At 38.5% G+C, this 144179-nt stretch overlaps 2 protein-coding genes across 3 annotated transcripts; one reads left to right on the top strand and one right to left on the bottom strand.

The window, feature by feature from the left end:
- Nucleotides 1-65404: 65404 nt before the first annotated feature.
- Nucleotides 65405-73076, top strand: LOC101740773 (WD repeat-containing protein 48 homolog). Of its 2 annotated transcripts, none has more exons than XM_012688830.4 (5): nucleotides 65405-67919; nucleotides 68857-69038; nucleotides 69762-69926; nucleotides 71923-72105; nucleotides 72403-73076. In XM_012688830.4, the coding sequence occupies exons 1-5, from the start codon at nucleotides 66587-66589 to the stop codon at nucleotides 72496-72498; spliced, it is 1959 nt and encodes a 652-aa protein (XP_012544284.1). In that variant the 5' UTR covers nucleotides 65405-66586; the 3' UTR covers nucleotides 72499-73076. The 2 variants fall into 2 exon arrangements, with proteins under 2 accessions (XP_012544284.1, XP_012544283.1); XM_012688829.4 differs by having other exon boundaries at nucleotides 71920-72105.
- A 770-nt stretch (nucleotides 73077-73846) lies between these two features.
- On the bottom strand, nucleotides 73847-138732 carry LOC101745996 (photoreceptor-specific nuclear receptor). The gene is made up of 11 exons (XM_038021229.2): nucleotides 138563-138732; nucleotides 119440-119565; nucleotides 118423-118537; nucleotides 105110-105213; nucleotides 88047-88161; nucleotides 85174-85310; nucleotides 82913-83000; nucleotides 81938-82046; nucleotides 80933-81047; nucleotides 80354-80473; nucleotides 73847-76002 (listed from the first exon to the last, which is right to left on the bottom strand). Exons 1-11 carry the CDS (start codon nucleotides 138621-138623, stop codon nucleotides 75764-75766), a joined length of 1329 nt encoding a protein of 442 aa, XP_037877157.1. The 5' UTR covers nucleotides 138624-138732; the 3' UTR covers nucleotides 73847-75763.
- Nucleotides 138733-144179: the final 5447 nt, after the last annotated feature.

Raw genomic sequence — 144179 nt, 5'->3', positions numbered from 1 at the left:
GAATTACAGGTGGAAGGGCATCTTGTGAGCCTGCGCAGGTAGAGACAACCGCCCTGTATATTTCTGCCGTGAAGCAGTAACGCGTTTCGATTTGAAGGATTTGGCAGCCGTTATACTGTAAGAGCCGGGACTTAAAACTCATGTCTCAAAAGAGGTGCCGAAATTAATCTTTCATGGCAATAGGCTCCTCTGACAATCTAACTCCAGGAGGCCCGTGAATTTATCCATCCATCCAATAATCCATCCAATCCAAACCATCCTATAATGTTTAAATACCGTTAGTACTATAAGTCCGCTCACGTAGTCATCACAGTCGTTACTCATTTCTGTGGCCAAATATTAATCCGGTCTGGTTCGATAGACGGGACGATCGTTTAGCAATTAAATTTTTGATAATTTGAATATTTACGGGCGCTTTATTTTGATTCAATTTCTCGAACCAGACGTAAAGCACTAAGCTATAAAAACACTCTCTACTGGTGGTAAGGCCACTTCTACTGGTGGTAGGACCATCTGTGAGTCCGCACGGGTAGGTACCACCACCCCGCCTATTTCTGCCGTGAAGCAGTAATGCGTTTCGGTTTGAGGGGCAGCCGTTGTAACTATACTGAGACCTTAGAACTCATATCTCAAGGTAGGTGGCGCATTTACGTTGTAGAAGTCTATGGGCTACAGTAACCACTTAGCATCAGGTGGGCTGTGAGCTCGTCCACCCATTTAAGCAATAAAAAATAAAAATAAAACACAATTAAGAATGTTGCATTTTCAGCACGGGGACCTTTGTTATCGAAAACCGATTTCCCTTGCGAGAAAAGATAGTAGAGATTAATTCAGAGCGAAACACATAAGTTCGAAATTGAAACATAATCCCCGTACCTTAATGGCCAATTTCGTGAACCGGCCAAGGTATTCTCCAAAACACGATTAGCCAAGTTGGAAACAAGCGTAACTGCTCAAACTTATACTTGACTTATTCCCAAAACAGCAGCATCATACCCAAAAGTAAGTAATCCTTACACAACGAAAGAGACGATAATTCAAAGCTAAATATATTTGTCACTGTCGCACTGGCTGTCTCGACTGAATAATGAAGTCAGCGGACAGATGACAAAAAGCGATATTGTAGGGTGCGAAAAAAAAGAGTGAAAATACACGAATTTTGATTATGTCAAGTGTTTCGTTGTATTTTATCGCCGACACTTAATATTAGGACCATATCTTTTTTATTTATTTTTTATTGCTTGGATGAGTGGACGAGCTCATAGTTCACCTGATGTTAAATGGTTGCTGGAGCCCATAGACATCTACAATGTAAATACCGCCACCCACCTTGAGAAATGAGTTGTAAGTTTGTAAGGTTGTATTTTAACAGTACAACGGCTGCCCCACCCTTCAAACCGAAACGCATTACTGCTTCACGGCAGAAATAGGCAGGGTACATACCCGTGCGGACCCACAAGAGGTCCCACCACCACCAGTATGAGGTCAAAATTATACTGCTGCCTTAATTTAAACCGGGACATGGTTGGCAACGACACGGCACGGTTATCTATATATTAATACGTGAAGCAAAAACTTTGTATCCCTTTTTACGAAAATTGCGTGGACGGAGGAGTATGAAATTTTACACACTTATAGAGAATATAGAGAAGAAGTGCACAATGCTAATATTTTTTTAAAATAATGCATAAAAGATACATAAAATCAATAAAGAAAACATTACACACACTACATATTTAATATCATGTATTTGACGCACACACGCATGTATGTGCGTTACAATACAATGTGCGTGCAATACATTATTGCATACACGCATTATTGTCAAACCTTTGTTCTTGACGCCTGTGGTCAAATTGAGTATAGATTAAATATTGTTTGTCTTTATAAATATTTTTTTATAGTGTAGCCTTGGCAAAATTTGTGATTATAGAAGTATAAAATACAATCATAATGGTGTACAAACTTACAATTCCAATTAATTATAGTCGAATTTCGACTACTGCGCGGGGCCTCTAGTGAAATTAAATTCACCTTTAATAATGTTTTTATGATGTGGCTTAAGATGATTCCTAGAAACGCATCAGCATCATTAATTCTCTATTCAGTTTCAAAGCCAGATTGGATCACCTCGTTGGTGTAGTAGTCCTTACTACAATGCCACGAGGTCAAGGTTTGGATTTTTGGTTGAAAGACGTATTGCTCGAGTGCTATTTTATGCCACAACCAAAATTTGTTTGCGTAGTGAATTGAGTTTGTAATTGATAAATTTGTTTTTTTCTGATCGCTTTGGTTAGGTTAGGCTAGTACTACTGTTGTGAGGAGGCAGTCTCCTTCCAATGATGAAGGGGGTGATCTAATGGGACTGAGGCTGTGCCGCACGATACCAGCACTGGCGTGTTGACACCAGGAGAATGAGACGATCGGCAGTTCTCAAAGTGGGTGGTTCTCAGATCTTTTTTTTTTTTTATTGCTTAGATGATAGAACGAGCTCACAGCCCACCTGGTGTTAAATGGTTACTGGAACCCATAGACAACTACAACGTAAATGCGCCACCCACCTTGAGATATAAGTTCTAAGGTCTCAGTATAGTTACAACGGCTACCCCACCCTTCAAACCGAAACGCATTACTGCTTCACGGCAGAAATAGGCAGGGCGGTGGTACCTACTCGTGCGGACTCACAATAGGTCCTACCACCAGTGATTACGCAAATTATAATTTTGCGGGTTTGATTTTTATTACACGATGTTATTCCTTCACCGTGGAAGTCAATCGTGAACATTTGTTGAGTACGTATTTCATTCGAAAAATTGGTACCCGCCTGCGGGATTCGAACACCGGTGCATCGCAACAACGAATGCACCGGACGTCTTATCCTTTAGGCCACGACGACTTCAAGATGGGTAGCGGCATTTACGTTGTAGATGTCTACGGGCTCCGGTAACTATTTAAAACTAGGTGGGATGTGAGCTCATCCAACGATCTAAGCAAAAAAAAAAACTTCATCGCGGGTGAACTTGTCGTATTGTGTCGTCTTGTGAACAATCTCCGCTGGGCCGTGAGCTAATCTCCTCGTGAATCAAAGTAAAACATAACAAGTCGGATTCTGAGAATCCTGATTACTCTTATAGCGAAAATGGAGCGATGCGTGATTGGTCCACGGCTCCCCAAGGAACCGGAGGTCGGTCTCACAATTAATATCAAAAGGAAAAACACAACAAGGAAATACAATTTTCAAGCTCCACTGTTTCACATTTTTTTGTAACGCCGCACCATCCCAACGGACCGCTAAGATATGAAAGAGCAGCTGTCTTCTTGGCCAGAGGTGGCTTAGAGAAAATAGCGGAATACAAAAACTAAATTAAGACCACTCCGTTACATTTTTTTTTTAATTTGTCATCAACAACATAGTTTGCATTTATTATTATGGTTATCACTACTATATTTCTTTAAAGTCTTATACACAATCTTTTTTTATTTCTTTATTAAAATAGAAATTTTAGAAAACACTATAAAAATAGATTGCTGCTGAGGGAGGTGTCTATTCTATTATTATTTTTATTATTATTATTTAACATATTTACCTTCAGATACTAAAAATAACTTTATATCAATTCATTTTTTTAATAGTTCATGTTTAATTTCTAGACAGAGCTTTCTTTGATTTTTGTCCAAGAAAGAACCTTCCAAAACTCAAGTGCAAAGATTAATAAGTAAAGAAGTCTAATCTTGTCTCGAAAATGCTTCAAACCGTCCCTTAAAAATGCTCCCGCTGTCAACGTGTTGGGTAATTTCAAAGATTTCTTTTTTGTAGTGAAAATTCGAAGAAGGTGGGTGGTACCCTTAATACAAACATTATTTCCCCGCGAATGAATCTAGATTGTATCACGATTCGGGATTGAACGGAAATGAATGGCTTTTGCCTCGTTTCGGGTCATTTCGTTGCTGCTAGCATTAAAGATAAAAGATATTATGTTGATAAGACGAATCATAAAATCGAAAAAGTGTTAAAGTCAAATAAACGTCTAATTCAATATCCTGTATCGCTTAGATCTTATAGTAATATTATGAGTTTAGTGTGTTTCTTCACGTAAAATTTTGTCTAGTGAAATTAATGAAAAAAAAACGTGACAATTACATTTTAATTCGCTTTTATTAGCTTCAGACGTATATATATATGTATGTAACGGAATCTTTGAACATGATTTTGACACCCTTCAAAACGTCGGATTAACTCGGAATTCGGTATACTTATTAAAGACCGATGCCAATTCAATATTTAAAAAAATATGAAAAAATCGAAATTCAACTAAAAAATGAAAAGTAAATAATAGTTTAAAAAAACTAACAAAATACGCTTTTATAGAAAATCCAACTAAAAAAGAAATTAATTTAATTAAGTACATTATTAAAGATAACTTAACTGGTCAGATCTTGATAAAAATTTAAATGGGACCACAGCCCACACCTGCTTTCAAATAAAAAGATAATCATCAAAGTCTGTACACCTACACAATAATTCTGAGGTAACACACAAAAGAAAAACACAGTCGAATTAAGCACCTCCTCTTTTTTTGAGCTCAGTTAAAAACCTTACATCGGAATCGAACAGTCGCTCAGCTCAAAAGTTTGGTATAGGTATGCTAATTACTTTGCTTGGCTTTTTTTTGCTTTTTATTGGTGGTAGGTAGGACCCCTTGCGATTCCGCACGGGTGGGTACCACCGCCCCGCCTATTTCTGCCGTGAAGCAGTAATGCGTTTCGGTTTGAAGGGTGGGGCAGCCGTTGTGACTATACTGAGACCTTAGAACTATATCTCAAGGTGTGTGGCGCATTTACGTTGTAGATATCTATGGGCTCCAGTAACCACTTAACACCAGGTGGGCTGTGAGCTCGTCCACACATCTAAGCAATAAAAAAAAAATTCGCTAATGAGTTATTATCAACTTTACAGCTTTTATTGGATAGCACTTCGAAGAATTTACGCCCCGCAGCTAACTAACTAAACGCCTATTAATAATTATGCTCCAACAAAAACCCGAGCCGAATCCAGGACGAAATTCAGCAAAGGACCTCGCATAATTTTCTACATAATTTCCAATTCCACAGCCCCTCCGAATCCTTTTTTTCTCTCGCGTATCGGTCGGTCAACATCGCGGCTATTGACATGCCTACCTACATTTACCCTTGTCAAATGAATCTTTTACATATTTTTTTTTTTTTGTATGTCCCTTTTTGTTGGCAACGTTTTAACTTAAATTATAGGCCTTTTTTGTTCGAACGAGCCGAATTATGCTAAATTCTTTTAATTTAAATGAATTAAGCATAATTCGGCTTTTTACTGGTGGTAGGACCTCTTGTGAGTCCGCGCGGGTAGGTACCACCGCCCTGCCTATTTCTGCCGTGAAGCAGTAATGCGTTTCGGTTTGAAGGGTGGGGCAGCCGCTGTAACTATACTGAGATCTTAGAGCTTATATCTCAAGGTGGGGGGCGCATTTACGTTGTAGATGTCCATGGGCTCCAGTAACCACTTAACACCAGGTGGGCTGTGAGCTAGTCCACCCATCAAAGCAAAAAAAAAAAATTAAGTTTCCCGGTGGTGAATTTCAGTTTTATTATTGAAAATGTACATTGAAATCTGATCCCAATAAAAGCTGAGCGCTGTATTCAGGTAAAATGTATATTTGTGACTATAAATTTTTATAATGGAGTTCATAGTCGGCACATACATATATATTGATAACATAAACTATATTCAAAATCATTATATTCAAAATTCGTCGTGACTTAAAGACTAAGACATCAGTGTGCTTAGCTCATATTTGTATGGAATGGGATCGTTTGCCTACGTTCGCCGCTGGGGGCGCTGTTCTAACTGCATACAAAATTGTGTTAACTTTTTCGCTGTCGAGAACGTTAAAAAACTCGCACTAAGCACACAGATGTACTTGTCGTACCAAGCGATTCGAATCCCACAGATTCCAATTTTCCTAATGAAATCCGTACTTAACACATTTTCCCGAACGCCTTCCGCGATGAAGGAATAATATCTTGTAATGTAATATAAAAGGGTGCGTGTACTTATGTACGCGCGTAAGAAGTTATACTTTAATAATTTTTTTATTTTTATTTAAATTTTAATCAATTTGAAAAAAAATCGATTAAACAACATCCTCAAACACGCATATTGGACATCCCTTTTCTTGACATCGTATAAGTTCGGTAATTCTCGGTACGGTTCGGAAAGTTCACCTGCGGCTATATTCAGACTCGCCAAGTTACGTCAATCGTATTGTAATGAGCGACTTAGTGGGCAACTTCATTCTGTTAATTTTGTGTCACGGTGCGCGCGCATCTTAAAATTTCACTGTCATCAATTTTTCATAAGGCGTCTAAAGAAGTATAACTTCAATAATCAACCCGTAAAATTTACGAATTCACGTCCAATTCGGTAATAAGTCGTATTGTAATCCGGCAGAGATAAGTTTGATGTTCCTGCCTGTTCCTCCCGCGAAGCAGTCACGCATCACGATGTAAAATATGTGACAGTCACAGACAGTCACATTTCAAAGCGGGTGGAAGCGTTGACATAACTATAACTACTCGTGGTCCCCTGGTAGTCGAAATTCCACTTTAACTAATTGAAATTATAAGTTTGTACACTATTATGATTCTACTGTCAAATATTTACTATAATTATACTTCTTTAATCACAGATTTCGTCAAGACTACACTTTAGACAAATATTAATAAAGACAAAACAATATTTAATCTATTCTCAATTTGACAGACTATAACTGACAGACTGCAATAAGAAAAGTTTGACAATAAATGAATAAACAAATAGTATGCATGCGTGTGTGTGTCAAATACATGGCAGTGTGTGTAATGTTTTTTTTTAAATTGATTATAGTATTATTTATGCATAATTTAAAAAAATATTCGCATTCTGCACTCCTTCTCTATATTCTCTATAAGTGTGGGAAATTTCATACTTCTCCGTCCGCGCAATTTTCGTAAAAAGGGGTACAAAGTTTTTGCTTCACGTATTAATATATAGACAATATCGGAAAACCGCTACATAACAAACAATATTAAAAAAGAAGAAAAAAACTTGTCAAGACTAGAAACTTTAAGCTTTTATATCCCACTCTTTGTAATCCTCCTTCTCCTCCTTACGTCGTGGTACCTAATGCTGAAGGTCGTGACCTTCACGGAGCACTTTTGTTTGGACTATGTTCCTCCTTTCCTTTCTGTCCTCTGCGCAGTGGATAGCGACATTGATGCTGGAGTCCAATGTCGTCTTAATTTGATCCTTCTACTTTGCCGGTGATTATTAGTTTTACGAGATTGTCACCTTTTTTCCTCGCAATGTGACCGAAAAACTCGAAAATCCTACTTAGGCCAGAGGTGGAAAGTCTTGTGAAGACGCCTAGTTGTTCAGAATTGATGCGTTGTGTATAAGTGATTTTTTTTTTGCTTAGGTGAGTGGAGGAGCTCACAGCCCACCTGGTGCTAAGTGGTTACTGGAGCCCATAGACATCTAGAACGTAAATGCGCCACCCACCTTGAGAAATAAGTTCTAAGGTCTCAAGCATAGTTACAACGGCTGCCCCACCCTTCAAACCGAAACGCGTTACTGCTTCACGGCAGAAATAGGCAGGGTGGTGGTACTCACCCGCGCGGACTCACAAGAGGTCCTACCACCAGTAACGTAGACATAGTGATGGACTCTTTGTGATGATACCTTGTGATAGCTTAGTTAGAACGAATGTAATAGATTACATATTTTTAAAAATAAATCGCATCACGACACTTATCCAATCAGAGATTGAAATATATTGTAATGGCTTGGTCATCTAATAAATGCCCTTATAACGGTCCAAGTGTCAAGACCAGAAGAAGAATCATTTTACGTATGTAGTGGCTACTTATACATTATTTATCTGTTTCCAGTAAATTTGGCACAGATCGGTCTAATTTAGAAAAACGAGGGAAAGATTCAGGACGTGAACTATGTATTATAGTATTTGTTGTCGCACATATTCTTTATGGCGATATATTTTTATTTGCTTAAGCTTGCTTGCGCGAAACCACGGCCACGTTATTTCGTTTTCAATGGACCGTATACGGTTTTTATACGTTTTGATATTTGGACGATTAGGGATAGGAAGAGACACCGGTGTCTTTGTTTATGCCTATTGGGTTTTTTGGAACGAAGTTCCTTATCGCGCGTTGTGAAAGGCGGCTAGACGGAAAAAATTCTTACGAAAAGTTGTCACGACACTTTTTAGATCCGTCATTCTAACCAATCAACGTGTAGGCGCTTATCGCGTGACATTGCTCGTATCCGATTGGTCCGCGTCATGAGTACAGTTCCTCGAGATAGCGTTTCAACAATAGTAATTTAGTTCATAGTATTGTTTTTTTCTTCTTCATAATGCCGTAATTTATTATTATAACTTAAAAAAAAAAAATACAATTCCTTCACTAATTAATCGAAAGGAACTTCGTTCCATCCGGGTGTCCCTTGACACCTCTGAAGTTTTTTTTGTACAATATAAAGCTATTATATAGCTTTTATCGCGCGGTGACCGAATCAAGAAATTCCGTAACGAAAATAAAACCTAACACCTCCACTCCACCTTCCATGTAGCTCGTGTTTAACACATTCACAAGTTGCACTTGTGTAGTGTTTGTGAATAAGCGCGCGGCGTGACGTCGCACTGCATGCGCATCATGAAATGTCTGCCCATCTCTCTCTCGCACGGTTTAGCTTATGAGTGTGAAGGAGACAGTTAATGTTTATAAATATAGGGTGGTATTATTTTATTATTGTTTTAATATTAAATTAAAATTTGATAAAAAATGCTATGCAATAGCTTTACCGCGGCAGTCCCCGAGTGACACACGTGCTTTTTTAGCATGGATCTAGGTAATCTGGATTACATCACACTAATTTTGGTTTGCTGGAAGAGTAGTTTGTGTCTACTATAAAAAAATTGAGTCAGTCAAAGATGCTCACTCCGAATGACAAACGAATGTAGATAGTATTGCACCTTCAACGTCATTAAACAACCCAAACAACAAACATGCAATGTGCTGTATCCATTGGTATGTTTGGAATTAAATGCGACCCTCAAAGCCCTTGTTTCCCCAGGAAGGGGTTAGCTGCAGCCGTTTAATCAGTGTTCCGTGACACTCTGACAATAACATATGAACTCGTGTCGAATATCATCGTTAAGGTATACGCGGTCATCAATTTCGAAATACTGATGTATTTAAATGTCAGGCTACGTTTTTTTGTTATGGAGATTGAATCGCCTGATAATCTGTGTATAGGGGTGGGTTTGTGGGATTTGCCGGGTCATCGTTCTCGTCGAACCCGTCGCTTGCGACGAAGGGCTCGACGAGTAAATTAACCCACAGACACAGCCCACTGAGTTTCTCGCCGGATGTTCTTAGTAGGTCGCGTTTCCGATCCGGTGGTAGATTCTGCGATGCACGGCTCTTGCTAGGGTTCATGTTAGCAACGTCGTCATGTTTGAGCCCCGTGAGCTCACCTACTAGTTAAGGTTACGCTGAAATATCCGCAAGGTTCAGTCAAAATCAGTTTAGGTAGGAAAAAAAAGGGACTTGAAGTAATAAAACAACACCTCTTTCACCCAATCAAGTAGCACTAACTATAGCATATTAACATCACTGCTCCAGAGAATGCCAGACCAGGATTCGTCAACCCAAAGACTATGTAAATGGTCGTCGGAGTCTATCTAGACGATATACTCAAAGCCGCAATGCCGCGTTGCGTTATTACCGACTAGCACATACAAAATCGATTCTTCCGTCATTCAGTTTAATAAGATCCCTCCGTAAGCTTGAAATCTGTTGAGTTGGCTTATGATTGGCTATATTGGAAGCGATATTTCCATTGCCCCTTTAATATTAACTTTACTTCTATCAAGCTGTTAAGCAACGAATCTTTTTAATTTCACTTTGATCAACTTAAACTTAAAATTTGGGCTAAAAAAGAGTGTTATTTTTTTTGTGGAGCATACTGTTTAAAATATTATTATTTAAACGTTTTTTCTAGTTTATCATCTACCTATTAACTATTATCATCTATGCTTAAAGCAATAGGCAGGCTTGTCATCACCGAAGTTCTTCGGCCTTCAGACTTGAAAGCGGCTCTCCACTTAACGTATCTTCGCCGAGATATGTTTTTTTTGGATACTTATAAATATTGGTAGGTCATTGTAGACCTAATGGTGTAGGCTACCTACAGGCTACAAATACTCTGTTTATTTAGTAATGTTAGCGGTATGTAGCGACTATCATCAATGCCGGTCGTGATGTAGTCAAATATGATTTAACTACGCGATATGCTAGGAATAATAATATTGATGAAGGTAAAAGGGTTTTTAAAATATCATATTCTGTATCGGCTAGCTACGAGTCAGCCAAAGATATTTTAGACCTAGTAGATATTATTATGTTTATTGTTTATGAGATACAGGAACTCGGATAGGAATAGCATCGATCATAACGAAGTAACAAGACAATTATATTGAAGAACAAAATACTGAAAAATACAAATAATATTTCTGATTCCCGATTAGACTTCGGATATTTTAGTCTGTAACCCAGGCGCGAGGGTCAGCTGTAATCAATATACGAAACTCTTCATCAATCATACAATAAAAAAATTACATGTGTGCAATTCACACGTGGTAGAAGTGAAACCTTCCAAAATTAAAATACAATTATCCCAAACGTCTTAAGTATATGTAAAATTTTGTCATTAGTAAATAATTGTAAGGTAGCACCCTCTGTGAATTGATATTTTAATTTCACGTATAATCCTAAATTAAAATTCACTACAAGAGCTTTCATACACACGTTAGTATTAAAAAATCTCACAGATGGCGCTGTATTAAATAATATGTATATTTCTGTCTCATTCTTTGCTGGCTTCATCCTACACATTTTTGTATTTGTGTCTCTTACCTGTCGTTTTTTCCGTTGCATCCGGTTTGAAATCACAACGATTCTAAAGAAGTTTTCACTTCAAAAAAATCAGTCGATCGAAATCAATTCATGAACATGCTGAAACATAGGCGCACCGTAAACTTGGAGTTCCGTAACTTGGAAAACATGAACATACCATACGAATTCGACTTAATGTGCGCGATTGGATCAACTCCACACATGTGTTACTAATTAACGAATGCTCAATCACACTCAGTGAATACGACACGACATTATTTCAGCGTCTGGCCCGACGCCAAACTTTGAACGTTGTAAACTTCTTACAAGCACTCATCGGCTGGGACTCAATAAAGCAGGGCTGGTGAAGAATGGACGAGAATAATTGGGGAAGTGAAGATTGTCACTTGGAAAGAACATAATATAGATACATAGGAGATTTTGTATTCACTGAAGTCAGGGGATCAGTCGTTTAGTGGGTGGGCCCTAAAATCCTTGGGCCCGCGGTCTGCTCACAGCACCATGCAGATCGTTGAGTCTCACACACCCCGCGCGCCCCTTTCGAAGACCTCATAGGAGGTTCGGCCCCGGCCCGAAAAAAAATAAAAATAAAAAAAAGGTACAATAGTAGCACGATATATGCTTTCATTTTTTCCAACACCTCTAGTGGATATTTAAACCGCATATAAAACAAAATAGTTTGTTCTAACATTTGAATTACTAAATACTGTTAATTACGTCTGCCTGATTGATTGCTTGAAATCTTAAAACACGAGCGGATCCGATGATTGCCGAGCATACATCGTCTGGCAGATTACATACAGGACCTAGCGATGGCTTTACATTCTACAAGCGTTATTGATTGTAGAAATAACCGCCTTTTCTTTGGGTTGATTGTCAAAGCTCTAACGATTTTTCCGCGCCTACAGTACGAGGGACATATACAAAATCTCAATATTTGCAGGGTCGAAAAAAAAATACCATTACAATATTCAAAAGCCACTTCCTTATTATAATATAAAAACAAAATCTAATGTAAAAATGTAAGGACTCGCCACCCCTGAAGCAACGCTTCGATTTTATCCGGAGGCTTCACCGCAATACATGGTACTGCTGAAAACGAACATTTCATTGGAGAAGTTCGAAAACGGTTCGGTTTCGACCGCAAATTCAATAAAGTTATAAGTTTTTGTTAATGCTCTCGGCAATAAGGTTGAATATTGCGTGTGCAAAATTAATTATAATGAGACTACGTGTGAATCGTGTGACTGTGTATTTTCAACTAGCTACCGGGTTATATGGACTAACACAAACACATAACTATCGTTATAACGCACGATTAAACTTTAACAAAAATCATTAAAGTTATATCCAATTATCGGGCTATGGGAATTTCGTTGGTTCATTAAAACAAGAGGATCTTCCAATTAGACCATTAAGGCAACCCTGAACAGAAATCGAAATTATATTAATAATGTAACGAACATGACGAATGGAAAATGCGTAATGGATTTTTAAATAATCAATAATAATAAAATAATAATCGTTGGAGGCGTCCGTGTATACGTATCGATGTTTAATTGAGCAATTATGAAAGTTGTACTTAACGTGAACAGCTGTCAAGTCTTTAATAAGCAAGTATTTCTAATTGATAATATTTGTCTATATATGTTTTTATATGTATATATTTATGATATGTATATGTATATATTTATGTTTATCTATTTATTTAAGTACGAGTATTTGTATCTATAAATATTATGTATGTTATATATACACATATGTTTAAGTAATATCACCTTCACACTACACCTACCAAGCTTCATCTCTGCACTCCCCTAAGGTAGACTGTTAGAGAATGCCTATGGCATTAAGTCCGCCTTTATACTTTCTAGTATAAGAAGTTATAAATAAATAAATAAATAAATATTTCACATGACCACGACTGCTCTGCCAACAGTAACCGGCTATGATGATCTAACGCGAATTAACAATCTAATATAAAACATTTTACTATTTTAATATTGAAAGCGCTCTTTTAAATATCTCAATTTAATTGAGCTTTCTGTCTTGATATCACCCTATTAAACTGTAATTAATGCTACCAGTGGCTGTACAATCCACTATAACTTCATTATTCAAATTGTAATTAGGAACATTCTAAAACAGTATTGTAACGCTACTAATTTGATATCTTATTTCGTTTAGCCCAAACTACAATTTCGTTGCATTTTAAAAACACAATAACACTTCAACTCACCTTGAAATACGCAGTGGTAGTTTCACCCAAACTAAAATGCAAAGATCTCACTCTCTACTCTCTTCATTCTACCTTCGCTCCTTCTTAGCTTCTACTAGCCTTAGTTGTTTTCGGTCAAATAGGAACCGACTGAAATCGCTGCGGTCTGTCAAGCGACAACAAACAACGCATTAAGGCACTGCGGTTGTCACGGAGACATTTATTCCGGGACAAACGACCGCACTCACTGGCCCACACTCGGTCTAACTTGGAGACGCTTGCGGGATGGGAACAAGATGCGAAAAGTAAATTCAATAACTTCAATCCACTTGTATTTTCCAAGTTTGAACTCATACGACTAGGGTTAGAGGGATTGCCTAATAGATTCAGCTCTCGCATTCTATCTAATACCTCGAGCGTGTGTGATTTGATTTCATTTCCGAGGAAATAAGTTCTCCTTATGATAACCGAATCGCAGATTAGCCAATAAGGATGGTAGTAGTGGTAGCATGCCATGCTTAGATATAATTTATTATCTTATTATATTCTTCTAAGGATTCGTTATTAGAATAGTTTTTTCAACATTCACACTTTCAATTTAATATAATCTAATTTTCGTACAAATATAATTTTTTTTTTCTAATTTTCTTGGAGTTTCGAAATTTACTGAAACTTTACGAAATTTGCTCTCGTTTTTTTTGTGTTATTTTTATAATTAGACAAACTACGTCCGAGTAATAATTTTTAATAGCACCTGAGTATATCAAAGCATCGTCAAGATAAAGTTACTGCTGAATGATAGTTCGTGATCTACGAACCGTACTCCATCTATAACAAGTGCCTCTGATTGCAAACTACGTAGCTAGGTTGATTATAAACCTGGAACTCCGAAACTATGTCTCGAAACGCAATAAAGACGTTCTCTTCAACTCTTCGATTTGATTTCAAAGTTTCTCGCCCATTATGTTAATTTAAATGTTGAATTTCGTACGTTAATGGAAAAGTTTCTTCTAAATTTTGCTATTCGCTGATGTTGTACACTCATTTTTGTAAGTCGAATTATGGACGCAACTAATCAGGACGAGGATTCTGGATACAGTTTCAAACACAAAAATATGATGGCAACATTGAGTTTTTGTGAACACATTTTCACATTAAGTATCGATAGGTTGTTACACCGAACCTCAAACCCCAATAACTCTAAGTAAAGTTCCAATTAAAGATTCATTTACGACACAGCTCCTGAGATATAAGCATAATATTGCGAAATCAAAAGTCGAATCCACAAAATTGGTAAATTAAATTATTGGTGGTAGGCCGCATCGAGATACCGCACGGTGGCGGTCTGAAGGCCGACACAGCGAAGTAGCTATCCATATTACCTATGAATCAAAGTCAGTCAAATGAATCAAAGTCAAACCGACAAACAACGAATAAGTCGAAACTAACTAACTAACCCGAAAAGTAATTAACTAATCTTCTAACATTCTTACTAATTTCTATCATTCTAACTAATTTCGTCTAACTAATCTTCTAACATTCTTTAACTTTTACACAGAATAAAGTACTGGATGAACGTATGGTATGATGGTAAGTAATGTAATGGATATTGGTGAAACCAGACAGACCAGCTGACGGCTCATCTTGATAAGACAAAGCGGATAGCGCTAACAAAAATTGAAAATAGACGTAAAATTCGGAGTTTCGAATTTTGAAATAAAGGTAAGCTTTGGCTCTGCACCTGGCATTGCTGAAGTCCATGGGCGACAGTAACCACTCACCATCAGGTGGGCCGTGCCATCAGGTGGGCCGTCTGTCGACTAGGGCAATAAAAAAAACCCACGGAAATAGCTTACTGTCCTACACTTCGTATAAGTATATTACTTCGCGGTAGAAATTAGGTAGATAATGGTAATTACCCAGACGGTGCGGTAATAAACCCTTTTAGTGCTGAGCTTATTTCCATATATTTTGCATAAAGTGCTAAAGGATTTTATAAAAAAGTACCTTTAAAAAAATGTTCACTCAAAAACAAAAAAAATCAATGCTCAATTTATATTTTCTAGTTATTTATTTATAAATGGTATTAACTTGAGCGCGCTAAGACATGTCCGTACCTAATACCTATAACCAAACTGCACATATAGTCGGTATTCCGACACACCGTACTTTATACGCATTAATAGAGAGTCGATCTATCGACGGTTCGCGTTCAAAGGGTTAAAAAGTTCATTGCTACATTCAGATCTGAATATTAGCTTCATTACAATACTCGTTGTTGATAGACTTCTCGCCTATTAGGCCACACATGGCTTCGAAGCCGAATATAAATGCAAAATACCACACACTTGTATAATTATAGGTAATTAGAATTGTTCTTACCGTTTACATAGATAACAAAATGAAACATTAAAATTCAAGAAATATGTTTTATAAAAAAAACAGACCGTTGCTTGCACTACGAAGATTTTTTTTCCTCTTAAGCTGATAGCCTTGAGAGGCTATTTCAGCGTAACCTTAACTAGTAGGTGAGCTCACGGGGCTCAAACCTGACGACGTTGCTAACACGAGCCCTAGCAAGAGCCGTGCTTCGCAGAATCTACCACCGGATCGGAAACGCGACTCACTTTTTTTTTTATTGCCCTTTTAGGCAGACGAGAACACGGCCCACCTGATGGTGAGTGGTTACCGTCTCCCATGGACTTCAGCAATGCCAGGGGCAGAACCAAGCCGCTGCCTACCGCTTAATGCTCTCCACAAGCCTCGTTTGAAGAAGGACATGTTATAGCGCTCGGGAAACACCGTGGAGGGGAGCTCATTCCATAGCCAGATGGTACATGCCAAAAAATACCTCTGGAAACGCACTGTGGATGACCGCAGTGGCTCCAGGTAGTATGGATGAACTCTACTCTGGTGGCGGGCGGTGCGATGGTAAAAACGAGACGCCGGTATCATCTCGAACAATTCCTCAGAGCACTCACTGAGAAGATGCGGCGAGAAACTCAGTGGGCTGTGTCTGTCGGTTAACTTACTCGAGAAACGAAGACTGTAATGTTACCAAAGCGCCAAAAACAATGTAATGACAATAAAAAATCGAGACCAAACCGTAAAATTGGTTTTAATTATATTCACGACTCGTGGGAGCCGAATAGCAATACTACTTTGTAACTATTCATTTTCACTATCACGTAAAGTTTGATGGTCTAGTCAGGCGTGCGAGGAAAACACTCAAGAGCCTACTATACGTATGCTCTATCATGCTATTAACTTTGACGATACAAAGGCGCTCGCTTGTTCGCAATATGTTCTATGCTCTACTTTAATTTGGACGGTGACAACTTTGTTCGTGTAGAATGTAGAGATGCAGTAGTTAATTTGCAAGATGACAATTTGTTTGTTCAGAACGTAAATATATGGATGTAGCTTCTGAATGTGGCAGTTTTAACTTTAAAAATCTATATCTATACTAATATATAGATCTACAGTGGTTTTTACGGATATTCCGTCAACTACTGAACCATGCATCCGATTGACTTGGAACTTGGTCTCCATATAGGAAATACATTTACTTAATGGCTAGGCTAGTATTTATATGAGTGTTGGACTCCCTAATAATAATGACAATAAATAATAATGTTAATTTTAAATACCCAGCGAAGCGGGCGAGTACGGCTAGTATTTTATAAATGAATAAGATTTTTAGTCGTCGTGGCTTAAAGGTCTGGTGCATTCGTACGTAGCCATACAACGGTGTTCGAATCCCGCAGGCGGGTACCATTTTTCCTGATGAAATACGTACTTAACAAATGTTCACGATTGACATCGTGTAATGTCGTGTAACATCGTGTAACAAAAGTTTTTACTTCACCGTGATAGTCTCGTCTATAGTCTCTTGTGATGGTGATAGTTTGAACACCCAAAATTATAATTTGCGTAATTACTGTTGGTAGGACGTCCTGTAGGTAGGTACCATCGCCCTGCCTATTTCTGCTGTGAAGCAGTAATGCGTTTCGGTTTGAAGGGTGGAGCAGCCGTTTTACTGTTAAAACGGAGACTTTACAACTCATGTCTCGAGGTGGGTGGCGGCACTTACGTTGTAGATGTTTATGGCCTCCGGTTACCATTTAACATCAGGTGGGCCGTCCCACTCGTCCAACCATCTAAGCTATAAAAAGGGAAAAAAAGATTTAATTCCGATAAACTTATGATTAAAACACGATTTCTCAATGACCTCTGCACGTTTGCATCTCACAAGACCCACATTCGATTTTCTATTAAAGATGCATTCCATTTGTCATAAAGTTAGAACTAAAAACTAGCTTTAGGCTTTCATGGCAACGAAAACCTTAAATTATTCGAAACTTTGGGAATAAAACCGTAAAATTAATTTTAATTGTAGAAATAAAATTTAAAAATTTTACCACTACAATAAATATTATCTGGCCTTATCGAGGCCTAACCAAGGTCAGTAATACTAAAATTTTAATAAGCTAATAAGTCGCCTGTTAATGGGGAATATTTATTAATCTAAATGGGCAAATAGAGACACAGCTCATCATGGTAAGTGGAATATACAAGGAAAATGGTAATAACCTAAAAAACATATGACGGAAAACATTAGGGGTGTACAGAATTATCTATTTCATACATTAAATTATACCTTTAAGAATGTTTTTTGAATTGCGTATCTATGTCATAGCGTTATACTGAGAATCATTTTCCAATCTACATTTATGTAATAACTGATGGTTTGATACGAAAATTATGTTTCCAAAACAAATTATAGTAATTGGTTATTTTACCAATTCACCTTGAAGTCCCAGAAACCTTAATAAAAGTATCGTTATAATTCTCTAACTCAAAACATACAAATAGGACAAATTACATAATCGTTACTCTCGATTCAAAGCATTCATGGACATTGACAATACCAAGGTCACTTTTTTTGGCCACCAAAATTGGTGAACTACTCCACGGCCTGTCTTGTGTGAAATAGTGGCTGGAACTCATAGACGTCATAATGTGAATGCCACTAGTTAACTTTAGTCCAAATCATGAATCATTGAATTAGAATAGGCCTGGGATTCGTGGTTTTTTCAACAACATAACCAATAACAATAAAGGTCCTATTAGTCCTAAAGGTGTTATTTGTCGAGAAACTAAATGGAGCTGATGAAGCAGTAGACAAAGCAAGATACCAAAATAAGACGAAAATAGTTCTAACACGAACCAGTGCTAGGGAATTCGTTGCTTGTGTAGCCCGAGATGACAAACTTTCATCTTTATTAAATATAAATAGGCAAAATAGTTAAGCGCGTTTGAGTTGTCAGCCATTTTTTGGAAATAGACCATTTGTTTTTAGAAGTGTCAATAACAAAGACAAAAAGGCTAAAAATATGTTGAATCTTTTTTATTGTTTATTGCATGGGTGGGTGGACGAGCTCACGGCCCACCTGATGTTAAGCAGTATCCGGAGCCCATAGACATCTACAACGTAAATGCCACCACCTACCTTGAGTCCGTGCGGACTCGCAAGAGGTCCTACTACCAGTAATTACGCAAATTATAATCTTCGTATTAAGGTTGAGTTCCGACTGCTGGGCAGAACCTGATATGATTTATGTATTATATTTATTTCGAACTAGTGTAGTGTTTGTTTGGAGTCTGCTGTATGTTAATCGTACCAGGGATGGTACGATTAAAGGGTAGGGATACCCACCAAACGACTCTCCTTGCAAACCCCCACTCGACATCCTATCTAAGAACTAGGTGAGAGTGGGGGGGCTCTTGCGGTCAGCAGACTTGCGCAAAACCAGACTTACGGCGCCACGCCAAGGATGTTCGACCTCGCCTCAGATGTAAAAATCAATCGGAAAGTACGAGGCACGGATGCTCAAAACACAAACAAAAAGGCTCACAATCTGTGAAATCTAAAAACCTCAATCTATTAATACATTGTTTGAACCGGGTTTTTTGGTGTGCAGCCAACAATGCAGGTACATATCACAGCCAAGCGAAAGTATAACAGGAAAAGTTTTCGTACAACGCGAAACTCCAGCCTCAGCTCAGCAGAAATATGGCACTAGCGCTCTGTGAATTACAAACATTCTAATTGAGGTGGTTTTTTTTTCTTTGTCAAATGTTTAACCAAAAACTTTATTTGTCGTTCGGCACGTGATGAGCTCGTACGACTTGGTACTTGGCTGTTTGTTTAATAAGTTACACCAACAAAATTAGGAACCTTAATGAATTTGTCGTCCCAAATACCCCAAAATTTGCGGTTCGCTCAGACCCGTTCTCAAGTGCTGACCAGTTATAGTGGGATGGTAAATTATATACTATATATATTATTATTTTTATTGCTTATATGGGTGGACGAGCTCACAGCCCACTTGATATTAAGTGGTTACTGGAGCCCATAGACATCTACAACGTAAATGCGCCACCCACCTTGAAATATAAGTTCTAAGGTCTCAGTATAGTTACAACTATATACTATATTTAATTACTGTATACTATGTAACTAACTGTATACTATATTTACAGTTAGAGATTTAACAAGAAAAGGAGCTATAAATTGGATATAGATAGGTTACGATGTCAATATCACAAATGTAGCGACCATAGATTTTACTATGCTTTGCCTAAGATTCCGAACTACAGAGTTCAATCCGACAAAAAACCGGTACTACCATGAACCTGCTCATTACTGCCTTTCTGTCATTCGTTCCAGTTCCAAGGGGAGGGGGTGGAGTGGTAGCCGTTAAATTATGTGATACAATTGGACTTTGACCTTATGTTTCAAGTTTATAATGTCATAGACTCCGGCAACCATTTAACACCAAAGTACGAGGTCTTTTTTTTAATACTTATATTGGTGGACGAGCTCATGGTCCACCTCAGTTTTTAGAGTATGTGAGCAGAGTAATCAGCAGCGAACTAGTAAGGCAATACAAGTACAATTAGATTTCAAAAACAAATCATTTCTGAGGCTGCATCATAATTCTTACGTAATACTCGAAAGACGCGCCTTTCAAATGTGCAAATATTTTCAGAGGGAACCACTCAATTTCTGTAGCCAAAGGGAACGTTCGAATTACATTATTCGAACGCCAAAGTCTATGAAACGTTTTGGCTGGTAAAGCCCTTTTTGGGGTCTCCGTGGAATTCCCGCAAATTTCAATTGGCGCCGATCGCCACGTCATTCGGAACGTCAATGCCATTTGTAAGACGAGATTAAAACGAAGAGAACGATAAGTAAGTCACCTTAATTTCCGGGATCTGAAGAACGTGTTGAAATACGAGCACCGCCCTTTGTTTTGCGTCAGATTAAAGTTAATGATTAAAACCATTTAAGAATTCCCGTTTACGTTAACAGATTTATTTTGAAAAGGAGACTCTGAGTAAAGGAGATGTTTTTGTTCTGATTAACAAGATTTAAGATCGAAAATTGAAATATTCCGGCTGCGATTCAGTATTATGGAAACCTCCAAAGACCTCAAATAAAAATATTTTATTTGCTCTGAAATTAGATACGTTAGCTTTAGTGAACGACTATATATTTGTTTTTTATTGCTTAGATGAGTGGAGGAGCCCATAGACATCTACAACGTAAATACGCTACCCACCTTGAGATATAAGTCCTAAGGTCTCAGTATAGTTAAAACGGCTGCCCCACCCTTCAAACCGCAAACGCATTCGCTTCGAAACGCATTACTGCTTCACGGCAGAAATGGGCAGGGTGGTGGTACCTACCCGCGCAGACTCACAATAGGCCCTACCACTAGGCTAGAAAGGTTTTCCAAACCACAATATTTACCAATATCTTCGGAAAAATAGTTCAGATTTGCGCTAACTCAACTTCAAAATCAGCTAACTAAAAGCTCTATAGAGCTTCCTAGTGATAAAGACTAGTGATCTCGGGGAAGTTTTTCATTCTTTCTGAATTCTTAAGCTTCGGGTCGACTTAAACGAATACTAGATGATACCACGCCTGTTTGATAAAGGGTTCATCGGCCTTTACGGGGGTAACCAAAAATCCTTGAGGGACTCCTTAACTTAACTTCCACTCGCAGATTGATTTATTGTTCTTCGTCCCTTCACTACCAGAGCCCCGCAAACTACTCCATCCATCAAGTTACGCGAATTTCCCTCGGCTGCACTATATCATAGTATATAGACTAATCCTCTTTTATATTGTTTTGTACCCGGAGCAAAATTCTTTGCAACTGTATTATCGTCTCTGACTCTTCCGAATTCAAATATCAGTTAGAAATTACTGAGATTATTCCAGTCCACATTTTTTTTTAAATTGCTAAGACATATTGCCACTTGGCGTTAAGCGGAGCCCATAGTCATCAATGTTGCCACCCATATGGAAATATGAGTTCTAATGAGTCTCCGTTTTTATAATATAACGGCTACCTCACCCTTCAAATCAAAACGCATTACTGCTTCACGGCAGCAATAAGCAGGGTGATGGTGATGGACTCACAAGACGCCCTACCACCAGTGAATATCAGAAATTGATAATGAAACAACGGATATTGGTTTCGAAAAACATGTGCGCAATTCACATGAGTTCGAAGTGAAACCTTCAGGAGTATTCTATCTCACTCTCTCGCATGTTAAATCCTGCAGACGTATAATTTTGTCTCTTTTTAGCACCCATTTCTCTTTTCATCGAGCTTCAAAACAGAACGGTGCCAAAGAAGTTTTCACTTCAATTAATTAATCTGAAATTTTGAGCAGCTCAAATCTACGCCCAATCAGGAAATGACCAAAATAGTATATTTTTTATTTATTTTCTATGGCTTCGTTAATCATTTAATATTTTGGTTTCTACAGGAGATTGACATATAATAATAATAATAATAATAATGTTTTTATTGCAAGTAACCATGACTCATATAAATTGTTAATAAGACTTAGACCTATGTTAGTAGTTATATTTACATCACAATGAATTACTGTCGTAACATCCCATGGGAGATGGCACCACAGCGACCCATGTATACACAGTCCAGCCTGCTTGCGATCATGCTCAGGATACTGTTGGAGCTGGCCCTCACTCTGCTTACCAGAGATGCATACCTCTTACGCATGGTAGCGTAAAAACAATCTATGTGCGCGTCTGCAAACATCCCTGATGCGCTACAAAAGCGGGGCAGCACCACCAGCACCCTAAACGCGTTATTATATTGAACAACAATATTAAATATATACCCGCCTCTAGGATATTAACAATGTTAAAGACTCAGCCGAGTCACGACCTACCGCCTTCTCGAGCTAGAATCAAATCTCGTATAAAGAACGCCATTTTGTAGCACACCGTTCGGAACAATATAATAGATGGTTTGTTCCGGGGTTGAATGACACGTGGCTGAAATGACTTTTGGATTTTATGTGCAGATTCTCAGTGGAAAAGCGGGTAGTAGAATTTTATAAAGAAGGGAGTCAACCCAATCAATGCCTCGGAGTATACACCGTACAAATAACAGAACGCAAAACCCCTCCGTATCTAGAATAAACATTGCAAAGTTCAAGCAGAAACTTTAGTAATAATTTAAAATCAACAATTTTACCATTTTTATGAATTCAATTGACTTTTAAACCTTCTTTATATTTTCTGTTTATAACTTGAGTTATGTTCAGTCAGCGGGTACTAAACTGATTTCAAATAGCAATTGGTGCAACCATTTTACTGAGATTATATTTCATCCCATATCGTCTAATTTCATTTAATTTCATCCCAGTTGATTAATGTCTCAAATTAATCATCTTCATTTCATTTCATTTATCTCCATATTATCATTTTTCATAAAAATAAGAATATAAATTAAAATAAGACATGACTTAAAGGTCTTAGTTACCAGGTCATAAAATCCCTTAAAAAAAAGCAATTGGTGCAACGCTGAAATAATTGTAAACATTTTTGTTAAGGAGACCATTATATGTATGTAGATGTAAGTAACGCGATGGACAGAGAAAGATAAAACCCAAATAGTCATTTGTGGCGCTTCGTAAAGAGGAAAGTTTGTAACTATTCTCGTCCGTATTTGAAATTCTGATTAAATTATTCGAGTTAAACAATTTCGCTGATGGATTAGTTTATCGCATGCCCCATAGTTTGTTACGACGCAGTGTACTTGGAAATTAATTTATTCAATAATAGCTGACCCGGCAGACTTCGTAGTGCCTCAATCGATAAGATAATAATCGAAATAAAAGACAAAAGGAATCCGTCCGACGGGGGCGGGCCACATCAAAGGACAAACAAAATTGTTATTTTTATTTAATTCCCATCATTTCCATATTTATATACATTTTAAACCTTCTCTGGACTTCCACAAATAATTCAAGACCAAAATTAGCCAAATCGGTCCAACCGTTCTCGAGTTTTAGCGAGACTAACGAACAGCAATTCATTTTTATATATAGAGATTGTTATTGTGTCGTAATAAGGCAATTTAATTACAGTTATTGTTTGTAACTATGTAAGAAGTTTTGTTTTCTACGTTGAAAATATGTCCGTGATCCAATGTCTGACATATTGGGTGAGTACGTCACGGCTTAAATAATAAAATATACGAATCACCGCGATCAAGAAACTCCTTTTATTGAAATCTTAAAAGTAATTCTATCTTTTAATGACAATATTAAAATAATGGTGGTAGGAGGTCTTGTGAATCCACACGGGTAGGTATCACCATCCTGCCTATTTCTGCCGTGAAGCAATGATGCGTTTCGGTTTGAAGGGTGGGGCAGCCGTTGTAACTATACTTGAGACCTTTGAACTTATATCTCAAGGTTGGTGGCGCCTTTACGTTGTAGATGTCTATGGTCTCGAGCAACCACTTAACACCAGGTGGGCTGTGAGCTTGTCCACCCATCTAAGCAATAAAAAAAAAACTTAATCCAATTATACCTCGTTATGTCATTAGCACGCGCTCATACCAAGCTGATCTATATGGTTACACAACGTTTACAATGGGAATCCTAAAAGCAAATAAGAAAGCGTACCTAGTACGGTACCACGAACCAACTTATTTTGGTCACGAGTAATAAAGGCAGATGAAGAACGCTGACCGAAGTCGGATCGACGCGTTTGAGATGTGATGCTGGAGGAAAATGCTGTAGAGTTCCTGGACGGTGCCTTGAGACAAACGCATCAATTCTGGAAGAACTAGGCGTCTCCTAAAGACTCTCCACCATTTGCTTGCGTAGGATTTTAGAGTTTTTCTGTCACGTTGCGAGGAAAAAGGGTGACAATCTCGAAAGACTTCTCATCACCGGCAAAGTGAAAGGAAAGAGGCCTAGGGGGCGTGGTCACATGCGCTGATCCGATCAGATAAATACGACTTTGGAATCCAACATCAATGTCACTATCCACTGCACGGATGACAGGAGTGAATGGAGGAATATAGTCCTAACAAAAGTGCTCCGTAAAGGTCACGACCATCAGCACTGAGGAATACGACGCACGGAGGAGGAGGAATAAAGGCATAAGCGATGACGTTACATCTCAAGATGAATTGGTTTCCACTGTCTATGTGAAGTCGTATTCCGACGATCGTAAAAGTGAGGCCACGTGGTCAGTCTCCGCTTACAGTCCCAGAGGCACAATGAACCCCTAGTCCACGAAAGGGCTTACTATATTCAATTGGAAACGGATTTCGAATAAATAATACCTTAAACAAAACTAACAAAATACGCTTTTACAGAAAATCCAAATAAAAAATAAATTTGATTTAAAAATAGTGTAAGAAAAAATTATTTTAATGTAAAAAAAAAAGCGTGGGTTGCTTTTCAGGATATTATCAAAATAACCCTTCTACTCATATCTGTTCATAAAATATTTATAACTACTGATACAATGCACGCCACGCTTTTTTTACAATAAAATTAATTTTTCTTACACTATTTTTAATTCAAATTTATTAAAATTTATTTTCTATTTTTTAGTTGGTTTTTCTATAAAAGCGAATTTTGCTAGTTTTTTGAAACTATTATTTATTTTGTCATTTTTTAGTCGAACTTAATTTTTTTCAACTTTTTTTTAATATTGTTTTGTCATCGGTCCTTAATAAGTATACCAAATTTCGAGTCAATCCGACATTTTGAAGGGGGTGAAATCATGTTCAAAGATTCCGTTACATTTTTTTTTCCGTTACATACTAACATACATTCGTCTGAACCTAATAAAAGCGTATTAAAAATGGTTTAAACGGCCGTCTGGTGTAGTGGTAAGTGATATGGTCACTACACAAGGGGGTCGCGGGTTCGAATCCCGCCAAGGGAAGATATTTGTATGATAAATATAAATGTCTTGCCAGGGTTATGAGTGTTTATTAAATATATGTATGTGTATAATAAAAATATTATATTTATTTCCGTTATCTGGTACTTGTAACACAAGTTCTTTACGAACTTAGCACGGGACCAGTTAACGTGGCGTGATTGTTAGTAAATATTTATATTTATTATTATTATTAAATCGTTTCTACGAATCGCGAAAACTGAAGGGAATATTGACTAGGCTAGTTAAAAGGACCACTCACGGAATACGTTAATCGCATTCAAGAACAGCTCACGAGAGAGAGAGAATGTATCGTGCGCGGAAGTCGACGAATGTGCTGTGAATTCTAAATATTTGTTGCCAGTGGCATCCGCTTTGAACCGGCTCGAACCGCCCGCGGCTGTCAGATCCACTCCGGTCTATTTTCTGCGTAACCGGTTTTTTTAAGCCCCATAGGCTAGATGAGTAGTTTGTATCTATACTAATATTATAAAGCTGAAGATTATCTTTTATTTTTATTGCCCTTGTAGGCAGACGAGCATACGGCGTGGCCTAAAGGATAAGACGTCCGGTGCATTCGTATCGAGCGATGCATCGGTGTTCGAATTCCGCAGGCGGGTACCAATTTTTCTAATGAAATACGTACTTAACAAGTGTTCACGATTGACTTCCACGGTGAAGGAATAACATCGTGTAATAAAAATCAAACCCGCAAAATTATAATTTGCATAATTACTGGTGATAGGACCTCTTGTGAGTCCGCACGGGTAGGTACCACCACCCCGCCTATTTCTGCCGTGAAGCAGTAATGCGTTTCGGTTTGAAGGGTGGGGCAGCCGTTGTATTTTTTTTTTTTATTGCCTTTGTAGACAGACGGGCATACTATCAGTTTTTTTTTTTTTTTTTTTATTGCTTAGATGGATGGACGAGCTCACAGCCCACCTAGTGTTAAGTGGTTACTGGAGCCCATAGACATCTACAACGCAAATGCGCCACCCACCGCGAGATACAAGTTCTAAGGTCTCAAGTATAGTTACAACGGCTAACCCACCCTTCGAACCGAAACGCATTGCTGCTTCACGGCGGGAATAGGCGGGGTGGTGGTACCTACCCGTGCGGACTCCCAAGAGGTCCTACCACCAGTGATTACGCAAATAAAAATTCGCCGGTAAAATTTAGCGTTATACCAAAGTAACTATTCCACGCGGACGAAGTCGTGGGCAAAACTCTATAATTGTTGTTGTCGAAGACAGAGAATAACTTCGCAAATATTTTATTGGTAATCTATCAGTAGACAAAAAGCCGCGGTGATTTGGTTATAATAAAGATTTCTATGATTGATGGTTTATTTTTAGCGATACGTATATAATTTTTCTTTGAGCGCTGTATGGAACCGGTTGTTAATTTGATCTGTTGATAAATTTAGTCAATCACTAGACGTGTTTTTCCGTTTCATCTTAGTTAAATTTGTAATTCCAAAAATGTTAGATTCGACTTGTAGGTCTGCGACAGATTTTGTTATTTATCCTACTAATATTATAAATGTGAATGTTTTTTGTAAGAATGTATGGATGTACCTAAGGAGGAAAAACCGTCTCTCGCCAAAAATTAGATGGCGTATGCTAGAGACAGATGAGTATGCTGGTCGATTTAGGGAAATAATGATAGAAAACATCTTGGAAATGAAGGATATGAAAGAGAAATCTGCGAATGATTGTTGGGATGAAATGGCAAATAGTGTCAGGAAGACAGCTAAGGCTGTGCTCGGCGAATCAAAAGGGAAAGGTATAATTGACAAGGATACATGGTGGTGGAATGAGAATGTACAGAGAGAATTGAAAGAAAAGAAGAATGCATTCAAAAAGTGGCAACTAGAGAGAGGTAATGAAAGTGAGAGGCAAGCTAGGAAGAATGAGTATAGAGAATGTAAGAAAAAGGCCACTAAAGCAGTTGCTATAGCCAGGTCTGACGCTCAGAAACGGTTGTATGCCGCTTTAGATGGACCTCGTGGACAAAAGGAACTTTACCGTATTACAAGAGCTAGAGAAGAAAGAGCGAAAGATATTAAGCATGTCAGATGTATGAAAAATGAGACAGGTAAAGTTTTAATGAGAGATGACGAAATAAAAGAGCGCTGGAAGATATATTTTGAAAAATTAATGAATGAGGAGAACGACTGGAATAGAGTGATTAATAGGAAGCCAGAGAACGTCGGACTTGTGAATGAGATTAGTATGTATGAAGTTAGAGAAGCAGTGAGAAGTATGAAAAGCGGAAAATCGGAAGGACCAGACGGTATACCAGTGGAAGTATGGAAGATACTGGGAGAAGACGGATATAAGTGGCTGACTTTATTCTTCAATAAGCTGCTGCAAGAAGAAGTGATCCCTACGGAATGGAGCATCAGTACGCTGGTGCCCATATACAAAAATAAAGGGGATGTGCAAGACTGTGGCAGCTATCGGGGAATAAAGCTTATGTCTCATAGTATGAAAGTTTGGGAGAAAGTGATAGAAAAGCGATTGCGAGATGAAAGTGAGATCACCCAAAACCAGTTCGGGTTCATGCCTGGTCGCGGGACAACGGACGCCATATTTGCACTCCGCCAAGTGTGCGAAAAACATCGCGACGTGCACAGGAATCTGCATATGGTGTTCGTTGATCTAGAGAAAGCGTACGACCGAGTACCTAGAGCAGTTTTGTGGTGGGCATTGAATGAGAAAGGTATACCTGGTAAGTATGTGAGGTTAATCTGTGCCATGTACAGTCGAGCCAGGACGTATGTACGAACCGCCGCGGGGAATTCCGACGAGTTCAATGTGGCAGTGGGCTTACACCAAAGGTCTGCACTAAGTCCCTATCTCTTCCTGCTTGTGATGGATGCCTTGACATCGGAGATACAGGAAGAGCCCCCTTGGTGTATGCTGTTTGCCGATGACATAGTGCTCGTCGGAGAAAACGGGCTCGAGGTCCAAAACATACTGGAGAAATGGCGATGCAAGTTGGAGAGTGTTGGCCTAAAAATCAGCAGATCGAAAACCGAACATCTGTTCTGTGATTTTGGCGGTCTCTCCAATTTTGCACCCATTTCCCTCGACGGAACACCTTTGCCAGTATGTCAAGACTTCCGCTACCTAGGGTCTGTTATCCAAAGCGACGGTGAACTGGATCGTACTGTCAGGCACAGAATTGACGCAGGATGGATGAAATGGCGGCAGGTCACGGGCACCATATGTGACTCGCACATCCCTCTTCCCCTAAAAGGGAAGATATATAAGACCTTAATAAGGCCTGCCGTCTTGTATGGATCAGCGTGTTGGACAACGAAAGTGGCGGATGAAAGGCGATTGCATGCAGCAGAGATGCGAATGTTGCGATGGATGTGTGGAGTAACGAGAATGGATAGAATACGGAATGAATATGTTAGAGGAAGTCTGAAAGTGGCACCTGTGACTGAGAAGCTGAGGAGTGCACGTTTGGGATGGTATGGACATGTGATGAGACGGAATGAAAATGAGGTTGTTAAGAGAGTGTTAACTATGAATGTGGAAGGATTTAGAGGAAGAGGTAGACCTAAGAAGAAATGGATGGATTGTGTGAAAGACGATATGGGTAGGAGGGGAGTGAGCGAAGAAATGGTATATGATAGAAGAGTATGGAAGGAGAAAACATGTTGCGCCGACCCCAGGTAACTGGGAGAAGGGCAGGATAATGATGATGATGTATGGATGTACGTTTGTCACTCTTTCACGCAAAAACTACTGAAATGGATATTGAGGAAACTTTACAATAATATAGCTTACAATAATATTGCTTGGTAGGCAGCGGCTTGGCTCTGCCCCTGGCATTGCTGAAGTCCATGGGCGACAATAACCACTCACCATCAGGTGGGCCGTATGCTCGTCTGCCTACAAGGGCAATAAAAATAAAATAAAAAATAAAAAAAACATCAGAATAAGACATAAACTATAATTTATAAAGAAATAGTTTGAATTACCCAAAATATGACGATAAGTATCAAATGGGTAGGAAAAAAATCTACCATCTTCGAGCTATTCTAGCGTACGATGCAAAAACCGTTGGAGTTAGACGTATATAATGCATAAAATGGAAAATGGAAATCTTAAATAGTCCTACAAAAAAGCCCGCGACAGCATATATCTCTCTTTTTTTTTAAATTGCTTAGATGGTTGGACGAGCTCACAGCCCACCTGGCGTTAGCTGATTACTGGAGCCCATAGACATCTACTAGGTAAAATGCGCCACCCACCTTGAGATATAAGTTCTAAGGTCTCAAGTATAGTTACAACGGCTGCCCCGCCCTTCAAACCGAAACGCATTACTGCTTCACGGCATAAATAGGCAGGGCGGTGGTACCTACCCGCGCGGACTCTCAAGAGGTCCTACCACCAGTAATTACGCAAATTATCATTTTGCGGGTTTGATTTTTATTACACGATGTTATTCCTTCACCGTGAAAGTCAATCTCTCTTTTACGTGTAAGCCATTATCGCCAAAACAGTGAAGCAAAAATGCAATAAAAATTGATAACTTATAAACGCACGTTTGGTATTCACAAATTGATCGACATATGAACATAAATACTTTTATCGCATCTAGTAATTAAAGTATACAAACTTTATCTTTTACGCTACATCATATAGACAAATATTTGAATAGTTATGTCTATAAATAACCGAGTGAGCGATATCATGAAAGATGAAGATAGAAAATTCAATAAGATCAATAATAAATTACAATTCCCGAAGCAAAACGCGGGCGGGTCGCTAGTAATATATAAATATTATATTTATATACTGTGCTACCTAAGATAAATATTACACCCGTACCTTATTGATGACAAAATGCATTGTGACTTCGCATCAATATTTTTTACAATCCTAATAACATTTCAATCACGTGTTTCAAGGTTGACAGCGGTAGGAAACGGCTTGGCTCTGCCACTGGCATTGCTGAAGTCCATGGGCGACGGTAACCACTCACCATCAGGTGGGCCGTATGCTCGACTGCCTACAAGGGAAATAAAAAAAAAAAAAACATTTAGTTGCCTATGGGATTTTTACTCCCATTCCGCAGCCTCCTTCTGCGAGATACCAGCCTATGGGATCTAAATAACACCAGTGAACTTATCTCCCAAACTATATGCAGAAATCGACTCGAAAAAAACAACTTCACAGCCTAGTAAGTCTTTCAAACAACTTCATATAGTTTACGATCGGAAACTGTTACTGGTAACGAATATAAATATTTTACTGGTGTTCTTTAATATTTGTTCCCTAAGATATCCGCTTTGAACCGGTCCGAACCGCCCGAGGCCTGTCCTATCCACTCCGCACCGGTTATAGCCGGTTTTATTTACTGCCCAGACAAAATTTTATGGACGAATCGGTTTTATTGCCATAAAATAAAGATAGTAGTATTACGTAACTAGATTGTTTATGATATTCGTCTTAGAACTGTTTTATGTTTTTCGAAAGATAAAATGGACAAAACTATATTTTGGACCTTAATGTATATATTTATTTATTTAACATATTTTGTACACACAGCTGTTAGAAAAGACACGTCAATAAGGATACAGAGTACAAGGGCATATATATATTTATATAAGTATATACATTTAGATAGGTACCAGCGCCCTGCCTATTTCTGCCGTGAAGCAGTAATGCGTTTCGGTTTGAAGGGTGGGGCCAGCCGTTGTAACTATACTGAGACCTTAGAACTTATATCTCAAGGTGGGTGGCGCATTTACGTTGTAGATGTCTATGGGCTCCAGTAACCACTTAACATCAGGTGGGCTGTGAGCTCGTCCACCCATCTATATATATAAAAATGAATTACGGTTCGTTAGTCTCGCCAAAACTCGAGAACGGCTGGACCGATTTGGCTAATTTTGGTCTTTAATTATTTGTGGAAGTCCAGAGAAGGTTTAAAAGGTGGATAAATATGAAAATGCTCGAAATTAAATAAAAATAACAACTTCGTTTTTCTTTTAATGTGTCCCCCGTCGGACGACAAAAGTTTAGGTCTTTTAATTATCGATTGAGGCACTACGAAGTCTACCGGGTCAGCTAGTCTAAAATAAAATAAAATATTTGGAATATGTAACACATTTAGGTTGTTTTTTTTTTGATTGATTTGATTGCTTTTGGTTGGTTGGCTATTGTTTGTTAGTTCTTAAGCCACATTTGTGGCTTCGAATTCGTGGCGAGAACAAAGCGACGTTGAGTGAATTGTTTTATTTTGTTCATTTAGTGTTTCATTAGGGTTAAACGTATACTAGTGTAAGACTCGGGTTCCAAAGCCAAGAAATAAATACACAGATTGCAATACTTCACTTAATTCTGTATTGCTTTATTTGTAACTCCACTTGTACAATCATTAGATATATGCTCACTACTGAATACACTGCTTTCTGTCTCGTTTTTTCAGACTACCGCCTTTTTTATTATGTCACGTCCCCACTACTGCCATTGCTCCCACCAACAGTGTTGCTATTTGGCAATCCGAAAATTGCCTTAACATTCATCATCATCATTCTTTCCTATTACCCTCTGATGGGGTGTAGGGCTCGAATCAATTTTTTCCATTTATATCGGTCTCGGGCAGTCTGTTCTAGCTCCTCCCACGTCATGCCCAAGACCCCTAGCTCCTGCTCCACCGAGCGACGCTAAGTTGTTCTGGGGCGGCCTCTCTTCTTTAATGCCTTAACATTAACAAATTTAATTATTTAAACCTTACAATAGCGATGATTGATTAACTGTTTAGCATCTGTGTAAGTAAACAAAATTCTCGGGTTCTTCCAAAAAGTCTTAGAAAATAAACATCATTTTACTGAGAAAATATTACATCCCGATTCATCTCGTTTCATTTAATTTCATCCCAATTGATTGAAGTTTCAAATTAATCAACTTCATCGCTTACCCTTTATATCATTTATCATATTGTAGCATAATATAAAAAGAAAATATAACGCTTGGCTTAAAGGTACCGTTACTGGGCCAGAAAATCTTAAAAAAAAAAAGATACTTTTCGCTCCAGCATTTTGAGATAACATCTTCTGACAGATGGCGTGTGATTAATTTTAACAAATCAGTAAATCCCACACACAGCAACTGTCAGAGCGAAGGGGGGTAATTTTTCACTAGAACCAATCCAAGCCATGAGTTAGAGCTTAAAGGTTTATTTTTTTTATTACTCAGATGGGTGGACGAGCCCACCTGGTGTTAGGTGGTTAGCGGAGCCCATAGACATCTACAACGTAAATGGCACCACCAACCTTGAGATATGAGTTCTTAGGTCTCAGTATAGTTACAACGGCTACCCCACCCTTCATACCGAAACGCATTACTGCTTCATGGCAAAAATAGGCAGGGTGGTGGTACTTACCCGTGCGGACTCACAAGAGGTCCTACCACCAGTGTAAGCTTTAACAATAATTCACGTATTGGATGTATAATTTTTTTTTTTTAGGAATAGGTTGTCGCTGCCTGAAAAGGCATTGCCGAAAAGGTTAGTGCGCCCTTACGTTCTGTGTTAGGGTACGGATCGGGCCTTGGGGTAGTCGCCTATGCCCCGACATGAACTTCCTACCTGATGGGGCAGAGGTGATTTGCTTGAATTGTTTAATTGGTAAGGTCCTAGATTCCATGCCCTTGGGCCCGTGGTCCGCTCTCAACATCTGCGGACCGACCAGTCCTACATACCCCGCGCGACTCCTAAGCGCAGAGACCTCGTAGGAGGTTCGGCCCCCAACCAAAAAAAGGTGATGTTATTGCTCTGGGTTGAATTCTCTCGGTTTGAATTGTTCTAATTTGTAAGTAAGTTCTATTTTACCGTTAAATTTGTTACTCCTTTGTTTAATTGTCAGAAAATTTTACTAAGAAGACAGTATCTGAGTTTCAATAAATCTAATTGATAAAGATTGCTTACTGAAGATTCTCATTGAAGAATACGTATTTCATGTCTAACTCAAGAATACATATAGTTGAACAAACAATAGTTATGGAAGAGAAATTAAGGTACTTACAAGCTAATACTATTGTATTAAGAAACATCCGTCTTATAAACAAGTTTCCCTAAGTAATTGTAACGATATAACTAGTTACATTATTATTCAGTCTTAATATAATCTCAGATAATCTCTTCGTATGAGATATTTGTATTCCTATGTAATATAAAAGTTTTCAATTAAGTACCTTTAGATCATCCCGATCCACTAACGGTGCTTTTAGGTACCTCAAGCACCGGTCATCGTTCTCGTCGAGCCCGTCGTGTATAAATAAAACACAGGCTCGTATATTGAATATTTATTTATTTATTTATTTATAACTTCTTATACTAGAAAGTATAAAGGCGGACTTAATGCCATAGGCATTCTCAAACAGTCTACCTTAGGGGAGTGCAGAGATGAAGCTTGGTAGGTGTAGTGTGAAGGTGGTATTACTTAAACATATGTGTATATATAACATACATAATATATATAGATACAAATACTCGTACTTCAATAAATACATATACATAAATATATAGATATCATAAATATATACATATAAAAACATATATAAACAAATATTATCAATTAGATGACTCTGCTAACTCTCTGAGAAACAGTTCTCGAACCTTCGTCTTAAACGCTTCACGTGTAGTGGCCGACCTTATTTGCATTTATTCTTATTTTATTGATTTAAATTACAACTTGCCATGCACGGGGCTATAAGGCTGGAACGGAAGAGAGGGTTGCCAAGCGCCAAACATAAAATTAGCAACTTAGAACTTAGGTGTTACCATTACAATATTACAATATAATTCTAATGTTCATATTTTGATTGAACATGTCGCTTGCGACGAAGGGCTCGACGAGTAAATTAACCCATAGACACAACCCACTGAGTTTCGCGCCGGATCTTCTCAGTGGGTCGCGTTTCCGATCCGCTGGTAGATTCTGCAGCTAGCAACATCGTCAGGTTTGAGCCCCGTGAGCTCACCTACTCGCCCGCTGACACTGAAGTGATCTCTCAAGATCATCAGCTTAGGTAAGGAAAAAAACTGCAATAGTCTTAATAGCTTGCGAAGATTATGGATGCTGGTTACAATTGTGCTTTATTAGTTGTTTAGAAGCGGCAGGGAATGGCTCATCATCATTATATGAATGTAAGAGAGAGAAAAAAAAAAAAAAAAAAAAAGTCATAGAGGAGCGGCGGCGTGTTGTAAAGCTTGCCAGTATAGCGGGATGACCACGACCACCCTGTCAAGCGATACCTACTAGGAAAAAGAAGAAGAAGTAGCGAAATGTGAGTCCGCGCGGGTGGCTACCACCACCCTGCCTATTTCTACCGTGAAGCAGTAATGCGTTTCGGTTTGAAGGGTGGGGCAGCCGTTGTAACTATACGTGAGACCTTAGAGCTTGTATCTCAAGGTGGGTGGCGCATTTACGTTGTGGATGTCTATGGGCACCAGTAACCACTTAACACCAGGTGGGCTGTGAGCTCGTCCAACCATCTAAGCAATAAAAAAAAAGATAAAAATATACACATGTCTACGCCTATTTTGTGTGGATAAATCATACGAGGATCATTGCAGCTTCTCTAGCGAACTGTAAACGGAAGCGAGAATCCCAGTAGCGTCTCCCGCGTATACAAGTCCATGCGAACAGCTATCTCGTCTGCCCGCCTGCGTCTGGCCTGGTCTGACAAACGTCTATAATATCCATTGTGTCTATAATATCCAATACAAGCGACCCGCCCTCGTTTCGCTTCGGGAATTGTAATTTATTATTGATATTATTGAATTTTTGTATCTTTATCTTTCATGATATCGCTCACTCTGTTATTTATAGTCATAACTATTCAAACTAGAGGTCCCGTAGTAGTCGAAATTCGACTATAATTAATTGGAATTGTAAGTTTGTACACTATTATGATTGTATTTTATACTTCTATAATCACAAATTTCGCCAAGGCTACACTATAAAAAACTATCAATAAAGACAAACAATATTTAATCTATTCTCAATTTGACCACAGACGTCAAGAACAAAAGTTTGATAATAAATATTATGCATGCGTGTGTGCGTCAAATACATGGTATGTAGTGTGTGTAATGTTTTCTTTATTGATTTAATGTATCTTTTATGCATTATTTTAAAAAAATATTAGCATTGTGCACTTCTTCTCTATATTCTCTATAAGTGTGCAAAATTTAATACTCCTTCGTCCGCGCAATTTTCGTAAAAAGGGATACAAACTTTTTGCTTCACGTATTAATATATAGATATTTGTCCAAATGATGTATTGTAAAAGACAAAGTTTGTATACTTTAATTACTAGATGCGATAAAAGTATTTATGTTCATATGACGATCAATTTGTGAATACCAAATGTGCGTTTATAAATTATCCATTTTTATTGCATTTTTGGTTCAGTATTTTGGCAATAATGGCTTACACATAAAAGAGAGATATATGGGTGTCGCGGACTTTTTTGTAGGACTATTTAAGATAAACATTTCCATTTTCCATTTTGTATGTTATATACGTCTAACTCCAACGGTTTTTGCAGCGTAATCTAGAATAGCTCGCGGATGATAGATTTATTTCTTACTCACTTGACACTTATCGTTATATTTTGGATAATTTACACTATTTCTTTATAAATTACTAGCGGCCCGCCCCGGCTTCGCTTGGGAAGTAGCGCACGTGATGTAAGAATTTTAGGTATTTTTTTACACTTTGGGCTACATTATTGGAGTTTCAGTAAGGATCCCTAATTTTTTTGAATATATAATAAATATAGCCTATGTCACCCGGGGATAGCGTAGCTTTCCAACAGTGAAAGAATTTTTTAAATCGGTTCAGTAATTTCGGAGCCTATTCAATACAAACAAACAAACAAATCTTTCCTCTTTATAATATTAGTATAGATATAGATATATAGCCTATGTGTTATTCTGATGTGTAAGCTATATTATTGTATAGTTTCAGCAAAATCCATCTAGTAGTTTTTACGTGTAAGAGTAACAAATATACAGCCATATTATATTCTTACAAACTTTCACATTTTTAATATTAGTAGGAATATTATTATACATTGTTTCCAAATTTTTTTATTTATCTAGCTTACGCTCATAATTTCTTTAATCAACTTTATTATTTATTTTCTTTTTATTGTTTCATTAGTTATAATTTACACTTTTTATTTCTGTTTCATTAGAACCTTTTTCTTTATTTATTTTCGATGCCTCCAATGAACACTACTCTAACTACAAATTCGTAGGTTTACAAGGAGGAGAGCTTAAACGAAAAAAGTTGATAAATATATCTGCAATAATAAACATTTTACGGTTTTTTCTTGTGTAACTAGCTGATTTACTCTTGCTTCGAACCCCATTAATAATGAATTTGTAATACTTTTAAAATAGTGAAGCGATTTGCGTGAAAAACGATTATTTCAAAATTTTGAGTTAGAGTAGAGTTCATTGACCGAGAGGGCTGGTGGTCGTGGCGCCGACGACCGCCAGTCCGGCGTCCCGAGGGGGAGGGTGATGGGAGAGATGCGCTCCGCACTAAACGCTTCACTTTCCCCCCTTTGCCTTTTCATGAGTTCTGTCTCATGTGAGGTTTGGACGTTGGTTGTTGAGCGACAGGAGGTTTTAGTCGGTTCGACTCCGACATGCTCCGCCCGCCGTCCCCAGTGGAGGACGGAAGTCCGGCGATTTCCTCATGACCAAAAAAAAAAAAAAAAGTAGTGTTCATTGGAGGCATCGTTTTGTTAATATTGTTTTATTATTTAACGGAAAAGTCGGACTGTGGTTAGGTTTTAACACAACCGACCTTATGTAAATTGTGTTTATACCCGCAGGAGGGTGATTTCAATATTCCACTCGTTCATTCTACTTGTTGAATGTTAATGTGTATAGATTTTATACAGTTTTGTGAAGCTAATAAATAAAAATTCTATCGGTTCGTATACCGCGGTCGAATTATTTCCTTAGACGATGCTTCCTCACCTGACGGTTGCCTAAAAGTGATCGCTCTTATAGATAAGGAAGTCAATACTCCTGTTTCTCTTTAATGTTTTGCATTAATGAATTGATGTTTTTTTTTTATTTATTTTTTATTGCCCTTGTAGGCAGACGAGCATACGGCCCACCTGATGGTGAGTGGTTACCGTCGCCCATTGACTTCAGCAATGCCAGGGGCAGAGCCAAGCCGCTGCCTACCGCAAACCTGTTCGTTAGTCTCACTAAAACTCGAGAACGGCTGCACCGATTTGGCTAATTTTGGTCTTGAATTATTTGTGGAAGTCCAGAGAAGGTTTAAAAGGTAGATAAATATGAAAATGCTCGGAATTAAATAAAAATAACAATTTCGTTTTTCCTTTGATGTGTCCCCCGTCGGTCGGATTCCTTTTGTTTGTTTTAAGTTTATTTTATACAAAAGCTTAGGTCTTTTATTTATCGATTGAGGCACTACGAAGTCTGCCGGGACCGCTAGTTTTAAATAAATATTTACTAACAATCACGCCACGTTAACTGGTCCCGTGCTAAGCTCGTAAAGAACTTGTGTTACAGGTACCAGATAACGGAAATAAATGTAAGATTTTTATTATACACATACATACATATAATATACATCCATAACCCTGGAAAAGACATTTTATATTTATCATACAAATATCTTCCCTTGGCGGGATTCGAACCCGGACCCCCTTGTGTAGTGACCATGTCACTTACCACAACACCTTTTTTTTCTACCTATGCTGATAGCCTTGAGAGGCTATTTCAGCTTCACCCTAGCGTGTAGGTGAGCTCTTGGGGCTCAAACCGGAAATGTTGCTAACACTGGCCCTAGCAAGAGCAGTGCTCCGCAGAATCTACCGCCAGATTGGAAATGCGACTCACTGAGAAGATCCGGCGAGAAACTCAGTGGGCTGTGTCTATGGGTTATCGAGCCCTTCGTCACAAGCGACGGGTTCGACAAGTTCATGTGACTTTCGTTACGACGCTATGTTTCACATTGAGCCGTGAAACAACGAGATTGTCGAAATTACAAATAAATTGGGGTCGACTCTGGAATATCTATATATTAATACGTGAAGCAAAAACTTTGTATCCCTTTTTACGAAAATTGCGCGGACGGAGGAGTATGAAATTTTCCACACTTGTAGAAAATATAGAGAAGAAGTGCACAATGCTAATTTTTTTTTTAAATAATGCGTAAAAGATGCTTTATATCAATAAAGAAAACATTACGCACACTACATACCATGTATTTAACGCACACACGCATGCATACTGTTTATTGTCAAACTTTTGTTCTTGACGTCTGTTGTCAAATTGAGAATAGATTAAATATTGTTTGTCTTTGTTAATATTTTTTACAGTGTAGTCTTGGCGAAATTTTTGATTAAAGAAATATAAAATACAATCATAATAGTGTACAAACTTACAATTCCAATTAATTATAGTCGAATTTCGACTACTGCGGGACCTCTAGTATTTTGATAAAAACCCCTTTCGACCACCCTTAAACATAATAATCATCACTCATTTTGACCCACGCTTAAAGGGAGGGCCTGGAAAGTATTATAGCTTAAGAGCCAACATACAAAATGTTAATTTTCTTTTACGGCTCTCCAAGGTGGGGGGCTTAATAAGGATTATGTAAAGCATAGTATTGTGGTTCCCGGTGTCCTTTTTATTCGCTTTAGGTACGCATTTTAAGAGTTCTCCCCTTGGCCTTTTTACGTTCGTAATAAAAACATCTTTCTTTGTGTATCCGGAACACATGGGAACTAGATCGAGTTGCTTATTCTTTTTTTTTTTTGAAGTTATACTTCTTTAGGCGCGTTATGAAAAATTGATGAGAGTGAAATTTTACGATGCGCGCGCACCGTGACACAAAATTAACAGAAATGAAGTTGCCCACTAAATCGCTCATTACAATACGACCGACGTAACTTGGCGAGTCTGAATATAGCCGCAGGTGAACTTTCCGAACCGTACCGAGAATTACCGAATTTATACGATGTCAAGAAAAGGGATGCCCAATATGCGTGTTTGAGGATGTTGTTTAATCGATTTTTTTTCAAATTGATTAAAGTTTAAATAAAAAAAAAAGAAATCAATTTAATGAAAATAAAGTATAACTTCTTAAGCGCGTACATAATAAGTACTCGCACCCTTTTTTATAGTATTTTTCTTGATGAGCCTCATACAACACACGATATTTGACAGATACCTGAATCTCGCTTACGACATTTTCAAGGTAAAACGCATATATACAAGTTCCGAACAACAACATTCGGACCGTCGGTCTATCGAGCAATATCAACCGCTCGGTTGAAGATCTCCCCTTTGTCGTATATACCTACAACCAGGTTCTCTAGATGCTAAGCGGATAACGGAACATGAATGGTGAGCGTCGTATGTCAAAGTTTTATTTATTAAAAACAAATTCTACGGAGCTATTTTCGATATTAGCTTAACAGTATTAATTTTTATTTTTTTCATTGTTTTGATAGTTGAATATTATTTAATTGAAGCCCCAAGCGCTGGATTGTTGAAGTGAAAATCTTTTTTTTATTTATTTTTTTGCTTAGATGGGTGGACGAGCTCCACCCACCTTGAGATATTTTTTACTGGTGGTAGGACCACTTGTGAGTCCGCGCGGGTGGGTGCCATCACCCTGCCTATTTCTGCCGTGAAGCAGTAATGCGTTTCGGTTTGAAGGGTAGGGCAGCCGTTGTAACTATACTTGAGACCCTAGAACTTATATCTCGAGGTGGGTGGCGCATTTACGTTGTAGATGTCTATGGGTTCCAGTAACCACTTAACATCAGGTGGGCTGTGAGCTCGTCCATCCATCTAAGCAACAAAAAAACAAAAAAAAAACTTACAAAACACCTGACCTCGTGGTATTCTGGTACCTAAAAACCGGCTTATGGTATAATCAGCGGCTATGTTAATGACAAAATCGCGTGTGTTTGAAATTCTACTCCACATCACACGAGTACTGAATAAATCTTTGGCCAATGTTCGATAGTTTTTATTTTTATTGATTAGGTGTGTGGACGAGCTCACGGCCCACCTGGTTTTAAGTGTTTACCGGAGCTCATAGGTATCTACAACGTAAAAGTTGCCACCCAGCTTGAGACATGAGTTCTTAGGTCTCAGTATAGATACAATAGCTGTCCCACCCTTCAAACCGAAATGCATTACTGCTTCACGGCAAAAATAGGCAGAATGGTGGTACCTACCAGGGTGGACTCACAAGAGGTCACCACCACCAGTAATTACACAAATTATAATTTTGCGGGTTTGATTCTTATTACACAATGTTATTTCTTCACCGTGGAAGTCAATCGTGAACATTTGTTAAGTACGTATTTCATTAGATAAATTGGTACCCGCCTGTGGAACTCCAACACCGGTTTATCGCTAGATACGAACATGTTTAAGCCAATAAAAGCGTATTAAAAACTATTGACGTTAGGAAGACGAAAGTCTGTGGTCTGTTGTAAAATCAACAAAAACAACGGAAATCTCTGATTTATGTCTTCGGACTTAAACAGGAGAAACTACTTGCTGCGTACTAGCGTATTCTCATATTTACCACAATCTCGGTAAATCATAAAAGGTCTTATTACGAATAAAACTAAGAGAATACTACCCGGTTGTTTGGAGGAAATAAAAAAATAAAGAGAAAAAGCCGGATTTGACCCGCACTTCCGTCGTAAAATGCGTACGAGCTTCGAAATTTAAACATAGGATTTCGTAGCTTTACTTAAGGGAAGATCATGCTTGTTTCTGCCGCGAAGCTTGAATAAGGAGCTTTTTTTTTTATTGCCGTATAGGCAGACGAGCATACGGCCCACCTGATGGTGAGTGGTTACCGTCGCTCATGGACGTCAGCAATGCCAGGGGCAGAGCCAAGCCGCTGCCTGCAAAATACGATAGAAACATCTGCTTTGTAACTTAGGTCGACCTAAACCAATGATAGGATGTGGGTATGTCCAAACGGCATGCATTAAAATAAAATAATATAAAATTAAACCGAGAAAATCCACGTTTTTTATTTATTGCTTAGATGGGTGGAGAGCTCACATCCCTCCTGGTGTTAAGTGGTTACTGGAGCCCATAGACATCCACAGCATAAATGCCGCCACCCACTTTGACGGCGGGGTGGTGGTACCTACCCGTGCGGACTCACAAGACCACCAGTAATTACGCAAATCATAATTTTGCGGGTTTTTTTTATTTTATTACACGATGTTATTCCTTCACCGTGGAAGTCAATCGTGAACATTTTTTAAGTACGTATTTCATTAGAAAATTTGGTATCCGCCTGCGGGATTCGAACATCGGTTCATCGCAAGATACGAAAGCACCGGACGTCTTATCCTTTAGGCCACGACGACGACGACCATTCACCAAAATCGTCAACCGAAGATTAAAGACTGGCTTCAGAGATCATTACGTCCAGTACTTGTCAGAGAGAGACGGATAGAGATCGCATAAAAGACGTGACGTGATATCTTATTATCTTACATCTTTAAACGAGCAATTCTTGTATATGTATATATATATATAAAATTTAGTATACAGGGGATTTCGGGGGCGATAAATCGATTTAGCTACGATTTATTTTCAGAAAATGTTTTTTTTATTCGAGCTTTCAATAATCAACTTTATCGATAATCGAGTTAAACATAAACTTTTTTTTTTATTGAAAGAAAATAACAAATAACATAATATCAATATGTAATTCGTATTTAAATGTAATTTCTAAAAAACGCAATTTATAAAAATAAAATAAAAATATCGAACAAAGCTCGGTCATCCTATAATAACTCCATCATCGTCAAATCAAACATCCTTTAATTACATTCAAAAATGGGTTTATTTAATTGTAACGTAATCAAAACATTGAGAGAGCTTCAATCAAAAATATCAGATATTCACGTCAGTACACAAAACCGAAGCTCGATTCGCGGGTCGCTTATTTTCGAAATGATTCTCAAATTTCATTCATCGACAATATACGATTGGAAGTAATCAGAGGGATACAAAAATATTTCATGACGTCATAGGCTTGACCTCATATTAACTGTGATTCGCTGACCATCTTTTTGGATAAGTTAAACACTGACAGTAACAGGACGAAGGACTCGAAGTCTGGTTGCGTTGTTGAACTGAATCGAGATGCTATTAATTTGTAACATTTTTAATTTAAGTGCCTAGATTTAGGAAGAGAGAGAAAGAGATAGAAAGAGAGAGAAAGAGAGAGAGAGTATTTGTAATTGCACATCAACACACAATTAACGTTCAATAATAGTCAACAGGCAAATATAATTGAGCAATAGGCGGAATTATCGATCGAAAAGCGATCTCTTCCAGACAACCGTTTAAGGTACAGGGAAACTAAGAAAGATACAACAGGTATGTTCCACTTAATAACAATATTTAGAATAGTTTATCAAGAAGATACAAATATACAATAAATATATACTTATTTTTACTTTCATGAATACATCCCTATTTATTTAGCATGTTTTTATTTGTTAGAACCTTTAATTAGCATTTCGTTTTCTATTTTTTAATTATATAATCTATATATTAATACGTGAACTTTGTATCCCTTTTTACGAAAATTGCGCGTACGGAGGAGTATGAAATTTTGCACACTTATAAAGAATATAGAGAAGAAGTGCACAATGCTAAAAAAAATTTAAAATAATGCATAAAAGATACATTAAATCAATAAAGAAAACATTACACACACTACATACCATGTATTTGACGCACACACGCATGCATACTATTTATTGTCAAACTTTTGTTCTTGGCTTCTGTTGTCTAATTGAGAATAGATTAAATATTGTTTGTCTTTGTTAATATTTTTTATAGTGTAGTCTTGGCGAAATTTGTGATTATAGAAGTATAAAATACAATCATAATAGTGTACAAACTGACAATTCCAATTAATTATAGTCGAATTTCGACTACTGCGGGACCTCTAGTGTTAAATAAAGCTGTAGGTCTTTCTTGAAATAAGTAAATAATACAAAATGATCAACAATCAATATTATATTCCATTTGTGTTAGGTTAAATGTTCCATATTTTAATGACGTCACTCACTTTGACATATAACACGAGTTTGTATTATGGCTGTCAGTGTAGTATGGCTGTCAGTCTGCCAATGTCACTATCTGGACTGTCAATTCAAACTGGAATTCGACATGTCTTCTACGCGGCCGAAATAGACCAGATATCGCTACCTACTTATCGGTGCGCAAAATATGCCCAACCACAACTAAATTCCAGTTGTCGATCGTTGTGTGCTGGTGTAAAACTTGGATAACGCCACTGCCTACTGTCTGTTTACTTGCGTGCTTACTGTGAGTGTTTTAACGTTCTCGATAGCGTAAAAGTTAACTCAAATTTTGTATGCAGTTGGATCAGCGCCCCTAGCGGCAGACGAGCGCAAACTTTCCAATTTCATACGAATTTCAGTTAACTTTTACGCTATCGAGAACGTTAAAAAACTCTCACTAAGTAAACTGACGTGCCTTTACGGTACGATGAGAAGGGATCGGGTGGTTCGCTTCTAAAATATTGTCGAGGAGCGAAAAGCACGAAACTAGATTAGTTTTTTTTTCTTACCTGTGCTGATAGCCTTGAGAGGCTATTTCAGCTTCACCCTAACGTTTGTTGGTGAGCTCACGCGGCTCAAACCGGAGAGTTGCTAATACTGACCCTAGCAAGAGCAGTGCTTCGCAGAATCTACCATCTAATCGGAAACGCGACCCACTGAGAAGATCCGGCGAGAAACTCAGTGGGCTGTGTCTATGGGTTAGTTCGCTCATCAAGCCCTTCGTCGCAAGCGACGGGTTCGACGAGGACGGCGACCGGTGCTTGTGGTGCCTAAAAGCAGGAGGAATTAATGGATCAGGAGGATCCGTAATGACGTGCTTTGGGCGACGTCGACGGTTTACCATTCAGTCTACTGGGTCGGGTATGTAGTTTCCAGCGGCTACGATGAGAATGTTCTCATGTCGTGCCACCTTCTCAAAATGGCGCAGAGATGCCGACTGTAGCTACTCTAGATTAGTACACTCGGACTATAAATACCAAATGTCCGTAATGCATTGAATAAAGGACGCAGATCGAGTGACTGAGAAGCATTCGTGGTTCCAGTCACAACATGACCATACGAGGTCGAGGTCGAGGACTGCTTAAGACAATCATAAACATAACATCACTACATAGCATAAAACAAAGTCGCTTTCTCTGTCCCTATATCCATATGTATGCTTAAATCTTTAAAACTACGCAACTGATTTTGATGCGGTTTTTAATAGATAGAGTGATTGAAGGGGAAGGTTTATATGTATAATAACATCCATTAAATAGTGGAGAAGTCAATAATAAATTACAGTTTTCGAAGCGAAGCGAGGGCGGGTCGCTAGTTTATATATGTGTAAATGTGGCAACAGATTAACATTTGGCAACACTAATCGCTGTAGTTATAAAAAAACATCTGGTCGCACTTAGCAGGTGTGCTGTATTGTGTACCAAGAGAATTTTTTTTTTATTTATTGCTTAGATGGGTGGACGAGCTCACAGCCCACCTGATGTAAGTGGTTACTGGAGCCTATAGACATCCACAACGTAAATGCGCCACCCACCTTAAGATATAAGGTCTCAAGTTTAGTTACAACGGCTGCCCCACCCTTCAAACCGAAACGCATTACTGCTTCACGGCAGAAATAGGCAGGGTGGTGGTACCCACCCGCGCGGACTCACAAGAGGCCCTACCACCAGTTTAAAAAAGCTCTCCTTTCTAAATCAAGTTTCATTGAAGCTACGACTCAACACAAAATATAATCGAATACCCGAAACCTACCTACTAAATCGGACGAACCTACAAACATTTTCACTTTTCCTTCGCGAACAGCGATATAGCTTGGAAGATATTTCGATTCGTAAAAATAATCATTTCAACTTGGAAATTAGTGGCAGAATCGAAAAACTCGTGTGCTATCACGAATATCAAACTCAAAATGTTATTTAATAGAGTTGAGATCAAAGTATGATTTGAGAATTCGCGAATAATTATTTCACGAATTTCTGTCTTGAAACGTAATCATATATAATATATAGTAGGATAGTATAGAAAATATATAAATAAAAAAATATATCTTTTTTCTTTTTTTTTTATTGCTTAGATGGGTGGACGAGCTCACAGCCCACCTGGTGTTAAGTGGTTACTGGAGCCCATAAACATTTACAACGTAGATGCGCCACCCACCTTGAGATAAGTTCTAAGGTCTCAAGTATAGTTACAACGGCTGCCCCACCCTTCAAATCGAAACGCATTACTGCTTTACGGCAGAAATAGACAGAGTGGTGGTACCCACCCGCGCGGACTCACAAGAGGTCCTACCACCAGTAATTACGCAAATTATAATTTTGCGGGATTCATTTTTATTACACGATGTTATTCCTTCACCGTGGAAGTCAATCGTGAACATTTGTAGAGTACGTATTTCATTAGAAAAATTTGTACCCGCCTGAGATTCGAACACCGGTGCATCGCTCAACACGAATGCGCCGGACGTCTTATCCGTTAGGCCACGACGACTTCGAGACTATCTATACTAATATATAAATCTACAGTGGTTTTTACGGATGTTCCGATATAACTACTGAACCATGCATCCGATTGACTTGAAACTTGGTATGCATGTAGAAAATACATTTACTTAATGGATAGGCTAATATTTATATGAGTATTAGACTCCCTACGCCAGTTGCGGGGGCGTTAATGATGAGAATCTTTGTGGGGATGAGAAATAATAATGCTAATTTTAAATGCCCAGCGAAGCGGACGGGTACAGCTAGTAATATATAGATTTATAGTATTATATTGCGCAAAAAGACGGCATCCATTATGCGCAGAGTAGGGGGAAGCATCAGCAACGTCTTGAGGGTATCAGCAGAAAGGCTGGATGGAACGATCCTGGGTAGGTTCATCAAGTTACATGCTCTACATAATGCTTGATGAGTACTGCTAGACGAATTTGATAAACTCAATTTACTTTAATTTAAAAAAAATATTTTCTAATTTAATTCTTAAATTATTTGTAACTAGCGACCCGCCCTCGCTTCACTTCGGAAATTGTAATTTATTATTGATTTCTCCACTATTTAATGGATGTTATTATACATAAAAACCTTCCTCTTCAATCACTCTATCTATTAAAAAAAAACCGCATCAAAATCCGTTGCGTAGTTTTAAAGATTTAAGCTTACATAGGGATATAAGGACAGAGAAAGCGACTTTGTTTTATACTATGTAGTGATAATACTAACACACTATGAGACTATGGTGTCTTGAAATAAATGATTTAATTTATTTTTTTAAGTAATATCTTCGATTTTAGCGAACCTTAAATATAGTTAAAACTATTTTTGCGGTGTAATCTCGTTTCTTATTTCCAATGCTTCGAATACTATACAAGTTTTGTAGCCACAATTAAGGGACATGCTTAAATACGATTCAATCCGAATGTTTTACCTAATCGAATTGTTAAATCACCTTTCATATAGAAACAATAAGCCCCTTATGTCCTCAGCCGACTGAAGTTTTAGTATCACTAATTACTCTGAAGTATTTAATTATTTATTTAGTTATACTTTATGCACAAAACAAAACTTGCACACAGGGCGGACTTAATGCCATGGGCATTCTCTTCCAGACGACCATAGGGTGGTGCAGAGATAGTGCATGGTAGGTGCATTAACAAAAGAATAAGAAACAACAATAACAAAAACAAAAAAAGAACAAAATCAAAACAAAAATCTTCTTTAAAATAACATCTCAGTATTATAGAATACACATAATGTTAAATATAGGTAGTATTTAGCTGCCTATGAGAAAAGATTTCGATTTCGACCCTTTCAACTTAAAATGTCAGTTAGATATTAAAATATATGGAATAAGCTTTTATTACTTCACGTTGTAATGATACACTTTGTGTGTTAAATAAAATAATTAACTATAGAATATTTGTAACGTTTTGTATGAAATATACATATATGCACCCGGTGCACATAGATATATGTATATAACAACATATACACATATTATATCACTATATAGAAGTTAACATTGTAGGCGTCATAATAAGTATGCGTATCATATTCCAAAATTTAACTCAACCAACCGTTTACTAATTAATTAAAATAAATACAGAAGTTCTCATCAAAATAACACTAAATATTTTTTAAGTCCCTATTATTTACGATATTTTATAGCCCTCAAAAATCCTGACAATAATTATTAATATTGCTATAATAAAACACAATAAAACAAAATCGTACTTACCGAAAAACAATTTAACTCATTAATCACTACACTGTTTTACTCACAAATCACTCGAGCACGACATACGTCACTCACTCACAGTAGTTTCTGAGTTATACGAATCTCGATAATTGGCTCCGCGTTACGGTCGTACTACGAAATGTTTGCTACGAGACCTCGTAGCGTGCTCCGACTACGGCGGCGGGTCTACAACTGTGCGTAGCGGCCACACGTAGCGCCCTCTGTAAGGCGTTCCTGTAACGTGAAAATTTATTTTTTAGTTAACAGAAATAGAATTTATTATTAGAATATATATTATGTATATAATGTATTATTTTATTTATATCAAAATACAGTTTATCTTAGTAAAACTATAGCACAAATTGAGTTGCTCTTATAAAGAGAAACAAAATTTAAAGCTATTGCTTCACCACTATTTTTACATCTTTTTACATTTTAATATTTCAAAAAATGCTTTTATATTTCTACTGTTCCTTCTAATGTTCTAATGTTTCAATTTTCGAAATTCTATTTATGTAATCTAAAGATGAATGTTATAAATAACATATTAACCTCTTTTAAGATTAATCGTAATTTGAGACAACAATTCTTTGCAAAACATACAGATTTTTGACAAGTTGGAGGTGTAAAATGCATATTAGCCTTTCCGGAATCCGAAATGGCTAAGTCACTTTATAAAATAGTGTTGGTGGGCCTTCAGAGACGATAACAGTTTTCTTTATTTTTTTATATATTTTTTGTTACTATCTTTTGTTGCACAATGGAGTGACATATTCACTAGATGAATAATCTCCTTAAATAAAGATATAAAAAAAAAAAAATATCGTATAGAGGTTATATGTATATACATATAATTTTTATATACAACGAAAGCATGAATACTAAGTTTTACGTACTAAAACATATTGTTGTGAGAAGCAAATGCTTCGAGACGCAAATTGAATTGTTAATTTTTTTTTCCTTCGAAGGATGAGCTCACTGATTAAGTCATATATATATTTTTATATATAAACACCTCACTTAATATTACAAGCGCACCCACACAAGCAAAACACACACATACACATACGCCGTTTGGTTTAATGAAATGGTCTTAATGCAACTTATTAATTTGTTTATTAATCTTAACTAGAGGTCTTCGAGGGAAATTCGACTATAATTAATTGGAATTGTAAGTTTGTGCACTATTATGATTGTATTTTATACTTCTATAATCACAAATTTCGCCCAGACTACACTATAAAAAGATATTAACAGAGACAAACAATATGTAATCTATTCTCAATTTGACAACAGACGTCAAGAACAAAAGTTTGACAGTAAACAGTATGCATGCGTGTGTGCGTCAAATACATGGTATGTAGTGTGTGTAATGTTTTCTTTATTGATTTATAGTATCTTTTACGCATTATTTTAAAAAAATATTAGCATTGTGCACTCCTTCTCTATATTCTCTATAAGTGTGGAAAATTTCATACTCCTCCGTCCGCGCAATTTTCGTAAAAAGGGATGCAAAGTTTTTGCTTCACTTATTAATATATAGATTCGAACTGTATTTACCAAACGGTATGCATGTATATTAAAAACAAACACCGGTGATAACTTTTCTTTTTATCATAAATTTATTGGTAATAAATATTCTTATTCTTCGTATCCCTATTTTATATATATATGTAAGGTCGGGTAGCATATACCAATGTCATTGCGAATGCCACCATCCATCTTAGACATGAGTTCGAAGTCTGAACTTTATTGCATAACACCTTCCCCATCCTTGAAATCGGATCGGCCCAAAGCTTTACATCACATCCTCATAAAATGTTCGCATTCGTCCTTAAACTATTGATCGCTGTAAAAAAACAGCATTTGAATCTTTAAGCTTTAACACAAGGAAAATGTGATCAATCGGTGATCGTGATGGTGATGAAATATTAAAAAAAATCAAATATTAAAAAAAAAAAACAAATATTTAAAAAAAAAGACATGCCCGCTGAGTTCCTTGCCAATTCTTCTCAGGACGGAGGCTAGTTCTTGTGAATTGGCGGTAGTTCTTTTTGACGTTCAACAAGTATGTACTTTTATTTATGTTGAATTACTTTTTTTTTAATTGATTTGATTTGATCACGTGAACAAATGACTTTAAGTTAACGACACTTTTCGTACCCCGAATCGTGAGCACCTGTGAGTTCTTCGGGAATTAGCTCGGGAATGAGCTCCTCATGAGCCATCAATCAAATTATTATTCTAACCGCCGACCAGACGTCAAAAGACTCCCGCATTATTGTTGTAGTGGTCACTCCCCCCACCCGGGGGTGGGGACAGCGTCCCTCTCATAAATAATTCATAAGACCAACAACACCATCCCATATGACATTCTTAACCAGATTCAAGCTTTTGTAATCTCAATTATTTTTGTATTGTTTTATGAGAATGTGACTGTTGGTTGGACGTTTTGTGAGTCTGCACGGGTAGATACCACCACCCTGCCTATTTTTGCCGTGAAACAGTAATGCGTTTCGGTTTGAAGGGCAGGGCAGTCATTGTACTGTTAAAAATGAGACCTTAGAACTCATGTCTCAAGGTGAGTGGCCGCATTTACGTTGTAGATGTCTATGGGCTCGGGCTATCACTTAACACCGGTTGGGCCATAATCTCATCCACACATCTAAGCTATAAAAAAATGAAATATTAATATTCCAAAATATCACTTTTGGCTTTTTTAATGCCGAAGCAGGCTTTTTCACAATAGGCTGATTTGAGTGATTATTGGAGACCTTAAGTTGTGGTCTAGGATAGTGCCACAATTTCAACACGTGGACATTGTCGGGCAACTAAGATGACTGGAGATTGGACAGCAGCATTCTCTGTGTACCTCTACTGGTGTACTTTGATCGTGGACCTGGATTCCTTTGCGGCATCTCCTTGTGAACCCTCTCCAATGACTCACCAACGCCAATTACGAAAACTATAATACTTCTTTACTGGTGGTAGGATCTCTTGTGAGTCCGCACGGGTAGGTACCACCACCCTGCCTATTTCTGCCGTGAAGCATTAATGCGTTTCGGCTTGAAGGGTGGGGCAGCCGTTGTAACTATACTGAGACCTTAGAACTTACATCTCAAAGTGGGTGGCGTATTTACGTAAATGTCTATGAGCTCCACTCGTTCACCAATCTAAGCAATATAATATATATATTGGCATGCTTGTTTTCTATTCCTTCACCGTTTATATCATTTGAGAGCTTTTACCTGCAAGCTTACGTCACTGTCATAGTTTCAACCCACGTATACACCAAAATATATTAAGATATCCCGACAGACAGGCAAGACAACTACGCCAGACGTCTTCATAAATAAAATAAAAGAAAAAAAATTCCTAAGCCTTTTTTACATCGTCTAAAGAGAATTAAGAACTCTTTCTTTGGCCAAGGCATAATTTATAGCAACACAATCCCCGAGGCTAATTTCTATCTCAACTTTAAGAATATTAAAATTAGAATTACTTTAATAGTGAATTGTTGTTTTCTTTTTGTACAATCGGCTACTAAGTTAATTACGAGAGCGGTTTTTTTTTTTTAATTCAGTGGCAAATAGCTACTGAATGTATTTTGGTGAGAGGCTCAGTAATGCAGAGCTAATGAATTCTTACAGCTTGTTTTCCTCTGGTCAACCTCATTTTGTTGTAGATTTCCTTCTAGTCAACCTAATTTTTGATTTTTTGTAGATTACTTACTGGCGGCAAGGGCGTCTTGTGAGCCTGTGAGTAGGGATTATAATTTATAATATTATTATGTTATTGTATGATTATTATGTAGTTATGTTATTATATAACATTATTTTGGTTGTTTGGATGAAATCGTTTTGAGCGAGAAGACTTTTGTACGTTTCTATTATGATTATCATATTTTGTTAGAACTGGCCTTATTACTATATGTAACCATCATAAGTTTATTAATAAGAATAGTTGTTGCCTAGCAACAACTGGTTAGTCGTATAATTTATGTAAAGAATAAAAAAGTCAGTATGTACATCCGAAGAATTGTCTTTCTTTTTTTTTTTTTTTTTGTCAGGAGGAAATCGCCGCACTTCCGCCCTCCACTGGGGACGGCGGGCGGAGCATGTCGGAGTCGAACCTAAAACCTCCTGTCGCTCAACAACCAACGTCCAAACCTCACATGAGACAGAACTCATGAAAAGGCAAAGGGGGGAAAGTGAAGTGTTTAGTGCGGAGCACATCTCTCCCATCACCCTCCCCCTCGGGACGCCGGACTGGCGGTCGTCGGCGCTGTTTCATTATTTAACATAATTACCACATATTTTTAATTAATTACCTGCTATTTGCATTCTATACACCAAGTTCAACATATTTAATAATATAATAATAATAAAATTATGTATTGCCTTTCACACTAAATAAAATAAAATATAAGAATTAAAAAAAAAAGAAAAAGGCAAAAGGACGTGGCTCAGCTAATTCGAATTTCATTTACATTTAAAAAAAAAGAATCTGTTGCAAATCGATTTACCGTCGTCATCTCGCTCTCTCTGCATCTATCTCTCTCTGCTGTCTCGGTAACAAGAACATATAGGGAACTCCGCAGATATACGTCTATTACGATTCACAAGCAAATACATTCCTCGCCTATTAAGATTTACAGGCGGCGTGTAGGCTTCAGGCTATAACTCATAGTTGTGCCGGAATAAAAATAAATAAAGCCAAAAAACCCTTCGAATTGAAGATGCTAGTTAAGTTTAATTACAGTTTTTGTATTCATTTTTTTTTAAACGCCCAAAAGCGAAGACTGAGATCCCTGGTGGGACGTTTTGTAATCCCGAACGGACTGGGACCTTCACTCCCGTATCCACTTATCATAAGTCGCGAAGTCTCCTGCTGAGTCGAAGCGATAAAACTGTCATTCTCTATACGACGACATTTGTAACGGCCGTGACGTCAACTACCATGCCTTTTTTTTTTCGGGGCGGTGGCCGAACCTCCTACGAGGTCCCCGAGGATATGTGGGACTCAACGGTCTGCAAGTTGTTGTGAGCAGACTGCGGGCCTAAGGAATTTTAGGGCCCATCCACTAAACGACTCCCCTGCACTCTTCGCCCAAGCGTCCGATCCCCTCCGAGGTCAGAACCCGAATGAAGTAGGGGGGTTACCGCGGTCAACACTTCAACCAGACAGCGCAGCTCACCCCAAGGACGCCCAGCCGACGGAGCCTTCGAGGCGAACCAAAGGCTCTGAAACGTCAGCCGTCTCGGTACGGCAGCCCTTCAGGCCACCCAGACGGTGCCGCTGGTGTCCCGGAATACCCCGCTGGACCAGAACCAGCCTGCCGGGTCGGGACGCGATACACCGTCGACCGGTCGCTCTATTCACTCCACGGCAGCGTGCTAGAGTGCTGGTAGCGCGCCGCGCGGCCTCACCCTCTCAGGTCGCCCCTTGACCTTCACCGGGGGGAGGCCGCCACCTACAGGGGCCGGGACGTACGGGCGTATTCCCGCCTCCGGCCCCCGGCTCGACGGCGACGGATCGGTGCGGAAAGAGCTCTCCCTCTCTCGCTCCGCCGCCTCCTTCTGCGAGATGGTGGACTCGCAGAAGTCGAGCATCGCCTTCCAGGACGCGTCGCTGCCGAGCATCGTAGCCACGACGCGCGGCAGCGAGAGGTCCTCTCCTATGACCGCGACGAGGGCGGCGCGTTGCTCGTCGAATCCAGGGCAACGCGCCAATGTGTGTTCCGCTGTGTCTTCCTCGTCGCGGTCCGCGCAGTGGTGGCACTGCGCCGTCGGTTCCCTTCCGGCTATTTTGAAAAGGTACCGGCCAAAACAACCATGGCCGGTCAACATTTGCGTCAGCCGGAAGGTGAGGCATCCGCGGTCGCGGCCCACCCAGTCCGCGAGGACCGGACGGACCGCCTCGACGGCCGTGAACGCCTACCATGCCTTTTTTTTTCAAATCTGGATATAATCCTAAGCTGGCCGTTTGCTAAATATACGTTATGCTACTCTGAGTAAGCCAAAGAAAAAATACGAAAAATATATGCCCTCTAAAATATACCACACTTCAATTGCTTATAGGTCGTTCAGAATCGACAAATTTTTATCATTGAATTTCAGAATAAGCCTTCCAACATTGTTAGTATAACTACTCTCGCCAGTAAACGAATGTTTTTTGCACAGCCGTGTGCCCGCCGATTAACCCGTGACTCGAATGAAAATCGATTAAAATGTTAATCTGATTACGTTCGTGTGTCTGTTGGGGCTTAACTGCTATCGATACAGCGAGATGTTTCTAGAATGCCATAGTCGAGTGGGAAAGGAATGAACTGTTTCTTTGTTTGGTCGCAGCCGTTTATTTTAAGTCCTAATATTACGAAATTGTTTGCGCATTTAAAGGTTAAATGTCTGTACACAATTGCAAGATTTAAATTAGTCGAATTAAAATTCGCTGTAGTTGTCGTTTTCATTAGAGAACTAGCTGACCCGGCAGACTTCGTAGTGCCTCAATCGATAAATAAAATACCTAAGCTTTTGTATAAAATAAACTTAAAACAAACAAAGGGAATCCGTCCGACGGGGGACACATCAAAGGAAAAACAAAATTGTTATTTTTATTTAATTCCGAGCATTTTCATATTTATCTACCTTTTAAACTTTCTTTGGACTTAAGACCAAAATTAGTCAAATCGGTCCACCGTTCTCGAGTTTTAGCGAGAGACTAGCGAATATCAATTAATTTTTATATATATAGATTACATTATCTATAACAACTAGCACAATATATAATCTGTGTTTATACTCCAAGTAGGTTTACTCAGTTTTTTTTTTCATTTTTCATTTCCTTAATTTTTTTTAATATATTATTTATAATTTATTTGATTTTTCTTTTTTTTACGATACGAGTGATGTCTATTCGCTATTCGGAATCAATTATTATTTTTGCAATTTAGAAATACGTCTTAGTTGAAATATATATGACGGAGGAGAAACGCTGAAGGAATGTTTTTAAAAAGTGTGACGTCAGCATTGTTGACGTCACGATCATTAAGTTCTCGATGATGACTCATGTTTGGCCTTCCAAAACAAAACTTCACGAGAACTGCGTATATTGCACGAGAAGCATAACAACGTTACAGAGAGATCCGAACTGTACTACGGCTCGGACACGAATGACTAAGCGCTTTTTTTTTTTTTCCTACCTATGCTGATAGCCTTGAGAGGCTATTTCAGCGTACCCTAGCTTGTGTAGGTGAGCTCGCGGGGCTCAAACCGGAGAATTGCTAACACCGCCCTAGCAAGAGCAGTGCTTCGCAGAATCTACCACCGGATCGGAAGCGCGACCCACTGAGAAGATCCGGCGAGAAACTCAGTGGGCTGTGTCTGTGGGTTAATTCGCTCGTCGAGCCCTTCGTCGCAAGCGAAGGGTTCGGCGAGGACGGTGACCGGTGCTTGTATTGCCTAAAAGCACCGTTAATGGATCAGGAGGATCCGTGATGACGTGCTTTGGGCGACGTCGACGGTTTACCAAACGGTCTACAGGATCGGGTATGTAGTTTCCGGCGGCCACGACAAGAGGGTTCTCATGTCGTGCCGTCTTCTCAAAGTGGCGCAGCGATGCCGACTGTAGATACTTACTGACGGGGATAAGCGCTAGATAGTACGGCCGTATTTATAGGGCTTGGCACACGTCAGCGTGTTTACAAGTATTAAACACGTGAGCGTGTTTACAAGATTTTAAAGTATTGAAATTACAATAAAAGGGACTGTTTAACATCAATTTCTTATCACAGAGTAATTAGTTGATGATCAGTAGGTAAATAGTTATATTTGCGCCGACATATATGTATATTGAATGCTATTTTTTTATATTGCTTTTTTTATTGCTTATATGAGTTAAGTGTTAAGTGGTTACCGGAGCCTATAGACATTTACAACGCAAATGCGCCACCCACCTTGAGATATAAGTTCTAAGGTCTCAAGTATAGTTACAACAGCTGCCCCACCCTTCAAGCCGAAACGCATTACTGCTTCACGGCGGAAATAGGCGGGGAGGTGGTACCTTCCCGTGCGGAACCACATGAGGTCCTACCACCAGTCTAAGGTCTCAGTATACTTCAGTAAAAAAATCAACACCAGCCTGCGGGATCTGAACACGCGCCCAGTCGCATCGCTTGAGACGAAGAAACCGAACCTCTTAACCTTTCGTCCACCATAACTTGCTATTGCATTATGTTATCTATTTCCATAAGTACACTAAATCAAAATAAAATAAAATTCATTCAGGTAAATTAACATTAGTAAAAGTAAGAAAAGTTTTTACTGCTAACAGGAAATAAGGAGAAACTTGTGAGAGAAAAAAACTGGAAGAATTTATTGCGGGTTACCAAGAGAGATAAGTAAATGTATTTTACGTAGACATGTTTCTAGGGGTTGAACGTGTAATAAAATGGATACGGAGAAATAAAATAAGCTTCATATACCTTGACGTGCTGTGTTGCTGAATTTATTCTAAGAAATTTTCCTTTTATGATTTCATCTCTGCCAGATAAATAGATACTTTGGTCGGTCGACACACAAATAATACAAATAAGCTACTAAGCCCCCTTAAAAATAACCCACGGATTTATCGTTTGGATTGATCGCTTCTCGGTAACCAGTAAGGAGCGGAATTTTTTATTAAAAATAACAATAGATTTCGGTACTGTAAAACAAATATCATTAAAACAATACTATTAATAATTTAGGATACGAAAAAAAAAACATGGCTTAAGCCGTCAGCATGTAAGTAAGTAAAGACTATGAATGAAATAGGTAATGAATGAATTAATCTTTTGAGTCATAAAAAACGTTTAACTTTTTTTTTAATTCCTGACTGACCCGGTTGTGCAGTGATTAGCGCTGCTGATTGTCGTGCCGAGGATTTTTTTTTATTGCTTAGATGGGTGAACGAGTTCACAGCCCACCTGGTGTTAAGTGGTTACTAAATGCGCCACCCACCTTGAGATATAAGTTCTAATGTCTCAGTATAGTTACACCGGCTGCCCCACCCTTCAAACCGAAACGCATTACTGCTTCACGACAGAAATAGGCGGGGTGGTGGTACCTACCCGTGCGGACTCACAAGAGTCCTACCACCAGTAAAAAACGGTCACGGGTTCGATTCTCACATCGGGCATACATTCATGTGATGAACAGGTTTTTTTGCTCTTTGTCTAAGTGTTTATTATCTATATATTTAAACATCTGTAAGTATGTATATCAGTCTCTGATACCCATAACACAGGGAATCGTAATTTTGGGCCCGGAATATGGTGCGTGATTTGTTCCCAGTTATTTATTTATTTATTATTTATTACTAGGCTCAAGATGTGATTTTTCGCCGGAACCTCTGCCTAAATGAACAAATAAACAAATTCATAATAATTTAATTAACCGCGCGTGACATATTCAATGTAATAAATAATAAATAAATAATGAAAATCAGTTAATCCTGAGGTTTATAATCCTATAGTTTATTTTGGAATTTCATAATCGTTGGTAAATGATTACTTTATTTCGATTAATCGTCTTGTTTTCGACTAAATGGGAGTTTTAATTAAGAGCGGGTAACACCGAATGCGGTCGCATCTGTCATGGCTGACTATTCTCCTAAAGTCAGCGTTCGCACGCCGTTTTCATTCACAAACTCATTGACTCTAAATTACTAATTATTTGTTTTAGTAATTTAATTATCAGTATCATTAAAATAGTGCCAAGTCAACACTCTTCCTCTCTGAGTCGCATTTCTCATGTCTGAGGGTCGTGACTGTGGCGGGTAGCCATCATACAACGCAAGATAATTGACAGATGCCTGAATCTCGCTTACGACATTTTCAAGATAAAGCGCATATATACAAGTTCCGAACAACAACATTCGGACCGTCGGTCTACCGAGCAATATCACCCGCTCGGTGGAAGATCTTCCTTTCGTCGTAAACTCCCCAAACTCCAGTTTGGGGAGATATATCGCTGGAGCTCGCGATAAATAAAAATTCTACAGAAATATAAATCAAGACTATATTAAACACTTAATACACTCACAGAACACTTTAAAAAACTTAATTCACTTCTTCACTTCTTCCGCTTCGCTTCAGGTGATCCGTTCGCTGTTTCGCTTTGAGTAATTCCGATTACTAACTGACTGCGTGCCATCCCTGCAACGCTTTTATAGTCGATACGACATCCCTAGATTCATCGAGTACATTTTGGGCAAGTCGAGTAGTTTCGATGTGTGTCTCCGCTATCTGACAATAGATGGCGTTATACTTCTCGATTTTACTAATGCATTCGATATTCGTTCGACTATTCGGCGATAGGTGGCGTTATTCTTACCGGCGTAACAATGTGGGTGCTCGTTCAAAATCCCTCAATGCCTTAAGACAAAGACGTACAACCAATGTGACGACAAGTTACCAGTGACGACTTACGGTTCTGAAACGTGGTGCTTCACAAGGAATCTTTTTAGGAAGCTTAGTGTCGCGCAGAGAGCTATTGAGAGGGCTATGCTAAGTGTTTCTCTACGAGATCGAATCAGAAAAGAGGAAATCCGTAGAAGAACCAAAGTTGCAGATATAGCCCGTAGGATTTGTAAGCTGAAATGGCAGTGAGCAAGCAAGCTACATAGCGTTAAGATCGGACAGGTGATGGGGCAGAAAGATCCTCGAGTGGAGACCACGTATTCGCAAACGTAGCGTGGGATGGCCACCTACCAGATAGACCGAACCGAAAATTGCTGGGTCACGTTGGATACAGGTAGCAACGGACCGGCCGCACTGGAGATCATTTGGAGAGGCCTATGTTCAGCAGTGGACAGTGGACAGACTGAGATGAATATGGATGCGTTAGTCCGATATGCAGTCCACGGGATTCGTAGCATCTTCCTCCAGCACCGCATCCCGAAGGCATCAATGCGGTGGCCTGATAGCCAGGATGTCCACGTCTCAGCACCGTAGAGAAGGATGGAGTACACAACATTACAGTGAACACATGTCAACGTCTCTTGAAGTTCGAGGCCCCTCGTGGATCCTTATGCTGAGAAGTTCACAAATCAATTATCACATGTGGCAACCCGGCCTTCCCAACTCCCCTGATATTTCTTTTAATAGAAGAAAAACCGGAGATCACTAATATTATTTCATTATGTATTAAGTGTCTGCTCAATTAGTAATTATCATATAATATTCAATGAGCACTTACCTGGTCAACCGAGCGATAGGAGTTTATTGAGAGCTAGTGTTGGATATATTGGTAGTTATCGATTTTTTTTAGATTAAACATATCATTATTTTATGTTTTAAATTTTAAAAAAAAAGTCGTCGTCGACCAAACTTCACAATCGTATCAACTAATTAGTAACGAATGCCAGCATTGAGCACTGGTGAGCACAATTTACGTCAAACTAAATTATAATTACCATTGTTTAGCTCTTAACCGGACAAACTACATAAAAACTTTTAAAACGCATCGCAAAAACTAACAGCTTTACTCCAACCAAAATCGATTTCCCACATAATCGATTTTTTTTTCGAACATCGACTAACTCGTTATCGATACTGCTAGCTCTAATAATGTTAGGTGGACGATATCCGACGGCGCGTTCCAGCGACAATTAACCAGAAACTGTTGATCACGGGAAAACCGTACATTATTTCAGCTCACACAGGCCCACGTAACAGAAATGAATTGCCAGCGTATAAAAAATCAAGTATGTATTGGGAAAAAAAAAGTGTATTTTTCTTTGGAAAAATATTTTTTCTTTTTTTTTATTGCTTAGATTGGTGGACGAGCTCACAGCCCACCTGGTGTTAAGTGGTTATTGGAGCCCATAGACATCTACGACGTAAATGCGCCACCCACCTTGAGATATAAGTTCTAAAGTCTCAGTATAGTTACAACGGCTGAAATAGGTGGGGTGGTGATACCTACCCGCGCGGACTCACAAGAGGTCCTACCACTAGTAATTATTATTATTTTAGGCAGCGGCTTGGCTCTGCCCCTGGCATTGCTGAAGTCCATGGGCGACGGTAACCACTTAACATCAGGTGGGCTGTGTGCTCGTCTGCCTACAAGGGCAACAAAAAAAAATATTACCACACACACACACACATTATCTATGCAATGAATAAATAAAACACCACTAGACACGTACGTCTTTAGGTAAACCAAAGCACCACCTTTCAAACTTTTCGAAAGGAAAATTAAAATTTAGAATTCTGGCAACCCCGTATCACGTTAGCTTAATTCAATTAATGATCCGAAACACATCGCTTTGTGCACAGCACTGACCGGTCGACCATTTTCGGTAACATTATTGTTATTGCTTAATTTTCACATCGTTCTACGATAATACCGAACCTTAATTAAAACAGCATCACCCTATCCTCCCTCGAAATTATTAACGAAATATTAACGTTTTTATTAAAACCGCTTTTTGTTCATAACACTTCATGTAATAGGTCCACGCGGGTAGGTACCACCCTGCCTATTTCTGCCGTGAAGCAGTAATGTGTTTCGGTTTGAAGGGTAGGACAGCCGTTGTAACTATACTTGTGACCTTAGAACTTATATCTCAAGGTGGGTGGGGCATTTACGTTGTAGATGTCTATGGGCTCCAGTAACCACTTAACACCAGGTGGACTGTGAGCTCGTCCACACATCTAAGCAATAAAAAAAAATAAAAAAAAAACCTTTCAAACGGGAATTCACTATTGCTTCTACAGTAACAGACGCGGTGATAATACCCTGATATGACCTTTCTTCACCATCTGGCTTCAGGAGGTATTTTAAATTACCAGAAAAGCTCACAGGTGTTGATGCTGTGTCAGTTGATGGGCTCAGAAAAAAATCTATTATTAAGGCAATTCTTCTTCTTTTCTATAATACAGAACTTGATGTAGGTTTATAACTTAATACCGCGGAGACCGACGTCTTTGGTCGTCCACTATCGCCTCGACGACCCGTCGGTCGGGCGTCCTCGGGGTGGCGCCGCGTGACGCGTGTCTGGTCGTAGTGTTGACCGCGGGAACCCCCCTACTCTAACCGGGTTTTGACCCCGGACGTCGGCCAGAGTCGTTTAGTGGGTGGGGCCCTAAAATTCCTTGGGCCCGCGGTCTGCTCCCAACACCTTGCGGATCGTCAAGTCCCGCAAACCCCGCGCGCCCCCTAGGCGCGAGGACCTCGTAGGAGGTTCGGCCGCCGGCCCGAAAAAAAAAGCTTTATAACTTAATGGAATTTCGAATTAACACAGCAAATTACTTTTAACTTAGACTTAATAATCATCTAGCTTTAGAGGACTCAGACAAACAAATCAGCGCGGATTTTACTGAAATTTTAATTCATTGTCCGGCTTAATAGCTTTTAACGAATTTAATTTGAGTGCTTTCTGTTGAAACAGCCCTTTGTCTTATTATTTTTACATTTAACTAATCAAGCTAAGTTGGACATGTTCGAGAAAAATCTTTAGTTTGACCAGACTGCTTAAATATTGATGGGTCAACGAGAAATAATTTTCTAATTCGTACTACTGCGAACTTCGCTTCAGTAGAGTCGTGACCAAACTTGAGACGTGGTTTCAAGGTCAATTTTAATGTCTAAATGCTTCTCCGTTCAAATTGAACATATGACTGATTAAAGACAGCTGGATTTAGTTAATAAAAACCCTTTGTACAGTAAGGAACGAAATAAGTGCCTGAAGACTTAGGTACCGATTCAACTTCCTTCCACTGCCTCGCGCTCCCTGGGCTCAGCGTTGTTTCCGGAGCTGGGACCTCTGTCCCTTGACTGGTACACGATGAATATATTGTCGATGGTTCTATGTTTACGCGTGACTTGCGTTGGATAATTTTTGTTTATGTAATAATTAATGCATGCCGCGGAACGTGTGTGTTATGTATTCTATGCGACGGCGATCTCTGCCCGTAGGCTTGGAGGGGTTGCTCAGCAAGCTTCTGGTTGGCTAGTCGGCCGTCTACAGGCGAGATCGAACCTTTCTGCGCCTAGATTAAGACTTGTGTTGTCTTGAAGATGTAATATATTCATTACCTAATACTCGATACTAATAAAAATATAGAAACAAGAAAAAATCTGTTTCAGTACGAAACACCCTTTCTTTTATAGTATCTACATTAGTACGAAAAAATCTTGTACATTTAGCAGCCGAATACCTTTCACGGCCTCCACGAAACCTTAGTCCCTTAGAAGTCTCTTGAATCGGAAAAGGGATATTTTCTTTGTATAAAAAAATAAAAATGCTCTTTTATTGAATATGTGGACAAGGAAAAAACTGAAACTAAAAAAGTTTTACATAACATAAGTCGATCATTAACTAATAATATGCGATACATTTTTTGGGTGTTTTGTTTGTGGATTTGGGGCTTTTAAGATCACAAAGCCCATGACGAGTATCAAATACTTTAAGGAACTTAATTTAGGTTTTTTTAATTGCTTAGATGGGTGGACGAGCTCACGGCCCACCTGGTTTTAAGTCGTTAAGGGAACCTATAGACGTAATCTGCAATGTAAATGCCACAAACATTTTGAAGTCGTCGTGGCCTAAAAGATAAGACGTCCGGTGCATTCGTATGAAGCGATGCACCGGTGTTCGAATCCCGCAGGCGGGTACCAATTTTTCTACTGAAATACGTACTCAACAAATGTTCACGATTGACTTCCACGGTGAAGGAATAACATCGTGTAATAAAAATCAAACCCGCAAAATTATAATTTGCATAATCACTGGTGATAGGACCTCTTGGGAGTCCGCACGGGTAGGTACCACCACCCCGCCTATTTCTGCCGTGAAGCAGTAATGCGTTTCGGTTTGAAGGGTGGGGTAGCCATTGTGACTATACTGAGACTTTAGAACTATATCTTAAGGTGTGTGGCGCATTTACGTTGTAGATGTCTATGGGCTCCAGTAACCACTTAACATCAGGTGAGCTGTGAGCTCGTCCATCCATCTAAGCAATAAATAATAATAATAATAATAATAATAAAAAAAAAAAAAAAAACCTCGGCACATCAGTTTTAACAGAAATTTTCTCAGAACGAGCCCGTGAGCTCAGCTACCCGTCGGCGAATAGTTGTAATAGCGCAGTTATACTACATATTACTACCAGCAAATAGGTAAGGAAAAAAAAACCTGAATACCGCGCTCGGCGTTTGCTGGTGGTAAAGCGTGTACTGACACTGGCGGTAGGACCTCTTGTGAGTCCGCGTGGGTGGGTACCACCAACTTGCCTATTTCTGCCGTGAAGCAGTGATGCGTTTCGGTTTGAAGGGTGGGCTGCCGCTGTAACTAAACTTGAGACCTTAGAACTTATATCTCAAAGTGGGTGGCGCATTTACGTTGTGGATGTCCATGGGCTGCAGTAACCACTTAACACCAGATGGGCTGTGAGCTGGTCCACACATCTAAACAATAAAAAAATAAAAACTCCTGAAAACTTTTACCTCCTTACTCTAATAAAATCTGTAGCCCAAATATTGCTGTATAATCTATATCGCTGTCAGTATGTATTATTCTTGGAAGTAAATAAAAAAAAAATCTTATACAAAAACATCATTGCAATTAATATGTAAGCAATATTGATTGCTTCAATATTTAATACGTAATTTGAATATTATCAGTTACTCGTTATTAAGGTGAAGTTTGTTTATTAATATTTTATAATCTCAGTGCTGATTACTATTCGATTTTATCTTTCGTATTTACGTTTAAACATAAATTTAAGCATAGAGTTTAAAGTTCAACCAAAAATATTTGATTATTATGATAGTCTATCATCGATTTACAGATGCATGTATGAAAATTACTACAAGCTAAAAACCAGTATTTGGTATCTTTAATGTAACATGCTTATAATATAGTATTTAGTGTCGCAATCACTTTTTTTTTAATATATTTTTCTCCTACCTACGCCGAAAGTTCGGTTTTCGTCCCGCTGTACAGGGAAGAAAGTTTAACTTTTCCTCCCGGTGTACAGGGAAGAAAGTGTAACTTTTTCTCCCTGGGTACAAGTGCGCATGCGCGTTAGTGTCTACGTCTGCTCTCACGCACCTAAAATTCTCCGCTATTGTTGTGCTCGGGTAATTTGCAATATTGTGTTTAGTGTAAAAGTGAAATAAACAAAAGGTAATAAAATTTAATAGTGAAGTATTAAACAAAGATGAGTTCATCAGACAGTTCTTATTCAATTAATAGTAGTTTATTTAAAAATTAAAAAACCGTTAAATTTTTTTATTTATGAGAACGTGGGGCTCCGCCCCCCCCTACCCCCGGCCAGGGCTTCGCCCCTGGACCGCGGCTCGGTACGAACTTTCGGCCTGGTAGGAGAAAAAATAGTATGTGCACCGCGGGAGAAAAGTTGGACATTTCCTCCCGTGTGTAAAATTTTTCGACTGCCTCCAAGTGGAAGTATTTCTACTTAGATGTGGTAGGGATCTTTTTAGTCGTCACAAAACCATCAGCTTTTTAAAACAATCAATTTGTTCGAGTCAACAAAACATTTTATTGATGATAGGGATAGGGGTGTGGCGTTTAAGAACGCACATTTTTATGATGCGTGATCCGGAACGTACGATATGTTGGTAGGAAGATTGTCTGTGACATTATTATAATTACCGCCAAAAAAGTCTAGATACCAGGCCATAAACCGCCAAAAAGGACGATAATAAAAAATAACTATAAACGTGTAAAACTGCTGCGTAAATAAAGCTGTTATTATTTCGATTGTATTGTTAATTAAACGTGGTTCGACAAACACGACTTTCACGTCAAATAAAGAATGGACCCTGTATAGATCCGTTCGGGGTCAATTTCATAGGGCGTAGAGCAGCCGCAGTACTATAAAACTGAGACTTAGGACTGATGTCCCACGGTGGGTGGCGGCGATGGAGTCCATAGACATCAGAATCTGAATGCCACCACCCACCTGGACTCATGAGTTCTAAAGCCTCATATTTAACAGTACAACGGCTGCCAAATTCTTCAAACCGAAACTCATTACTCCTTCACGGCAAAAATAGGCGGGGTGGTAGTAACTTCCCGTGCGGGCTCACAAAACGTCTTACTACCAATATTTGCGCAAATTATAGATTTTGCGGGTTTGATTTTTATTACCCGATGTTATTCCTTCACCGTGAAAGTCAACCGTAAACAATTGTTAGATACGTATTTCATTAGAAAAAAAATGTGTGCGTGTACTAGTGTACACACGTAAGAAGTGGAACTTTTTTATGGCCTTATTTTTCGAAAAATGATCTACATGCAACTTTCTAGAAATTGGTTAAATAAAGTTAAATTAGATAAAGTTTAAACAAAAGGATTTTATTATCATAGACATGAATACAAAAAAGATGGCGCGTAACGGAAAAATGTGACGCGTAACCGAAAAATGTGACGGTAAATTTTTTTCCAACGCCGATAAAGAAGTTTCACTTCAAAAATGGTACCCGCCTGGGGGATTCGAGCACCGTTGCATCACTCGACACGAATGCACGGGCGTCTTATTCTTTAGGCCACGACGACATATGAAAAAGGATTATTAAGTGTCATTATTAAGTGTCCTTTATGAGAGAATATCATAAGTTCTAACAAATCTATTTTATGCATTCCTTTAAAGACCAAATCTAAGGACAATACGAAGGTAATTTCCGTTCTAACGTCCTACATTTGTAGTAAGCTTACTAACCTCTTATTATTTAGCCCTTTTGTTATAGTTTATTTGTTAATTGATCATTTAACATAAACAAATGATTACGAAGTAGAAACTGGGCCTTAAATCATAATGTTTACTTACGATCTTTTTCAAGGTAAAGTCAGTTTTATCTTAAGCTTGTACTAGTTTCGTCATGTACACAAGAGACATGAATATTTACATTAAAATAATTATATTGACTTCAAGCTGTGCGTCGATTTTGTGTTATGATCTTTATTTGGGTTCGGATTTCGGTGCCCGTATGTCTTACAGGGAAGTGAAGAAGCAAGGTTTACTGTTTTTCAAACGTTCTGAGAGTTTAACATTTGAATACCCAGAAGGAACTAATATTACTGGGATAGCGTGCGTAGATTTATCGCCAAACAAAATGGGTTCCGTTACTGTGGAAGAAGGTGGAATTGGTTTTAATAGTGTTAGTCTGTACTTAGAGAGTGAAAGAAGCGCTAGTTTGAGGTATACAGTTGAAATTTATATACCTTCGTTCATAAAACACACATCGGATCAGAACCGTATTGGTGTTGTGTTTCGATATAAAATTTAAATTATTCTATTAGTATTGTTTTTAAATTGGTATGGTATTTAAATTTATATCAATAGAATAAACCATAACTTAATTATTTTATGAATTTTTGTTTTGTTTGATTAACCTTAATATTTGCTCAATAAATTAGGTAATACATACTAAATTAAAATAACAAATTAATTTGTAAGCTCTCATCGATAATAAAACGCAGCACATCATGTCATCATAACATGCCGACCAATAATCAAACGTCAACTGTCAACACAAACGTCAACTCCGTTAAACAATTCGGCAACAAGTCCGGTGATTGTTGGAAATATTAATATTTCCAAGGAATTATCAGTTGATTTTCATATTAAAATGTCGGAAAATGGGTACCACGATGCGTAAGAAAACTCAAGTGTCGTTTGTTATTCGTGACGAAGAAGAAAGGAAGCATAAAAACGGTGTAAGCTCATTGCAGCTCGATCCCGTCCAGGGTAGGCTATATTCAGCCGGCAGAGATGGAATTATTAGGGTATGGAACACTGCGACAGGCGTACAAGATAGATACATTCAAAGTATGGAACACCACACCGATTGGGTTAACGATATAGTGCTGTGCTGCGGCGGAAAAAATCTTATTAGTGCATCTTCTGATACAACCGTAAAGGTATGGAACGCCCCCAAGGGCTTTTGCATGTCGACTTTACGAACTCACAAAGACTACGTACGGACTCTAGCATACGCTAAAGATAAGGAACAGGTGGCTAGTGCTGGCTTAGACCGAGCTATATTCCTGTGGGACGTGAACACTTTGACTGCATTAACTGCCAGTAATAACACAGTTACGACGTCAAGTCTCGTCGGCAACAAAGAATCAATATACAGCTTAGCCATGAATCCACCAGGCACAGTTCTTGTTAGTGGTTCTACAGAGAAAGTCCTCAGGGTTTGGGACCCTCGTAATTGCTCTAGACTTATGAAGTTGAAAGGGCATTGTGATAATGTTAAAGCACTGGTCGTAAGCCGAGATGGAACTCAATGTGTCTCAGGAAGTTCGGACGGCACAATAAAATTGTGGTCTGTGTCACAGCAAAGGTGTGTTTCGACAATCCGAGTCCATTCAGAGGCGGTATGGGCATTAATAGCTACCGATACCTTTTCTCATGTCATATCTGGAGGCCGCGATCGCCTAGTCATTATAACGGAATTACGGAATCCAGAAAACTTTATGATTGTCTGTGAGGAGACAAGTCCCATTCTCAAATTATGCTTTACAGCTGACCAGCAAGGAATATGGGTGTCGACGTCTGATTCAGATGTTCGTTGCTGGAAACTACCGCCATTATCAACATTGACTTCAGAGACATACGACCAGAACAGTTACAACACTAATAATGTCTATCAAAGAATGCCATTACATAACATTCCTGGTGGACCTGCAATAAGGCATTTCACAGTATTGAATGATAAAAGACATGTCATAACAAAAGACTCCGCTAATAATATAGCTTTATTTGATGTTTTGAAAGCGTGTAAACTTGAGGACTTGGGTCAAGTAGACTATGAGGAAGAAGTGAAGAAAAGGTTTAAGATGGTGTATGTACCAAATTGGTTTAATGTTGACTTGAAGACTGGAATGCTGACGATACATCTGGGTCAGGATGAAACAGATTGCCTGAGCGCTTGGGTCAGTGCCAAAGAAGCTGGATTGACTATAGGTAATAATCCATTACAGTTTTAAGTAAAATATTATCAATACAGAAAAAAATTTAATACGCTTTTATTAGCTTCAGATGTATATATGTTTGTAATGGAATCTTGAACATGATTTTGACCACCTTCAAAACTTCGGATTAACTCGAAATTTGGTATACTTGTTAAGGACCGATGACAAATCAACATTAAAAAAAAAAAAAATTGATGTTCAACTAAAAAATTTAAAATAAATAATAGTTCAAAAAAAATACAAAATACGCTTTTATAGAAAATCCAATAAGAAATAGAAAATAAATTTGAATTAAAAATAGTGTAAGAAAAAATGATTTTATTGTAAAAAAAGCGAAGGGTTATTTTGATAATATCCTGAAAAGCAACCCACACTTTTTTTACTATTATTTATTTTTGTTTAAACCTTTTTGTTAGTTAAATACATACGATTATTTAAATGGTAGAAACAGTAGTATGGACTGCAAATATTTATATAATATTTTTTTTTATAATTTTAATTAGCTAACAGTATTATGTATCTTATCTTCCTGCATAGCTAATATGTAACAAATAGTAGATTTATAAAAAGATAATGTAATATTTAAATAAATCATATTATATAGTGTGTCATAATTTTGTGATAACACATTTTTATTACCAATAAATAGAATGAAACAAGCTTTAAGTAGAGCATTTATATGCTTATGCTTATTTTATTATGCTTATGCTTATATGCTTATTTTATCTATGATCATCAAATCAAAGATTATCTCTTGCACATATATGTTTCCCAAAGTTTAAAAGGACTTCTCTGATTAAATAAGACATCATTACATTAATGATAAATTATAAACACCTATTAAAAATCCCTTTGAGATCCCCTCTCTCTTTTCAATAAATATCATAGAATTTTTTTATTAAAACTGAAACATATTTTCAAATTTTCAGAAAACGATCAGAAAGTTAACTTCGGTGCTTTACTCCTGCAAGCTCTGTTGGAGCATTGGAACCATCGAAACCGAGTGAATGAGGCGGGTCAGAGGGTGGTCGGAAACAATTACTTTAGTGTACCTTTGCACACTCCTCTTATTTTCAGTGAAGTCGGAGGAAGAACACTATATAGGTTACAGGTATGTCAATTTATTATTTATTACAAAAATTAAGAAATCCACCATAGATATAGCGAATAGATTAATGTGACACATGGAAATAATATGAATTTGTTGTAACTTTGAGCTCTGGTCTTGTAAGGGCACATACATTGTTATGTCAAAGCCTTGGATAACTGCTTAATTCTACATTAAATGAGCCATAAGTTTATTCACCCATCTATGATTTGTATAACATATTGAGTTAAAAAACAATAGTGTTTAAATGATGCTGTTGAATTCATTTGACAAGACTGTAGCAGGTAGCCATCATACCACGCAAGATATTTGACAGATGCCTGAATCTCGCTTACGACATTTTAAAGATAAGCTTGCAGATATTACTGGTGGTAGGACCTCTTGAGAGTCCGCGCCGGTAGGTACCACCACCCTGCCTATTTCTGCCGTGAAGCAGTAATGCGTTTCGGTTTGAAGGGCAGGGCAGCCGTTGTAACTATACTGAGACCTTAGAACTTATATCTCAAGGTGAGTGGCGCATTTACGTCGTAGATGTCTATGGGCTCCAGTAACTACTTAACATCAGGTGGGCTGTGAGCTCGTCCACCCATCTGAGCAACAAAACATATACAAGTTCCGAACAACAACATTTGGAATGTGGCTCTATTAAGCAATATCACCCTAATACTCTCACAAGACAACAAACAACCCAGAGTGATCCATATTGTGTGATTTTTCCACTTTCAGGTTGGTGATGCAGGCGGTGAGACTGAAGGAAACCTGCTTGGAGAAACAGTACCCTCGTGGGTTGAGGATGTCGCTATAGAATTAGCTGCTCCCAAGCTAAACAAGCTCCCGTTTTATTTGCTCCCACATTCTAGCTGTCAGAGCAAGCAGGATCGACAGAAGAAGGTATGTTATTAACATATAAAAGTAAAGAAAAAGAACCTTAGTTACTACTCTACTGGTGGTAGGATCTCTTGTGAGTCCGCACGGGTAGGTACCACCACCCTGCCTATTTCTGCCGTGAAGCAGTAATGCGTTTCGGTTTGAAGGGTGAGGCAGCCGTTGTAACTATACTGAGACCTTAGAACTTATATCTCAAGGTGGGTGGCGCATTTACGTCGTAGATGTCTATGCGCTCCAGTAACCACTTAACACCAGGTGGGCTGTGAGCTCGTCCACCCATTTAAGCAATAAAAAAAAAAACATGCTATGTAATATGTAAAGAGAAAACACATTTTTTAGATACTTTTCAATTTTAATTATCATTCAGTCATGTCTCATTTCTGTGGATACCACTAACGTAATCAGATAACTTGTAAAGTATCTTATGATTATATAAATCCATTGGTTCAACGAACTCAGTTGTATCTATATAAATTACTAGCAGCTCGCTCCTGCTTCGCTCGGGTATTTAACAAATATTTCAAAATAAAAAATTATAATACACACACATCAACCCTTCTATTTGCGTGAGATTACCAAAAAAATAAAATTATAAAGATAGTTTGAATATTATGATTTTAATGTACTTTTATTTTCATTGAAATGATATTTTTTTTATCTATTTTTTATTAATTTTATATTATTATTTTTCTAATTTTCGTAAAGAGTTAATGTAATACATACAAAACAAAAGGCGTTGAGTTTATTGAGTCAGAGCTTCCCTGTACACGATACTTGACGTTATTTTATTTTTTTAAATAAAAGATCACTTATTGTGGCATAACTATAATAGTTAGACATATGCTGTCGCGACATTTTTATGAATAATAATGTGTTCTACAAAGTCGTAGTACACTATTTTATTCTAACATGAATAGTTTTCGCAGAGCACGCGATGTAAAGAATATGTTAGGTAATTTTTTCACACCTTGTGTTATATTATTGGAGTTTTATAGTAAGGATCCCTAATTTTTTTCAAGAAAGATTATAAGCCTATGTCACTCGGGAAGAGTGTAGCTTCCAAACAGTGAAAGAATTTTTCAAATCGGTTCAGTACTTTCGGAGCCTATTCAATACAAACAAACAAACAAATCTTTCCTATTTATAATATTAGTATAGATCGATGCCTCCAATGAACACTACTCTCAACTCCAAATTCGTAAGTTTACAGGAGGAGCGTTTAAACGAAAAAAGCTGGTAAAATCTTTATTATTGCAGATATATTTTTGCCTTTTCTTGTGTAACTAGCTGATTTACTCTTGCTTCGAACCCCATTAATAATGAATATGTAATAATTTTAAAATAGTGATGAGATTTGCGTGAAAAACGAAAATTTCAAAATTTTGAGTTAGAGTAGGATCGAGATTGGTGGCATCGAGATATAGTTTGTTATAAAAAGGAAGTGGATTATATTTTTCACTATGCTTAATATATTTGCAGCACTTAGCAATAGCTTAAGCAATGTATGGATAACTCATGTAAATTAACATATTAATGCTATGCGCTGAGGTTCGGGATAAATAAAAAATCTACCGAAGTACAAGTTAACACTGTATTAGCACTTAGAACACATAGAACACTTCACAAACACTTTAAAATTCTCCATTCACTTCTTCCGCTTCGCTTCAGGTGATCCGTTCGCTGTTTCGCTTCGTGTAGTTCATATTACTAACTGCGTGCCATCTCTGCAACGCTTTTACAGTCGAGACGAAATCCCTAGAATCATTAAGAATATTCCACAAAAGTCGAGTACTGTGTGTTTCCGTTGTCTGACAATAGATGGCGCTGTACTTCTCGAGCGCTCTAGATACTATTACATCCTTCGATACTCGTTCGACTATTCGGCGATAGATGGCGTTACTCTTACCGGCGTAACAATAATATTCTGCACAGTATCTGGTCACATAAGATATATTATGAGAAATAATAACATAAATTTTCTTTACCGACTACCAAGCAGGATCGTCTGGTTGCCAATGATTTCATACAATGCCGCAAGATTGCCGAACATGTCGTGGAAAAAATAGTTGGCGGTGGGGATGTAAATGGGGCCAGTGCGGGAAGCGGAAAGGGGAGTGCTAATGAGGACAGCGGAAACGATGGCTCCCCTGAGGAAAAAGTTGAGCTGCTGTGTTGCGATCAGGTAAGTTGTTTCCAGAGGTATTTTTTGCCACGTACCATCCGGCTTTGGAATGAGCTCCCCTCCACGGTGTTTCCCGAGCGCTATGACATATCCTTCTTCAAAATAGGCTTGTGGAGAGTATTAAGCGGTAGGCAGCAGCTCGGCTCTGCCCCTGGCATTGCTGAAGTCCATGGGCTATGGTAACCACTCACAGGTGGGCCGTGCGCTCGTCTGCCTAAAAGGGCAATAAAAAAAATAAAAAAGAAAGTTGTTTGAAATTCATTCATTGAAATGACATTCTCGAATGATAATTTTCAGGTCCTGGACCCAAATATGGACCTAAGAACGGTCCGCCATTTCATTTGGAAGTCCAACGTCGAGTTCACGCTACACTATCGTATATTAAAACAATGAAATACGCATAACTTCAGCGAGTGCAGAACGCAACTAAAGAAGTGCCTAATGTTTCGTTGTGTGCTTGAATAATGCGCGAAACGAGGTCGCTTTGTGGTCACACTGAAACGTCAAATCTGTCATCTGTCAACGTCAACGCTAAAAATGTCAGTTGGCGAAACGTCAGATTTCGTTGTGGTAAGGATTTCTCCGGTGCTGCCAGACTTGGAGTTTTTTGTATAATCATTGGAAACGGAAATTTATAAAATATTTGATGCATTGCGAATATTCTTATTAGCTAATTTAAATGTTAAAATATAGCAATAGGATAATAAATCTTCATCAATGAAATAGAGAAAAAATAAAGACATTTACGAGACTTCATGACATGTTTTTCTTCGAACTAGGTATAAGAGGAATATTTCTGTTCTACCGTGAAATCATATTAAATCTGTCATTGGTCATCTGATTGAAACGAAGTCATAATTAGTGATTTTTAATTAGCCCGCAATATTGCCAACAACAATATAATGTATGATAATTGACAATCTACGTAGAATAATAATTGAAATAATTTAAATAAAGCATGTAAATGTTAATGTGTTGTTTTTCATTTTTAATAAACATTGAATAAGACTGGAATGGCTGTGGAATGAGCTCCCCTCTACGGTGTTTCCTGAGCGCTATGACATGTACTTCTTCAAACGAGGCTTATGGAGTACTTAACGGTAGGCAGCGGCTTGGCTCTGCGCCCGACTTTGCTGATGTCCATGGGTGACGGTAACCACTCACCATCAGGTGAGCTGTATGCTCGGGTGCCGCAGAGCAATGACGGGCTTACAGTTGAAGGATAGAATGGAAATATCAGTTCAATTGAAGCTCAGTAGTGACTCATGACTCAATGTGAATGACGGCAGTCCGTGTACATGACGAAATTCAGTTTTTTTTCTTTTCATAATATTTCTAATATGCGCCATCTTTTATTAATCACAAGGTATGAGTGAATGAGGAGAATTCGTGAAACTCATTGTGCTCTGTAAAATATAGATGGCACTGTTTACTATTTTTTCCACATTTTTCACTCGAGTTTGTCTAAGCGGCAGTGCTGCGTGTAGATCGTACACTATTCACTTCTTTTTTTCCCTACCTATTCTAGTAACCTCGAGGGGTTATTCTAGATTCACCGATATAAAAATATATTTTTTTTATTCTAATATTTATTAGAAATAAAGTTTTTAAATTATTAATAAGAGTTAATATACGTACAGACCGCCAAAAAAAAAAAAAAATTGGCCATTTAATTAAAAAAGTTGCTCATAATTGCTTCAGAAAAGCGACTGCTCTAACAGATGTCAAAAAAACTAAAATCTAGAATTCACGACATTTATTCCATCATAATATTTTACATTACAGCTTTTCTTTTTGTTAAACATGGCAGTATTCTTACTAATTAAAAACATTAAACTTAATACTAAATCAATACTTCATCGTTAATCTGAGATAACTAGAATATTTAAGTTTTTTTTTACCATACTATTTCTTTCCTTAACTTAACCTTTAGATACATTATAATTATAACGTACTTACTACTTATATTTTAATTAAAGCAAACAAGGAATGGACAAAAGTCGTATATATAATACATAAATGTTCAACTGTGGTGATGGCTGGCACTCTTCTTCTGAAGACGAACACTTAATCAAGCTACCAGACCTCAAGATACTGTTAGTTATTTCTGTGTGAAATAAAACTTCAGTGTCAAGAAATATTTTTTACAGACAATTTAGACGGTAGTTGGCATGGCATAAAGTAGTATTAATTAGTCCGTGAAGGGTAGAATAACACTGGTTTATGAAACACTAGCGGCCCACTCCGGCTCCGCTCGGATCTTTGACAAAAAATTCAACGATATTTGACGTTGTTTTATTTTTCTAAATAGAAGAACACTTATTGCGGCATAACTACAACAGTTAGACATATGCTGTCACGACACTTTTTGTAAATAATAATGTGTTCTACAAAGTCGTAGTACGTTATTTTATTCTATCATCAATAGTTTCCGCAGGGCACGCGATGTAAAGAATATTTTGGGTATTTTTTTTACACCTTGGGTTACATTATTGGAGTTTTAGTAAGGAACCCCAATTTTTTTCAAAAAAGATGTCACTCGGGAATAGTGTAGCTCCTAAACAGTTAAAGATTTTTTCAAATCGGTTCAGTAGTTTCGGAGCCTATTCAATACAAACAAACAAACAAATCTTTCCTCTTTATAATATAAGTACAGATCAGTCACAAAACGCGGCTAACAGCATTTTAATAAACATCCAAAAAGGCTCTAGTTGCAATATCACGGAGATTTCTAGAAGAATAATCTACCCTAAACATATTGTTTGGTGTAAAAGATTAAATAATGTTGCCAAAGTAAAAAAGGGGTGTAACTTTAAGGTCCAGTTATAAAAAAAATTCTTACTAAATTAATTGATAAAGACATTCGAAATAAATCTATAGGCCGTATTTCGTTAAACTAATAATCGATTCGCAGCTTATACACCTTAATGACTAGAACGTGGTTAACTTTAGGACATGTGTGACAAAATTACTGATAAGTTATGTTATTTGTACACAGTATTGAAGAACTTGCCCGGCTCACTAGATGGAGCCACCGTGTTAAAACAAATCAGATCTTTACCAAAGCGCTTATACCGGAACAACCCAATGCTTGTTAGCGTTACGAGAAACGAGAATTAATTTAGAATTAGTTATTTACATTGTCCTACTGACTGACAAATTAACATAAGTAAGCCTTATTTTTTAAATATTATTTAACAACGACGCACCACACTAATTACGGGTACTTACATTAAATTTAACAAAATGTAATAAGCTGCTACTTATAGGTATTTAGTTATTCTTATCTAAGATCGAAAAGTATAGTAATAAATAAACACGTAATACTAAATAACGTTAGCATGTATTGTAATGTTCATATTCTATTTAAGTAATTTAAGTTACATTTAAATTAAAGGTAAACCTTCAGGTTTCACTTTAAGTAACAAATATTTCTTATTAAGAAACATAGATGGCGCTGTTGCAAACACAAATGGCACTTTCGATTCACATAGACGGCGTACTCCTGAACCGATTTCTTGACAAAAGCCGCTGCTTCTCTCCGCCAAACATAGATGGTGCTATTGTAAACACAATGGCACTCTCGATTCACATAGATGGCGTACAAACGCCGCTGCTTCTCTCCGCCGAACATGGATGGCGCTGTTCTACAGTTTCATCAATTTCGATACATATCGGCCAGTACCTTTTCCATAGGCGTTTGCCCTATCGTTTTCGAGAAGAATTCTCGTTCGAGCTGCGAGGGCGCGACCATGCGTAGCAGCGGCAGCAGCAGTAGCAGGCGACCGAACCTGGCGGGGGCCGCGCCGTGGGCCGTCCGCGCGTGCGTCATCAGCATCACCTGCGCTTGGTCTTGCAGGTTCTCGATCTGGAGAGGGTCTTTGAGACCGCGCGTTTCTGCAAATCAAATTTAATTATTAGCTGACTTCAAAATAGGAAGAGGTTCTCAATTCGACTGAATTTTTTTTTTTGTAATACGCTTTTGTTAGCTTCAGTATGTATGTGTGTAACGGAATCTTTGATTATGATTTCTTCTTTGATCATCATGATTTTGAGCCTCTTCAAAACGTTGGATTAACCTGAAATTTGGTATACTTATTAACGACCGATGACGATACAATATTAAAAAAAATGGAAAAAAAAATTGTAAAAATTGAAATTCAACTAAAAAATTAAAAATAAATAATAGTTAAAAAAAACTAACAAAATATCCTTTTATAGAAAATCCCACTAAAAAATAGAAAATAAATTTTAATAAATTTGAATTAAAAATAGTGTAAGAAAAAATGATTTTATTGTAGAAAAGCGTCGGGTGTTTTTCAGGATATTATCAAAATAACCCTTTTATTCATAAAATATTTAAAAAGACATACCAAGCACCCCACGCTTTTTTTTTAAGTTCTTACACTATTTTCGACCCACAGACCACGGACCCACAGAGAAGATCCGGCGAGAAACTCAGTGGGCTGTCTATGGATTAGTTCGCTCGTCGTAGGATATATACCATTTCGAAGTCATCGTGGCCTAAAGGATAAGACGTCCGGTGCATTCGTGTGTAGCGATGCACCGGTGTTCGAATCCCGCAGGCGGGTACCAATTTTTTTAATGAAATACGTACTTAACTTAGTTCACGATTGACTTCCACGGTGAAGGAACAACATCGTGTAATAAAAATGAAACCCGCAAAATTATAATTTGCGTAATTACTGGTGGTAGAGCGTCTTGTGGGTCCGCACGGGTAGGTACAACCAGCCTGGCTATCTCTGCCGAGAAGCAGTAATGCGTTTCAGTTTGAAGGGTGGGGCAGCCGTTGTAACTATACTGAGACCTTAGAACTTATATCTTTTAAGGTGGGTGGCGCATTTACGTTGTAGATGTCTATGTGCTCCAGTAACCACTTAACACCAGGTGGGCTGTGAGCGGGTCCATCCTTCTGAGCAATAAAAAAAAGATATCCTCAAGAAATCTATCGCTGATAGCGACAAGTGTGACGCGCTGTATATACAGACATAAATAGACATAAATAATATAATAAATTTTAGAAATTTAAGGACATCAAAAAATGACTTATTTAAATTAAGTAATAAAAATTTTAGACAAGTAGCAACATCGCTACAGTATTTTATACACAATTTCCTAGCTATAAATTTAGCTAAAAAAATACCTGCTTCTATTGAGCAGGAAAAAAATTTGACATGTTTTAAGACTTTGGAATCTGCTTCCAATTTAAATTAATTGATAAGACAAAGGAGTCACACTCTTGCAATTACAAATCAATTAATACAACTAGATTATACCCATCAAAAGACGTTAACGTTTCAATTATTAACATATTCAATTTGGTGCATCAAAATTTACAAGGGATGATGGGTAAAGAGCTAGAAATTGAAATGTTTTTAAATATGCATAATATTAATATATTCTGTGTTACTGAGCACTGGTTTAGAAATTATGAATTATTGTTTAATTTTAATGATCACCAGTTGTCAAGTTCCTTCTGCAGAGAGAACGCTATTCGCGGTGGCTCACTGATTCTCGTTAGTAAATGTTTGAAATGTAAGGAACGAAAGGATGTAGTGGCCCTCTCTGTTGAGAGAATTATTGAAATTTCCTGTGTTGAGCTTGAGCACCTCATTGTTGTCTGCGTCTACAGACCTCCTGATGCGTTATATGATTCTTTTGAAAATATTTTGGAAAATGCATTGCTGAAGCTTTCTGTTTCTAATAAACAAATTTTTGTATGTGGTGATTTTAATATTAATCTTTTAGAAAACACAAATACCACTATTAGATTCAGAACACTGTTAAAGTCATATAACCTCCCAAATTTATTTTTAGAGCCTACTAGGACAACGACCACATCGGCAACATGTTTAGATAACATATTTACAAATGTAACACCGATTAACAAAAAAATTATTAATCAGTTAACATCAGATCATAGTGGACAATTTGTGTCTTTTGAATCTAATATCAATTCTATAGATAAAAATACTCTTGTGATTGTTCCTATTAATAAAAAACGAATTGAGAAGTTTAGAAAAAATATTAAGCAAGAACATTCAGAAATTATTTATAACCATAACCCAAATTTGTCATACCAGAATATGTTTGAGAGAATTAATTTGGTCTTTGCTGATGTATTTATTCCTAAAACTGTAACATTAAAAAACAAAACAGTGTTCAGCGAGTGGGCCACCACCGGAGTGTACAAAAGTAGAAAAAAGTTATATGATCTGTACTCTGAAAAAGCCTATAATAATGATGAAACATTTCATCAATATGTCAGGAACTATTCAAAAGTATTTAGAAAAGTTTGTTTAGCGGCAAAATCTTTACATTTAAGTGATTTAATAAAAAATGCCCCTGACAAGATAAATATGACTTGGAACATCATTGGTAGAGAAAGTGGAAAAGTCAGAAATAGCCACCAAGAATTCTCATTAAAAATAGATGATAAATTGGTAACTAGTCATAAAGATGTGGCTAATGCTTTTGAAAAGTTTTTCTCTGACATTCCAATTTCAACTACCACTTCTCTAAATTCATCCCCCACAGCAGCTGAAATATTATTGCATAAACATGTCAACAAATGTAATGAAATTTTTAAATTTAAGGAAATTAATTCAAGCAATATAATAAAAAGTTTTAATAGCCTTAATGTAAAAAATACAGCTGACTTGTGGGGAATATCAGTAAAGGTTTTGAAGTCTGTAATAGACATTATTGCTCCTCATCTTGCTAGTATTTTTAATGATTGTATTAGGTGTGGTATATTTCCTGACTTAATGAAACATAGTAAAGTGATTCCTCTTTTTAAATCTGGTAGTACTGATGACCCCTCTAACTATAGACCTATTTCAGTACTCCCTACGTTGAGTAAAATCTTTGAAAAAATAATTTTGACACAACTTTTAGAACATTTTAATTCAAATAACCTGCTTCATAATAAACAATTCGGGTTTACCAGGGGTCGCTCTACAACTGATGCAGGTGCTTATCTAGTCAAAAATATTTTTAAATCTTGGGAGGAATCACATGATTGTCTTGGAATTTTCTGTGACTTATCCAAAGCATTTGACTGTGTTGAACATGAAACATTGGTGAGGAAACTACATCACTATGGTATTAGGGATGGTGCATTGGAACTTATTACTACGCGAATGGATGCGATTTCGTGTGTGGTTCATTGGTTCCGTATCAATAACCTATTATTGAATAGTAAGAAAACTAAATGTATTAAATTTACTTTAAAATGTATTAAACCATCTTTAAATGTGAGACAAGTGGATAGTGATGTAATTGTTTCTGAGGAATCATTGGAGCTTGTTGAGTCAACCGTATTTCTTGGTATAACAGTGGACTCCAAACTGCAATGGGGACCTCATATTCATAAATTGGCGAGTAAGCTCAGCTCTGCAGCATACGCAGTAAAAAAAATTAGAATGTTAACAAACGCGGACACGGCTCGTTTAGTTTACTTTAGTTACTTCCACAGTGTCATGTCCTATGGCATTTTGCTATGGGGCAATGCGGCCGATGTAGAAACGATATTTATTCTGCAGAAAAGAGCTATACGCGTTATTTATAACATGCACTCAAGGGAATCCCTGAGGGAGAAATTTAAAGAAATTAAAGTTCTCACTATGCCATCCCAGTACATTTTTGAAAATTTGATGTATGTTCGTAAACATATTGAGGAGTTTCCTAAAAAGTCGGACATACATAATAGAAATACTAGGAACAAACACAAGCTTGTTGTGCCGATGAGTAGGTTACATAAGATACGAAATTCATTCGGGTGTTTGTCTGTGCGCCTGTACAACAAAATCCCACAAGATGTTCAGAACCTACATATACATAGGTTTAAGAAAACTATTAAAGAACATCTGTGCAATAAAGCTTACTATAAAGTCAATGATTATCTAGAAGATTGCACAAAGTGGGAATGAGTTGCTCGCTCCGGGCATTTCAATATTGTAGTAATTGTTACGTTATAATACTCATTGTAAAAAACTCATATTTAAAAAAAATAATGTAATATTAAAAAATTAATAAATAATAATTTATTAAAAAAAAAAAAAAAAAAAACATGCCCGCTGAGTTTCTTGCCAATTCTTCTCAGGACGGAGGCTAGTTCTTGTGAATTGGCGGTAGTTCTTTTGACGTTCAACAAGTATGTACTTTCATTTATGTTGAATAAAAAATTTTTGATTTGATTTGATTTGATTTGTGTCAACGTTCCAACCTGACTTGAAGAGCACGATGGCCTTCATGCAGGCGAACTCCGCCGGGTCTACGAACACGGCGCGGTACCGGGACAGCACCTCGCGCAGCCGCCGCAGCGCCGCCGACGAGCCCCCACTCTCTGCGACACGGGACAACAACAAACTAAATGTAGGGAAATTTCATATTCCTCCGTCCGCGAAGATTTTCGTAAAAAAAGGTATGTGGTATCGTGGGACACCGGATAGGAGCGAAGTTCCTTATTATAAAAATATTAATTTTAAGTTCTATTCGAGGTATAAAGAAAATAAAACTGGAGGTTTCGCAACAATCCACGGTCATTCGGTAACGTGCTAACTTATTGTGGTACACTTCATTCACGGTTGTTTGCATAAGAGTCAGTGTATTGCGCAAACGAACGCTGTGAGATCGTGGTCAATGAATGATAAAAAAATATGTTATTTTGTGTACGTTATTACAAAGTTAAGTCGTACATTGTGTGCATTACTAATCTTACGTTACGGACGTTTTTTCCATAAGGAACTTCGTCCCAAAAAGGGTACAAAATTTTTGCTTCGTGTAGTAATATAGTAGATAATACCTTGGTCGAGCTGATCGTTCCCGAAGAGGGCCGTGCAGGCGGCGTCGAGCGGCAGACACCACTGGATAGCGTTCAGCAGGAATAGCTCTGACCACGACTCCTCCAGCAGAATCACCTGAGCATACCTTCCTTTACATACACACACATAAACAAAAGAAGACTATGCCACTTATTATCTATGTAGAGACTCACTGTTTTTTTTTTTATGATTGAAAGATTACTGGTGGCCCGGAGGCCTTTCCAGTTTCACCAGGACAGGTGGGCGAGCAAAGGCTCAGCCAGGAGTGGTGGGATTTGCTAACAGCTGCCCGAGCGCCTCCGAAGGAGATCTAACAACTCAAGAGCAATTCCTTCGCGAATGAATCTACTACTGAATCCGAATCGCAACCCACTAAGAAGATCCGGCGAGAAACTCAGCGGGCTGATTCATGGGTTAGGTTGCACGCCGACCTCTTTGTCGAGTTCGACGAATACGGTTACCGGGGTTCCTCAGCGTGCTCCTAGTGTTAGAGCTGAAGGTATCTAATGCAAGAGCTATTGGATCGGATGGAACTGCTCTGTATTGAAACGACCAAGCACCGTAATTAATAATTATCAAAATACTCTCAACAGAGACAGCTTTCTCTCGCCAAAACCACTTATTTTTTCCCTAGCTAAGTTGATAGCCTCGAGAGGCTATGTCAGCGTAACCGTGCGAGTCCAAGCCCGCAATAGAACGAGAAGAATATTCAAAAGTGACAAGTATCACATCACTAGACCAGCGGCTCTCAACTGCAGCGTTGACATATAACGAGAAACTAGACCCTATCAAATAAGCCGCGAGTTTTACAAGTACGGTACAGTTTAGCGGTAGGCAGCGACTTGGCTTTGCCCCTGGCATTGCTGACATTCATGAGACCCCTCATGACCAGGTGGGTCGTACGTTGTTATTGCGAGTTACACATTATTCAATCTCCAAGTGTGGTGGCTATCACCTGATGGATGCGAATAAGGAATCCAGTATACCTGATCTCTGAAGGCCAGGCTGGCGAATGAGGGTAGGTTCTTGGCCCACTTCACGGCCATGAACAGGAGACGGGCTGCCGTCTCGGCTGCACTCTCCACGCCGAGTGGCCTGACACACAAACAGACATGTCCCGACTATTATATTAGAGAGCTTAGACTGGAGGCTGTATGACATTGTCTCTCAATTTCAGGAAACTTACTGGTGGTACGACCTCGCGTGAGTCCGCACGGGTAGGTACCACTACCTTGCCTATTTCTGCCGTGTAGATAATGCGTTTCGGTTTGAAGGGTGGGGCAGCCGTTGTAACTATACTTGAGACCTTAGAAATCAGATCTCAAGATGGATGACAGCATTTACGTTGTAGATATCTATGGGCTCCGGTAACCAATTAACAGCAGGCGCACTGTGAGCTCGTCCACACATCAATGCAATAAAAAAGTAAAGGAAAAACTTTGTTTAATGCGATCAGTTGTAATACGACTGAGAATTGAACCGCATATATAAGTATAAGGATCCATTTGCTTTATTTGGAGTCGTCGTAGCCTAAAGGATAAGACGTCCGGTGCATTCATATTGAGCGATGCTACTGTGCCGGTGTTCAAATCCCGCAGGCAGGTACCAATTTAAATATAAGTATTTAACACATTGTCCTGGGTTACTTCCACGATGAAGTATTATGGTCGTGCAATAAAAACCTTGCGTAATTACTATACAATAGAGACAGCCCTTAATACTGAAGGTTGTCTCCGGTGTTAGGCCTTCACGATAAACTTTCCGGAGCCCTTGACATCACAGCGTGAACGCCTCCACCCATCTTAAGACATCAGCCCACAGTCATCATCAGTGAGCCCATAAATTCTGGTTGTCAGTCGCAATGCGCTAATACTCAGAGTACGCTACTGCCCTTTCTCCGATGAACTCTTCGGTCGCCTGACCAGACCCACAGGCAGATGTGGCTCTGTAGACATACACACCTATATGGAGCGCAGTTCTGTCCATAGGTCAGAGCTGGTGGTGAGTAAGAAGTCGAGTCCTCTTCGTTGGTGACGTCAATGCTGTCATCTGAAATAAAATAAAAACTTTTTTATTGGTGGTAGGACTTCTTGTGAGTCCGCATGGGTAGGTACCACCACCCCGCCTATTTCTGCCGTGAAGCAGCAATGCGTTTTGGTTTGGAGGGTGGGATAGCCGGTTTAACTATAATGAGACCTTAGAACTTATATCTCAAGGTGGGTAGCGGTGGGTATTTACGTTGTAGATGTGTATGGGCTCCAGTGATCAGTTAATACTAGGTGGGCTGTGAGCTCGTCCAACCATCTAAGCAATAAAAAAATCATTCAATTATATTAATCTTAATAGCGGAACCAAATCTAATACGCCATCTCAATCATAATATAATCATAATACGCCAATCATTTAACGGCCGTCTGGTGTAGTGGTAAGTGACGTGGTCACTACACAAGGGGGTCGCGGGTTCGAATCCCGCCAAGGGAAGATATTTGTATGATAAATATAAATGTCTTTTCCAGGGTTATGGATGTCTATTAAATATATGTATGTGTATAATAAAAATCTTACATTTATATCCGTTATCTGGTACTTGTAACACAAGTTCTTTACGAACTTATCACGGGACCAGTTAACGTGGCGTGATTGTTAGTAAATATTTATTTATTTATTTATTATTTATTATCTAAAACCCTCGCGACTCGAAAGATTGTTGTGTTCACAGATCGTCTTATATCGTCGATCGTCGCGATCGTCGCAATAATAGTATACAATTCCCAAAAATGTTCGGAACTGAGTTAATATGCGAAATAATTTCGTATCCACCAGTATTGTTCTCATAAGTACTGTCAAAAGAGCGTTATTTAGTTTTTTTTTTTTTTTAGTTTACCTATATTTTGACTACTATTAACAAAATTAATACATAATTTTATCTTACTTTAAAGGACAGATAATATAACTCGTAAAAAATAAAATAAATGTTGCAAAGATGATTAATATTAAAAATATCACATGTTAGCCTTTCAAGCACTCTCCTGTTAAATTAGTAAGTTTTGAGATTATACAGTTTTAATGCGAGAAGACGACATGTCCATGTTAAGACAGACTTCTTAGTCCTTTGGGAACTGTAACTTCAATTTCATTTAGTCTAAAAAAGAGATGAATATAGAAAGATGTCCGTTATTAAGATTTTATTATAGAGCATCAGATACTCCTCTCTCCCTCAATGCTGAAGGTCGTACCTTTCTAAAATAACTTTCTCCGGGATTATCCTGCGCCACTCCTGCCTATCCTCGGCTGTGTGGATAGCTATCAGGTACTAGCATTAGACAATAAAATTAGATACTATACGCAGCATATTGTGGCTATTCGATGAACCAGAACCTGTGGGCATGCTGTTGCATTAACAATAGTAGATGCGAAGGACTCACTTTTACTGGTACTTTGAGTATGTGGATTGGGCAGGGGCTAATCGTTAAACCTCGCACTAAGCGCACTGATCTTTTTCTGGACGTCATTTCGGATCCTTCAGATCCACTAACAGTACTTTTAGGTAATTCAAGCACCGGCCATCGTTCTCGTCGAATTCGTCGCTTACGACGAAGAGCTCGACGAGTAAATTAACCCACAGACACAGCCCACTGAGTTTTTCGCGAGATCTTTTCAGCGGGTCGCGATTCCGACCCGATGGTAGATTCTGCAAAATACTGCCCTTGCTAGGGCTAGAGTTAGCAACGTCGTCAGGTTTGAGCCCCGTGAGCTCACCTACTTCTTAGGGTTACGCTGAGCGTCTCAAGGCCCTTAGGAGCTTAGATAGAAAAAAAACTGTTCTTCGACAAATAAAATGTGTTGTGTGTGTGTCCTTGACTGTAATATTGTTACGCGCTGGGGTTCGGAATAAATAAAAATTCTATCGGAGTATAACTTAAAAACTGTATTCAACATTTAGAACACTTAAAACACTTTAAAATTCTCAATTCACTTCTTCCGCTTCGAGTAGATCCGATTACCAACTGACTACGTGCAATATCTGCAACGCTTTTATAGTCGAGACGAAATCCCTGGAATCATCGAGAATATTCCACACGTTTCTATTATTGTGTTTCCGCTATCTGACAATAGATGGCCTTGTACTTCTCGCGCGCTCTAGATGTTACTAGATTTTTCGATATTCGTTTGACTATTCGGCGATAGATGCGTTGCTGTTACCAGCGTAACAATATCTTACCGTCACTATCGGTGTGTGCTCTGTCGTCGTGGTCCCTCGAGGAGTCGGGCTGCGCCGGCGGCTGGGGCGGCGCGTAGGGTGGCGACAGCAGTGGGTAGCGCGCCGGTGACAACGCCATCGCCAGGGATACGGGGGGTCTATTCAATAAAAAGTTATGAAATTTTGAAATCGTCGTGGTCTAAAGGATAAGACGTTGCATTCGTATCTAGCGATACACCGGTGTTCGAATCTCGCAGGCGGGTACCAATTTTTCTAATGAAATACGTTCATAACAAACGATTAACATCCACAGTGAAGGAATAACATCGTGTAATAAAAATCAAATCCGCAAAATTATTATTTGCGTAATTACTGGTGGTAGGACCTCTTATGAGTCCGCGCGGGTGGGTACCACCGCCCTGCCTATTTCTGCCGTGAAGCAGCAATGCGTTTCGGTTTGAAGGGTGGCGTATCCGTTTTAACTATACCTACTGAGAACTTAGAACTATATCTCAAGGTGGAAGGCGCATTTACGTTGTAGATGTCTATGGGCTCCGGTAACTACTTAACACCAGGTAGGCTGTGAGCTCGTCCAACCATCTAAGCCATAAAACAAAAATATATCATATTGCGGTTATACGTAAAGCTCAAATTTCGACACACTTATCGACTTGATCTAAATCGATTCAAATAAAAACTATACGATAATTAAATTCGAAGAATATATGCTGTTTCTATAGCCTCATATTCGTATTGCTACAGAAAAAAATAATACTATACCGGCATTGTTTTTGTTCCCAAAGAGATTGGACGTGAAAAACACATCACTTTCTCCCCCATAACCGGACCCCATTGGAATATCACTCGCATAATATTACATTAGCATTAACTACACATATGATTTAGTGAGACAGCGTTCAACACTATCACTGGATTGGATTATTTGACTCTCAAATATTCGTGCGCGGCTAGTTCTGGCGCTAGTTCGAATAATGAATAATAGATGGAGCCACTAACGCATTTTGAATAATCTGTGCGATTGTTTAATCGAATCAACCGTGAGGACTTTTGGCGGGAACGCGTGGAGTGAAGTTGTGTGATTTGCTTTATTTTGTCTATTTAGTGTTTCTTCGGGCTTAAATGTGTAATAATGAAATGAAATCAAGATGATTAATCAACTGGGATGAACTGAAATGAAATGAGATGAGATGATATGGGATGAAATATAATCTCAGTAAAATGGTGGTCATTTACCTACTATGATTTTTCAGTGAAATTTTTGGAGGATACTGAGAAGTTACGTCCAGCGGCTTTGTTTCATTTTCCCACATTTGTGCACTTTCACAGACATTAAACATTTAATAAACCACCATTCATCATTTAAACCTGACAAAACACTAAATAGACAAAATTAAAAATAAATCACATAAGTTCACTCCTCGCGTTCCCGCCAAAGAGTCCTAATTTTAATTTATTTAATTTGTATAAAGAACACGATAACGTATAAACGACATTAGCATCGTGCTTTAAATAGCAACGACTTCGACGTCATACAGCCCAGATCAAACCGAGGGCCAGAGTAATGCGATCAAAGGTTGTACCGGATCATTAGGCCCGCGACCTGCCAGCCTTTGAGCCACTCCATTTGACTGCCCATTCTAGTGTACACATCAACAAAGTCCACATATCAACACCTCATTTGCTTTTGCTCTTGTGGTAACCATATTTTTTACTAATATGCGTATTAGTTATCAGGCGCGATTAGGGTAATACAAAGTAGGTAGGAAAACGAACCAACGAACTTTTTTTTTTGTTTGAGAGATTACTGGTAGCCCTGAGGCCTTTCCAGTTTTACTAGGGCAGGTGGGCGAGCAAGGACTCAGCCAGGAGGGGTGGTATTTGCTAACAGCTACCCGAGCGCCTCCAAAGGAGACCTAACAACTCAAGAGTAGTTGCTTCGCGAATGAATCTACTACCGGTTCGGAATCGCGACCCGCTGAGAAGACCCGGCGAGAAACTCAGCGGGCTAATGTTTAGGTTAGGTTGCACGTCGAACTCTTTGCCGAGTTTGACGAATACGGCTACCGGGTTCCCTATTCCTAGTGTTAGAGCTAAAGGTGTCTAATGATCTATTGAAATTCGCGTATATCCGCTGGATGCAAGCAGCCCAGGACCGATCCTTGTGGCGAGGCTTATGGGAGGCCTATGTCCAGGAGTGGACGTCTGTGGGCTGATAGAAAAGATTAGAATAGGTAGTACAATTCTGTAATCTACCGCGAGGTATCGCATTACATAGTCAAAACAACCAGACCCAAGGTAGTTTGATGGTCCCAAAAGAAAAAAAAACGTTCTAGAATTTCTTAAATGTCATTTCGAATTTAGAAACGCGCGCGAACCATCCTTTGACTTTTCTCCCGGAAACTCGGCGCGTTCTTTGTGTACTACGAGATATGGCACATAAATGTTTCTTCACAGCATCTACACAGACGGTATACTTCAAAAGGGTATATTCTTTTGTCGCGCCAATGTGCGGCGACGCGTCAACACGGCAACGCTTACGCTCGCTTAGTTTCAAACTTTAATGCCTACGTTTTTCAGCGCCATTATTTTAAAGGCTCTCCTTTCATTCGTGTTCCATTAAAACGGACTATTAATAGCAAATTTAAACTAAAACAAATCCTCATTCGAAGATTTTTACTGGTGGTAGGATGTCTTGTGAATCCTCACGGGTAGGTACCACCACTCTGCCTATTTCTGCCGTGAAGCAGTAATGGGTTTGTGCATTCGCACCGGACGTCTTATCCTTTAGGCCACGACGACTTTGTATCTTTCGTCTCCTGCGGTTGCTATACGCTGTATTATCTACTCGAGACATTGAATTGAGGAGGGCTCACCCGAAAACGCCCACAGCCACCGCCGCTTCTCGCAGGGCTCTTTCCTGGTCCATCTCCCGCAGAGCTTCAGGCCGAATCGTCGCGGTATTCCTGGGCTGCCTTTCATTTTGCACGGCTACAACAAAGCGTCCGAGTTAATAAACGGCTAGAGATACAACGTGAAATTAAGACATTAAAAACTATTCAGACATTGACGAAGCTTTACCGTACTCCGTCCAGTTTCACCAGGACAGGTGGGCGAGTAGAGGCTCAGCCAGGAGGGGTGGGATTTGCTAACAGCTACCCGAGCGCCTCCAAAGCCTAACAACTCAAGAGTAGCTGCTTCGCGAATGAATCTACTACCGGATCGGAATCGCGATCCGCTGAGAAGTACCGGCGAGAAGCTCAGCCGGCTGATATATATAGGTTTTTTTTTCTTTATTGCTTAGTTGGGTAGACGAGCTCACATCCCACCTGGTGTTAAGTGGTTACTGGAGCTCATAGACGTCTACAATGTAAATGCGCCACCCACCTTGAGTTATCAGTTCTAAGATCTCAGTAGGTATAGTTACAGCGGCTAACCCCCCCTTCAAAACGAAACGCATTACTGCTTCACGGTGTAAATACGCAGGGCGGTGGTACCTACCCGTGCGGACTCACAAGAGGTCCTACCACCAGTAATTACGCAAATTATAATTTTGCGGGTTTGATTCATTAGCGATTAGTCTGAAGATGCCTTACCACCAATAAATACGCTAATTATAATTTACTTGAGGTCCCGCAGTAGTCGAAATTCGACTAGGTATAGGTAATTGATTGGAATTGTCAGTTTGTACACTGTTATTATTGTATTTTCAACGCCAAGACTACATACACTATAGAAAAATATTAATAAAGACAAACAATATTTAATCTATTCTCAATTTGACCACCGACGTCAAGAACAAAAGTTTGACAACAAACAAATAGTATGCATGCGTGTGTGTGCCAAATACATGGTAGTGTGTGTAATGTTTTCTTTATTGATTTAATGTATCTTTTATGCATTATTTAAAAAAAACTATTAGCATTGTACACTTCTTCTCTATATTCTCTATAAGTGTGGGAAATTTCATACTCCTCCGTCCGCGCAATTTTCGTAAAAAGGGATACTAAGTTTTTGCTTCACGTATTAATATATAGATAACAACTAAACAAACTTAAATATTGTAAGCGATTACTCGGAAGATAAAAAACGTGTAAGTCGCATCATTGAATTATTCGCTTCCTTTTTTTTCATACGTGAAATAAAAAGAAAAATACATTTGAAATTTCCTCCCGACAATTTCAGGGGTATAAAAATGTCACATGACCTGTTACAAGTCCCGCCCAAACACCCCTCGGAGTGTGGGGGCTCCCATTTGATTTTATTGCCTCGCCCGACTTCGAACCGCGTATACCATTAAATTCTACGCGCAGATACGACGCTGTTTCTTATTGTATTCAGCACCAGAGCGCGCGGATATTAAAAAAATGTTTTTTTTATTGCCTTTGTAGGCAGACGAACTTACGGCCCACCTGATGGTCAGTGGTTACCGTCGCACATGGACTTCAGCAATGCCAGAGGCAGAGCCAAGCCGCTGCCTACCGCTTAATACCCTCCACAAGCCTCGTTTGAAGGATATGTCATAGCGCTCGGGAAATACCGTAGAGGGGAGTTCATTCCAAAGCCGGATGGTACGTGGCAAAAAAGTGGCTACAAGTAGTATGGATGAACTCTACTGCGGTGGCGGGCGGTGCGATGGTAAAAGCGAGATTATGGTAGTTTATAATCGTTTGGGTTTGCGAAGAACAAAGAGGAAATAAAGTCGACATTCATACGTACATATGTGGTGTGACTACTTCGCGACCGAAGTCATGAAGGTACAAACCCGTTCGGCCTTATTTGTAGTAGGAAATGTGATCGGAGTTACGCGGTTTCTTTTTGAACCGTTTTTATTAGCGCGCTTTCTTTGTATGTGACGGAATCTTGGAAAGTCATTATCAACGACTAGCATTGGCTCTAGAAAGAGCGTTGGTTGGCAGAATCTACCACTCTAAGCTGGGCTAAAGTGGGCTGTGTCTATGGGTTAGTTCGCTCGTCGTAATTGAGGATTTCAAGGTGTGATTTAAATGTGTTTTCAAGGAACGAAAATATTAGAATGATTTTTTATTGGTCAAAAAGTTAAGTAGTTATAACCTCTAATTGGCGGATCTTGTCTAGGCAAAAACACACAACAACAAAAAACAAATCTGACTTTATCCAAAAAAAACAAAAGAAATTATTATCAATGCAGTCGAAGTAAAATTAAAATATTAGAATCTACATTATTAAGGAGAACTCAAAAACTACTGGTCAGATCTTGATAATGTTTAAATGGTATAATATTACTACGAAGCACTAGCTTTCGAATAATAAAACAATAATCAAAATTCACCTAAAAATAGTTCAGAGGTAACAAAAAATATCGTGTTATAAGAACCACCATCATTTTTGAAGTCAGTGAAGCTAAAAGGGTTTTTTTATTGCTTAAATGGGTGAACGAGCTCATGGTCCACCTGGTGCTAATTGGTTAACGGAGCCCATAGACAACTACAACGTAAATGCCGCCACCCACACTGAATTCTAAGGTCTCACTTTTAACAGTACAACAGCTGCCCCGCTCTTCAAACCGAAACGCATTACTGCTTCACGGCAGAAATAGGCAAGGCGGTGGTACCTACCCGTGCGGACTCACAAGAGGTCCTACCACTAGTAATAGACGAAGCTTGAAGTTGGTAGGCGACGACCAATCATTCGCATTGTCGCGTGCCGATGTGATGGGTACGTATGTACGTGTCTACGGCAAACGTAAATGGTTCGAACAGCTACGTTACGGTTTACGTGGTCACGTAATCTCTAAACAGACAAACCGTTAAAAATAGTTTTAATTACGTGCGCCACTCGAAGGCACCACGATAACGGTAGGCAGCGGCTTGGTTCTGCCCCTGGTATTGCTGACGTCCATGGGCGACGGTAACCACTTACCATCAGGTGGGTTGTACGCTCGTCTGCCCACAAAGGCAATAAAAAAAACGAAAAAAATTAATTACGATTAACTTTTTTTTTTATTGCTTAGATGGGTGGACGAGCTCACAGCCCACCCGATGTTAAGTGGTTACTGGAGCCCATAGACATCTATGACGTAAATGCGCCACCCACCTTGAGATATAAGTTCTAAGTTCTCAAGTATAGTTACAAAGGTTGCCCCACCCTTCAAACCGAAACACATCACTGCTTCACGGCAGAAATAGGCAGGATGGTGGTACCTACCCGCGCAGACTCACTAGAGGTCCTACCACCAGTAAAACATTAAGTAACTTTAGAACATTAAATCTTTTTCTTTTGGTATAAAAGTTAAAGTAAAGTAAAAAAAATGATATAATCTATTTGATTCAGTCACTCCCGTTAGATTCACTATCCGAAAATCGAACCTCACTAAATTCTGAACATTCCTTAATTCTATAGTGAGATAGTTCAGAACCCCACCTACTATAAATCAAAAGCCCCTCCCACATCCGGCCGCAGCCATCTTTGAGATCTCATTTCCGGCGGCGTAAGAAAGAGACGGGGTCACGATAGTTTCGTGTGGAAATGAAAGGGACGAAGCATTAGCGGTTTTCGGGTTCAATTCGGTTGACACTTAAGATTTGGCTGTCTGAAAATACTAGTGGTCCCGCAGTAGTCGAAATTCGACTATAATTAATTAGAATTGTAAGTTTGTACACTATTATGATTGTATTTTATACTTCTATAATGACAAATTTCACCAAGACTATACTATAAAAAATATTAACAAAGACATACAATATTTAATCTCAATTTGACAACAGACGTCAAGAACAAAAGTTTGACAATAAATAGTATGCATGCGTGTGTGCGTCAACTACATGGTATGTAGTGTGTGTAATGTTTTCTTTATTGATTTAATGTAACTTTTATGCATTATTTAAAAAAATATATTAGCATTGTGCACTTCTTCTCTGTATTCTCTATAAGTGTGGAAAATTTCATACTCCTCTGTCCACGCAATTTTCGTAAAAAGGTATATGGATACAAAGTTTTTGCTTCACGTATTAATTAGAAAATATTGGTGTTTTTTTTTTTCGTTTCTTGATATTAATGGGTAAGCTTGAAGTGACAGATTAGTTGTCAGGTGTGGTATTTCTTTCAGTTTTGTGAACCGCAATCACAATTAAAACCAATTTTAAGATGCGATCTTGGGGTTTTTAATACCTACGCTTTTATTAGCTTCAGACGTATGTAGGTATGTTAGTACGTAACGGAATTTTTAAACATGATTTTGACCCCCTTAAAAACGTTGGATTAACTCGAAATTTGGTATACTTATTGACCGGTGACACAAAAACTTTAAAAAAAAAATAAAAAAAAAATATATTGGATAATTTTAAATTCAACTAAAAAATGAAAAATAATAATAGTTTAAAAAAACTAACAAAATACTTACACCTTTATAGAAAATCCAACTAAAAAATAGAAAATACATTTTAATAAATTTGAATTAAAAATAGTGTAAGAAAAAATTATTTTATTTTAAAAAAGCGTGGGGTGCATGGTTTGGTGGTCATCACACCACCTTACATTACGTCTTCCGCTGCGCGGTCTCCACTCGAGAACCCGTCTGCTCCAGCGGTCCTCAGTTCTACGGCATATCGTCTTTTCGCATTAAAAGTATACAATTTCCTAAAATATTCAAAATTGAGTTTGAATATTTTAGGAAATGCGGAATCATATTTTGGTATCACCAGTATTTTTCTCATAAAATACTGTCAAAAGAGCGTTGTTTAGTTTTAGTTTTATTTTTTGCTTACCTATATTTTGACTACTATTAACAAAATTAATAGATAATTTTATCTAACTTTAATAGACAGATAATGTAACTGGCAAAAAATAAAAAATAAATGTTGCAAAGATGATTCATATTAAAAATATCACATGTTAATTCTTTCAAACACACTCCTGTAAAATTAGTCAGTTTTGAGATTATACAGCTTTAATGCGAGATGACGATATATTCACAGTTTTTTCGTTGTTCGGTAATTGCTTAGTAGCAGGTGAGCTAATCCACTGAGTTTCTCGCCGGATCTTCTCAGTGGGTGGTAATTCCGATCCGGTGGTAGTTTCGGCAAAGCACTGCTCTTGTTGGGGCCAGTATTAGCAAACTCTTTCAGGTTGAGCGCGTTAGCTCCCCCACTCGTCCGGGGTAGCTAGAACAACCCCTAAGGCCACCAAAATGGACATACTAAAACATTTACTGTCCGACCGCCGAAAGAATCCGCTCGATTAAATTTATATTTACCGCAAAATTGTAGAGCATTTTTTTTTTTTTTAGAGTCGTTAAAATGAAAAGTGCTTAAAAATTACATCTTCCAACTTATCCACAAAGGCATTCTCTCAGCGGCCGGACAATAGATAGGTATTACCATAATATTGACTAAATTAAGGATTAGCTTTCCGTTCGTGTTGTTAGTTTTTTTTTTTTTAATGTAGTTAAAGGACGATTTAAGAGTCCTTCGTTCTTAGATAATGCAACGGCATAGTTAAGCCAATGCCTACTAAGACTCCTTTCGACATTTTTATTTAGTTTCGAAGTCGTCGTGGCCTAACTAATAAAAAAAAAGTTACTATTTTTGCTGATATGGGTTAACGAGCTCACGGCCCATCTGGTCTTAAGTGGTTACTGGAGCTTATAGACATCTACAAAGTAAATGCCACCACCCACCTCGAGACGTGAGTTGTAAGGTCTCACTTTTAACAGTAGGTACAACAGCTGCTCCGCCCTTCAAACCGAAACGCGTTACTGCTTCACGGCAGAAATAGGCAGGGTGGTGGTACCTACCCGTGCGGACTCACAAGACGGCCTACCACCGATGTTTGTAACGTACATCTAAGAAATGATTTCTACAATGATATAATATCATTTAGCGTAAATCTTCAAAACTTCTGGACGATGGTACTTTTAAGTCTATTTTTTGTTCTACCTGCATTACCTACGCCCTAAAACACTGTGTTTACTTAAATTATTATAAATCCACTTTTTTTCGTGTTTTCAACTGCTTATGCTTATGCTTTCCAACATGCGAGGGCTCATAGCATCACTGAAGTTAATTAAGTTAAAGTCACTTTAGTTGAAGTCATCGCTTCATCGCCACACATTACAATCTAGAGCTCCATCATTGTGATTCAATTAGTGCCAGCCGTACTCAAATTGCAATCGTATTTCAATAATTGGAAAATAAAATCAAACGAGATCAGGTGCTGGCCTCATCTGTCCAACATCCCTAAATCACAAGCGGAATTATTAAAATACCCTACATCCCTTTCTTTCTTCGGCGGGAACGCATGCTACCATCTCTGTCAGTCGCGACTTCTGTTAAACCGAACCGGCTTAATGGTTATTGATGCCGCATTCCAAATTGTATCCAATTTATAAATAATTCTCATTGCATTAAGGTTCAGGATCGCTTGCGCTCGACGCTTCGGAGATCGAAAACTCGACGTAAAGCCTTTTGAAGTCAGTTTTAAAAGTTAGAAATCCTTTCGGACCAAATGTTCGCTGGTTTCGTTGAAACGAGAATGATATTTAAGCTAGAGTGGATAGGGCTGATATTTCTGTGAAGAGTTCTGAACTTATGACTTTTCGGGTTGGGTAAGCGATTAATACAGGGTCGGATCTGAGGGCTTTATGCGAGGATTAAAATCGCATTAATCAGTGTCTGTTACTTTAGCTTTAACTCCGGTATAAACAGTTAAGTGTTATGCTTTATTGAATTTATGTACTGCTTCTCTGCAATAACGGCCGTTTTGATGTTTCTCATTTCGTGATTGAATTTGACAGATGTCAATTTTGACAGTGCGTGACGAATAAAAGGAAAAGCAGAAAAACCGAGACCCTTGAAGTAACTTTATAAAAAAAGCATGTGCGCAATTCACACCTGGTAGAAGTGAAACCTTCAAAATTTTTGACTTCAAGATAATGAGACTAATGTAAAATTTCAGGAAGAAGGAAAATTGTAGGTTTTAGTAATGACCATAGTGATACAAAGTTTGATAATTATTTTACACTAGCTGACCCGGCTAAAATAACACTTGCCAGTGGAATTCGAACAGCGGTGCATCGCTTGATACGAATGCATTGGAAGTCTTATCCTTTAGGCCATGATGACTTTGAACATTGAAACACGATTTCTACTTAAATCTCAATTCTATAGAAGCAGAAATGCCTAGCTCACAACACGTCCAATGAACAATAAAAACAAGTCTTTCAATATTTTTTTCCTACCTATGCTGATAGTCTTGAGAGGCTATTTCAGCATTGACGTGTAGGTTAGCTCACGGGGCTCAAACCGGGAATTTTGTTAACACTGGCCCTAGCAAGAGCAGTGCTTCGCTAAATCTACTATCGGATCGGAAACGCGACCCACTGAGAAGATCCGGCGAGAAACTTAGTGGGCTAAAGTCTTTCAAGACTGTGTTTCGATGTTCCTCTGTCGATGTAAGCAAAACAATTTAATACGCCACAGTTATTCCTGCACCCCATTCTCGTTTGAACGCAAAACGTATGGACATTCATCATCCTCAGCGTAATTAAATTGAGGCCGACGAAATCTCAAAGCGCACACTCCTTTCCACGTTCAACGGGAGAACCGAACAATATAAATATAAAGGCTCTCGTGGCGCCCGAGGATGTCCGGAATTCTCATTAGTACGTGCAGATAACTGAGTCAGCATCCTTGTTAAATTGAATCAAGGTTTGTGGTTAATTTGGCTGTTGATTCGCTTCCATGGCCCAATTGTCTTGGCGCGTCATCGAGGGTCTTAAAGCGAAACGACGCTAAAGTCTATTGAAATTCAGACGTTGATTGACAAATTAGAGTGTGTTGATGGATGCGATATGGATCGACCAAACAACGCCCTAATAGAAACACAGGGATACCAGATTATTATTAAAGTTTCAATGCTTATTACCAGTTGCGATATGTTAAGGATGTGACGTGACGAATAATACTTTAGTCGTCTGTGACCAAGGAAACTGTAATGCATTCGAAATAAAGTAAATAATGTAATTATAATTCAAAACGCAATATTATAACATAAAACCAGTATTACTTAGACCTCATCTGTTAAGGTTGGCGGGATCTGTTGACAGGATTTACGTTAAGATGTTTACGGGCCACGGTAACCTTTGTGAACTCGGTCACGTTGACTAGTAGACCATGGACTGCAGACTCGAGGGCGTATAGGGTAAAACCTGGATAGATGCCGCAGCGGGATAGATGCCTCATGTTCTAAAAACCTAACTTCCCGCACTCATGACAAAAAATTAATTTAATAAGTAGGAACCACAGTCATTCTATACCTTATGTACCATTTGACAATCGCGTGATGACGAAGCGTTTTCCTCGTACATGTAATTTTCTCAGCGCGGAATTTCACGAACACGTCAAAGATTTAAAGGTTAGTATTTAGCGTGGTATAACTTTATAATTAGTGTAAAATTCCATTATATTTTTTACTACGTGAATATATTGGTTCATTGAGTCTGCATCTAGGTGTAAATAAATGCTATTATATTTATAATTTATTTACAAAAAATTTGGGCATCTATCCATATCACAAAGGATAGTTGCCCTGATTTTTTCGGGTATAGGTGCCTTTAGGGGCATCTATCCCTCCATACTCTGCCATTTCAGAATACAGCTGAAATATGCCACGAAAACATAAACCACAAACACATGATTTACAGTTCAAGCAGCGAAGATGAAGACAATCCACTTAACTATAAAATGAAAGGAAATAAAACAATAGATTTGCCCCTAAAGAAATCTAAGGGATAAACTTAAAACACATGTAAATATATCTGCATTGAATGTTTTGAAAAATATAAAAATACGAAGTCGCAATCCGACTGGATTCAATGTTTAATGTTTCAGAACTAGCCACATGAAACGTGTTTTTTCAGAAATTATGTAGAATATGTGGAAAATTGAAAGCACTATCCAGTTAAACTTTAATTGGACAAAATAATAAAGACATCTTTATTGTGTTAATTTAATATAAAAAATATGATTTTGCAATGTACACATTGACACTTAATGAAAATATTTTATAAACAATTAAGAATTTATATTTTTGTTGAATAAATATTTGTAAAATTTTATTTAATAAAAAAATAGGATAATGCATGTTGAAACTAAAAAAATTGTGGTTTAGCATACGCTTACTTAACGCTTTAAACATTTAATTATGATTATTTGTGTGATATGAGAATTATCTTTTAATTATAAACATTCTAAGACTTAAAAAATACATTTTTTTTAATTATTATGACGTTTCTTGGAGACAATTGCTCTGTTATGAATAGAACTTCTTAATATTTGGTTTGGTTTTTTAGTTTACACGGTATAAAGGGCATCTATCCTGCACTGGAGGCATCTATTCTACTCAGTATTTTCTTGGTGGGGCAACTATCCATACAGGTAGTCATCTATCCTCCAAAAAAAGGTTCTACGAAAAACGAATTTCTGCAAAATCTGTATTTGATAGGTTAAAAAAAAATTATACTAATTAAACATAAAGGATTGACCTAACTACATTAATAGAAATTTTTCGTATAAAATTAATATTTTTAAAATTACACGACTATTTCAAAAAGTGGGGCATCTATCTCGGCTTTACCCTATTCTCAAAGAGTTGACAACGGTCCAAAATAAACGCTTAAAATCGAGCTGACTTTGATTTTGCTATTTCCATCTCAAGATATATCGAAGGTTGAGAATAAGACTGAATTGGATAATTAAATAAGCTACATTTGGCCTAGTTCGAATCCTTCCACACTAAATAGGTGTTTTTCTAGCCCCAGCCCACTGACTTTCTCGTCGGATCTTCTCAGTGGGTCGCGATTCCGATCAGGTGGTAGATTCTGCAAAGCACTGCTCTTCTTAGGGTTAGTATTAGCAACGTCACCAAGTTAGAGCAACGTGAGCTCACATATTCGCTCGGCGAATCTAGTATGACCCCACGCGGTCTCTAGAATAGGTAGGAAAAAACTTCATACCCTTATCCCTCATTATCTGGAGTCAGCGCAATATGTCCTCTTTGCTCGATAGATACGGCATGAGTTTTACGATGAACCACATGCTTCACGTAGTCCATTGTAACATGTCATATGGGGAAGGTACTTTTTCTGTTTCTTCTTTTAGTGTTTCTTTTACTTTTGTTTCCATAATTTACATATCTTCTATCTTCTATATATATAAAAATGAATTGCAGTTCGTTAGTCTCGCTAAAACTCGAGAGCGGCTGGACCGATTTGACTAATTTTGGTCTTGAATTATTTGTGGAAGTCCAGAGAAGATTTAAAAGGTAGATAAATATGAAAATGCTCAGAATTAAATAAAAATAACAATTTTGTTTTTCATTTGATGTGTCCCCCGTCGGACGGATTCCTTTTGTTTGTTTTAAGTTTATTTTATACAAAAGTTTAGGTCTTTTATTTTTCGATTGAGGCACTACGAAGTCTGCCGGGTCAGCTAGTTATTACTATATAAATTTACACTAAGGTTTCTATTTTCAAATCCCAATAGCACTAATTCATCATATAACGTTTTTTTTCTGTAATTTCTTAATAATCTCAAGAACAAAGACAACATTCCTGGCACTATTATGGAAACCCAGAAAAAACATCAATGCCAATTGATGTTATTCCAATCGATAAGCCGGTTTTATTATTTCCTCTGAGCGTTTTTGGTTGCCCAATAAAGTACTTAGTCGGGTGGGATACTCTCGCTGGGACATCTATCCGTGGACAATGACAAGCTCGACAGGACGGCACAGTTTAAAAGTTCGTCCCTCATTAAGGACCTCTCCCTGCGGTTCCGACACCCGCAACAAGAGGGCTAAGCTCATTTGAATGTGAAGTGTGAACGCCTCGGGGTTGCAGCTTTGTAGTTTTCGTTTAATTATCTCGTGTTTGTGGGAATCCGATACTCGTTATGGCGGAGGCGTGGCGCGGCGTTTCTGTAGACTTATTAAGCACGGCTTAGGGCGCTTTAGTGTTGCGGTTGAAAATTGCGTCCGAAAAAAAGCTCCTCTCGGTTATCGTGTTTGAATATTTTTTTTATTTCCCTTAAGCATACAGTCGACCTGATGGTGAACGGTTACAGTCGCCCATGGACTTCAGCAATGCCAGGTGCAGCGCCAAACTGCTGCCTACCACAACACTACATATTGAAATGTTTTCTGTGATCTATATCAGCTGACATTGGTTGGACATGGATGCACGCGACCGACACACCAACCATAATCAATTCCATTCGTGTGCCTAAAGGGATTGTTCGGTTTTCGTGTACTTAAACACTGATTACAACAAGTAGCCTTCAGTCATATGCTCTCCAATGCGATTCGCTCTTATAATTTAGAACAAAGAACTTAATGACAGGCCTGGTAAAGTTGATTTTGTTTTGTTTCAATAGAACGAATGTGTCTTCAAGCACAATACTCGGCAGATTACTCGAACGAAGTGCTTTGATAAGAACATTTTGTTGCTATATTAAGAGGCTGTAATTATCGCAAACTTAGCAGATCATAGATTTAAGAAAACTGTCAAGGAACGTTTGTGCAACAAGGTATATTATAAAGTTAAGGATTATCTACTAGATGGCACTACGTGGGAATGAGGCGTTCGCTCCTGGCCTTTTCATTTTTCATTATTATTATTATTTTGTAATTGTATTTTTTGAATTGTTTTTTCGTTTTTTGCTAATACAGTCAAAACCGTTTACTGCGACATCGTTTAGAACAACATGCCGGTTATAACAACCTAGAACAAAGGTCCCGGCTGAATGCTATATGACCGCCTTATTAAAAACATTGCTTTATACGACATTGCTTATAACGACATACCTCATAAAACGACCACATTTAACTAATATTTCGGAGAATTAGATCTGTTAGAACGACCGGCTCAGCTGTATTGTAAACAATTTGAATAGGTATCCACATTTGTCTTCAATGGCTATTAAAATCAGGAAAGAAAACAATAGGATTTAGTTTAGTGTAGGGTCTTTTCTAATTCTTAGAAACAAAACACGTGCATGTAGTAGAGTCAAAGACCGCTTCTTCATATCTCTTCAGTTAGTTTATTACTTATCTATACACAAAACGCACCAAAACTTTGTGGAGTTATTCGTGAAACTTTCAAAATGTCGCAAAGAAAAAGAAAACAAATTAATATTGAAGAAAAATCGCGTATTTTGTAAATATATTTTTCCAATAATTTCCTATCGATTTGTTTGTACTTGCACGATACACATTAAACATCACCGGTTGTTACGACTATCGGTTTTTACGACTGAATATGAGCAGTCCCTTCGATGTCGTTATAACATATTTTGACTGTATTTAAAAAAAAAAAAAAAAAAAAATTGAGAAAAAACAAAAAAAGAAAGCCCGCTGAGTTTGTTTCGCCGGTTCTTCTCAGGAATGTGGCTTTTTTTTGGAACCGGTGGTAGAGTTAACATGGTTATTTATATTTTGACATTCAACAAGTGTGTCATACTGACATCTAAGTTGAAATAAATGATTTTGAATTTGAATTTGAATTTGAACTCGTACCGTATATGCAAATAAGAATTTGTAAAGAATTTTTTTTCTCACTACTTATTCGATGGTAGCCTAAGGGGTTATTTCAGGTACGCCCGGACACGTATGAGAGCTCACGGGCTTAACCTGAGATAATTTACTAGGCCTAGCAAAAGCAGTGCTTCGCAGAATCTACCACCGGATCGAAGTCGCGATCCACTGAGAAGATCCGGCGAGAAACTCAGTGGGCTGTGTCTGTGGGTTAATTTACTCGTCGAGCCCTTCGTCGCAAGCTACAGGTTCGACTAGAACGATGACCGGTGCTTGTGGTACCTAAAAGCACCGTTAGTGGATCGGGAGGATCCGAAATGACGTGTTTGGGTCGACGTCGACTGCTTTGCATTCTGTCCGCAGGATCGGGAATGTATTGTTGTGGCATGTTTCTTATGCATGTGACTCGGCGGTGCAGTAGCTAGCGGCCCTGACTGTTGCGCCGAAGGTCGTGAGTTCGATTCTTGCGTCGGGCAAAGATTCATGCAATGCACAGGTTCTTTTGCTCTTTGTCTGGTCGTTTATTATCTTTATATCGAGGAGTGAAAGGCTATTTGTTTCAAGCGACACTTCGCTTAATATGCAACATTAAAATTTGTCTTTGTAATCAAAGGTCCATTTTATTTGGTACTAGCTGACCCGGCAGACTTCGTAGTGCCTCAATCGATAAATAAACGACCTAAGCTTTTGTATAAAATAAACTTAAAACAAACAAAAGGAATCCGTCCGACGGTGGACACATTAAAGAAAAAACAAAATTGTTATTTTTATTTAATTCCGAGCATTTTCATATTTATCTACCTTTTAAACCTTCTCTGGACTTCCACAAATAATTCAAGACCAAAATTAGCCAAATCGGCCCAGCCGTTCTCGAGTTTTAGCGAGACTAACGAACAGTAATTCATTTTTATATAGGTATAGAGTTCAACAATTCGATGTTTTTAATTAAAATTCAATTATTTTTACCATATTCAAATAACTAATGATTTTTTTTTGTCATCATATTTTCTTCAAATTTTAAACTTTAAATGACTCTCCGGTTGAAAAAATGTCGCTTAAGCCAATTAGCTTTTCACCCGTCGATATGTATATATTTCAACGTATTAAGTCTCTGGTCAAGTCCTTACGGATCCATCAGATCCAATAACCTTTGCATTAGACGCCTTCAGCTCTAACACTAGGAGCAGGCTTTGGGACCCCGGTAACCGTATGCGTCGAACTCGACAAAGAAGTCGACGTGCAACCTAGCCCATGCATCAGCCCGCTGAGTTTCTCGCTGGATCTTCTCAGCGGGTCGCGATTCCGGTAGTAGATTCATTCGCGAAGCAGTTGCTCTTGAGTTGTTAGGTCTCCTTCGGAGGCGCTCGGGCAGCTGTTAGCAAATCCCACCCCTCCTGGCTGAGCCTTTGCTCGCCCACCTGTCCTGGTGAAACTGGAATGGCCTCCGGGCTATCAGTGATCCTTCAATCATAAAAAAAAAGTCTCTGATACCCATAAGACAGGCAATTTTAATTTGGGGTCGCCTAATTTGATCATAATACGTTTTTTTTATTGCTTGGATGGATGGACGAGCTCATAGCCGACCTAGTGTTAAGTGGTTACTGGAACCTAGAGACATCTACAACGTAAATGCCGCCACGCACCTTGAGATACGAAATCTATGGTCTCAGTATAGTTACAACGGCTGCCCCACCCTTCAAACCGAAACGCATTACCGACTCGCAAGAGGTCCTACCACCACTATAATTTTGCGGGTTCGATTTTTACTCCATCAACGTGGAAGTCTATCCAATTGTATGTCTGTACGTGTCCACGTTGAAAACAGAAAAATAAATATACAAAAATTTGCATTAAATTATTACAGCAAATCCATTCGATCGGAACAATACACTAAGCCAACAAACTTATGCATGAATCAAGTTCTTATAATGGAGCGAATCGGCTAAGAGGGGAAACGCTGGGCCATAATTTGTATACGCAGTATGGGCCACACGGCGACACGTGACCGACCGAAGGACAACCCTTTGTTCACACTGGAATGCACGATCTCTTTGGATTCATGAGCCATAAATATTTGCAGACGATGCGTATTCGCTTGTGCCTAGTTTTCTCGATTAAAATTTGACATTAGACCGTCATTCGCAAACGCCTTTTTCCATGGAAAGACAGGTGGACGATGAGCTTCGAAAGCTCCGAATTATGACCCTCCTAAATACAGCTGTAAGTTAAAACAAGAGAGATAGAAAAGAATCATCAACATCAAGTTAGGGTGTGGCATAGCAGTTGCCCCACCCTAAAAATATTAACGCGTGAAAATTTCGCGGCAAAATGGGCAGAAACCTACCTGTGCGGGTTAACAATACGCCCAATTTAATTGAGTACCACCAGCGAGGTAAACTTACAACAAAATATAGAAAAACGTTAAACCAACACTTTCTTTTAATTAAATAAATCATATCAAGGGGTTAACGGAAGCCTATAGACTCCACAGAGCGCCTTGTCGTTCAGGGCAAAGTAGAAGGCACCAGATCGCGTGGAAGATTACCCATGCGATGGACCGACCAAATCAAGTCGATATTTGGCTATTGTTTACATGAGTGTACCAGGGTCACCACGAACCGGGATAAGTGGCGATTGCTCGTAAGGCGCATAACATCTGCCCACAGCCAACACCGAATGACGACCATGACCGCTCTGACAAGAGTGATACGACAAAGAAGATTGTAAATGCTGTCACCCACTTCAAGACACGCACAACGGCTGCCCCGCCCTTCGAATTGGAACGCACTCTTTCGCGGCAGGATTATGGTATAACCTTACTACGACCGCTCTGACAAGAGTGATACGACAAAGAAGATTGTAAATGCTGTCACCCACTTCAATACACGCACAACGGCTGCCCCACCCTTCAAACTGGAAGGCACTCTTTCGCGGCAGGATTATGATATAACCTTCGATCAACACTGCCCCACCCACTCTTTCGCGGCAGGATTATGGTATAACCCTACCACGACTGCTCTGACAAGAGTGATACGACAAAGAAAGTTGCAAATACTGTCACCTACTTCAAGACACGCACAACGGCTGCCCCGCCCTTCAAACTGGAACGTACTCTTTCGCGGCAGGATTATGGTATAGCCTTACCACGACCGCTCTGACAAGAGTGATACGACAAAGAAACTCGCAAATGCTGTCACCCACTTCAATAAACGCACAACGGCTGCCCCACCCTTTAAACTGGAACGCACTCTTTCGCGGCAGGTTAATAGGTATAACCCAACCACCAACAACAAACTCAAACAAAACCACCCTTGTTCTCACAGCGCAGGCCTGTACAAACATGTCATACACGTCAAAACATTTACCGGAGTTAAATCTGTAAAGCGCGCTCCGTCCCATGCACGAGAAAGACTTGACTGACCGTGAAGTGATCGGACCCGACAATTCGCTGGGCCCCCGGTACTGTTTATACGTCGGCAGACGTGCAGCGAAATTAAGGCCGGCTCGCATTGTCCGCCGGCTTCCGGAAACATGACTTTAAGTTAGCTTCTCGCAATGCGTATTGAGGCGGGAATATCCTGCATTGCTTGCGAGTGGAGATAATAAACGCTATCGGAATTGTTTCTGTCTAAATTCAAGGCCGAAGGACCTCTTGTGAGTCCTCGCGGGTAGGTACACCCACCCTGCCTATTTCTGCCGTGAAACAGTAATGCGTTTCGGTTTGATTTTTTTTAATTGCTTAGATGGGTGGACGAGCTTACAGCCCACCTGGTGTTAAGTGGTTACTGGAGCCCATAGAAATCCACAACGTAAATGCGACACCCACCTTGAGATATAAGGTTTCAAGTATAGTTACAACGGCTGTCCCACTCTTCAAACCGAAACGCATCACTGCTTCACGGCAGGAATAGGCAGGGTGGTGTTACCCGCCCGCGCGGACTCACAAGACGTTTTACCACCAGTAATTACGCAAATTATAATTTTGCGGGCTACATTTTTATTACACGATGTTATTCCTTCACCGCGGAAGTCAATCGTGAACATTTGTTGAGTACGTATTTCATTAGAAAAATTGGTACACGCCTGAGATTCGAACACCGGTGCATCGCTCAACACGAATGCGCCGGACGTCTTATCCGTTAGGCCACGACGACTTCAAAAGGGTGGGGTAGCCATTATAACTATACTTGAGACCTTAGAACTTATATCTCAAGGTGGGTGGCCCATTTACGTTGTAGATGTCTATGGGCTCCAGTAACCACTTAACACCAGGTGGGCTGTGAGCTCGTCCATCCATCTAAGCAATAAATAAAAAGGACAACGGCTCATCAGAGCTACCCCATAGACATGGCATTGTGCTATTACCACTCACCATCTTTATTCATTCCCATGGCGAGGCACTTCTTCAGTCTGCACGCTTGGCACTGGTTCCGGTGCGCCTTATCCACGACGCAGCGGCCGGTACCAGCTTGACACCTGAGGACAATCACAAACGTAACCATACCTCATAAGGAAGGGACTATCGGGCATGAGACCCCGGAGTAATATACCCGGCCCTATTATTATTATTATTAGTTAGTTGGGTGAACGAGCTCACAGCCCACCTGGTGTTAAGTGGTTACTGGAGCCCATAGATATCTACAACGTAAATGGGCCACTTACCAAGTTCTAAGCTCTCAGTATAGTTACAACGGCTGCCCCACCCTTCAAACCGAAACGAATTAACACTTCACGGCAGAAATAGGCTCGGTAGTGGTACCTACCCGTGCGGACTCGCAAGACGTCCTACCTCCAGTTACTGATGAGACACGCAAAACTATCCCCCGTAATCGCACAGCGACATTGGCGGATCAACAAACCGCACCGACTCTGGGCTAGCAAAACGAAACTAATACATATTAAAGATATTTCATTACAGATAATCCATCAGATAATAGGCTTACGAGCGGCGGTGACATTTGTTGCAATTTCGGACACAAAAGCCGCGGAGGAGGACGCATGCGCGCGAAAACCGCTGCTTATTACACGGCACTTGAACACGGTTAGATTGGCGCTGTCCCTGGACTCAGGCTTGGGACAGCGTTATGTGCTTAACAAAGAATGACTTAACGATAAATATGTCGAGATTTGCGGTGAAGGATCGAAAGAGCAATATGGCATTTGCTTGATCGTTTAGAAAGCCTCGGAAAAGTCGAGATAGAATTAACTCCAAAATTTACAGATACCTTACTATATACAGACATAAACCTTATCATTCTTTTTTTCGTTATCATTTCATTTCATTATTTTATCATTATAATACCACTTTAAGAAAAGTATTTGGACTTGGACACTTGGGCAAATAATGTCACTAAGCCTTACTGGTAGTAGGATCTCTTGTGAGTCCGCGCGGGTAGGTACCACCACCCTGCCTATTTCTGCCGTGAAGCAGTAATGCGTTTCAGTTTGAAGGGTGGGGCAGCCGTTGGAACTATACTGAGACCTTAGAACTCATATCTCAAGGGTGCCGCCACATTTACGCTGTATATGTCTATCAGCTCCGGTAACCACTTAACGATCTATGCAACAACAAAAAATTAAAATGTAGGAAATGACTTTTTAAAATTAATGAAAATGAAACAGAATCGCCGACTATGTATTCACGCTTTCTTCCAAAAAGGTCCAATGGTATCTCAGTAGATTCTCACACTCGATACATTCTATTTAATGTCATCCCATTATTCTTTTTAAGTTATTTTATGACCTGGTAACTAAGACCTTTAAGTCATGTCTTATTTTAATGTATATTCTTAATTTTATGAAAAATGATGTTATGGAGTGAAATGAAATGAGAATGATTAATTTGAGACATTAATCAACTGGGATGAAATTAAATGAGATGATATGAGATGAAATCTAATCTCAGTAAAATGGTGGTCATTTACTAAGATTTTTTCAGTGGACTTTTTGGAGGATCCCGAGAAGTTACGTCCAGCGCCTTTGTTTCATTTTCCCACATTTGTGCACTTTCACAGATATTAAACGGTTAATAAACCACCATTATTACACATTTAAACCCGAAGAAACACTAAATAGACAAAATAAAACAAATCACACAACTTCACTCCACGCGTTCCCGCCAAAAAGTCTCATCCCATTATCAATTTCAAATATAACAGATTATGTATTCGATAATAAACGAAAATATCGTCTTTGTCGCTGGCAACAACGGAATTCCAAAAAGCCATATTTACAAAAAAAATATTAATATGTGCAACGGATATGTCTAATTCTGAGTAAAATGTTCATTATCTATTTAACCAGTGGTACCTTTTTAAGTATCGAAAATCAATTTGGCATAAGATCTGGGCACATGTCATACTTGTGTTGTGTGCAGGATATTAATGGCGCGGTATGACGGGTGGCGAATTGATTAGAACGGAGCTTCAACGAGGGGCGAAACGTTTGGGGGCCAAATGTTAAACAGTTTTTAATTTTATCTTGTGTGCGGATCAACCCTAATTCTAGTTATAATTTTTAGTTTTGCATTGTTCGATATCCGAATGTTTTAGGTGGGTAAATGATTCTTGTTTTGGCGCCAATTGTTGTTATTACTTTATCTGTGGTTTTCGTGGAAAAAAAATTTGATTGATACGTAAATAAAAAAAGTTAAGACCTTTTTGGCGGGAACGCGAGGAACGAAGTTGTGTGATTTTTTTTATTTTGTCTTTTTAATGTTTCTTCAGGCTTAAATATGCAATAACGGTGGTTTATTGTATAGAATCTGTGAAAGTGCACAATTGTGGGAAAAAGAAAAAAGCCGCTGGACGTAGCTTCTCGGGATCTTCCAAAAGTCCATTGAAAAAGTCTTAGTAAATGACCACTATTTTACTGTGATTATATTTCATCACATATCATCTCATTTGTAAATTTAATTCGTTTTTAATCATTTATGTTATATCACGATTAATTTCCTTCGTTTTTTATTATTCACAAACTGTAAATAATTACTTGACGCTGGCTAATGCACAAACCGTGCCGGAACCAAAAAATAAAGAAAAAGAAAAGAAAAAAGTTAAGACACGAGAAAAATCTAGAAACTATAGGTTTAGTAAAAAGAGATTAAAAATCACATCTCTAATATAAAGATCGTCTATGTAAGACTGTAATGAATTGTACAAAAAAGGGAACCTTTTTTTTTTGTTTTAAAATTAAAATATGTCATTATTTCTGAAACAAACAACATCTCTAACACGAATGTAATTCCATAGAAAACTTATGCGTCAATATTTAACACATATTTTTCATAGAAACTGTTTTACATTGATTTTTATCCAATCTCACAACACCGCATAACGCGCGGCGCCATATTGTTCTCTTTGAAATCAAATTAGTATAAATCCTATTAATCGCAGCCCAAAAACGGGAACGCGCGCTACCGAAGCGGTCTCATCTGTTAAAGTTTGAAGCCAAAAATGACAATGGCGAGTGCATGTACCACTTGAGTCCACTTAATCCGCTCTTTGATGAAGAGGGCATTCCTAATTCTTGCCACATCTGTGCCTCGCTGGGGCTTCATAGTGAATTGTAAGAAATGAAAGCTAAAAATACAATTTGCGTAATTACTGGTTCTTTTTTTTATTTATTGCTTAGATGGGTGGACGAGCTCACAGTCCACCTGATGTTAAGTGGTTACTGGAGCCCATAGACATCCACAACGTAAATGCGCCACCCATCTTGAGATATAAGTTCTAAGGTCTCAAGTATAGTTAGAACGGTTGCTCCACCCTTCAAACCGAAACGCATTACTGCTTCACGGCTGCAATAGGCAGGGTGGTGGTACCTACCCGCGCGAACTCACAAGAGGTCCTACCACCAGTAAAAAGTGATTTGATTCGATTTGATTGACGAGATTTGATTCTAGTTCGAGAAGGCGGTAGGCCGAGACTCGGCTGTGCTCTTGTCATTGTTAATAAACTATAGGTAGGTTATATGTCAATCTGCTTCAGAAACCAAAATATAATATGATTAACGAAGCCATAGGGAATAAATAAAAAATATACTATTTTGGTCACTTTAAGATTAATTGAAATGAAAACTTCTTTGGCACCGTTCTGTTTCGAAGCTCGATGAAAAGAGTAATGTATGCTAAAAAGAGACAACATTATACGTCCGCAGGATTTAACCTGCGAGAGAGTGAGATAGAGTACTCCTGGAGGTTTCACTTCGAACTCGTCTGAATTGCGCACATGATTTTCGAAACCAATATCCGTTGTTTCATTAACTAATTTCTGGTACTTACTAGTTAATAGTAGGGGTGGTAGGCCATTAAAAAATACTGGTGGGAGAAAGACTCGTTTGCCCGCTCGGGTATGTACCACCGACCTGCCTATTCCTGCCGTGAAGCAGTAATGTGTTTCGGTTTGATTCGAGGAACAGCCGTCATACTACACAATCGATATTTAGACGTAATGTGATGTCTATGAACTCCTGTGTCTTTGCACTTAGCAATTGGAGGGCCGTGAACTCGACCGTCTGTCCATGTAAAGTTTGTTTACTACGGAATGTTATCAATAATATGTATTGACATCAGGCTTGGACTATTTATATTCTTTCATTGCTTAGATGGGTGGACAAGCTCACGGCCCTACCTGATTAAGTGCTTACCAACTGAACCATACTGAGATCTTAGAACTTATATCTCAAGGTGGATGGCGTATTGCTTCACGGCAGATATAGGCAGACTACCGAACTTACCCGTGCGGACTTACAAGACGTTCCTAAATACAAACCATTTCAGTATTGTACGTCACAAGCATACAAATTTACTTAAATACTTTTTTATATCTATACGCAAAACATACGTTTTTCCCCTAAATCAGGGTAATTATCGGAATGTTGGCAACACGCAAGCTGAAGTAAACTAAAAAAAAAAATACAAAAATCCTAAGCCTGTATATAAATATGGAACGCCTTCGGAACACCGTCAAGGGTCCTTAGTGGGTCTAAAAATAAAACTGGGCCGTGGAAAGCCAAGAATAAACCACGTAAAGAAATGTGGAGTCATCCATAATAGCCTTATGTAGAGAGTAGAGGTAATCTAGGAACACTACTTAACATATGAAAAAAGGACCCAAGTTATATATCGCACCTTTAGAAATTAAGTGACGTAATCGAAAATTCTTGTTTTTTTTGTAAACGCCAAAAATGTAATTGAAGAATTTTATTGTTATTTTTTTAGTTTCAAGTTTAATACTTCAAGCTTTAAACTTTAAGGTGTGGCTTAATTTAAATGAGATGGAAAGTATATTTTGTCGTTTTTGAAGTTATAGTACTTCTTTAGGCGCGTTATGAAAAATTTGATGAGAGTGAAATTTTACGATGCGCGCGCACCGTGACACAAAATTAACAGAAATGAAGTTGCCCACTAAATCGCTCATTACAATACGACTGACGTAGCTTGGCGAGTCTGAATATAGCCGCAGCTGAACTTTCGCGCATGTACACTCGTAAAAAAAAGTGTTATTAGCATTCATTTTTTACTAATATAAATGACAAAAAATATTATTTAATATAATTCATTCTAAATATTATTAAATTATTAACGTTAAAAATTTATTATTAATTATTTAACATTAAAAAAAAAGAAATAAATTTAATAAAAATAAAGTATAACTTCTTACGCGCGCACATAAGAACACGCACCTTTTTTTTTAGGCTAAAGTTTCAATTTAATCTACAAACTCAAAAATATAATAATTACAACTGATAAAAAAAACCATATTATTTATAAGTTGTTAAAAGTATAAAAAGCATTTTCGTAAAAAAAAATAGTTAAGCCACTTTAATTATAAAGGTGCATATGTGAACGGGGTGTAAGGGGTAGCAATGGCATCACAGCTACTCAATAGCCAACCTCACCTGCTCGTGGTGCACCCTGCTAGCTAACAGACGAGGCCCTGGCGACCGACCGATGGCGGTATAACCATCCATAATAAGCTATGTCTGTAAATACAAAAAATCAGGACATGGGCAGCAGCATGCCCTGAGGAAAGGACATAGTACTGCGGTCACCAACCCGCCTGCCAAGCGTGGTAACTACTGGCATAACCCTTCCAATGGACAAAGCAAAAAATGAACGGCCCCCAGTCCCGGGCAGTCCCGCTATTCCTGGTTACGGCAGCGGCCACGGTAACGGTGGGGCAGGGGGTGCTAAGAATCCCCCGGTGCGATCCGGCTGCCATAAACGACTGTACCTTGGCGCGTATAATACACGGACATTGCTGAAAACTGAACATCTCGAAGAGCTGGAGACAGAATTGAGCGCAATAAATTGGCATATTATTGGTCTATCGGAAACCCGAAGAGAGGGAGAGGGTTGCGAGACCCTAGCTTCAGGGAACATGCTCTTCTATCGAGAAGGAGAACAGCTCTCGCAAGGCGGCGTTGGTTTCCTTGTCCACAAATCCCTTGTCAACAACATTACGGAAGTCAGTAGTGTGTCGTCGCGGGTTGCGTATCTTGTACTAAAACTAAACAGTAGATACTCAATAAAAGTTGTGCAAGCATACGCTCCCACATCGACATACTCTGACGAAGTTTGCGCGGTCTTTTACGATGATATCGTAAGAGCCATCGAACGCACAACCAAGACCCATTATACCGTAGTGACGGGGGATTTCAACGCAAAAGTAGGGATACAAGAATGTGGAGAGCCTGTATTAGGACCCCACGGTGTTGGCTCTAGGAATGCCCGAGGTCAAATGCTGGTAAATTTTCTCGAGATGCGGGGGCTTTTCTTGATGAATTCGTTCTTCAAGAAAGGACTCCACAGAAAATGGACCTGGCAAAGCCCAGACGGGAAGACTAGAAATGAAATAGACTTCATCTTAGCGAATAAGCGGCACATATTTAGGGATGTCACCGTGATCAATAGGGTTAAGACCGGCAGCGATCACCGGCTGGTACGCGGCACCCTAAATATCGACATTAAGCTGGAGAGATCGCGTATGGTAAAGTCTAGCTTGCGACCAACTAGGCAACAAATCTTGGAGCCCCCAGATAACTTCCAATTGGAAGTCAAAAACAGGTTTGACGTGTTGGAAACTGACTGCGACGTGGATAAGCGCACCAACGAAATGGTGAAAATTCTAAGAGAAGTGGGTAATAAATACTTTCAGCATAGAAGAAAAGGCCAAGAGACTAAACTCTCCAACGAGACCCTGCTATTGATGAAACAGCGAAGGGAAACTGCAGATGCTACTCCGTCAGATGGAAAAACTATAAACACTAAAATCAGAAAGCTGATTAGGCGTGACCTTCGCCAATTCAACACAATAAAGATTAAAGAGGCAATACAACAAAACAAAGGCACCAAAGTGTTTATACGGCAACAACAACTAGGCCGAAGCCATCTGACGAAGCTCAAAACTGCCGATGGAAGAATTGTTGAATCAAGATCAGAAGTCCTCACTGAAGTGGAGAGCTACTATCGTGGTCTCTATGCCTCACAGGCTCCCAAGCCCTTTGCCCGCCCAGAGAATGATCACCGAGCCCCCTTAGTCCGCCACTATACGGAAGACATACCCGACGTCAGTATAGAGGAGATAAGGGCTGCTTTGGAACAGCTTAGAAATAACAGAGCTACAGGGGATGATGGAATCAGTGCAGAATTGTTGAAGGCAAGTGGTACATCAGTTCTCAACCAATTATGCACAACGTTCGACACTGTCATTAAAAAAACTACTACACCGGAAGCCTGGAGCAAGGGTACTGTCATTCTTTTCTTTAAGAAGGGAGACCGTGCTCTGCTCAAGAACTACAGGCCTATTTCACTTCTTAGCCATATTTATAAGCTGTTCTCGAGAGTCCTTACAAATCGCTTGGCCTCTAGACTTGACGAGTTCCAACCTCCGGAGCAGGCTGGGTTTCGCAAAGGCTATAGTACGGTAGACCACATCCACACGCTGAGACAGGTTATTCAGAAGACTGAAGAATACAATCGTCCTCTGTGTCTCGCATTTGTGGACTACGAAAAAGCCTTCGACTCCGTCGAAACTTAGGCTGTTCTGGAATCCTTACAGCGATGCCTAGTCGATTATCGGTACGTTGAGGTGTTGAAGAGTTTATACAAAGCCGCCAAAATGACAGTCCAGACCCAAAACCAGCAGACAAACCCGATTGAGCTTCACAGAGGGGTGCGACAGGGTGACGTTATATCGCCGAAACTGTTCACTGCTGCTCTCGAGGATGTCTTCAAGACTGGACTGGAGTAAGCTCGGCATCAATGTCAATGGCGAGTATCTCTCACACCTCCGATTTGCAGACGATATCGTTATAATGGCAGAGTCGCTGGAGGATCTCAGCTGTATGCTGGGTGAGCTGAATGCCGCGTCACGACGTGTTGGTCTGGGAATGAATCTGGACAAAACTAAGGTCATGTTCAACGACCATATTATTCCTGGACCGGTAATAGTCGAATCCGCGGTACTCGAAGTTGTGTCTGAATACACTTATCTAGGCCAAATTATTCAGCTAGGCAGGGCCAACTTCGAGAAAGAAGCTGATAGGCGCATACAGTTGGGTTGGGCTGCGTATGGAAAACTCCGTCATATCTTGAACTCAGCAATCCCGCAATGCCTAAAAACAAAAGTCTTCAACGCTTGCGTGCTGCCGGTCATGACATATGGCGCCGAAACGTGGACATTGACCGTAGGTCTAGTCCGTAAGTTCAAAGTCGCTCAGCGTGCTATGGAAAGGTGTATGCTCGGAGTTTCTTTGATGGATCGACTTAGAAATGAAGAAATCCGTCAAAGAACCAAAGTAACCGACATAGCCCTAAAGATTAGCAAGCTGAAATGGCAACGGGCCGGACATACGTGTCGCAGAACCGATGGCCGATGGAGCAGACGTGTTCTGGACTGGAGACCGCGTACCGGTAAGCGCAGCGTTGGGCGTCCCCCTGCCCGTTGGACCGATGACTTGCGGCGATATGCTGGGAGAGATTGGATGCGGAGGGCGGAGGATCGTTCATTGTGGCGGACTATGGGAGAGGCCTACATCCAGCAGTGGATAGATACAGGCTGATGATGATATGTAAACGAACTACCTACTCATGGCGTTAAGTGAGTATCGGAGTTTATATTGAGACAATCCGTCCTCAACTATACTATATATCCACGATTTACTATACAGACAAATATAATATAAAATATATGATAGTACTACCTACATGCCGTCCGTATAGCTACCATCATCCTGTATATTTCTTTAGTCCTGCTTGTAATATGGTCCACCTTTTTTCCCCCTATCTATTCGCTTGGTAGCTCTACTTTACGGAAAAAAAGCCTAACAACGCGAAAAAAAAGCAACTCGTTAATTTAGCCAATATTAAAGAAAATACCTATCTATTGTTCGGCCGCTGAAAGAATGTCTTTGTGGATAGGGTGGAAGATGTCATATTGAAGCACTTTTCATTTTAACGTTTAAAATACAACCATTTAACTCTACTGGCGGTAGAACCTCTTGTGAGTCCGCACGGGTAGGTACCACCACCCCGCCTATTTCTGTCGTGAAGCAGTAATGCGTTTAGGTTTGAAGGGTGGGGCAGCCGTTGTAACTATACTGGGACCTGAGAACTTATATCTTAAGGTGGGTGGTGCATTTACGTCGTAGATGTCTATATGCCCCAGTAACCACTTCACACCAGGTGGGCTGTGAGCTCGTCCACCCATCTAAGCAATAAAAAAATAAAAAAAATCGAGTGGATTATTGGGTGGTCGGACACAAAATGTTTTAATATGTTTATTTTGTTTTCCTACCTAGTCCCTGGTATGTAATCTAAGAGGCTATTTCAGCTATGCGCGGACGGGTAGGTGAGCTCACGGGGTCCACCTGAGAGAATTTGCTAACACTAGCCCTAGCCAGAGCAGTGCTTCGCTGAATCTACCACTGGATCGGAATCGCGACCCACTGAGAAGATCCGGCGAGAAACTCAGTGGGCTACCAATAAAGACCATTGAATTAGTCCTATGTTGTATTTTGTAAGCCCCTGGATTCAGCTACATTGATAAAATGGCTCCCAATATGAGAAGTTTAAGGTCTAGTGTGTGCTTTTTTATTGCGCAGACAAGTGAATGAGTTCACGGCACACATGGTGCTAAATGGTTACCGGAGCCCGTGGGCATCACAACGCGAATACGACTGTGAGTCGCGATCTCGATTAGTTAGTAATTACGTTAATCTTTAATCGTGGTAGTCATTCGTGAGCATGAATACGTTATTTGATTAGAAAAATTGGTACCTGCCTGCGGGATTCGAACACCGCTACAGTCGTATCGCTCGATACGAATGCACCAGGCGTCTTATCCTTTAGGCCACGACGACTTCAGAGACTACAATTTCCGAACATCTCATATGACAACTGTGAGCTGCAGCGATGACGTTAGATAAACAACTTAACATCACCACTACAATAGTTGAGTCAGATGACTTGGTGTTGAATCACTAGATGTGACACACAAAAAATGCTTAAGAGTGAAATATCCGGTGCGATATTTGTCTTATTAGCAATAACTGTATTTGCAGTATTTTCTACCGTTTTCCACGAGTCATGGACATACTTAAGCACTTTACGGTAGGCAGCGGCCTGGTAACCGCTTACCATCAGGTGGGCCGTATGCTCGTCTGCCTACAAGGGCAATAAAAAAAGAACATAATGTTTTGCAGTGCGATATAGCGGTTTACATTTCCGTTCCATTTCCGTTTCAGACAGTTCCGAAATGTCGAATACTTTACCGAAAATTAAACCAAATATGTAAATTCAAAATTCAAAATAAAGCACTATATTGGCCAATAAATCGAACATATAACTTATTTCATATTTTTTTATCCTGTCGATTCTGTGTGCTTACAGCGCCCCTAGCGGCAAACGTATGGACGCTGTTCCAACTCCATACAAATTTAAGTAAATTTTTACGCGATCGAGAAGTTAAAAACCTCACACTAAGCAGTGAGGTTAATAAAGCGACGTCTTGGTGAACATTACATTCAAAGATTTCGTTACAAGCAATCAAACATACATACCAAATTATTATATTATACACTTTCATAGTGTCTTAAAAAGTAGTTTTAAGTACAATATTTGCAATTCGGTGTGCGTTTGTCGAAGCATTAAAATTACGGACAACTAATTTCAACCTACTCCTTTTGCCTACTTAATCGTAGGCAGCCTAACGGGCTATCCCAACTACGCGCGGACTAATAAGTGAACTCAGGAGGTTCAACCTGAGAGAACTCGCTAACACTAGGCCCAGCAAGAACAATGCTTCGCTGAATCTACCAACGGATCGGAATCTCGACTAATGAGAAGATCCGGCGAGTAACTCAGTGGCTTCTACCTTCACTTGTTAAACAGGTTTACTGTGTTAGATAGGCATTCATTCCCTCGGTCTACCTGGTATTTATTAGAAACCAAAGCGAGATATTACAACGTGAGTGTCACCATTCTCTGTACCGTCCAATGAGGAACGCCCGCTTGGCGCCAGATATAGGTAGATGGTATAGCGTTGAGCTGTGTAGAATTCCCTAAATTCAAAATGACGGTAGCTACCACTTTTAATTAGCTTAATTGGGCAACAAGGCTCAAAGCTTAGTCGTTGGCCAATAATGTCATTGTCATTTCTATTGGCTGAGCCCGTATATCAACTACTATACTTCTTCGATCTTCTCTAAGCATCAATTTCCACAATGCCCTTCACGAAGCAAAGGATCGCAGCAGATGGAGGGAAATCGTACGGGAGAAATTGATGCAGCGGGGGAGTCTCGACCCTCAGTAATGAGGAATACGACGCGAGGAGGACTTATAAATAACTATACTTGAGACCTTAGAACTTATATCTCAAGGTTGGTGGCGCATTTACGTCGTAGATGTCCATGGGCTCCAGTAACCACTTAACACCAGATGGGCTGTGAGTTCGTCCACCCATGTTTAGCCATAAAAAAACACAATATTGTGGTATATGTACATATATTATAACACAAGATTTGGTTCAAATTTAAAAAAAAAAACATTTTCATATAAAACACCTGAACACTCATCACACAAAAACATTAAACATGAATAAATTATAATGAAAAGCTAGATTGAGCAACGTATTCCGAAAACCTTTTGACATAATTTCATAGAAACACAATATTTAAATTGTGACGAAACATAGGATTTCACTTGTTTGAAATGAAGAAGAAAAAAGTTACTCATTCATGCGGCCTATACGAAAGATTCTACATCTGTGTAAATAGCTGTGTTGGTTTGATCTATTTTAATACAAACTTAATAGTGCGGTCGGGTGAGTTTTTTATTCATTGTAAAACGCTTTAAAGATTTCTGTTTTCGGTTGTCAAATATAAAATGGTTTTAATTAAGGTCGTGACCTGTGAAGGAGCGTTTCAATTTTAGTAATTGTCTCTTAATACACGTGGTGCAATATTTCACAAATTTCAATTGTTTTTTTTTCGATATAGATTTTTTTTTTTTTGTTAAAAGGAACTTCAACTGGAAAAGAGGTAATGTCTTATAAAAAAAATATAAACATGTACATTCGATAAATGAATTATCTATCGTTTTTTTTTTGTTTTTTTATTTTTTTGATTAGATGGTTGGACGAGCTCACAGCCCACCTGGTGTTAAGTGGTTACTGGAGCCCATAGACATCTACAACGTAAATGCGCCACCCGCCTTGAGATATAAGTTCTAAGGGTCTCAGTATAGTTACAACGGTTGCCCCACCCTTCAAACCGAAACGCATTACTGCTTCACTGTAGAAATAGGCAGGCAGTTTTTTTATCATTTAATCGAAATTTAATAATAATATGTATTAGTAATCTCTTCTCTTCGATGTTTGCCAGTCGAAGATGTAATTAATACTAATGCTACAATAATTTTAATCTCACTTTTTTTTCGTCCAAGATCACAAGATCAGTTAAGAATTCGATACATCTTTTTTTTTAATCCTACCTAAGCTGAGAGCCTTGAGAGGCTATTTCAGCGTACCCTTAACTAGTAGGTGAGCTCGGGGCTCAAACCTGACAACGTTGCTAACACGAACCCTAGCAAGAGCCGTGCTTCGTAAAATCTACCACCGGATCGGAAACGCGACCCACTGAGAATATTCGGCGAGAAACTCAGTAGGCTGTGGCTGAGGGTTAATTTACTCGTCGAGCCCTTCGTCGCAAGCGACGGGTTCGACGAGAACGATGACCGGGCAAAACATCGCTGATAATATAACAACAGGAAAAAACGCGAAAAAGATAATAACAATCACTGGGAAGAGATCACGCACGATCATCCGACTCCAAATTCGGATTCCCTGTGCTATGAGCACTAGAGAGTGACTTATATACTTATATATATTCTTGTATAGATACTAAACAACTTGACAAAGAGCAAACAAGTCTGTTCATCACAAGAATGTTTGCTCGACGTGGGAATCGAACCCACGACCCTCGACAGAACAGTCGTGGCCGCTAACCACGGCACCACAGAGTTAGTCGTTAGCGTAAAATGGAATTGTAACAGTAGTTTAAATTTGAAAAAATCTGACTACAATTAATTCAACTGAATGTAAAGAAACACAACAGAATAAGAGTTGAAACAGTATGACAACTCGAGAAGGACTTTCTTGAATAACCGGATTATCAAACACATACCGATAAATAAGTTTCCTCCTGACGGATCTTTTGAAGAATCCACTGCAGCCGTTGCAGGCGAGGATCCCGTAGTGCTTCCCGGAGCTCGTGTCGCCGCAGACAACGCATATCAGACCTGAGATAAGTAAGTTGTAAGTAACAGTCGTTCACAAGATGCACCAAATATAGGACTACTTACTAATCGGGCGTAACAAGTAAGCATTCTAATAAGAAAACGTAAATGACGTCATGAAGTAGAATTCTCTGTTGTATGTAATAACGATTGCTATACCGTTCAAGAGCTTATTCGTTTTCTTGAATTTCGAATTTCGAAAATATGGACAAAATTACAAATGGCCTAAACTCTTACAATTTAAACCTTATAGAACATTACGCAAAAACTTTAACGATTACATACTTGACATATGAATTTGAATACAGAATGGTCAATTTAGCATCAGGAACGACTAAAAATGATTAGTTAAAACGTAGCAAGATTACATGAAACGTAATGGAGTACACAAAAGGCGCATTAAAGAGGTATTCTAATTTCAAAATGGCGGAATGTGACGCGAAAATTTAAATCGTTATTCTGTTCTTTTTAAAAACTCAAATGTTCATACCTATATTTTACGCACCTACACCATTTTATATTACCGGTGGTAGGAGCTGTTTTGAGTCCACACGGGTAGGTACCACCGCCCTGCCTATTTTTGCCGTGAAGCTTTAATGTGTTTCGGTTTGAAGGATGGGCAGCCGTTGTAACTATACTGAGACCTTAGAACTTATGTCTCAAGGTGGGTGGCGCATTTACGTTCTAGATGTCTATGCGCTCCAGTAACCACTTAACAACAGGTGGGCTGTGAGCTCGTCCACCCATCCAAGCAATAAAAAAAAACATGTTTTCAAGATAAAAATAATCTTATTAATTTAGTTGTATTCCAAATTTAAATTTCCCGCGATTTTGCAAGCGTCTCAAGCGGACCATTCAGAATCATTGAACGGGATCCTGTGGTATCAGATGCGAACCTGTCTTACCCAAATGGTTGGACTTCTTCGTGGGAGGCTCTGGTAGCCAAGGTCGTAGGGTCGGGGGCGCGAGCGCTGCAGCCACCAGAGCCGCAGAGGATGGCGGCGACCAACGCAACGGCGACTGGTTCTCTTCTGTGGACAACAATACTTAGATTACTTTTTTTTACTTCTACTTTTCTCTCTTTGTCCTCTAGGATAGTCTCAATTGCCTTCAAGCCCTTCAAACGGGAGCCTATTAATCAAGAGAAAAACGAAAATCTCTTACTTTCGCGCCTTCGGAGTTGTTCCTTCATAACGAAAATCGATCGCAAAAATATTCTAATATGTACATTTTTGAGCTATTACATAGGTTTTATCGCGAGCTTTGAGGGCGGCGACCAAATTGAGAAATTCCGTAACGAAAATAAAACCTAACATCCCCACTTCGCCTACCATGTATCTCGCGTTCTACACATTCACACGTTGCACTTGTGTTAGTGTCGAATTATAATTGCATAAGTTGATAAAAAATGCTATGCAATAGATTTACCGCGGCATTCCCCGAGTGCCATACGTATTTTTAATTAGAAAAAAAAAAAACAATGGTATAGTCACACAGCTGCTATGTCCAGCAATAAAGTCGAGAATTGCGTAACAGTTCTAGTGACTCAGATCGAGATTCAAACTAAACATCTCAAATAAATACACAATTAATAAAATGACCATTTCAAATCGTACCCTTTCGTCCTAATACGTTTCCACTTTCACAGTATAAGGGGCCGTGACACCCCTACGCTGAACGTTTTTATGAAGTCGCTCAAGCCATTCTCAACTTTAACTTCTAAGTTTTAAGATCGTTGACTATAGCAAGAATTACGCGGCCAGAGATTAGGGATAATGTGGCAAGTCAATTAAGTGATTGGTACCAGACGATAAAATGAAATACTAGGGGTGATTCGATTTATTTAAGTGTTGAGGAATTTTAATAGATATAATATTTTGCTAACGTATTTGTATCCATTGACGTGATTTATTGATGCATAAGTTCACTTTTCGATGAATCCGATCTAATATATTAAATTTGTGTGACTATTGGTTTGTGTAATAAAATATTGCAATTCGTTCATCTGATTTACCTTTTACTGTTATTAGTGTTTCTGCAATGGCTTAGACTTTAGTGCTAATGACTTATGACAGATGGCCAGCAATTCGATGCAACAGATTTTTACACTAGGTAGTATTAGAACTATTATAGTATTAGGTGATATCATAGAATTCAAAGACCAATACATATGTATCTTTTGAGTTGAAAGTTTGCTTTTAAAATTCAAGAAATAAGCGCACAATCAAACTATATACTTCAATACTTATCCGTAACACATCACTAGGTAGATTAGTTTATGAAGTGCAACTTCTTTAGGCGCGTTAGGTGTTAAATTTAACTCGTAACAGATTCGTTACGGCTAGAGAGAAAACACACAATTTAGGACAAGCGAGAGTGAGAAAATAGACAAAGCGTCTCGCGAACCACTCGACCGTGGAGAGAGGGAGAAAGCGAGCTATGTTGTTTCTCTTATACACAGCATTCCCTATTACAAGAGAAATTTGATTTAAGGATGAAAAATTAAGAAAACTATAATACTAAGCACCGCAAGAGAAGTTTCACTTCTTTCACGTGCATCAAGTTGCACACGCACACTTTTTTTTTAATTAATCTCAGCTAAATTCTCTGAACATTATATTCCCGTCAACTTGATAATAAAAACAAAGAAAACATCAACATCAAATAATGTTTTATAAACATTACTTAAGCTTCGTCTTTACTAGTGGTAGGACCTCTTGTGAGTCCGCACGGGTAGGTACCACCGCCCTGCCTATTTCTGCCGTGACGCAGTAATGCGTTTCGGTTTGAAGGGCGGGGCAGCCGTTGTAACTATACTGAGACCTTAGAACTTATATCCCAGGGTGGGTGGCGTATTTGCGATGTGGATGTCTATGGGCTCCAGTAGCCACTTAGCACCAGGTCGGCTGTGAGCTTATCTACCTATGTAAGCAATAAAAAATAAAAAAAATATTAAAAGAGCAAGTTCTCTTTCACAGACCTATTACGAGTACATATTACACTAACAAGCCCACTGAGTTTCTCGCCGAATCTTCTCAGTGGGTCGCGTTTCCGATCCGGTGGTAGATTCAGCGAAGCACGGCTCTTGCTAGGGCTGGTGTTAGCAACACCTCTGATTTGAGGCCTGAGAGCTCACCTACATGCTAGGATAACGCTGATATAGCCTCTCAAAGCTATCAGCATAGGCAGGGAAAAAATAATAACACAAACAAATGTTGTTTTTTTTTTAATAATAATAGCTGACCCGGCAGACTTCGTAGTAACGCAATCGATAAATGAAAGACCTAAGCTTTTGTATAAAATAAACTTAAAACAAACAAAAGGAATCCGTCCGACGGGTGACACATCAAAGGAAAAACAAACATGTAATTTTTATTTAATTTCGAGCATAAATTCTGTTACATGTTTAATGTAAAATAATTGAAACAAGTTTATTCATGATGTAACCATTAATATACCAAAATGAACTTAACAAAACATAGATTCTTATGACACTAAAGTTTATTCAAAATAACCTCCGTGATTTTGAATACAGGCCTTCAATCTGCGCGGCCAGTCGTCTATCGCAGCACGAACGAGGTCCATGTCAATATCGGCGGCTGCCTTAATCAAGGATGTCTTGAGTGACTCCAAATTGGGATGAGGCTTTGAGCACGCCTTTTCCTCCAAGTGTTGCCATATCTTGTAATCTAACGGATTCAAATCTGGACTGGAGGAGGACCAGTCTTCGTGCCGGATGAAGTCGATTTCACGCGCCGCCAGCCAGTCTTGTGTGCTCTTCGCTCTATGAGCTGGCGCCGAATCTTGTTGGAATACCCAGTGCCTGTTATTGAACATGGTATGAGAAACAGGTTCCACAAGGTTCGTCAGGACTGTATTTTGATACACAACTGCATTCGTTTTTACACCTTTCTCACAAAAATGTACCTCTGTTAAGCCCCAATAAGAAACTCCCAACCATACCATGAGCGAGGATGGAAAATGACCTCGTTGGACACGCGGAATACGATTGCTCGCTTCTTCACTACTGTGTGCGTACACCTTATCATTTTGTTTGTTGTAGCTCTCTTCTACGGTAAAAATTTTTTCATCCGAAAAAAGAATTTCCCGATATTTTTTTCCCGCGTACCGCTTCAACAAAGCGCGGCATCTCTTCAGTCTCAGGTCCATTAGACGAGCATTCAAACGATGTCCTGTTTTTCTTCGATATACCCGAAGCCTTAAGTCTTCATTTAACACCCTTTTCACCGTGGTTCTGCTTAACCCCATCTGAAGGGCCAACAGTTTCTGCTTACGTTTGGGATTTCTTTGAAATCGCGCCTTCACAGCTTTTATCACTGCTGGAGTCCTAACAGACCGAGGGCGACCACTTCTTGACCTGTCATCTACACTAGAGTCTTCATTGTATCGTTTGATTTTTTTTTTTTTTTTATTGCTTAGATGGGTGGACGAGCTCACAGCCCACCTGGTGTTAAGTGGTTACTGGAGCCCATAGACATCTACAGCGTAAATGCGCCACCCACCTTGAGATATAAGTTCTAAGGGTCTCAGTATAGTTACAACGGCTGCCCCACCCTTCAAACCGAAACGCATTACTGCTTCACGGCAGAAATAGGCGGGGTGGTGGTACCTACCCGTGCGGACTCACAAACGGGTCCTACCACCAGTAAGTAATGGTTGATGGTACGATAAGCGAATCTTTTGGTTATATTCAAAATTTTCAGTATGTTAAACATTTGAATTGGCGCGTAACCGCAACGATGCAACGCAATAACTGTAACACGGTCTTCTTTAAGCGTCCACTCCATATTTAAAAATGAGTAAAATTCTAAAAGTATACATTTTTATTTTCATAAACAATTCGAAATTCGAATTCAATAAACTTTTTTGTGGCCAGCATTCTAAAAGAAAAGTTTTTACTGTGTGACAATACTTATGACCTGACTAGTTATATAGATTTTGAACTAAAAACGACTTGAGAAAATTCCAGAATCGTCAAGTTCTTAATGTACATTAACAAACATCCCTTCAACGGGCCACCAACGAAATCGAGTTGCAGTTAATTGCGGAACAAAAGACACTATCCCCGTTATTGCGTTTATTTACTTACCTACATTAGTGTCGAGCGCAGTCAATGGAAATCGAAATGCCACAGGACTAAGAACATTCGGAATTATCATAAAATAATTATAGAATCGTTACCTGTTTATATAAATATTATAATTTTTTGTTTGGTCGAGTAGAATACAGTTTTGTGTCTATGAAAATATCTACAAAACGTAAACTTAGGCTCTGGAATCTTCAACTGAAATGTCGAAATGGTCGCAGTAAAGATAGTTTAAGTTAAGTTAAGTTAATTTTTAAGAAGTCGTCGTGGCCTAAAGGACAAGACGTCCGGTGCATTCGTATATAGCGATGCACCGGTGTTCGAATCCCGCAGGCGGGTACCAATTTTTCTAACGAAATACGTACTCAACCATTGTTCACGATTGACTTCCACGGTGAAAGAATAACATCGTGCAATAAAAATCAAACCCGCCAAATTATAATTTGCGTAATTACTGGTGGTAGGACCTCTTGTGAGTCCGCACGGGTAGGTACCATCACCCCGCTTATTCCTGCCGTGAAGCAGTAATGCGTTTCGGTTTGAAGGGTGGGGCAGCCGTTGTGACTATACTGAGACCTTAGAACTATATCTCAAGGTGTGCGGCGCATTTACGTTGTAGATATCTATGGGCTCCAGTAACCACTTAACACCAGGTGGGCTGTGAGCTCGTCCACACATCGAAGCAATAAAAAAAAATCGAGCAATAATATATAATGACAGTGAGGATGGTTTCATGGTGTTTTTTTAAAATGAGGACGTCAGCGTCAGAGTCGGAATGTGTTGTTTTACAGAAGCTACTCGTATTTATAGTAGAGCAGTGGGGGTAGTTTGTTCATAAAATTTCCTAGATACCCTATTAAGCAAATTGTTGACTTGCGTTGGATTTATAACCCTTAACCAACAATTTTAACATTGAGGAAACAGTTAATTATAACTAATCTTCGTTAACAAAATAACAGGGTCATTATTTAGTTAACTAAAAATAGTTAAAATTAACTGTTTCTTTAATATTAATTACGATGGTATTCAAGAGAATTGAAAAAAAACACACACATAAACAAAACACTCCGACTCGAGCAGCCGACCGAGGTGGAGCGAGCTTCTCTGTTGATATCGTTGTACACTTGAAATGCAGTAATTGGAATAGTGAGTCTTAATTACAGTCACTATGGAAGGCAATAACGGTAATCATGAATAGAATTACGTCAGCGACACTGACGTCATTATTTTATAAACACAATGGAACCAGTCTCTCCGTCGTATATAAAAAAATCTATATTTAGTTTGGTCATTAAAAATTTCCGTCATCTCTGTCGGTTCCGTGCTCTGCGGTCCGTAACAGTTCAAAGGGGGTGTCAATCACGTCACGAACAGTACTAACAGAATTATCGTGAGCATTGTACCAACAATGTTCGAATGGGCAAATCGAATTTTGTCATTACCTCGTTATCCGGTAAGCTTTGAGTTGTGTTTTAGATGATTTCAATTGTATTATGTATTCGGGTTTGAACAAAAAACAAAGAAATACGCTAATGATTTTGGAGGTTTTTATTTATTTATTGAATAGTTGGGTGGACGAGCTCATAGCCCACCTGTTGTTAAGTGGGTACCGGAGCCCATAGAAATCTATAACGTAAATGCCAACACCCACCTTGAATACTACGGTGTCAGTATAGTTACAATTTTATAATTTTTCGAGAATATCTTTTTTTTTTGAGTTATAGGTATATACAGAATGTTCCAGATAAATCTTTTAGGCATAAGCTTCAAATGCTTTACTATGATCAGAGGTTGTAATGTGCACACGAATTGAAAAAAATAAACACAATCATACCTACCCGGAAGCCCAGACGCATAGCATCCGTTAAGATTCCCTATGCCTTTGTAATGTCCGCGACTCCGTCCGCGTGAAATATTTAGTTACTTAGGCATAACACTACATTTTAACCCCACTTCATTTAGGTAGAAAGTAAAAATATTTTTGAATTATAGAATGATACGGAGCTATTTAAACCTCAATTTTGAAACATTATTTGATGGTGCTCCACTTGTATTGGTCTTACTGTGATTTTATATAGCCTATAGCCTTTCTCAATACCACCGGTGTTCGAATTCCGCAGGCGAGTACCAATTTTTCTATTGAAATATGTACTTAAAAAACGTTCACGATTGACTTCCACGGTGAAGGAATAACATCGTGTAATAAAAATCAAACCCGCGAAATTATAATTTGCGTAACTACTGGTGGTAGGACCTCTTGTGATTCCGCACAGGTAGGTACCACCACCCTGCCTATTTCTGCCGTGAAGCAGTAATGCGTTTCGGTTTGAAGGGTGGGGCAGCCGTTGCAACTATACTGAAACCTTAGAACTTATATCTCAAGGCGGGTGGCGGCATTTACATTGTAGAATTTATTAACTTAGGTAATAACTCATTTTCACTATGCTTAGTGAATAAATTAAAAATAGTGTAAGAAAAAATGATTTTATTGTAAAAAAGCGCGGGGTGCATGGTGCGGGCACAATTTTTTTTACACTATTTTTAAATAAAATTTATTAAAATTTATTTTCTGTTTTTTGGCTCAATTTCAATTTTTTCAATATATTTTTTTTAATATGGAATTGTCATCGGTCCTTAATAAGTATACAAAATTTCGAGTTAATCCGACGTTTTGAATGGGGTCAAAAATCATGATCAAATATTCCGTTACAAACATACATACGTCTGAAGCTAATAAAAGCGTATTAATAATTCCTTTCTTCCTTTCCTTTCTTCTTTAGATATTTATAGGCTCAGGTGACCAGTTAACACCAAATGGGCTATAAAGTCTTACACCCATGTATGCAATAAAAAAAATTTAAAAAATTTAGATCAATCCGCCATTTCGAATTTGGATATTCGTTCACTGGTTATATTGCCTCTATAGCCGTGCAACCTCATCGTACGTGGAAACTTTAGCCCCTGTAACTTCCGATCGGTTACACTGTGAACGTCGGGCTATAAACCCCGAACGGAGGCCGCCCTGTGCCAATATAAAATCAATATGACAGAGTATTGGCCCCCGGGGAAGCAGCGCACATGGGACACGAATTAATCGGTTAAGCTCGATGTATCTATCTATCTATAGTATATAGGATCTATAGTAATTCCTATTTGATATTTATTTTGACGCTTCGGAATTTTCGCAAATGACATCTATATATAAATACGTGAAGCAAAAACTTTGTATCCCTTTTTACGAAAATTGCGCGGACGGAGGAGTATGAAATTTTCTACACTTATAGAGAATATAGAGAAGGAGTGCGCAATGCTAATATTTTTTTTTAATAATACATAAAACATACATAAAATCAATAAAGAAAACTTTACACACACTACATACCATGTATTTGACGCACACACGCATGTATACTTTTTATTGTCAAACTTTTGTTCTTGACGTCTGTTGTCAAATTGAGATTAAATATTGTTTGTCTTTGTTAATATTTATTATAGTGTAGTCTTGGCGAAATTTGTGATTATAGAAGTATAAAATACAATCATAATAGTGTACAAACTTACAATTCCAATTAATTATAGTCGAATTTCGACTACTGCGGGACCACTAGTCTAGCTATAGTAATTCCTATTCGATATTTATTTTGACGCTTCGGAATTTACGTTTAGGGATTGCAAATGAAATCTAAATTATTTTACAATGCTACTTTTAAATTTTGAACCTAGTACAAGACTTCAGCTCTTCCAAAGGCTAACAAAATAAATGATAAGGTTAATCTCTAATTGTATTTGTAACTTTAAGATAGAAAATAAATAAACTATTATTATATTATATATTATTTTAGGTCGACTTGAAAATAACGGAATGTCTATGTTCTATTCAACGATATTTTTAAAAATTTACACCGATTTTTCCGTTGTTTCTAGAACGATTTAAAAAAAAAACAGCGTTTTGTTTTTTTATTAATAATTTGTATTTTTTTTGTTTTTTTTTTAAACCATTTTGTTTTTTTACGGTGCTATCAAGATGACCTCATTGTTTAGTTATATACATAAACACTACTACTTAATGAATTCCTACCACGTTTATCATTTGAGAAACACGACGAAGGGAAGATCTTCTACCGAGCGGGTTAATTGCTCGGTAGACCTTACCTGAAAATGTCGTAAGGCAAGGTATGAAGGCTACCTGCCACAATCACATCAAATTAGTTCCCAATATTTCAGCATGGAGTTCAGTTCCATTATATTTATGTCACAAAGAGTCAAGAACTCGCACAACATGAGATCGTGGTAACAACACGTTATTTACATCGTATGTGGCCGCGAATATTTAACTCATTTAATTGATAACTTTAACAAATCCTTAATATGCATTTGTTATATATAGTTTAATGTGAACAATCACAAAGACGCTACAATAAGACTCTTACTTTACTGGTGGCAGGGCCCCTTGTGAGTCCTCACGGGTAGATACCACCACCCGTAATGCGTTTCGGCTTGAAGGGTGGGGCAGCTGTTGTGACTATACTGACACCTTAGAACTCATGTCTCAAGGTGGGTGGCGCATTTACGTTGTAGATGTCTATAGGCTCCGGTAACCACTTAACACCAGGTGGACTGTGAGCTCGTCCACCCAACTAACTAAAAAGCACTCAGGAATCGGACCAGACTCAAACCTAATTTTTACTTGTGTTTTTATGTATCTTTTTAGCTTGTGATGTGTGTGCCTAACAAATAAAATAAAATAAAAATCGAGTCACCAGGACAACATCCTACGCCACATACTTCTAAGTATACACGTGCAAGAAATATACCTATCCTCATTACGCCCCCGCATGCGGGTCACAAAACATTCGTACGAAAGAAATAAGGGAGGATATAAAAGAAAATTTTATAAGGCACATAAAGTTAGGGGGGAGAATTGGAAGTCAGAAAGGGACGGGAGTAAATCCGTGGTATCAAGATAAATCAATGTTTGTACGGGAGCGCGCCACTTAGTTCAAGAACAGAGATTTACTTGGAGAGGTTACTAGTATTATTATTTTTAATAAAAAAGTTGATTTAATATGTAGTATAATAGCATTGTGCCTTCTTATTATCTATACTAATATATGAGTCTACAGTGGTTTTTACGGATGTTCCGTTATAACTATTGAACCATGCATCTGATTAACTTGAAACTTGGTATCCGTGTAGAAAATACACGTACTTAATGGATAGCCTAATATTTATATGAGTGTTGGACTCCCTAATAATAATGTTAATTTTAAATGCCCAGCGAAGCGGGCGAGTACGGCTAGTTAGTATGTGTATACGAAGAAATGAATTATGAACTATAAAATACAACTATGATTAAGTGACTGAAAAACGTTTCAAGTGTGTACAAGTTCAGCCATAAGTTCTATTACAAATGAAAATGCATATATTTTTTAATGAACTAATTAATGTAATATTATTAAAATTTATACCTACATAAGTATTTATTATTAATAAAGTCTCAGCAAAAAATAAAAAAATATTCTATTCGAAATGGCTACATTTGGCTTTTGTATAGGCCTTTAAACTGTTTGGCTAAGAATCTATGGATTGACGCACTGTTTCCAAGGGAAATTTCGCCACAGCTTGCTCCAAAGATTTTTTAAGAGACTCAATGTCACCGTGTCGTTTAGAGCAGGCCAAGTCCTCTAAAACTGATAATTAACATAATTTAAAGTCTAAAGGGTTGAGGTCTGGGCTAGATGAGGGCCAGTCTTCAGCTCTTCAAGCCAGGCTTGGGTAGTTCGTGCCTTGTGACCAGGCGCAGAGACCTGCTCGAAAGGCCTCGGTCTATTTTTAAAAAGTGTATTGCTGAGAGGTTTCACAACATGATCCAAGACTGTATCTTGATACACTTTGGCTGAAGATTCCTACCACTTTATCATTTGGGATCTACGACGAAGGAAAGATCTTTCACCGAGCGGGTGTCATTGCTCAGTAGACCGACAGTCCTTACGTTATTATTCGGAACTTGTATTTAAGCAAGAGTGTCTTGAAAATATCAAGAAGTTCGGAAAATTATCTAATATCTTATGTTGTGTGATAGTGATAGTGCTACAAATCCACTAGCAGATAGGACAGGACCTAACCACGGATGAACATAAAAATATTATCTGATTGTCGACTCCTACGCTCCGCTGTCCTCGCCTGTAACCGGGAAACTTTGTCGCTTGCCGTTTTATTTGCTTTTCTTTTGACGCGGCAAGCTCTTGAGCCGTCCCGATTAATTTCACTCCCTTTTTTTTCTTTTCCGGATGCATACTTAAAGTGCTTTCAGCTTTGGAGGCATTATGAAAGGAGAATTCTAATTGTGAGTCTGTATTGAATAAAATTAAGAATTGCCGTTCCGAGATTTCATTGTTCTTTTGTTTTGATATTTTGAGTGTTGTTACTTTGATTGCTATTATGTAAATTGGAAATGAGCAATGACGAAATTTATGAGCCAACGGTATTGAAGATGCAATTCGTTAAAGCCTTGATATCTAAGGCTCGGTTTTAAAAGTATGACGTACGGAAGTAATGTAGTTTTTTTTAACGGTTTCAATTTGATGAGACATTGGCAATGGCACGTGTTTTTTTTTGCTATTTTCCTATTACACTAGCGAAGATTATTTAAATCTTGATAGAAATATAGTGCACCGAAACTATTCTTACAGCTATATGTTGCTATACAATAGAATAACTATCACTTCGAATGAATGTCGTAAAAGTCGACTCAGAGGTTCAGCGTTCTCTGAGCATACGACAGCCAACCGGCATTTAATATTAAAAGGGCGTATTCTGCCCCCCCACGGACCTACTCATGAGACATGAGGTTGAATCTCGATAGTATTACAGTTATCCCACCCTTCAAAGCGGAATGCCGGAGAATCCAACTTACATGTTTTTTTTTTCTTTTCTTTTTATTGCTTAGTTGGGTGGACGATCTCACAGCCCTCCTGATATTAAGTGGTTACTGGAGCACATGGACATCTACAGCGTAAATGCGCCACCCACCGTGAGATATAAGTTCTAAGGTCTCAGTATAGTTACAACGGCTACCCCACCCTTCGAACCGAAACGCATTACTGCTTCACGGCGGAAATAGGCGGGGTGGTGGTACCTACCCGTGCGGACTCCCAAGAGGTCCTACCACCAGTGATTACGCAAATTATAATTTTACGGGTTTGATTTTTATTACACGATCTTATTCCTTCACCGTGGTAGTCAATCGTGAACATTTGTTGAGTACGTATTTCATTAGAAAAATTGGTACCCACCTGCGGGATTCGAACACCGGTGCATCGCTAGATACGAATGCACCGGACGTCTTATCCTTTAGGCCACGACGACTTCATTAACGAAAATATCTACAAATCTGCACAAACATGAATAGGACTACTTATATAACGTGTCTAATAAACATATTCATTCAAAATTAACTTGTTTATTGAACATCATAACTACCCTAAGTGTGAGAGCGAATAAAAGAAAAATAAAAAAAACAAAATGGACGGCATTACGTCGGAACGCAAATGAAATTCGAAAACAAAAATCTATCATCTCGTTTATTATTCAAGACCCGTTCTGACCGGGTGAAGTGGCAAATCATTGAGATGCTGAAAATCAGTCGAATAGACCCTCGGAGCTGGTGCACGGATGCTGAATACTAATTTTTGTCGGGCGGTACATCTTTTTTTTTTTCGTTTGAAATATGAAAGATGTTTCAGATTCGTATATTTCGTTTATTGGTTTCACGTATCTCGTGTGCTTATAAAGAGTGGTTAGACGTAATATATTATGTACAAATGCAAATGCATTTAGTCCAGCCATACGTACTGTTACAAATGCAAATGCATTTTTAGTAAATGAAGTAATGCACCTACAAATTATTGAAATCCAAAAAAAAATTATTCAACATAAATGAAAGTACATACTTGTTGAACGTCAAAAAAACTACCGCCAATTCACAAAAACTAACCTCCGTCCTGAGAAGAACTGGCAAGAAACTCAGCGGACATGTCTTTTTTTTTTTAAATAATAGTTTTTATTTATTTAAATATTAGATTTTTTTTATCGTTCATTTTTACTATGAGTATTATAACGTAACAATTATTGCAATATTGAAATTCCCGGAGCGAGCAATTCATTTTTTTTTATTGCTTAGATGGGTGGTCGAGCTCACAGCCCACCCGGTATTAAGCTGTTACCGGAGCCCATAGACATTCACAACGTAAGTTCATAAGTTCTAAGATCTCAGTATAGTTACAACGGTTGCCCCACCCTTCAGACTGAAACGCATTACTCAATAAAACCGTCTTTTTTAATACGCTTTTATTAGCTACAGACATATGTATGTAACGGAATCTTTGAACATGATTTCGACCCCCTTCAAAACGTCGGATTAACTCGAAATTTGGAATACTTATTAAGGACCGATGACTATTAAATATTTAAAAAAAAAATTGAAAAAAAGAATTGAAAAAATTGAAATTCAACAAAAAAATTAAAAATAAATAATAGTTTTAAAAAAACTAACAAAATACGCTTTATGGAAAATCAACTACAAATAGCAAATAAATTTTAATAAATTTGAATTAAAAAAATAGTGTAAGAAAAAATGATTTTATTTTAAAAAAGCGTGGGGTGCATGTTATAAATATTTTATGAACAGATATGAGTAGAAGGGTTATTTTGATAATATCCTGAAAAGCACCCCACGCCTTTTTTACAATAAAATCATTTTTCTTACAGTATTTTTAAATCAAATTTATTTTCAAATTTTTTAGTTGGATTTTCTATAAAAGCGTATTTTGTTAGTTTTTTTTTTTAAACTATTATTTATTTTAATTCACACCTATGTATTTAGTCGTTGAATGTTATGCGAGCCAGTAATGTATGAAGCGGGCCGACGGCGGACACTCCCGTACAACGGTACCTTGCATCCTGAGTGCGAGTTTTTAACGATCTCGATAGCGTAAAAGTTAACTCAAATTTGTATGGAGCTCTAAAAGAGAAATTTGTATGGAGTTGTATGGAGTCTTATGACGCTGGTAGTAGGGTGCCTTGTGAGTCCGCACGGGTATGTACCACCACCCTGCCTATTTCTGCCGTGAAGCAGTAATGCGTTTCAGTTTGAAGGGTAAGGCAGCCGTTGTACTGTTCTGAAGTCATTGTGGCTTAAAAGATAAGACGTCCGGTGCATTCGTATCTAGCGATGCACCGGTGTTCGAATCCCGCAGGCGGGTACCAATTTTTCTGATGAAATACGTACTCAACAAATGTTTACGATTGACTTCCACGATGAAGGAATAACATCGTGTAATAAAAATGAAATTCGCAAAATTATAATTTGCGTAATTACTGATGCTAGGAGTCCGCGCTGGTAGGTACCATCACCCTGCCTATTTCTGCCGTGAAGCAGTAATGCGTTTCGGTTTAAAGGGTGTGCCAGTCGTTGTAACTATACTTGAGGCCTTAGAACTTATATCTCAAGGTGGGTAGCGCATTTGCGTTGTAGATGGGCTCCAGTAACCATTTAACACCAGCTGGGCTGTGAGCTCGGCCACCCATCTAATAAAAACTTGCTACCACTAGTCCAAAAAAGAGCGGTGCTACACTGAATCTCCCATCAGATCGGAATCGCGACCCACTGAGAAGACCCCGTGAAAAACTGACTAGGTTAATAGTAATGCACATTTTCCATTTACGAAAATCAATGACGAATCAAATAAACAATCAAATACCTTACTGGTGGTAGGACCTCTTGTGAGTCCGCGCGGGTGGGTACCACCACCCTGCCTATTTCTGCCGTGAAGCAGTAATGCGTTTCGGTTTGAAGGGTGGGGCAGCCATTGTAACTATACTTGAGACCTTAGAACTTGTATCTCAAGGTGGGTAGCGCATTTACGTTGTGGATGTCTATGGGCTCCAGTAACCACTTAACACCAGGTGGGCTGTGAGCTCGTCCACTCATCTAAGCAATAAAAAAAAAAACCTATACTTAATGCTGAATACTGAGAGATGGCGCGACATCGTGAGACGCATCAAGTCTGCCCCTTCCAACACTACATGTCGATCACGACCACTCTGTCAAGAGTGACACGACTGAGAAGAAGAACCTATACTTAGCTATTTACAAGGTTTTCTTCGATAGCCATTTCAGCTCAAGATTCATTTGTCTTTTTTCCCACTATTTCGGATAGCGGCCATATTGAAAATATTACCCTTAGCCGATGACGCGCTGCTTTACAACCAAACAAAGAGGTCGTAGGTTAAATATACTGAAAACTTATATACAAATATGTACAGGATATAATTATTTCGTGACAGGAGTGTCTTGAATGGTAAATCTTCCTGAGCGTGCTTACAAGATGCGCTACCCCAAAGAATATATATATATATATTTTTTTTATTGCTTAGGTGTGTGGACGAGCTCACAGCCCACCTGGTGTTAAGTGGTTACTGGAGCCCATAGACATCTACAACGTAAAATGCGCCACACACCTTGAGATATAGTTCTAAGGTCTCAGTATAGTCACAACGGCTGCCCCAGCCTTCAGACCGAAACGCATTACTGCTTCACGCGCAGAAATAGGCGGGGCGGTGGTACCTACCCGTGCGGACTCACAAGAGGTCCTACCACCAGTAATTACGCAAATTATAATTTTGCGGGTTTGATTTTACCGTGGAAGTCAATCGTGAAAATTTGCTAAGTACGTATTTCATTAAAAAAATTGGTACCCGCCAGCGGGATTCGAACACCGGTGCATCGCTCGATACGAATGCACCGGACGTCTTATCCTTTAGGCCACGACGACTTCCTAAACGAAAACAATTACCACAAAATGTGTCTGAATGTTTTTTTTTCTTTTCCACGTTACAGACGTCAGACGAACGTATTGTACAAACAACAGATTAATGTTTGATTTTTAATTTTAATTACTTTGCGTGTTTATTCAATGTTTTTAAACTAGCTTTTAGCTGCGACTTGACTTGATTTTGGCTATTTTACAATAATATTCTTATGGAATATTGACAATCCATGCAAATATCAGCTCGTTTGCGAATACCCTAGCCGCGGGAGCGTGGTCATTGCAATTAAAAAGCGTTCATGCAGTGAGCGGTCGAAATCATTCCTTACTAGCTGACCCGGCAGACTTCCTCCAGGAGGCAGAGTGCCTCAATCGATAAATAAAATACCTAAACTTTTGTATAAAATAAACTTCAAAACAAACAAAAGAAATCCGTCGGACGGGGGACACATCAAAGGGATAACAAAATTGTTATTTTTATTTAATTCCGAGCATTTTCATACTTATCTATACCTTTTAAAACTTCTCTGGACTTCCACAAATAATTCAAGACCAAAATTCGCCAAATCGGTCCGGCCGTTCTCGAGTTTAAGCGAGACTAACGAACAGCAATTCATTTTTATATATATAGATAGATAGATAGATTATTTTGAAGGCACATTCAAGTAAATAAACTAGAGCACAGTCCGATTGAAATCGCAAACCAACTGTCTCCAGAAGCGCTTCTTCTCGAGGGCGTCAACAATTAAGGAAAAAATAAAAATAAAGTTACCTATCTACCTATTCATTGATAGCTTAATGTGCAATTCCAGCTACGCGCGGACGGATGGTGAGTTTTTTTATCCCTACCTAAGCTAAGAGCCTTGAGAGGCTATTTCGTAAGCGTAACCTTAACTAGTAGGTGAGCTCACGAGGCTCAAAACTGACGACGTTGCTAACATGAACCCTAGCAAGAGCCGTGCTTCGCAGAATCTACCACCGGATCGGAAACGCGACCCACTGAGAAGATCCGGCGAGAAACTCAGTGGGCTGTGTCTGTGGGTTAATTTACTCGTCGAGCCCTTCGTCGCAAGCGACGGGTTCGACGAGAACGATGACCGGTGCTTGAGGTACCTAAAAGCACGCTAGTGGATCGGGAGGATCCGAAATTACGTGTTTTAGGCGACGTCGACTGCTTTCCATTCTGTCCGCAAGATCGGAAATGTGATGGGTGAGCTCGCGAACTCAACCTGAGAGAATTTGCTAACACTAGCCCTAGCAAGAGTAGTGCTTCGCTGAATCCACGATCGGAATCGCGACCCACTGAGAAGGTCCGGCGAGAAACATAGCTCGCAAAGTTTCACATAACATTAGTAGAAGACAATTAAAATCGAAGGCTCACAACGCAATGATTGCGCGTTATACAAAACTACCACTTAAGATTTACCGTTTTACGAACCGGTCTCACACCGGTACACCTTTGTGGTGTAGCTTTTTTTTGGGTGGGTGGACGAGCTCACGGCCCACCTGGTGTTAAGTGGTTAATGGAGCCCATAGACATCTACAACGTAAATGCGCCACACACCTTGAGTATAAGTTCTAAGGTCTCAGTGCCATACTGCTGCAATACCCTTCAAACCGAAACGCATTACTGCTTCACAGCAGAAATAGACAGGGCGGTGGTACCTACCCGAGCAGACTCACAAGGTTCTACCATCATACATAAATACTACTATATTTGTTGTTAAATAATCATCAAAACTGAACACCATGGTAAGGCCCCGATAAGTACCCGCTAAAGTTTAAATATAATATATATTATTATATATTATTTTGAACAGAATTTCGTTGTGTAATATGTGTCTGTATATATAAATCTTACATACATTTATTCACTGGTATTTAGTTTTACAAAATAAATGTACTGTTTGAACGAAGCAAGCCTTGAAACGGCTGAGCAAAGACTTCGTTCTGAATATTATATGATATTCATTTGTGTTTTGTGTTTAATTCTTTGTGATTTTAGAATTGGTCAAATTCATTTCGATAGGTATTTATCGAGAGAGAGAGAGAAAGAGAGAGAGAGAAGGACTTTGTTGCACACCGAAACATGTTTACCATAGTGAATCAGTTAACAGACACTTATAATTTTACAATAGGTTGTTATATTTTTAGTCTCTCTTCTAAGCAACTGTCTTCATCTAGGAAAATTTTGAGAAAGATACGACAGCCGTGCTGCAGTATACCATTATTAACCCTTTGACTGCCAAAAAAATAGTTATAGATAAGCAACACAAGCACTCAATAAAAATTTTTACGGGCGTCGGCCACTAGATGGCTTCGCTTCTATTAGTTTCCTCCTGTAGATGGGAGTAACATTATAACCTTCCTATATTTTATTTTTGATGAAGGATTTTGTAAATTATCAAAAACCACAAATTGATAAAATTTAATCAATTTATCTATAACAAATAAAGACTAGTATGATTTTTTTTTCTGTGTTTAGTTATACAATAATTAAATGCCTTAACTTCAACAACATATAAGTTTTGGGGAATCCGCTACAAGATGTCAAAAAGTAAAAAAAAAATGTCAAGATGTAAAAAAAAATATTTGTCTTAAAGTATCAGGGCCCTGGCCATCTAGGTCACCGGTGCCCTACGTGAAGCGCAGAAGTAATTTTTTTCCTACTTATGCTGATAGCCTTGAGAGGCTATGTCAGCGTAACCTAACAAGTAGGCTAACTCACGGGGCTCAAACCCGACGACGTTCCTAACACTAGCCCTAGCAAGAGCAGTGCTTCGCAGAATCTACCACCGGATCGGAAACGCGATCCACTGAGATGATCTGACGAGAAACTCAGTGGGCTGTGTCTGTGTAATTTACTCGCTGATGATCGGTGCTTGAGGTACCTAAAAGCACCGATAGTGGATCGGGAGGATCCGTAATGACGTGTTTAGGGTGTATAAGACTGTTTACCATTTGATCCGCAGGTTTGGGAATGTAGTTACCGGCGGCCACGATGAGAGGTGTGGTGTCGCTTTTACAAAATGGAGTAGTAATTATTTCGATTTCGATTGTTAAGGCGCCGGAATATCTAGATACAAAACTCTGGGAAAGACGAAGCCGAAGATACTGAGAATGAATATATTTCTAATAGGCCTACATTAAGTAAAGTCTAAAACGTACATTAACTAACAAAAGAAGGTAAAGTTAGGAAATCCAGGCGCCTTAGTATCAGAAATCGTCATGATTACTTCGGTGCGCCGCGTAGGGCACCGGTGACCTATATAGCAGTCAACAACTTAACAATATTCATAGAGACTTATGAAAATAGATCAAACCTTTAAATCTAACAATAAATAATGAAGTATTGGTATGGTCACCAGCTGTTACCCGCGGCTTCGCCCGCGTGGTCAAAGGAAAAATATCAGTGTAGTTTCCCGTCGGAATGAGAAGTGATTCCGGCAAAAAAGGTACCTTATACCAGTCTCCTGACCTAAAACTATCACTATACAAAAAGAATGACAATACGTCCCTTCATTTCGACGTGAAAAAAGGACAAACAAATAACTAACTGTTGCCCGCGACTGCGTCAGCGTGAAATAATTACTTTGGCATAGCGCTAAACTTTACCCGCCTCTTCATTTACGTAGAAAGTGTAAATATTTTTGAATAATAGATAATGTTAAGGAGCTATTTAAGGTACCAAAATCACGCTTTTTAACCGACTTCAAAAGAGGAAGTTATCAATTCGACAATAATTTTTTATCAATGTAATGTATTATTTTTCATAATAACAGAATATACTACTACTGAGCTGGCGCTATGACCCCGAAGTGGGTCTTGGCCTCCGACAATAAGCTTTGCCATTCATCCCGGCGCTGCGCAACACCTTGCCAGTCCGACACTTGGAGCTCCCGTAAATTTCCTTCCACAGCGTCAGACCAGCGGTACTTGGGCCTCCCTACGGGGCGGCGTCCCTCCGTTACAACAGAATATGCATGTATTTAATTATTGAAGATTTTTATAAACTCGACATTGGCAACAATGGCATCGCACGAACCCAATTGCCATAATTAGAAAGAGAAAGAGAACTGGAAGATTTTATACCTGTTACCCGGCCATCCTGATGCTCTTGGGTCAGCTGGAGGGGTGCCTGAGCGATTTCCATTTCAAAAACGTCTATTATCACTGACACTGTTATTATCACTGTCAGGAGCGCGCTCAGAGCATTTATCGGTTTTTCGATCAACTTATTTCACGCACTAAGAACTGGAAATTTACATACCTACTAAATTATAATTTTATTTAATACGGCCACATCTCTAAGAAGGTCTATAAATAGTTCGATTTATCGAATCTATTGAACATATCGTCCGTTAAATATATGCAAATGCGTGATTAGTTAGAATTAAAAAAAACGCAGTCCAAGTCGAAGTTGTTTTAAAATGTCACTTAATTTCATACAGAACCCAATAAATGGAAGAGCGAATCGCTTTTTTAAGTATGTATTTACATAGTTTTTCTATTTCATACAAATAACTTAAAAACGATAATCGCCTTCTATTAAAATACTTTTAGGGTTTAATTTCGAATATTTTTTTTGGTCATTATTATATATTTCAGACACCATGAAAACTGAACTATTCACAACTTCGAAAATAACATAATGACAATAAAAAGACGCGAGGTTAAATCGTAATAGTAGCATGAATACAGTGAAACAATAAAAAAAATTCGAAACTGCTTATTTCTGAAATAAACTTCGATACAAAAATGTCCTACCGTCATAGATACCATTTGGCGTTTGCGGCCAAGCCGTTTGATCAGAAAAATACAGAATTTTATCAAACGCTTGCCGAGAGAAACCGAAATTGTCAAGCTCTCATTTGACATTGTTAAACCATTTAATCGTGAAGTTCAAAAGATTTTTCATTGTAGTAATCTTTAAAACTATGAGGGTTTGCCTGTTTATTAATTTTATTCTCATATTGGCAACAAAATCAGTCACCGCCACCGACTAAATTGGCCAATCTCTAATTAATTAACTAATATTTAAAAAAATCTACGCAAAATTACTAGCCACTTCGCCAGCACTTCGTATACATTTGCAATTTTAGATTCAAAAAAGGATTTAACCAAACTATTTTACCCGTTCACGAAAATTCAATTACCACTCAAACGTTAAGGATAAGAATTCGCGACGATTTTTTTTTTTTTAATTTCCCGCGCGATTTTGTCAAGCGCTTGCTAGCGCGGCTGGTGGACTTTTGACGCGGTCTCCGCTCGACGTGAGCTTGGCCGAAGGCGGGTCTGACTCCGCCCCGTTGCTTTTCGCATCTGACGGGAACTTAGGCAGGGAGAAAATAGTCCGGGAGCCGCCGATGTTTTTATATGAGCTTTTTATTTATTGAAGTGAAACTTCCTTATCGGCGTTGGAAAAAAATTTACCGTCACATTTTTCGGTTACGCGTCACATTTTTCCGTTACGCGCCATCTTTTAATTAACGGCTGTATGTTCTGAAGTATGGATGCGCATTTGAGAAACCGACCTCATGTCTCAAGGTGGGTCACGGAATACATTTTGTAATTGCAATAATCCCAGGTAACCCACTTAATATCACGTGGACCGTGCTATTATTGTTATTACGTAAAATAATAGGAAGAAAAGTACCAGGGTATTATGATATCAAAGAGATGTATTATTATAACTTTACTCTGACGTACAGCCTTCTTTATTAATTAACGGCTGTATGTTCTGAAGTATGGATTCCGATTTGAGAAATTGACCTCATGTCTCCAGGTGGATTACGGAAATCATTTTGTAATTCCAATAATCTCAGGGAGCCCACTTAATAATATCACGTGGACCGTGCTATTTATTACTGTTATTACGTAAAATAATAGGAAGAAAAGTACCAGGGTATTATGATAGCAAAGAGATTTATTAATAATTAACGGCGGTATGTTCTGAAGCATGGTTTCGGATTTGAGAAATCGACCTCATGTCTCAAGGTGGGTCAAACTTCACGAACCTCAGGAACCCCATTTAACACCACGTGGACCGTGCTATTATTATTAATTTATAGGAAGAAAAGTACCAGGGTATTATGATATCAAAGAGATGTATTATTAAAATGCTGTAATAATCTTAGTAGCAAAAAGGTAAAGTGAAATAATTGTATTATTTGTATTCATGTCTATGATAATAAAATCCTTTTGTTTAAACTTTATCTAATTTAACTTTATTTAACCAATTTCTAGAAAGTTGCATGTAGATCATTTTTCGAAAAATAAGGCCATAAACAAGTTTCACTTCTTACGTGTGTACACTAGTACACGCACACATTTTTTTTTATTAGTACTTCTTTTTTTTTGTGGGGTGACCGGTTTAAAAAGGCAGTCTGTGGGTTCGTTCGCAAAAAAAATTAGAACATATTTAAATTTATGATCTTCACTATTCTGTCCGAGCAATCCTAGTGTACGTACTTTTCTCTCTACAATAATTCATTTTATAAATTAAATAAAACTTGTAAAATGAATTATTGAAAAGTAAAATTAGTAAAATTTTATGTACCTAAAATACCGACATGATTGAATCAGTCGTGGTCAGAAACAAAAATTCTTACTCCTTTAATTCTTTCATCACGCATTTCTGTATGATAAAATTCTTAAAATATTTCTACGTATTTGTAATATACTTATACTTGAAGAGGAGCCAAGTAAGTACCTTATTTATTATTTTGGTGTAGTGTATCTTAGTTTAAAATATTAGACCAACGTTAATATTGTTATATAATATGTAACACAAATATATACCATATGGACGAATCTACCTGTTCTACATATATATATTTTTTTTTTTTTCTACAAAGGCAATTAAAAAAAGTCAGTTTTTATATTTGTTTATTGCTTAGATTGGTAGATGAGCTCATGGCCCACCTGATGTTAAGGGATTACCGAAATCCATAGACATCTACAACGTAAATGTCGCCATCCACCTTGAGACATGAGTTCTAAGGTCTCACTTTTAACAGTACAACAGCTATTGGGCTATCCTTCAAAACAAACGCATTATTGCTTCACGGCAGAAATAGGCAGGGTTGTGCTACCTACCCGTGCAGACTCACAAGACGGCCTACTACCAGTAAGAATGTTTGTTCCTTATAGCTACAGGAAATATTCAGATCGGCCTAGCAGATGAGGCTGTAAAGTCTGATAACCATCGGATTAACGTAAATTCAATCGACCATCAAAGCGGGTCATGTTTAACTGATACTTTATATGTTAACACAGGTTTTTTTTTCTTCACAATAACGAAACATTTCTTGAAAAAAAAATCCTATAATTAAAAATATATACTGATCTAAGTATTAACTTTCCAATTCTTTTTTTTCCCAACCTATTTGCTGATAGAGGTTCACGGGCTCAACCTGAGTAATGTGCATTATATCTTGATGCGAAATGCTATTTGATTCAAGCGACATTTTCGCAACTTTACACGAGAGCCATTTAAAATATAAAATTTGGAAAAAATATCTTAACAAAAAAACTTCTTCAGCTGTTTCAATTGAGTAAACTTAATTGAAGCTCAATTAATAGCATCGAACTATTGATATTGATACCAAATCAAACGCACCTTTAATTACAAAGGTATTTGTCGTGTATTATGCGAAATGTCACTTAAACCACCTTTCACCCCTATTATTTGGAAGCACTTCAACTTTGAATGCCTTAAAAAATTCGCAACAACTTTTTGTTTTTCTAAGATGTTGTTTGATAGGTAGGTGAAACTCCCGGAGTACGCGTTCGATTTTGGGTCAGCTGTTAAGCGTCCATTTTAAGCTTTAATTTGTGGTATTACGTACCAGACTCCCGCCGTAACAAGTAATGGCGTCGTTCGATATTCGAAAAACGTAAACGTATTTATTTTGTTTGCCATCTATATTGTGAGTTTCATTATTTCGAATATAATTTATAAAAGTTATTAACGATTTTTCTTTTATTTTTTGTTTAACAAATAATTTTTTTAGCATTACATTTTCTTTTTATTCGAAAATTTCGATCCTACTTCTTGATTTATTCATCATAATGAAATTTCTGTGTGAAATAGAAAAATCTAAGCAATCGAGTCGGGATAGCTGTTATACTATACAACCTAGACTTGGATCTCGTGTCTCAATATTCACATTGTGATATCCACGGGCTCTGATAATCACTTAACAAAAAAATAGTCGAAAATCAATGTACATATTTTGGTAATTTTTTTATAATTTCTGAGTTTCCTATATGAAGAAGAAACCTTTTAAAATATTGGGCATTTTAGCAATTAACATAAAATTAATAATGTCAGTCAGTCACATCGAATTAGGTAGGTTTTTATTTAATCTAAAATGGCACGTCTTATACGTTAAATATACATACGTATTATGCTAACATAGTTCTTATCAATACGGCAGTCATTAAATTTTGACCTAAAATAGAGACAAATTATTGGTAGCCAAATAAAAATGCAATATACAATATGCACGAGACATATACTCGTAAACGCCTCATAAATATCATATTTCATGAGGATATGAACATAGGTTTTGACAATTCGTCCAATAACAAAAAGGGAGACCCGAAAAGGCGTGGCGTTTCCCGCGTAAATCGACGTCAGAAAGGAAAAGTCAACGATTTCCGCGCGCCGGAACATTCTAGGTCCACCAATCGCGAATTGTCTTTGCCTTGTTTTGACATTTATAATCGGAAATATTTTATGTAGTAGGTATTTTAAGCCAGTGCTATTCTTTATAAGTGACTTCTTTTTCTTTATTTTCAGTATGATTATCAACTGATGATTCCGTTGTTGCCAGTATCGAGCTTGTACAGCCTTAAATTATTATTATACGCATTCACACTCAGTTGTTAGCAAAGTGAAATGGATCGAAATGAACAAAATTAATTTAGTTGGACTTTTTCTGAAACTGCTCTTTAATTACGAAATCAATTGGAATGAAACGAGATGAAACATTATTCGAATAACATGATACGAATTTCCTGGGACTTCAGGGAAAGTTTCACTAGAACCCAAAAAGCTACACCCGGCGATTTCATAATCCCACACTTTTGTACTTCCACAGATCCTAAACGGCCATTATTATTTTACGTCCAAAACCTGAAGAAACACTAAATCAACTAAATAAAGCAATTTACACGACTTCATCAAGCTATCAGCCCAAAATAATAAATTAATTAAACTTTAAAAAAATATGTAAAATCTGTACAAATTTTACACCTGTGCCAAAATATAATCCGTCACTGCTCGTAATCTGTGTTATTCAATCATTAAATAAAATATGTAGTGTGTTCAGTTTTATTATAAATCTATTTAAGCATTAGTAGGTATTAAATTTCAAGAAGAATATAAAATATGAATTAGTGAGAGAGGGTTTGAATTTAGAAAATAAATCTCGTAATAATAATATCGACGCTTGAAAGGCAAACATGACTAAGCGACAATAACTGATTTGTACATAAATGACAGGCAATAACTATATTCGATGCACAAAAAAAATATATATTTCTAGGTCTGTTAAAATCATTTCAATCCTACAGCTAGTAGCTAGATTCTACTACAGCTAGATTCGTTAAAATAATTTTTTTTTTCAGGTTTTTCAACTTTAAATTAGTCTACTGTAAAGTTCACGCATTGTCGCTTAGTCACGTTTGCCTTTCAAGCGTC

The sequence above is a fragment of the Bombyx mori genome, chromosome 28 (assembly GCF_030269925.1).
Source record: "Bombyx mori chromosome 28, ASM3026992v2".
NCBI lineage: Eukaryota > Metazoa > Arthropoda > Insecta > Lepidoptera > Bombycidae > Bombyx > Bombyx mori.
The sequence above is the reverse complement of the archived record's forward strand: the minus strand, read 5'-3'. Positions and strand labels throughout refer to the sequence as shown.

Coding starts and splice junctions, on each gene's coding strand:
- LOC101740773 (XM_012688829.4), top strand. CDS start 66,587: ATGGGTACCACGATGCGTAAGAAAACTCAAGTGTCGTTTGTTATTCGT. Junction 67,920..68,856: donor AGAAGCTGGATTGACTATAG/GTAATAATCCAT, acceptor TCAAATTTTCAG/AAAACGATCAGAAAGTTAAC. Junction 69,039..69,761: donor GAACACTATATAGGTTACAG/GTATGTCAATTT, acceptor TTCCACTTTCAG/GTTGGTGATGCAGGCGGTGA.
- LOC101745996 (XM_038021229.2), bottom strand. CDS start 138,623: ATGGAAATCGCTCAGGCACCCCTCCAGCTGACCCAAGAGCATCAGGAT. Junction 105,214..118,422: donor AGGAGGAAACTTATTTATCG/GTATGTGTTTGA, acceptor GATTGTCCTCAG/GTGTCAAGCTGGTACCGGCC. Junction 83,001..85,173: donor AGCACACACCGATAGTGACG/GTAAGATATTGT, acceptor ATTTTATTTCAG/ATGACAGCATTGACGTCACC.